General features: G+C 56.0%; 3 protein-coding genes and 1 long non-coding RNA gene across 8 annotated transcripts in view; 2 read left to right on the top strand and 2 right to left on the bottom strand.

Annotated features, from left to right (window-relative positions):
- Positions 1-18,480: 18,480 nt before the first annotated feature.
- On the top strand, positions 18,481-84,966 carry TBL1X (transducin beta like 1 X-linked). 4 transcript variants are annotated; one of them, XM_084870023.1, is made up of 17 exons: positions 18,481-18,656; positions 30,531-30,619; positions 59,967-60,041; positions 63,489-63,595; positions 69,002-69,147; positions 70,411-70,657; positions 71,002-71,134; positions 71,829-71,970; positions 72,638-72,701; positions 72,821-72,918; positions 74,372-74,432; positions 75,461-75,582; positions 76,653-76,727; positions 76,919-77,046; positions 79,195-79,360; positions 81,443-81,544; positions 82,098-84,966. In XM_084870023.1, exons 4-17 carry the CDS (start codon positions 63,538-63,540, stop codon positions 82,122-82,124), a joined length of 1,569 nt encoding a protein of 522 aa, XP_084726149.1. In that variant the 5' UTR covers positions 18,481-18,656; positions 30,531-30,619; positions 59,967-60,041; positions 63,489-63,537; the 3' UTR covers positions 82,125-84,966. The 4 variants fall into 4 exon arrangements, with proteins under 4 accessions (XP_084726149.1, XP_084726151.1, XP_084726148.1 ...); XM_084870022.1 differs by lacking the exon at positions 18,481-18,656 and adding an exon at positions 20,216-20,376; XM_084870024.1 differs by lacking the exons at positions 18,481-18,656; positions 30,531-30,619 and adding an exon at positions 20,216-20,376.
- LOC311614918 lies at positions 63,618-67,395 on the bottom strand. Its single transcript, XR_014793722.1, has 3 exons — positions 64,081-67,395; positions 63,941-64,040; positions 63,618-63,795 (listed from the first exon to the last, which is right to left on the bottom strand). It is a non-coding gene; the product is annotated as an uncharacterized lncRNA (long non-coding RNA).
- A 2,846-nt stretch (positions 84,967-87,812) lies between the features above and the next one.
- Positions 87,813-105,819, bottom strand: GPR143 (G protein-coupled receptor 143; the record flags this gene model as incomplete). The annotated part of the gene is made up of 9 exons (XM_084870081.1): positions 87,813-88,335; positions 88,967-89,210; positions 90,435-90,552; positions 91,024-91,132; positions 92,046-92,155; positions 92,973-93,065; positions 96,633-96,727; positions 102,745-102,854; positions 105,552-105,819. The coding sequence occupies 9 exons, from the start codon at positions 105,817-105,819 to the stop codon at positions 88,241-88,243; spliced, it is 1,242 nt and encodes a 413-aa protein (XP_084726207.1). The 3' UTR covers positions 87,813-88,240.
- An 11,855-nt stretch (positions 105,820-117,674) lies between these two features.
- SHROOM2 (shroom family member 2) overlaps positions 117,675-133,136 on the top strand; it is an 85,697-nt gene continuing 70,235 nt past the window's right edge. For both annotated transcript variants that reach the window (XM_084870006.1, XM_084870005.1), the window contains exon 1: positions 117,675-117,952. In XM_084870006.1, the coding sequence (XP_084726132.1) occupies positions 117,788-117,952 (165 nt within the window). In that variant the 5' untranslated portion in view covers positions 117,675-117,787. The remainder of the gene's footprint in view (positions 117,953-133,136) is intronic.

The raw sequence follows: 133,136 nt of genomic DNA, 5'->3' as shown, positions 1-133,136 counted from the left end.
GGGATGTCCAACTACCGTCCCAGATTGGAGAGGGTGCAGGCCGGGCTGAGGGACACCCCCCAGCCCATGCACAAATTCTGTGCACCAAACAATAGTATATATATTTGTGTGTGTGTGTGTGTGTGTGTGTGTATTGATTCTGAGAGGAAGGAAGAAGCAGACGGAGACAGAAACACCAACGATGAGAACCATGGACCAGCTGCCTCCTGCACGCCCCCCACTGGGGACCGAGCCTGTGCCCTTGACCGGGAATCGAACCCTCACCTCCTGGTTCCTCGCTCGATGCTCAACCCCTGAGCCACCCGGGCCTGGCACAGTAAGATTGACTTTCTATTTTATTGGGTTGTTTTTTTTTACAGAGAGGAAGGGAGAGGGACAGAGAGCTAGAAACATCGATGAGGAGAGAGAATCACCCATCAGCTGCCTCCTGCACGCCCCCACTGGGGATGTGCCTGCCACCCAGGTCCATGCCCTTGACCTGGGAATCGAACCCGGGACCCTTCCGTACCCAGACCGACGCTCTATCCACTGAGCCACACCGGTTAGGGCAAGATTGACTTTAAATCAAGTTCAAGGAGAAACATCATCGATGTTTCTGCCCCTCTCTCCCTCTCCGTTCCTCTCTGTGAAAAATCAATAAAATATATTTTTTTAAAGTGCGCGCACACACACACACACACACACACACACGCCCCTCCCCTGGGCTCCCCACCCCTGGCCGCCCGCAGACACGCACGTCCTGGCTGAGTGGCTGCGGGCACACCCACACCCGCTCCTGCAGACCAGGCCGGGCCCGCCGGGCGTCCCCGCTCCTGGCCCCCTATCTTAACTGTTTGTTTGCTTTTCCTTGGGCGACTCAGCTGGCTTTTGCCAAAGCAAACAGCGCCCAGGTGCCCAGGAGCCGCCTCCGTCTCTGCCCGCGGCCAGCCTCCCGGGAGGCAGATGTTCAGGGTCCTGGGCACTCCACCGGGTCCCACCCGCCTCTCCCAGCGATTCTCTCTCCTCGTGGGTGTTTCTCTCCCTCTCCCTTCCTCTCTGCGATCCGTAAAACGGTTTTGTTTTGGGTTGTTGTTTTTTTAATATAGTTTATTGATTTTTTTTTTACAGAGGAAGGGAGAGGGAGAGAGAGTTAGAAACATCCATCCGCTGCCTCCTGCACGCCCCCCACTGGGGATGTGCCCGCAACCAAGGTACAGGCCCTTGACCAGAATCGAACCCAGGACCCTCCAGTCCCATATATTATACCAATGCTCTATCCACTGAGCCAAACTGGTCAGGGCTTGTTTCTCTTTTTTAATATGTTTTTATTGGTTTCAGGGAGGAAGGGAGAGGGAGAGAGAGAGAAACATCGACCAGCTGCCTCCTGCACGCCCCCCACTGGGGATGTGCCTGCCACCAAGATCCATGCCCTTGACCGGTAATCGAACCCGGGACCCTTCCATCTGCATGCAGGCCGACGCTCTACCCACTGAGCCACACCGGCCGGGGCCAGCCTGTTTCTTTCAGGGCAGAGGATCATCTGAATCCCCCCAAGGAAGGTCCCCCCCACCCCGGGCCCCTCTCCTTCTGGCCTCCGTTCTGGGGACGGGAAGCTGGGTTCCAACAGGTGGGGAAGGGAGGGTGGGGCGAGGCCAGCGAGACGGCTGGATGGCAGGGGTTCCGAGAGCGCAGGCTGGGGGGATAGGGGGGCCCTGGGGGAGGCAGCTGCACCCCGCACCCCGCATCCCGCTCCCCGCACCCCGCACCCTGCACCCCCCACCCCGCTCAGCCCGCACCCCGCACCCTGCACCCCCCATCCTGCACCCTGCTCCCCGCACCCCCACCCCGCACCCGGGTCCCCACTGAGGTCCCGCGGCTGTGCCAGCGCTCTATCCCCTGGACCTGCCCCCCCAACACACACGCACATTCCCACGCGCGCCCCACCCTCGGGGTGCGCCGGCCTGCACCTGTGGGTCCCCGGCACGTCCGCCAGAGCCCACGGCCCCGCCTCACACCAGCTCAGGGTCCGCGCGCCGCAGCCCCGGGGACCTGCGGACCCTCCACACCCTCCATCGGAATCTGCAGGCTGCGCGCCCTCCACCGAGACAGCGCCCCAGCGCGTCCCCGACTCCCCGTGAGCCCCCGCGCGTCCCCGACTCCCCGTGAGCCCCCGCGCGTCCCCGAGCGCCCCTGCGCGTCCCCGACTCCCCGTGAGCCCCCGCGCGTCCCCGAGAGCCCCCGCGACTCCCCGACTCCCCGTGAGCCCCCGCGCGCTCCCGTGTGCCCCCGCGACTCCCCGACTCCCCGTGAGCCCCCGCGCGCCCCCGTGAGCCCCCGCGCCCCCGTGAGCCCCCGCGCGCACCTGGAAGAGCCGGAAGAAGGCGGAGAGGCGCGTGAGCTGCAGGCTGAGGCAGCGGGCGGCGCAGCGGGCGCGCGGGATGCTGCCGGCCGCCAGCGCCTCGTCCAGCCGCCGCGCCTTCGCCGCCGCCGCCCCCGGGCCGGCCGCCAGGCTGCGCCCGCAGGCCGCCAGCCAGAGGTAGAGGGTCAGCGCGGCGCCCGGGGCGCGGGCCACCATGGCTCCGCCGGGGCCGGGGACGGGCCGGGGACACGGGCTCCGCCGGCCGGGACCGCGCCGCAAAGTTCAATCATTCAACTCGGGCCGCGGCGGGCGCTCCCCGCGGCCGGCCCCGCCCCCGCGGCCTCAGGGGCGGGGCGGAGGTGACAGGCGCCGCGCCATTGGCTGGGAGGCGCGTGAGTGACAGGGGGCGGGGTGGGCGGGGCTAAGGGCTGCAGGCCGGGGCGAAGGGGTGGGGTCCCCAACTCGCCGCCCCAGCCCGCCGCGCCCTCGCCTCCCAGGTCAGGTCAGGTGTGCACACGCCGGGGCCTGGGCAGGAGGGCGGCCTGGGGAGGGGGTGCACGGGGGCCCCTGCGTCCATCCGCTCCAGGGAGGGGCACCGCTGGCCAGCGCTGGAAAGGGTCCAGGGCGCCCGTTTGAGGTTTTCCTGCTCCCTGCCTTCTCTCCCTCCATCCCTCCCTCCTGCGTCCTTCTCTCCCCGCCCCCTCTCCATGCTCCTTCGTCCTCCCTCTTCCCTTAGGCTGGTACATGGCCCCGGGCCTGTGCCAGGTGGTCCCGCACCTGCCTCCCCGGGTGTGGTCCCTGGAAGCACGGCAGGTCCACGGCAGCGAGGTATCCCAGCAGGAACCTGCCCTCCACCCCCTTCTCCCCTGGCACCTGCCCGTGCCCCTCCTTTCTGTCTTTTATTTTATATATATATATAAATATTATTGATTTTTACAGAGAGGAAGGGAGAGGGATAGAGAGCTAGAAACATCGATGAGGGAGAATCATCGATCAGCTGCCTCTTGCACACCCCCTACTGGGGATGTGCCCGCAACCAAGGTACATGCCCTTGACCGGAATCAAATCCGGGACCTTTTAGTCCGCAGACCGACGCTCTACCACTGAGCCAAACCGGTTTCGGCTTATTTTATTTTTTTGATATATATATATTATTGATTTTTTACAGGGAGGAGGGTAGAGGGATACAGAGCTAGAAACGTCGATGAGAGAGAAACATCAATCAGCTGCCTCTTGCACATCTCCTACTGGGATGTGCCCGCAACCCAGGTACATGCCCTTGACCAGAATCGAACCTGGGACCTTTCAGTCCGCAGGCCGAAGCTCTAGCCACTGAGCCACACCGGTTTCGGCTCTCTGCTGGCATCTTCTCCAGAGCATGTTCCCCCTGCCAGACGGGGCCGGGCCAAAGACAGGCCATGGGCATGTGTCACCTGCCCCCTGGGCCCCGTCTACCCTCCACCCAGCTCCGGGCAGGCCCACGGGGAGCAGGAGGGACCCTGGAGGCCGGGCCTGGGCCTGGGGTGTTTAGGCAGCACCATGGAGCCAACAAGACGGATGCCCCCTCCCACGTGCCCCCATGTTCCAAGACTCCCCACTTCTTTTTTTAAAATATATTTTATTGATTTTTTTTTACAGAGAGGAAGAGAGAGGGACAGAGAGTTAGAAACATCGATGAGAGAGAATCATCGACCAGCTGCCTCTTGCATACCCCCTACTGGGGATGTGCCCGCAACCAAAGTACATGCCCTTGACCGGGAATCGAACCCAGGACCCTTCAGTCCGCAGACCGATGCTCTAGCCCACATGTGTCAAACACAAGGCCCGCGGGCCAAATCCAGCCCGCCAGGCCTTGCAATGTGGCCCGCACCGCGCTGTCATCACTGCACTCCGCTGTCAGTTTATGACATTGTCAGTTTATGACTGTTCAGTAAACCATTCGGCCCGCGATTTAGGCTGGATTTTAGATTTTGGCCCCTTCTCTGATTGAGTTTGACACCCCTACCTAGCCACTGAGCCACACCGGTTTGGGCCCAAGTCTCCCCATTTCTAACCAGAGGGCTTCCAGCTTCCAAGCTCAGAGCTTCAGGGGACACCCTCCCGGGCCTCTGGGCACAGCCAGGCCCCGGGCACCCAGCCTGACAGGGGACACCCTCCCGGGCCTCTGTGGGCACAGCCAGGCCCCGGGCACCCAGCCTGACAGGGGACACCCTCAGGGCTAATATATATAAAGGGCTAATATGCAAGACCAGTTGCTATGATGTGCTCTGGCCACCAGGAGGCAGATGCTCTGCATAGTCACTCCCACAGGGGCAGGGCCACTCAGCCAGAAGTCCAGCTCACGCTGGTGAGCCCAGCAGCCGAGCGTACAGGATGGCCAGTCAGACACCCCTGAGGGCTCCCGGGCTGCGAGAGGGCTCAGGCCAGGCTGGGGGACACCCCCCCCCCCACACACACACACACACACACCCTGAGTGCACAGATTCCGTGCCCTGGGCCTGCAGTGGACTCAGCGCAGACCCGGCCACAGGCACCCCACGCGGGAAGGGTGCAAAGCTCTGAAGTAGGGCCGGTTCCTGGCGCCGCTCTCCCTGGGGAATCGGCAGAGACCGTTGCCAGCGCCGAGGTGGGGCCTCCAGGGCGGGTGTTTGGATAGCGAGGGGGGCAGGCGCCCGCCCGGGCCAGGGGCAGGTGCGGGGAGGAGAGGTGCGTGCCTGCGGCTCCGCCGGCGCCTTTGGTGTGTGCCGCTGCCTGTCGCATCCTGCAGGGCACGGGAGGCGCTGAGACGTTTAAAAACAGGCCTTCTGGGTTCAAAGGGATCCGTGTGTGTGTGCTTTTTATTTTTAAAGCAACGTGTGTGCTCCTTACACGGGCCCCGAAGCATAGCCACCTCCAGGCATGAGTGCGTCTTATCATCGACCTCAGGCACGCACGCACACACACACACACACACACACACAGACACACACACAGGCACACACACAGGCACACACACACACACACACACACGCAGTCTCTGTGCCCAACACACGCATGGAGGAGGCACAGAGGGCTCCTCAGTCCGCAGGCCTTCAAAGGAACACCTGCCGTTGTATGCCCATCACCAGGATTACACCGACTCTTTTATTTTATTTTATTTTTAAAATATATTTTATTGGTTTTTTTCAGAGAGGAAGGGAGAGAGATAGAGAGTTAGAAACATCGATGAGAGAGAAACATAGACCAGCTGCCTCTTGCACACCCCCTACCGGGGATGTGCCCGCAACCAAAGTACATGCCCTTGACCGGAATCGAACCCTGGACCTTTCATTCCCAGACCGACGCTCTATCCACTGAGCCACACCGGTTCCGGCTACACCGGCTCTTTTAAAGGGTTTGTTTGTTTGTTTGTTTGTTTGTTTGTTTGTTTTTCAGAATATATTTTATTGATGTCAGAGAGAAAGGGAGAAAGAGATGGAAACATCCATGAGGAGAGAGAATCATGCATCGGCCGCCTCCTGCACGCCCCCCCACTGGGGATGCAGCCCCCAACCCGGGCCTGTGCCCTTGACCGGGAATCGAACCCAGGACCTTCCTGGTTCCTAGATCGATGCTCAACCACGGAGCCACACCGGCCCGGCTAGAGCTAAATTTTTGTTGTTGTTAATCCTCACCCAAGGATATTTTTTCCATTGCTTTTTAGAGAGGAAAAGGGGGAAGGAAGGAGGGAGGGAGGGAGGGGAAGAGGGAAGGAGGGATTCGGAGGGAGGGAGAGAGAGGCGGGGGGAGAGGGAAACATCATGAGGAGAGAGAATCCTGGACCATCTGCCTCCTGCACGCCCCCTCCTGGGGATGGAGCCCGCAACCCGGGCCTGTGCCCTGACCGGGAATCGAACCCGTGACCTCCTGGTTCCTAGGCTGACACTCGACCACGGAGTCACGCCGGCCGGGCCAGACTTTCTCGGTTTGTAACATGACTACCATTTCGCACGTGGAAGTAGGAGCTTTGTGCATAGGGAGCCCTGCATAGACACCTATTTTTATTTTCATTTTTTTAGAAAAACAACACCCCCACGCCCGTCTTCAGTCAGCTGCTGCCTTTCATTCCCGGGCAGCGTGGAGTCTGCCGGGCTGGCAGCTGGCACCCGGGCCCGCACGCTCCGGAGCGATGACGGGAACACAGGTGCGGCGTCCGCGCTCTGGGAGTGCTGTTTTTACGAGCCGCTTTGATGTGCCTGAGGTTTTACAAAGGGGGGTTGGGCGTGTGTTTGCTGTGACGTGTGCGCCCCGAAGGATAGCTCCGGAAATTTTTTAAAAATATTTTTAATTGGTTTTTACAGAGAGGAAGGGAGAGGGAGAGACAGTCAGAAACATCGGTGAGAGAGAAACACCCATCAGCCGCCTCCTGCACGCCCCCCACTGGGGACGTGCCCGCCACCAAGGTGCATGCCCTTGACCGGAATCGAACCTGGGGCCCTTGAGTCCGCAGGCCGATGCTCTATCCACTGAGCCACACCGGTTAGGGCTAGCTTCAGAAAAATTTAAAATTTATTTATTTTGCCAAAACCGGTTTGGCTCAGTGGATAGAGTGTCAGCCTGCGGACTGAAGGGTCCCAGGTTCGATTCCGGTCAAGGGCATGCACCTGGGTTTCGGGCACATCCCCAGTAGGGGGTGTGCAAGAGGCAGCTGATAGATGTTTCTCTCTCATCAATGTTTCTTACTCTCTATCCCTCTCTCTTCCTCTCTGTTAAAAATCAATAAAATATATATATTTTTTTAAATTATTTCTTTTCCCCAAAATATACACGGAATTGTCAAGCAACACCATGTAGAGCTATTTCTTTTCAAGGGCGTGACCCCCAGTCCCTCCCTCTCCCCGCCCCTAAGGTCACCTTCAGCCCGCCGATGGCTATTGCAATTGTTCCGAGAGCCGGTTCCATGTTCGTCATCGCCAAGGTTACTAGAATCAGAAGGATCGATGCCCTGTCCAGTATGGCTTAGTGGATAGAGCGTCGGCCTGCGGACCGAAGGGTCCCGGGTTCGATTCCTGGTCGGGGCATGTGCCTGGGTTGCAGGCTCCTCCCTGGCCCGGGCCCTGGTCGGGCACGCGAGCAGGAAGCCACCGGTCGATGTGTTTCTCTCACATCCATGTTTCTCCCTGTCTCTCCCCGTCTCTCCCACTCTCTCTTAAAAATCAATGGGAAAGCACCCTCCGGTGAGGATTAAAAGCAATCCTATAGGATAAAAGCCTGGGTGGCAATGCACGTGCCACGGCATCACAAGATGGCCGCCACAAGATGGCCGCCACAAGATGGCCGCCACAAGACGGCTGGCAACGGAAGGGCACTTGTGGGCGATCAGGCCAGCAGGGGAGGACAGTTAGGGACAGTGGAGGGAAGTTAGGGGCAGGGGAAGGCAGTTGGGGGGCGATTAGGCAGGCAGGCAGGCAGAAGCGGTTAGGAGCCGGCAGTCCCGGATTGTGACATGGATAAGGCCTACACCGGCAGCCGGACATCCCCCGAGGGTCCCAGATCGGAGAGGGTGCAGGCCGGGCTGAGGGACTCCCTTCTCCCACCGCCCTCCCCCGTGCATGAATTTTGTGCACTGGGCCTGGCCCTTTGTTGCAAAGGATGTTCGATGCCACTAAAAGGGAGCACTTAGTCCCAGGACTCTGCCTGAATTCCAGTGCTCGCCGAACCACCAGCATCAGAACCCAGGGTCCTCACAAGCTGTTGGTTTTGAAAAACATGCAAGTCACCATTAAAAAATCTTACTTTACCCTAAACCAATGTGGCTCAGTGGATAGAGCGTCGGCCTGCGGACTGAAGGGACCCGGGTTCGATTCGGGTCAAGGGCACGGACCTTGGTTGCAGGCACATCCCCAGTGGGGAGTGTGCAGGAGGCAGCTGGTCGATGTTTCTCTCTCATCACTGTTTCTATCTCTCTATCGCTCTCTCTGTAAAAAATCAATAAAATATATATTTTTTAAAAATCTTAATAGCAAAAACAGTAAGAGACTATTTAAACTACAATGAGTGGCCAGATGATGATGACGATCTCTGAACACAGAATCATCTGGCCGCTCCGTGTCTGTCCTATAGAATAAAAGGCTCATATGCAAATGGTCCCCTCGACCGGGAGTCCGACCAGCAGGCAGGCCGGCCGACCGCCCACGTCCCCTCCCCCTGGCCAGGCTGGCCAGACCCACCCATGCACACATTCATGCACCGGGCCTCTAATATATATATATATACTGAGTGGCCAGGTTATTATGCGTCCAGAGATCATCATCATCTGGCCGCTCCGTGTGTGCAATAAACTGTGTGTGTGTTTCTGGTTCCTGTACACGGCCCAATAGGATGGGTTTGTCACCACGCATGTTTGAAGAAGCATAAACAGATTGAATTTTAATTGCATCATTTTAATCAAATCGTACACGATATAATGTTAAAAACCTTATTTTTCACCCGGCCAGTGTGGCTCAGTGGTTGAGCATCGACCTAGGAACCTGGAAGTCAAGGGCACAGGCCCAGGTTTTGGGCTCATCCCCAAGTAGGGGGCATGCAGGAGGCAGCGATGTGTGATTCTCTCTCATCACGGACGTTTCTCTCTCTCTCCCTCCCTCTCCCTTCCTCTCTGAAACCAATAACAAAAATGCTCTTTACTTAAAAAAAAAAAAACACCTTACTTTTCTCTTGAGAGGGGCCTGCTTTCCGTGTGAGATGAATGAGTTTTCCCCGGTAAGACTGTATATTTACTTTTGTGTAAAACAAAACTGGCAAAAGGTGCTTTTGAAAGGAAGCTTTTTATTCTGATTTTCCTTCCGAAACAAGAAAAGCTGCAGGTGCCCCTCGGAGATGCGAGAACCCCGCTCTGTTAAAAGGTGGGCTTGTCTTTGATGTCTTACAGCTCCCGGGTGTTTGCACTGAGCCCGGTAAATACCTCAGACTTGGAGCAAAACCTCGAAATGAAAAAAAAAAAAAAAAAAGACAGCGTTCGATGGGAAAACAGCGCCACACGCTGGCCATCCAGGCGAAGTGCAAAAAAGCCTGAATTCTCTCTCCGTGATCACCTGTTTGGGGGCTCAGCCGTCATGAGATGGCCATGCAGAAGTCTCCTGTGGGGAGCGGGTATAGGGTTAAGCCTCAGGCTGACCTGCTGGCCATCCGAACAGGTCCCGGCTCGGAGGGCACAGCCCTCTAAGCATCATTAAGCTGGACCTTGTGACTGCCCCCTAGATCCCTCCTGGGTAGCTATTGGGCTGTGGGAGGGGCCGCAAGTGCTGCCAAAACAAATGAAACTCACAAGAACATTGTTTGTCCCTGACTATAAAATAAACCATCAGCGGGAGCCGGTGTGGCTCAGTGGGTAGAGCGTCGGCCTGCGGATGGAAGGGTCCTGGGTTCGATTCCAGGTCAAGGACATGGACCTTGGTTGCGGGCACATCCCCAGTGGGGGGCGTGCAAGAGGCAGCTGATCGATGACTCATCGATGTTTCTATCTCTCTCCCTCTCTGTAAAAAAAAAAAAAAATCAATAAAATATATATTTTTAAAATAATAATAAAAAAATAAACCGTCGGCTTTGCAGGCTGGGTCTGTTCCATGGCCTCAGCCAGGCACAGGAGATCCACGTGGACCCAGCTTATTCTCTTCGTCCGTCTTTTCTTCATCCTTCACCCTCCCGCAGGCTCGCCGAACCCTTGGCTGTGCTGGTGCGGCACAGTCTCCATTCCCACCGACCGGTGAGACTGTGAGGTGCGGGGTTCGTGCCCCGGCATGCAGGGGCGTTCGGCAATCTGGAGAAAGGCGGAGTGTAACCGAAGGAAGAGTCAGGGACAAAAGGTAATTTTTTAAATACATTTTATTGATTTTTTTTTTTTTTTTTTTTTTTTACGGAGAGGAAGGGAGAGGGACAGAGAGTTAGAAACATCAATGGGAGAGAAACATCCATCAGCTGCCTCCTGCACACCTCCTACTGGGGATGTGCCCGCCACCAAGGTCCATGCCCTTGACCGGAATCGAACCCGGGACCCTTCCGTCCGCAGGCTGATGCTCTATCCACTGAGCCAAACCGGTCAGGGCAAGAGATGAAAGACAATTTTTACAGGCATATTGTGGGTCAGAGGAGCCCGGCTGAAGGAGCTAAAGACCACCCCTCGTCTCAGGACCCCTTGCTGTTTATTAACACAAATTGTCCTAAGGCGAGATGGAGATACACACCTCAAAGGGGAGGGTTAGGTGCAGAATCCATCCTCAGAATGGGGAATTGCCTTCCGCTGTTCGTGTGTTTGGCCAGCAGGGGGCAGTACCATGTATAATAGATTAAGATGCCCTCAGCTGTCTGGCAGCCAGCACTCAGTGTAATGCAGCCTTTTCAGGTTTGGGGAAAGGCCTTTAGCCATTCCAGCAGGCGACATGTGTGACTCGGCCCTCGCTGAGTTCCCACGTTCCATCAACTTTTTTTTTTTTAATATATATTTTATTGATTTTTCACAGAGAGGGAGAGAGAGGGAGAGAGAGTTAGAAACATCGATGAGAGAGAAGCATCCATCAGCTGCCTCCTGCACACCGCCTCCTGGGGATGTGCTTGCAGCTGAGGTACATGCCCTTGACCGGAATCGAACCCTTGACCCTCGAGTCTGCAGGCTGATGCTTTATCCACTGAGCCTCACCGGTTAGGCCTTCCATTGAATTTTAAGGGGGCTGGGGAGACACAGAGAGAAACCGAATGTGAGAGAGACACATCGATCGATTCCCTCCTGCACATGTTTGGGGATGGAGCTCGCAACCGACGTGCATGCTCTTGAGTGGAATTGAACCCAAGACCCTACAGTCCACGGCGCTCTGCTCTAACCACTGAGCCAACTGGCTGCGGCCGTTGGTTGATGCCCGGTGACGCTTGTGTCCAAACCCAGTGCTCTGTCTGCTGGACTGGCTGCTCCCATCAGTCAGCCTCCTGGGCATCCAGCAGGCGCTCCCAGGGCGTCTCTGGCCCTTTCTGTGTGGCCCTTGGTGACAGGATTCCGATGGAGGGTCTCAGGTGCCGGGAGCAGGTCCCAGCATGTCATCCGTGCAAGCGTTTCACCGAGAGGTGCGCGGAACGTGGGGACCCGGCAGGGGCCGAGTCACGTATGTGATCGCCTGCTGGAACGGCTGAGGGCACGTCCCCAAACCTGGAGAGGATGCCTACGGGAGTGGCTGCCGGACAGCTCAGGGATCTTCATCTGCATGGGAGTGCCCCCTGCTGGCCAAACACCGGACAGCCGGAGGCAGTTCCCCCAGCCGGTCAACGGATTCTGGAGACGAAACCCTACCCTTTGATGTGTACACGGAGTGGCCGGATGATGATGATCTCCGAACGCATAGATAGATAGATAGATAGATAGATAGATAGATAGATAGATAGATAGATAGATAGATAGGTAGATAGATAGATAGATAGATAGATGGATGGATGGATGATAGATAGATAGATAGATTGATTACAGGCCTGGTGCATGAATTCGTGTGTGAGTGGGGTCCGGCCAGCCTGGCCAGAGGGAGGAGACGTGGGCGGTTGGCCCGCCTGCGAGCTCCGATAGGCCGGACCCCAGCAGCAAGCTCACCGACCAGGCGGAGCGTCTGCCCCCTGGTGGTCAGTGCACGTCATAGCCTAAGCCATCCGTCAGAATTCCTGAGAATCCCAGAATTCCAAAGGGCACAGACCAGGCTGAGGGACCCCCCTGAGCGCACCCTCATGGCCTCGGCATGCCCCAAAGGACCCCCCCAAACTCATATGCTGAAACGTCCCCCCCTACTTTGGCCGGTGTGGCCCAGTGGTGGAGCATCCACCTGTGAACCAGGAGGTCAGGGTTCGATTCCCGGTCAGGGCACAGGCCCGGGTTGCAGGCTGGATCCCCAGTCGGGGGCGTGCAGGAGGCAGCCGGTCCATGATTCTCTCTCTTCATGGATGTTTCTATTTCTCTCTCTCCCTTCTTCTCTGAAATCAAAAGTATATTAAAAACACACACACACACACACACACACACACACACAAATGAAACCTTCCCACTGAAGAGCTTTTTCTGGATTTTAAGAGAATTATGGAGGTGGATGTGTTGGAGAGAATGGTGTCAGAGTTTTGTGCATACACATCTGTATTGACAATATGGTGCGAATCTCGCCTTTTCCGTCTTGTGAGAATGATGATGTGCCCTCACCGGTGTGGCTCAGTGGATAGAGCATCAGCCTGCGGACGGAAGGGTCCCAGGTTCGATTCCGGTCAAGGGCATGGACCTTCGTTGCAGGCACATCCCCAGTAGGGGGCGTGCAGGAGGCAACTGATCGGTGTTTTTCTCTTATCGATGTTTCTGGCTCTCTCTCCCTCTCCCTTCCTCTCTGTAAAAAAAAAAAAAAAAATTAATAAAATATTTTAAAAAAATAATAGCTGAGAAGTAAAAGCTCCGCCCATTTTTCCCATCCTTACTCCCCCCCCCCCTCCATGTCAGGGCTGCTTTTCCTACAATGAAACATGACAGAAAAAAAAAGAAAAGAAAAGAAAGAAAGAAAGAAAGAAAGAAAGAAAGAAACATGACGAGTTTCTGGGGTAATTTACGAGGTCCCCCTAATAGAGTCTGACTCGAGCTATTCTCGGAGGGCCCGGCTGGAAAATTGCTCCCGTCTCTATAAAGAGCATGAGTATTTTGAGAAATAGAAGAGGAGAAACTAGAAGAAAAAAGATACTTTATTTATTTTTTAAAAAATGCTGCAGTCCGTCTGGTGGGAGCCAGGGCCAAGAGTCTCGTTCTGAGAGCGCCACTCCCTCCGAGGCTTTTAGAAAAGGAAGACCCAGATCAAAATCAGCCTCTGGCCGGAGCCAGTGTGGCTCAGTGGATAGAGCGTTTGACTGAAAGGTCCCGGGTTCGATTCCGGTCAAGGGCATGGACCTTGGTTGCGGGCACATCCCTGATGGGGAGTGTGCAGGAGGCAGCTGGTCGGTGATTCTCTCTCATTGATGTTTCTAACTCTCTATCCCTCTCTCTTCCTCTCTGTAAAAAAATCAATAAAAAATATTTTTTTTAAAAAAAAAAAATCAGCCTCTGGCCCTAGATAGTGCATGGAGTGTCGGTCTGAGGTCTGAAGGGTCCCGGGTTCAATCCCGGTCAACGGCATGGACCTTGGTTGCGGGCACGTTTCCAGCGGGGGCCGTGCAGGAAGCAGCTGATGGATGTTTCTCTCTCATCGATGTTTCTAACTCTCTCTCCCTCTCTGTAAAAAATCAATAAAATATATATATTTTTTTAATTAAAAAAGAAAGAAAATCCATCACCCCCTGCCAGGCCGATGGGGTCAGATGGTGGAGCATCAGCTCGTGCCCCCACAGGGCTGGGTTCTGTCTCCCGTCAGGCACCAGGCGGGGGCTTGGCGCTCCGTCCCCAGTAGGGGGCGTGCAGGAGGCGGCCGGTCCATGATTCCATCTCTCCCCTCCCTTCTCCTCTCTCTCTCTCTCTCTCTTTCAAAATCAGTAAAAAGGTTTGTTGTTGTTTTTGTTGTGTCTTCTTTAAAATTTCTTTATTAATGAAGGAATCCCATATTTGTCCTCAGCCCCCCATCCCCACCCCCCTCCCCCCACTCGCCCCCTCCCCCCTATGGTCCTCGACCCCTGGTCCGGCCCCTGTGTGTGCACACAGTCCTTTGCTGGATCTCTCCCTTTCATCCCCACCTCCCTCCCTCTGATGTCCGACCGTCTGACCCACGGCTCCTTCTCTCTGGGTCTGTTCCTGTCCATCCGTCTGTGTTGTTCACCGTTTCCCCCAGAAGTAAAAACATTTTTGTTTTTTTAAACAAATGAAAAGAAAGAAACCATCTCAGAACCAGAAAGTGAACCCACTCAAGGGGGGATTTTTCTGTTTACTTTTTTCTTTTCTTTTCAGCAGCTCTGGACTCAGCTGTCATCCGAGGGCGTTCAAACACCCACCGGGACGGGCCAGCCGGCCGGACGGCCGGACGGAGGGCCGTCAGTGTGACCCCAGCCTCTGGCCCCGGCTCTCCTGGCGCCCAGTGCCGGCCTGGCCTCTCTGCGGGAGACGGACCCGTCAAATCAAAGGCAGCGGGTGTGCGGGCCAGCCGGAGTTCTCCGTCCAGACAGCCGGGCTCCCGGGGCGTTTCTCAGACCGGAGGGAGCTGGCTGTGCAGGCGGAGTCCTCCCGCCGCTGGCTGTGCGGACTGTGCGCGCCCCGCTCCGTCCTCCCTCCGGGCACAGACGGAGGAGGGGGAGCCGAGGGCGGAGGAGAGAGCAGCAGCTCCCAGTGCAGACACTCACCGGGGAGAGGGGGCGGCCGGCCTTCCACACGCCGTGTCCTCCTGTTACCGCGTTCCTGTGCACACCTTTTCAATCTTTTTCTTTTAAGTGTGTTTTATTGATACTTTACAGAGAGGGAGGGAGAGGGATAGAGAGTCAGAAACATGGATGAGAGAGAAACATCCACCAGCTGCCTTCTGCACACCCCCCACTGGGGATGTGCCCGCCACCAAAGTCCATGCCCCTGACCAGAATCGAACCCGGGACCCTTCCGTCCGCAGGCCGACGCTCTATCCACTGAGCCACACCCCCTAGAGCGCTTTAATATATCTTATTGATTTTTTTTTACAGAGAGGGAGGGAGAGGGATAGAGAGTCAGAAACATCGATGAGACAGAAACATCCATCAGCCGCCTCCTGCACGCCCCCCACTGGGGATGTGCCCGCCACCAAGGTCCATGCCCTTGACCGGGAATCGAACCCGGGACCCTTCAGTCCGCAGGCTGGCGCTCTATCCACTGAGCCACACCGGCCTCGGCTTTTGCTTCTCTCTTCATTCTCTGAGTGGTGTCTTCTGCAGAGCACACATGTTTAATTTTGATGTTGTTCAACGTCTCAAAAACCTTTTCCCCATGGGTCAGGCTTTGGGTGTTGGATGTATAACGTCATCGCTCATCTAGATTTCCTCCCAGGTTATCTTCTGGAAGGTTCAGTATAGTTTTCCTTTTTGCATCCTTTTAAAAAAGATTAAAACAGCCGAAACCGGTGTGGCTCAGCGGATAGAGCGTGGGCCTGTGGACTGAAGGGTCCCGGGTTCAATTCCCAGTCAAGGGCATGGACATTGGTTACGGGCACATCCCCAGTGAGGGGCGTACAGGAGGCAGCTGGTCAATGTTTCTCTCTCATCGATGTTTCTAACTCTCTATCCCTCTGTCTTCCTCTCTGTAAAACATCAATAAAATATATATTTTTTAAAAATTAAAACTTTTTTTATTTACTGATTTGAGAGAGAGAGCTGAGGAGCAGGAGGAGAAGGAGGGGAGGAGGAAGAGGGAGGAGGAGGGGGAGAAAGGGAGGAGGGGTAGGGGGCCAGAAAAACAGTGATTTGCTGTTCTGTGTATTCATGCATCTGTTGTCTGCGTCTTGCACGTTCCTGCAACCTTGGTGTGTGGGGACCACGCCTCAACCCACTGAGCCACCTGGCCAGGGCTGCTCTGGCTAATTCCATTTTGTTAATTTTTGTGCAAAGTGTACGCACAATCTGTGGCTAGATTTTTTTTTTTTTAAATTATAATGCTGATCGCATTGCTTGCAAGCCGGTTCTGGCTCTGTCAGCCTTCAGAAGGAATTGTTGCAAACAGAGAAACAGTGTAACGAGCAAAGCTAGTCCCGGTGTGCATCAGCTTGCAACTGTATCAGCTCACAGGGCCACTTCCTCCTCCTCCTCCTCCTCCTCCTCCTTCCTCTTTCCTCCCATCTCAGGGGCCTGCAGGATGGAAAAGATACAATGAAAGAAGAGGAGCAGCAGCGATGTACTGGTACACATTGGGGGGGGGGTACTGGTACACATTTGGGGGGGGACTCACCCCGCCCAAGGTCTCCCTAAGTTCCCTGGTCGCCCAGGGTCCCCCCAGTCTGTGATGAAGGCTCAGCCCCCGTTGTAAAGTCTGAAGGAGGACACGCTGACCACAGGGACGTGTGCGGAAGGCCGCCTGCCCTGGTCTGTTTAGGGGCGGCCTAGGGGAGAGTGCCAGGCGGCACCCCTCACTGTTCCTTGGCTTTCCCCAGCGAGCCTGTGCCCTGCAGACGGCCTGGTGTGGACCGGAACCCGGACCCCCATCCGTACCCTGGTGCCCTTGCCTGGAGGGGAATGCAAGCTCCGGTGACCCCCCAGTATTATCACCCCGCTGAGTGCATCGAAAGATAGAAATTCCCGCCGAAACCGGTGTGGCTCAGTGGCTAGAGCGTCGGCCTTGTGGACTGAATGGTCCCAGGTTTGATTCCGGTCAGGGGCATGGACCTTGGTGGCGGGCACAGCCCCGATTGGGGGGCTTGCAGGAGGCAGCTGGTCGATATTTCTCTCTCATCGATGTTTCTGGCTCTCTGTCCTTCTCCCTGTCTGTAAAAATAATCAATAAAATATATTTGAAAAAAAGAAAAGAGAAATTCCAATGCAGGTCTAAGGAGCAGGCGATGGAGGAGGCTCTGGCTACGAAGGCGGGGGTGGGGGCCCTTAGTCCTCTCTTGCACACAGTCCCGCTGTGTCTGAGCCAGCTGTCCACCCGTGGTCCAGGGGCTGCGGGCGGGTCAGCCCTGCAAACACCCCCATCGGCAAGCGGGACGATTGGGGGCCCTACGGGAGAGCAGCCCTGTGCTTTGGCGGGAGGCTTTCCCTCGCTTTACTTATTGATTTTTAAAAAAATATGTTTTCTATTGATGGCAGAGAGGAAGGGAGAGAGAGAGAGAGAGAGAGAGAGAGAGAGAGAGAGAGAGAGAGAGAGAGGGAGAGAGAGAGAGAGAGAGAGAGAAGTGAGGAGAGAGAATCTTGGATGGGCTGCCTCCTGCAGGCCCCACACTGGGGAGGGAGCCCGAACCCCTGGCCTGTGTCCTTGACTAGAACGGAACTGGGGACCCTTCAGTCCACAGGCTGACGCTCTACCCATTAAGCCAACCGGCCAGGGCTAGTTATTGATCTTTTTTTAAGTATATGTTTTTTTGTTGATTTCAGAGAGGGAGGAAGAGAGAGAGAGAGAGAGAGAGAGAGAGAGAGAGAGAGAAGAGAGAGAGAGAGAGAGAGAGAGAGAGAGAGAGAGAGAGAGGGAGAAAGGAAAATCAGTGATGAGAGAGAATTATGGATCAGCTGCCTCCTGCACGCCCACTTCTAGGGTATCGACCCTGCAACCCAGGCATGTGCCCTTGGCCAGAATTGAACCCGGGATCCTTCAGGCTGCAGGCCGAGGCTCTGTCCACTGAGCCACACCAGCTGGGGCCCATGTTCCCACTTTCAATGATTGGCACCTGATCACAGCATACAAAAAGACCTTTAAAGCCTTACCAGGTGTCGCTCAGTGGCTAGAGCATCGGCCTGCGGACTGAAAGGTCCCAGGTTCGATTCTGGTCAAGGGCATGGACCTGGGTTGCGGGCACATCCCCAGTAGGGGTCGTGCAGGAGGCAGCTGATGGATGTTTCTCTCATCATCGATGTTTCTAACTATCTCTCTCTCTTCCTCTCTGTAAAAAAAAAATTCAATAAAATACATTAAAAAAAAAAAAACACACCAAAAAACAAAGAGACCTTAAACCAAGTTCAGTTTGGAATTTCCAAGCAGATAATTAATGTCAAGCAAGCCAGGCTGGCAAGCCAAGAAGGCCAGGTTTTCTTGTTGTTATTGCTTTTTTAAAAAAACAACATATTTTTTTATTGATTTCAGAGAGGAAGGGAGTAGGAGAGACAGAAACATCCGCGATGAGAGAGAATCATGGATGAGCTGCCTCCTGCAAGCCCCCTCCTGGGGATCAGCCCAGAACCCGGCGGGAATCGAACCCAGGACCCTTCAGTCCGCAGGCGGACGCTCTTATCCAATGGCCAAACCGGATATGGCGGGCCCGTTTTTTTTTTTTGTGTGTGTGTGTGTGTGTGTGTTTTGTTTGTTTTGATTTTTTTTCTCTCTGCGCGGCTACTCGAGAGTGTGCGGTAGCCGCGGGCCTGGGGGCTGGCGCTCTGCTCTTAAAGCGGTAGCGCCGTATTTACTCTCCAGACCGGAGTGACCGGCCAGGGCGAAGGGAGGCGCGGCCGCCGGCCGCCGGGTGACCGTCCAGGCGGAAAACAGGCCGCGCCACCTCCCGCCGGGGGTGGGGAAGCACGTGCAGAGGCGGGCCGGGTTGCATCATGAGCTCGCTGGGGCCGCTGCTGCTGCACCCCGGGTTTTTTAGGGTGCCCGTCGCGGCTCTGCACCCTCCCGCCGGGGCCCGGGGAGCCCCGGAGCACGTCCTGTTTTTGGGGGTGCCCTGTAGATGAGGCCCCACGTGCTCTGCTGACTCCCAAGCTCCGAGACTGTGTAAGTGGGGGTGCGTCCCCGGCGGGGTGCAGCCTGGCCTGCAGGCAGGGTCACTCGAGGGCCAGCCCCCCCTTAGACACACGCCTCGTTGGGGGCCCCCTCCCTCCCCCTCCCGCTCCCCCTGCCCGGCCCGCAGCACAACAAACGGCCCAGTGTCCCAGTCGAGAGCAAGCGAGGTGACCGGCTGCAGCGCTGGGCCCAGCCCTGGGCAGACACCAAAGTGGGGGGGCCGTGGAGGGCAGTTTGTTAAGAATGTCCCGCCCAGCGGACCCCGAGGACGCAGGGGGAGGGAAGGGGGGGCCCCCGGGGCCTGGGTGCCCAGGGCTGGGCCCGCTGGGCCATGGCAACCTCAAACGCGGTGGAAGAATGCCCGCCGTCTGCAGCTTGGGGTGGGGGTGGGGGTGGGGGTGGGGGTGGGGGACAGGCAGGGAGGGAGGGGGCCCCCTCCCCCACCCCGGAGCCCCCACCCCTGAGTGTCTGAGTCTCCTCTCCCCCCCAGCACTTCTGGGCCTTCCCAGGAGGTGGATTGTGAGGTCGAGGCCCCTCCCCCCACCTTTTGGGGGAGGGGAGAGTATCGGGGTGCCCTCCGATCTTGAGGGCGGTGCCTCCAGTGCCTTTGGGACGGGGTTGGGATTGGCCAGGGGGTTCCCCCCACCTCCCTGGAGGCCCCGGGGAGGGACAGGGTTCGGAGCCTAGGGGGTGGGGGGCCGGGGGAAGGGGGTCGGGGCTGTGCAGGGCCGCAGGGTCCCTGCAGCGGAGAAGGGGTGCAGGAGAGAAGGGTCCCTGCAGCGGAGAAGGGGTGCAGGAGAGAAGGGGCACAGGGGCGCAGGGTCCCTGAAGCGGAGAAGGGCTGCATGGGGGCGCGAGCGCTCCCCAGCGGCCTTGGGGAGGGGCCCCGAGTTCCAGACCCGAGGGGGAAGGGCGGGCCCGGGGTCCCCCTACCCCCGCGAGAGAGGCTGCTGGGGGGCCTGGGGGGCGGGGCCTGGGCCTGCGGTCTGGGGTCGGGTGGCTGGGCCTGGGAGCGGGGACTGGCGCTGGGGGCCTGGGCCTGGGGGTGGAGCCCGGCTCTGGGGGCGGGGCCTGGGGCCTGAGGGCGGGGCCTTGTTCAGGGGCGGGGTCTGGGCACCGAGCTTGGGGGCGGGGCCTGGCTCTGGGGTCGGGCCGGGTGGCTGGGCCTGGGAGCGGGGACTGGCGCTGGGGGCCTGGGCCTGGGGGTGGAGCCCGGATCTGGGGGCGGGGCCTGGGGTCTGGGGGCGGGGCCTTGGTCAGGGGCGGGGTCTGGGCACCGAGCTTGGGGGCGGGGCCTGGGCCTGGGGGCGGGGCCTGGCTCTGGGGTCGGGCCGGGTGGCTGGGCCTGGGGGCGGGGCCTGGGCCTGGGAGCGGGGACTGGCGCTGGGGCCTGGGGTGGAGCCCGGCTCTGGGGGCGGGGCCTGGGCGGACCGGCCCCGCCCCCGGAGGTCGCCGCCCGCGGGTCCCTCCCGGCCCGCCCCGGCCCCGCCCCCTCCGCCGGTCCCTCCCGGCCCCGCCCCCTCCGGAGCGCGGAGCCGCCCCGCCCGCCGCCGCGCCCTCGCCGCCGCCGCCATTCGCCCCGAAACTTCGCAGCGCGGCCCTGGGACGGCGGCGGGCGGCCGGGGGGCGCGGGCGGCCTCCTCGGCCGCGGCTCTGCCCGGGGCTCGGCTCGGCCGGCGGCGGCGGCCGGGAGGGGAGGCGGCCCGCGGAGGTGAGTGCGCCGGCGGCGGGCGGGGCGGGCGCGGGGTGCGAACTTGCGGGGCGGGAGGCGCGCTCGGCCGGGGCTCCGGAGGGCGGTCCCCGGTCCCCCGGTCCCCCCGTTCCCCCCGGGCCCCGCGCGCTCCGGGCGGACAATGCCGGCGGGGCCGCCCCGGTGCCGGCGGCGCGTGGCGCGCGGGGCGGGGGGCGGGGGCCTTTGTCTGGGGCGGGGGCGCCGGGGTTTGGGGGCTTTGGGGGGCTTTGGGGGCCCTGGCCCCGCCCCGGCGCCCTCTGTCCTCCCACCCCGCCCCGGGGCTGGGGGCTCCCCGGGGGAGGGCGCCCCATTCATCCGCCGGCCCGGGGGCGCACGGAGCCCCGCGTCCCCGGAAGCTGCCCCGGAAGTGGGGGGCCCCGGGGGTGACATGGGGGGCGGGGGCGCCCCGGGAAGCTGCCCGGAAGTGGGGCCCCGGGCCGGCGGGGTGTCCTGGGGGGCGGGGGCGCCCCGTTCCCGGCGGCCGGGACGGGCGGACCGGACCTGTTGCGCGCGGGCTGGGGGGGGCTCGGACCCGGAGCCCGGGTCCCGCTCCGGGGGGTGTCTTCGGGGTCGGAGGCCTGGGGGTGCGGGCCCCGCCGGCCTCTGCGCCGTCACGTGCGGCTCCATCCGACCGACCGACCGGGGCCCGTTCGCTCCCGGGACGCGCCGCCCAGTCCGGGCCGCGGGGGAGGCGCGGGGCGCGGGGTCCGGTCGGACGGACGGACGGACGGGAAGAGGTTACAAAGTTTACAGCCGGTTTTTCCTGGAAAAGACGCGATTTGGGGGGAGAGAGGGGGTAGGGTGCTGAGTGTGCGCCCGGGAGGTCCTGGGACCGTGCGGAACGCTCAGGGCGCGCACGGGTTTGGGGGGGTTTGGCCGGGTTTGGGGGGGCTTGGCGGGTTTTGGGGGGGGTTGGGCGGGTTTGGCAGGTTTGGGGGGGTTGACAATGTTGGGGGCGCTTGGGCGGGTTTTGGGGGGGCTTGGCCAGGTTTGGCGGGGCTTGGCAGGTTTTGGGGGGGTTTGGGGGGAAACCCGGCGGGAGGGGTGGTTCAGGGATAAAACTGGAAGCTCATCCCTGAGCTTTTTTTGTTTTTTAAAAATATATTTTATTGATGTTTCACAGAGAGGAAGGGAGAGGGATAGAGAGTCAGAAACATCAATGATGGGAGAGAAACATCGACCAGCTGCCTCCTGCACGCCCCCCACTGGGGATGCGCCCGCCACCAAGGTCCAAGCCCTCGATCAGGAATCGAACCCGGGACCCTTCCGTCTGCAGGCCGATGCCCTATCCACTGAGCCACACCGGTTTCGGCAGAAAGTATTTTTTTTTAAAAAGTAGGCTGCCTCCAGTACGTTAAAGACATTTTAAAAATAGCGCCATCCAGGGGGCGAGACTGCAGTCCTGCTGTAAACATTTCTTTCTCTTTAGGTTGGGAAGGTAAACCTTTTGTCCCTGACTGTCCTCAGTGGGAGGGAAGCCGCTGGAGGGTGGCTGTGTGTGTCCCCGTGGGGCCTGCCCCCCTCGCTGTCCCTCCTCCGCCCTCCCCGTGGGGCTGGCCAGCGGGCCCAGGGAGACCCCCGAGACCTCAGTGAAAGCGGGCTGTGGGCAGGAGACAGGAGGGCCCGGTCCGAGAAAGGGGCTCAGGTCCCCAGGGGACTAAGCCGGGAACCAAGGAATCCACTCTCTGCACCTTCCTTTTTGTTTTTCAGTATTTTTTTTTAATTCATTTCAGAGAGGAAGGACGAGGGAGACAGAGAAACATCCAGGAGGAGAGAGCGTCGTGGACCGGCTGCCTCCTGCACGCCCCCCACTGGGGATGGAGCCCGCAACCCGGGCCTGTGCCCTTGACCAGGAATCGAACCCGGGACCTCCTGGTTCGCTCTAACCACTGAACCGCACCGGCCGGCCGGGCACTAGCAGCCCAGGTGGGTGTTCACGGAGCAGCTCGGACCCCGCCGTCCGAGCTCATCCCACCATCAGATGTTTGTGGGTGCGGACGGGCACCGGGGACCGTGAGGACGCAGAGTGGGCACCAGTGTGAGGCTGACACTGGACTGTGTGGGCCCTGTTTCCGGGGTGTTGGCTGCTCCCGGTGGATGGGGACGGAGGTGGAGGCGGGAGGCGTTGGCAGAAGAGGCAGGAGGAGGAGCTGGGTGAGTGTCGGTGGCCGTGTTTTCAATGCTGAGCTCTGGAATTTTCCGGATCGTCCCGGGTTCCCCATGGGGGGGGGGGTGGGGGGGGCCTGAGGGAGCCACCGAGTGTCCAGTCCACGCACCGGCCCCGCTTTGGGCAAGGTCAGGAGGGGGGGTCCCAGGAAACACACACCGAGACTGGCGTTCCTGAGGCCCCGTGTGTGCTGGGGTGCGGGCAGAGCTGGGGGTGCGCCCAGAAGGCGGGGCTCAGGAGGGGACCTGGGACGGCCATGGGGGCTCCAGCCACGCAGGCTGCTCGGTGCCAGGACCCACACGAGCTTTTCCGAGTCCAAGAACCTGCCCGGTGAGCGCCCGTCTCTCACTGTCACCCGTCTGTCACCCTCTGGCTGGGCTCACCGAAGTGTCCTAGGCCCAGGGCTTGGCTTCTGGTCCGTTCTGGCACCTTGGGTGTTTATGAGGGGGCAGAGCATGTGCCCTGTTTCAGGGGCCCTCCTTGTCCCCGGCGCCAGGGCAGGTAAACCTGGGTTTGGGGGCCACCCCGCTGCAGCTCAGAGGCTCAGAGGGAGCCCGCGATTGGGGGCAGTGTGGTGTGCAGGGCGCTCAGGGCTGGTCCTCCTGGCCCCCAGCTCAGAGGGGAGGGAGCCGCGATTGAGGGCAGTGTGGTGTGCAGGGCGCTCAGGGCTGGTCCTCCTGGCCCCCAGCTCAGAGGCTCAGAGGGAGCCGCGATTGAGGGCAGTGTGGTGGACAGGCAGTGTGCCCGGGGCTGGTCCTCCTGGCTCCCAGAGCGCAGGGACCGGTGGTGGCCTGGCCATGTCTTTGGGCGGATCGGCTTTGTCGTTGAGAAAGCCAGAGACGAGCAGTGGCATCCTGCGGCAGAGATGGAGGAGACGGGGTTATCCTGGTGCCGGCAGCCAGCTCGCTCCGCTGACCATCGCCCTCCTCTCTGCAGCCAGGGCGTGGGCGTGGAAACCTGTCTGTTCCTCAGGGTGGCTGGTCTCCGGCTGCCTTTCCGTTGTCTGTCCCCCTCTGTGAAGTGCGATTTCAGGCCTGGATTCCGCGCACGCACGCGTGCACACACACACACGTTCTGTTTTCCGGATCAGTGTGTAACAGGGGATGGACGTCAGCACAGGCGTGGGTCTGTGTGACTGGAGAACCAGCCCGGAGCTGGGGTGCTCGCCCTCGGTGGCTCCTGGATTGTCATCCTTTCCCCACCGGGACCGGGACCGGGACCGGGCCCGGGCGGAGGGGGGAATCCCGGCCGTCTTGCTGGGGCTGCCAGAAGTTTGCGGTCTCCTCGGCCGGGGCCTCTGTCTCGCTGCCAGTGTGTGTGTGTGTGGGGGGGTTTGATGCCCTGACAGAGGACATTCCGGAACCTTGAAGACACTGAGCGTGGAAGCCGTGTGGGCAGGCTCACGCGTGTCCGGGCGGTGACCTGAGCAGCACGTGGGCTGGGGAGGGTGTTGTGTCTGCATTCGCCGGCCGCTGCCGTCCGGGCTCCTGGGTTGTGCCTGAGTTTCCCCTGGGGCCGTGATTTCCGACTTCTGTGACCTCACGAGGGACAGAACGGCGTGTTTCCACAGGGAGGCGTCCTGGGCCTGGCGGTCGGCTGCGGGGTGATCTGTGACCCGTGCGCGTCCTCACGGTGGGGACCGGGCGGCGCTGACCCCACCTCACGGGCGAGGCGTTTGGTTGGGAAAAGGGCTGATGCTGAAATGTCGGTGGAAGAGGCTGGTGGGGCCTGGATGGCGTGGCTCAGGCGTTGAGCGCTGACCTGAGACCCAGGAGGTCAGGGTTCGATTCCCGGTCAAGGGCACAGGCCGTTTGCAGGCTCCATCCCCAATAGGGGGCGTGCAGGAGGCAGCTGATCCGTGATTCTCTTTTCTCCTGGATGTTTCTCTCTCTCTCCCTCTCCCTCTCAAATAAGTAAAAACATACTTTTAAAAAGAATATGGAGGTTTAAAAAAAAAAATCCTCACAGGATATTTTCCCATTGGTTTTTTTATTTTATTTTTTAAAATATATTTTATTGATTTTTTTACAGAGAGGAAAGGAGAGAGATAGAGAGCTAGAAACGTCGATGAGAGAGAAACATCAACCAGCTGCTTCTTGCACACCCCCTACCGGGGATGTGCCCGCCACCAATGTACATGCCCTTGACCGGAATCGAACCCGGGACCTTTCAGTCCGCAGACCGACGCTCTACCGCTGAGCCAAACCGGTTTCGGCTCCCATTGATTTTTAGAGAGAGTTGGTGTGGGTCGTGTGTCTCTCTGTTGTTGATGTCAGAGAGGAAGGGAGAGAGTGATAGGAATATCAGTGAGAGAGAATCATGCATCGGCTGCCGCCTGCACGCCCCCGGCTGGGGATGGAGCCCTCACCCCGCAGGTGCCCGTGACCGGGAATCGAACCCTGGCCTGGGTTGTCCGAGCACAGGAGGGGCTCCGGGGACGGAGACTGTGCAGGCGCTGACCATTTCCTTCAGAACAGCGTTCTCCTGTGGATGGGTTATTGGTTCGTCACAGGCCCGGACCAAGTTACACAAATAGGCAGAGAGGTGCGGTGTGCCATCCCGCGAAGGTAGCGTCTTCTGTAACCTTGGCAACGGCCGGAAGTGGACCCTGCCCGGGACCCTGGCCGCAGCCTACCTCCACTGCATCCGCGTGCTCTCGCGTTAGCGTTCCCCGTGTCCTCTCTTAGCGTTCCCGGTGCCCGCGTGCTCTCCCCTTAACGTTCCCCGTGTCCGTGTGCTCTCGCCTTGACGTTCCCCGTGTCCGCGTGCTCTCACCTTAGCGTTCCCCGTGTCCGCGTGCTCTGGCCTTAATGTTCCCCGTGTCCACGTGCTCTCGCCTTGAAGTTCTCGGTGCCCGCGTGCTCTCACCTTAGCGTTCCCCGTGTCCACGTGCTCTGGCCTTAGCGTTCCCCATGTCCGCGTGCTCTCGTTTTAACGTTCCCCGTGTCCGCGTGCTCTCACCTTAGCGTTCCCCGTGTCCGCGTGCTCTGGCCTTAGCGTTCCCCGTGTCCGCGTGCTCTGGCCTTAGCGTTCCCCGTGTCCGCGTGCTCTCGCCTTGAAGTTTCCCGTGTCCACGGGCTCTCGCGTTAGCGTTCCCCGTGTCCGCGTGCTCTCGTTTTAACGTTCCCCGTGTCGGCGTGCTCTGGCCTTAGCGTTCCCCGTGTCCACGTGCTCTCGTTTTAACGTTCCCCGTGTCCGCGTGCTCTGGCCTTAGCGTTCCCCGTGTCCGCGTGCTCTCGCCTTGAAGTTTCCCGTGTCCACGGGCTCTCGCGTTAGCGTTCCCCGTGTCGGCGTGCTCTGGCCTTAGCGTTCCCCGTGTCCGCGTGCTCTGGTCTTAACGTTCCCCGTGTCCGAGTGCTCTCGCCTTAACGTTCCCCGTGTCCACGTGCTCTCGTTTTAACGTTCCCCGTGTCCGCGTGCTCTGGCCTTAGCGTTCCCCGTGTCCGCGTGCTCTCGCCTTGAAGTTTCCCGTGTCCACGGGCTCTCGCGTTAGCGTTCCCCGTGTCGGCGTGCTCTGGCCTTAGCGTTCCCCGTGTCCGCGTGCTCTGGCCTTAGCGTTCCCCGTGTCCACGGGCTCTCGCGTTAGCGTTCCCCGTGTGGGCGTGCTCTGGCCTTAGCGTTCCCCGTGTCCGCGTGCTCTGGTCTTAACGTTCCCCGTGTCCGAGTGCTCTCGCCTTAACGTTCCCCGTGTTCGCATGCTCTCGCGTTAGCGTTCCCAGTGTCCATGTGCACCCGCCTCACATCCACCCGTGCTCGGGTGCACTGGTTCCTGGTTGACTTGAAAGGCAAGCGGGAGTCCTACCGCCCTTTCCCGAGCCCGCGGGCGGTGACTTGAGCAGATGGTGGGAAGAGAGGGTTGCCCATTGGGTCACCTTGACCTTGACCTTGACCTGGCCGCAGTGGGTGTGCAGGTGTCGGCCCCGGAGCAGGACTTGCTCTGGGGGGTTGTGAGCTGGATGCGCAGCTGCCGTGCGGGGTGCGGAGTGCGGGGTGCGGGGTCGGTCCCTTTGTTTCCGAAGCTGAAATAAGACAAACGTCTCCTCTGAGCTCCCTGCAGACTGAGGAGAGAATATGGGGGGCGGGGAGATGGGGGGGGCCCACTTCCCACAGGCTGGAGTCTCACCGAGGGCGCGTTATTGCGTGGGTCACTGATTTCTCTTCCTGTTTGCTTTCATTTTTTAAGTACATTTTTGTTGATTTCCGGGAGGAAGGCAGAAGGAGAGAGACACACACACATACATCAGTGATGAGAGAGAACCCTTGATCGGTTGCCCCCCCCTCCCCCCCCCCACGGGTGGAGCCCACACCCCGGGCCTGTGCCCTGACCGGGAATCGAACCTGTGACCTCCTGTTCCTGGGCGCTGCTCAGCCGCTGAGCCACGCCGCCGGCGCCTCTCCCTCCTTCTGCGAGTGGACGAGGCAGCGCCCTTCTCGCTGTGGTGCTGGGACCCCAGGCCCTGCGGGTGGCCGCCCCGCAGACCTCACGAGGACCCAGGCCCTGCGGGTGGCCGCCCCGCAGACCTCACGGGGAGCCGGGCCGGGGTGGCTGCCACTGGCCCTGCTCGCCGGTGGCGCTGTGAGCTCGCCCTGCAGCGGACACAGCCCTGTCCCCGGGGCGCAGCAGGTGCATTGCCGTGCCCGCGTCTGTCCGGGTGCACGCAGTTGCTGGCTGTGGCCTGAGGCTCGCACAGCCCTGGAGCCGGGCGCGGCTCCGGCTGGCACGGGGAGACGCGATGGGACTGGAAGGTCCGTCTCGGCGTGGCTGGTGCCAGGGCCTGTCCGTCACCGCAGGGGCCAGGCCCGCCGGTGAAATAGAGACGGTTTGGCGGCGGCCGGTGTGGCTCAGTGGGTGGATAGAGCCTCGGCCTGCAGACTGCTGGGCTCCGGGTCCGGTTCTGGCCGAGGGCATGGGCCTGGGTGGCAGGCTCCTTCCCTGGGCCTGGTCGGGGCGCGTGCAGGAGGCAGCCAGTCTCTCTCTCTCACTCTCTCTCTCTCCCCTCCCCCCCACCCTTGCACTCTCTCTAAAACTCAGTGGAAAAGTACCTTCGGGAGAGATTAATTAAAAAAAAAAAGATAGAGGGATGGCCAGGACTAGGGCTGCTCAGACAGACAGGCTTGTGGTGCCCAGACCGCCGTTGGGGGTGGGGTGGCAGCGATGGAGGGCACAGGCCTGGCTGTGGGGCGTGAGGGCGTTACTCGGAGGCTGGTGATGCCGATGAGGGGGCACAGCCGGACACTCTGAGGCAGCTGCAGGTGCCCAGCTGGCGTGGCTCCGTGGTTGAGTGTCGACCTGTGAACCAGGAGGTGAGGGTTCGATTCCCGGTCAGGGCACAGGCCCGGGTTGCGGGCTCCATCCCCAGGAGGGGGCGTGCGGGAGGCAGCCCGTCCACGATTCTCCCTCATCCTGGATCGTTTCTCTCTTCCTCCCTGAAATCGATAAAAAATATATTTAAAAAGAAGAAGAAAGAAAAACAGCACTTCTGGTGAAAAAGTGGTTTGCTTATTTGTTGTTATGATGTGTAAAATATACTTTGATGGCTATCAGAGAGGGAGAGAGAGAAACATCGATGATGAGAAGGAATCATGGATCGGCTGCCTCCTGCCCGCCCCCCACTGGGGATGTGCCCGCAACCAAGGTCCATGCCCTGGGCCGGGAATCGAACCCGGGACCCTTCTGTCCGCAGGCCTGCGCTCTATCCACTGAGCCACACCGGTTTCCCCTAGGCTTCCTTTTGTTTTGTTTTGTTCATCGTCATCGAGGCTGTTTTTCCTGTCGGTTTTCAGGGAGAGGAGGAGAGGGAGGGAGAGGCAGAGAGAAACATCGATGGGAGAGACCCATGGATCGGTTGCCTCCTGCACGCGCCCGACCTGGGTCAGGGCGGCCAGGGCCAGGACCAGGGAGGAGCCTGCAACCGAGGTCCGTGCCCTGGACCGGGATCGAACCCGGGACCCTTCGGTCCGCAGGCCGACGCTCTGCCCACTGAGCCACACCGGCCAGGGCAGGGCGAGCTGGGGTTCGGATGGCGCCGTGGCCGCCCGGTCGCTCCCCTGCTGACCCAGTTGCAGAGCTGCCAGCACGCGATGGAGGGGAGCCCGCTGGCCGCCCCGAGGGACCTAAAAATAGCTCATCGAGGAGTGGCCGCCCGGGCGGCTGTGGCCTGGTCCTGGCTCGGGGCCGCGGGGAGGAGGAGGCGGACTGGCCTGGCCTCGGGCGGCACCTGCTGCCTCCGTCCTGCTGCCTCCGTCCCGGGTCCGATGCTGCTTCTCTAGGATTCTCTCCCCTCCCCTCGCCCCAGGCCCCGCGTGGGACCGCAGAGTGGGATGCGCCTGAGGCCGCCCCCAGCCGATCCGGATTCATGGAGGAGCCAGGTGGCACCTGTCACCTGGGAGGTTGGGGTTCAATTTCCGGTCAGGGCACAGACCTGGGGGGCGGGCTCGATCCCCAGTGCGGGGCGTGCAGGAGGCGGCCGGTCCATGGTTTTCTCTCACCACTGGGTGTTTCTTCCTTTTTTTTTTTAAATAATATTTTTTATTGATTTTTTGCAGAGAGGAAGGGAGAGGGAGAGAGTCAGAAACATCAATGAGAGAGAAACATCGATCAGCTGCCTCCTATACATCTCCTACTGGGGATGTGCCTGCAACCAGGGTACATGCCCTTGACTGGAATCGAACCTGGGACTCTTCAGTCCTCATGCTGATGCTCTATCCACTGAGCCACACTGGTTTTGGCTCATCATGGATGTTTCTGTCTCTCCCTCCCTTCCTCCCTTCCTCTCTCTGAAAGCAATTTAAAAAGAACTTGTCTATACTAATAATCCATACTAGTAAACGGGTAATATGCTAACTAGGAAATCTTTTGGATGGCCTTCCGGACAAAGCCACGGTGGCAGAGGCGGTGAGGGGCGGTCAGGGCAGGAGGGGAGGGCAGTTGGGGGCAAACAGGCTGGATGGGGAGGGGGGCAGTTGGGGGCGAGCAGGCCAGCTGGGGGGTCCATTGGGAGTGAACAGGCCGGCAGGCAGAGTGGTTAGGGGCGATCAGGCAGGTGGGCAGTTAGGAGCCAGCGGCCCGGATTGTGAGAGGGATGTCCAGCCAGCATCGGCTGGTGTTTATAATGTCCTCACTGAGCGTGTTTGTCCCGGGTGGCAGCTGGCTCTGCGGGCGAGGGGTGTGGGCGAACGGCACACACCTGTCTGCTCCGCGCACCTTCCCATCGATCCTCCCTTAAAAATCGAGCCGTTTTCAAAAGTCTGCTTCCCTGGTCCTGCCTTGCGGGCGTGCTTATTTTTCTTCAGCGTTGACAAACAAACAAACAAAATAGTGGGTTTCTCCTGGTTTGGCTCCTGCTGCTGATTCGTTTTGTTTCATTCATTTATTTATATTTATGATTATTTCTATTGATTTCAGAGAGGAAGGGGGAGAGCTAGAAAGAGAGAGACATCCATGATGAGAGAGAATCGTTGATCGGCTGCCTCCTGCACGTCCCCTGCTCGGAGCGGAGGGGGGGGGGGATCGAGCCTGCAACCCAGGCACGTGCCCTGGGCCGGAATCGAACCCAGGACCCTTTAGTCCAAAGGCCGGTGCTCTGTCCACTGAGCCACACCAGCCAGGGCTGCTGGTGTGTTTTAAACGCTCACCTGCCAGGCGCCTGCTGTGCCCTGGGCTCCGAGCATGAATGGAAGTGGTTCCTGGTGAGGCCGGGAGACTGCAGACTCTGGGGGCCCTGGGGGGCCGGGACCCGCCGCCCCCCCTCCTCCTGATTTCCCCCTGGAAATCAGCGGGAACGTGCAGTCAGAGGCGGGCTCGCCGGCCAGCAGACAGACAGGAGTGAGGCGGGATGAGCGAAGGGCCTCGATGGGACCCGCGTGCTGAGCGTGTGTGGCTGCGTGTGGCTGCCGAGCTCTGGACGCGGAGCGGAGCCTGTCGGCGGGGACGACGCGGCCTCACTCGGGTGTGTTTTGTCGGCAGGTGACAGACGCCAGAAGAGCGGCCTGCACGCACACGGGGCCGGGCCCGGGCCGCCCCCACCTGCCGCCCGCCCGCCCGCCTGGGCTCTGGTGAGTGACGCTTAGAGCCATGGCTCATGGGTCAGGAGGTGCCGGCCGCCTCTTCCTGTTTCCCGGGGGAGGTTAAATGGCGTGACACTGGCGGGGCATGTGGGAGCCACTGAGCATTGACCAAATCCCAGTCGTGCTGCCCCCACCCCACGGGGCTCAGGGGCTGACACTGACCTGGGAACCAGGAGGTCACGGTTGGATTCTGGTCGAGGGCACAGGCCCGGGTTGTGGGCGTGATCCCCAGTGCGGGACGTGCAGGAGGCGGCCGATCCGCGTCTTCCTCTGGGGGAAACAGAACTTCCTGTGGTGGAAATGCACCTTCCTGTGGAGGAACCCTGCTTCCTGTGGGGGAAACACATGTTCCTCTGGGGGGAACCCTTTTTCCTTTGGGGCACATGCCCTTTCCTGTGGTGTAATCATTCTTCCTATGGGGGAAACACACCTTCCTGTGGGGGAAATCACCTTCCTACAAGGGAGATACTAATTCTTATGGGGGAATGAACCTTCCTGTGGAAGAGCTCTTCTTCTATGGGGGACACACACATTCCTGTGGAGTAACCATTCTTCCCGTGGGGGAAACACGACTTCCTGTTAGGTAACCCTTCTTCCTCTGGGGGAAACACACCTTCCTATGGGGGAAATACAACTTCCTGTGGGGGAAGTGCACCTTCCTGTGGTGGAAATACAACTTCCTATGGGGAAATGTATCTTCCTGTGGGATAACCCTTCTTCCTCCGGGGGAAATAGAACTTCATGTGGTGGAAGTGCACCTTCCTGTGGAAGAACCCTTCTTCCTGTCGGGGAAATACAACTTCCTATGGAGGAAAAGCATCTTCCTGTGTGTAATCTTTCTATGGGGGAAACACACCTTCCTATGAGGGAAATACAACTTCCTCTGGGGGAAATGTACTTTCTTGTGGGAGAACCCTTCTTCCTGTGGGGAAACACTTCTTCATGTGGGAAAAATCATCTTACTGTAAGGGAAATGTACCTTCCTGTGAAAGAACCCTACTTACTGTGGGGGAAATACAACTTCCTGTGGGGGAAGTGTACTTTCCTGTGGGGAACCCTTCTTCCTGTGGGAGAAATACAATTTCTTTTGGGGAAAAGCACCTTCCTGTGGGGAAACACACCTTCCTGTGGAGGAAACACACCTATGTGTGGGGAAAACACACGTTCCTGTGGGACAAGCACACATTCCTGTGGGGCAAACACATGTTCCATGGGGGAGCCCTTCCTATGGGTTACATACACTTTCCTGTGGAGTAACTATTCTTCCTCTGTGGGAAACACATCTTCCAGTGGGGTAACCCTTCTTTCTCTGCGGGAAACAGCTTCCTATGGGGGATATGCAACTTCCTGTGGGGAAATGCACCTTCCTGTGGGGGAAACACAACTTCCTGTGGGGGGAATGCACTTTCCTGTGGGGGAACTCATTTTCCTATGGGGGACACCCGCTTTCCTGTAGGGGAAACTCTTTTTCCTATGGGGGACAGGCACTTTCCTGTGGTGTAACCATTCTTCCTGTACATAAAACACACCTTTCTGTGGGGTAATCCTTCTTTCTGTGGGGAAACACAAATCCACTGAGGGAAATGCTCCTTCCTGTTAGGAACCCTTCTTCCTGTGGGTGAAAGCACCTACATGTGGGTTAACCCTCCTTCCTCTGGGGAAAATAAAACTTCCTGTGGGGAAAATGTACCTTCCTGTGGGTATCGCTACTTCGTTTGTGGGAAATATAACTTCCTGTGGAGGAAACACATATTCCTTTTGGGGGAACCCATCTTCCTGTGGAAGAAACACACCTTCCTGTGGTAAGCCTTCTTTTTGTGTGGGAAACATACCTTCCCACGGGCAAAATACAACTTCGTATGGGGGAAATGAACCGTTCTGTGGGGGATTCACACCTTCCTGTGGGGGAACGCTTCTTCCTGTGGGGGCAATACAACTTCCTGTGGGGGAAATGCACATTCCTGTGAGGAACCATTCTTCCTCTGGGAGAAACACACCTTCCTGTAGGGGGAATACAACTTCCTGTGGGGGAAAGCTTTTTCCTGTGGGGATCCCTTCTTTCTGTGGGGGAAACACACCTTCCTGTGGGTGTAATACACCTTTCTGTGGGGCAATGAATCTTCCTGTGGGGGAAATGCATTTTCCTGTGAGGAACCCTTCTTTCTGTGGGGAAAACAAACCTTCCTGTTGGGAAATACAACTTCCTGTGAGGGAACACTTCTTCCTTTGGGGGCAATACAACTTCCTGTGGGGAAATGCAAATTTCTGTGGGGCAATGAACCTTCCTGTGTGGAAAATGCACCTCCCTGTGAAGAACCCTTCTTTATGTGGGTGAAACACAGCTACCTGGTGGGGAAATGCACCTTCCTGTGGGGGAATTGCACCTTCCAGTGGGGGAAATGCGCCTTCCTTTGAGGAACCTTTCTTCCTGTGGGGGAAACACACCTTCCTGTAGGGGAAATACAACGTCCTGTGGGGGGAATACAACTTCCTGTGGGGAAACTCTTCGACCTGTTGGGGAAATGCCCCTTCCAGTGGGGTAACCTTTCCTCCTCTGGGGAAATACAAATTCACTGCGGGAAAAGCTCCTTCTTGTGAAGAACCCTCCGTGTGGCTGAAAGCACCTTCCTGTGGGTTAACCCTCTTTCCTCTGGGGAAATACAACTTCCTGGGGTGGAACGCTTTTTCCTGTGGGGAACCCTTCTTCCTGTGGGGGAAACACACCATCCTGTGGGGGAAACATACCTTCCTGTGGGGGAAATGCACCTTCCTGTAAGGGTATTGCACCTTCCTGTGGGGTAAATACACCTTCCTTTGAGGAACCTTTCTTCCTGTGGGGGAAAACACACCTTCATATAGGGGAAATACAACTTCCTGTGTGGGAATGTTTTTCCTGTGGGGGAAACAAGCCATCCTGTGGGGGAAATAAAACTTTCTGTGGGGCAATGAACCTTCCTGTGGGGAAATGCACCTTCCTATAGGGGCAATACAATTTCCTGTAGGGAACGCTTTTTTCCTGTGGCGAACCCTTCTTCCTGTGGGGGAAACACACCATCCTGTGGGAGAAATACAACTTTCTGTGGGGCAATGAACCTTACTGTGGGGGAAATGCACCTTCCTGTGAGGAACCCTTCTTTCTGGGAGGAGGGAAACAAACTTTCCTGTGGGAGAAATGCATTTTTCTTTGGGGGAAACACACCTTCCTGTGAGGGAAATCACCTTCCTGTGGGGGCAATACAACTTCCTGTGGGGGAACGCTTTTTTCTGTGGGGAACCCTTCTTCCTGTGGGGGAAACACCATGCTGTGGGGGAAATTCAACTTTCTGTGGGGCAATCAATCTTCCTGTGGGGAAAATGCACCTTCCTGTGAGGAACCCTACTTCCTGTGGGGGAAACAAACCTTCCTGTTGGGAAATACAACTTCCTGTGGGGGAACACATCTTCCTGTGGGGGCAATACAACTTCCTGTGGGAAAAATGCAAATTTCTATGGGGCAATGTACCTTCCTGTGTGGTAAATGCACCTCCCTGTGAGGAACCCTTCTTTCTGTGGGGGAAGCAAACCTTCCTGAGGGGGAAACACATATTCCTGTGGGGGAACCCTGCTTCCTGTGGGGAATCACACCTTCCTGTGGTAAGCCTTCTTTATGTAGAGGGAACACAGCTTTCTACGGGTAAAGTACAACTTCCTATGGGGGAAATGAACCTTCCTGTGGGGGAAAAGCACCTTCCTGTTACGAACCCTTCTTCCTGTGGGTGAAACACACTTTCCTGTGGGGAAATACAACTTCCGGTGGGGGAAATGAATCTTCCTGTGGGGGAAACACACCTTCCTGTGGGGGAAATGCACCTTCCTGTGGGGGAAACGCACCTTCCTGTGGGGGAAATGCACCTTTCTGTGGGGGCAATACAACTTCCTGTGGGAGAACGCTTTTTCCTGTGGGAACCATTCTTCTCGTGGGGGAAACACACCTTCCTGTGGGGGAAATGCACCTTCCTGTGGGGGCAATATAACTTCCTGTGGGGGAATCCTTTTTCCTGTAGGGAACCCTTCTTCTCGTGGGGGAAACACACCTTCCTATGGGGGAAATACAACTTTCTGTGTGGCAATGAACCTTCCTTTGTTGGAAATGCACCTGCCTGTGAGGAACCCATCTTCCTGTGGGGGAAATGCACCTTCCTTTGAGGAACCTTTCTTCCTGTGGGGGAAACACACCTTCATATAAGGGAAATACGACTTCCTGTGGGGGAACGCTTTTTCCTGTGGGGAACCCTTCTTCCTATGGGGGAAACATACAATCTTGTGGGAGAAATACAACTTTCTGTGGGGCAATGAAACTTTCTGTGGGGGAAATGCACCTTACTGTGAGGAACCCTTCTTTCTGGGAGGAGGGAAACAAACTCTCCTGTGGGAGAAATGCACCTTACTGTGAGGAACCCTTCTTCCTGGGGGGAAACGAACTTTCCTGTGGGGGAAATACATCTTCCTGTGGGGGAAACACACCTTCCTGTGGGGGAAATGCACCTTCCTGTGGGGGAACGCTTTTACCTGTTTGGAACCTTTCTTCCTGTGGGGGAAACACACCTTCCTGTGGGGGAAATGCATCTTCCACTTGGGAAATAAAACTTCCTGTGGGGGAAACACATATTCCTGTTGGGGAAATGCATCTTCCTCTTGGGAAATAAAACTTCTTGTGGGGAAAACACACATTCCTGTGGAGGAACCCTTCTTCCTGTGGGGGAATCACACCTTCCTGTGGTAAGCCTTAATTCTGTGGAAGATACACACACCTTCCTACAAGCAAAATAAAACTTCCTATGGGGAAAATGACCTTTCTGGGGGGGAATCACACCTTCCTGTGGGGAAAATATAATTTCCTGTGGAGGAACGCTTCTTCCTGTCGGGGCAATACAACTTCCTGTGGGCAAAATGCACCTTCCTGTGAGGAACCTTTCTTCCTGTGGATAATCACATTTTCCTGTGGGGTAAATACAACTTCCTGTGGGGTAAATGTTTCTCCTGTGGGGAACCCTTCTTCCTGTGTTGGAAACATCTTCCTGTGGGGGAAATACAACTTTCTTTGGGGGAAATGCACCTTCCTGTGAGGAACCTCTCCTACTGTTGGGGAAACACACCTTCCTGTGTGGGAAATACAACTTCCTGTGGGGGAATGCTTTTTCCTGTAGGGAACCCTTGCTCTAGTTAGGGAAACATCTTCCTGTGGGGGAAATACAACTTTCTGTGGGGCAATGAACCTTCCTGTGAGGGAAAAGTACCTTCCTGTGAGGAACCCTTCTTCCTGTGGGGGAAACACACCTGCCTGTGGCGGAAAAAAAACTTCCTGTGGGGGAACTCCTTGTCCTGTGGACCAAATCCACCTTCCTTTAGAGTAGGCCTTCTTTCTCATGGGGAAATAAAACTTCCTGTGGGCTAAATGTGCTTTCTTGAGGTAATCTCTTCTTCCTGTGGGAAATTCAATTTCCTGTGGGGGAAATGCACCTTCCAGTGTGGGAACTCTTTGTCCTTCGGGCGAAATAAAACTTCCTGTGGGGGAAATACAACTTTCCTTGGGGGAACGCTTCTTCTTGTGGGGGCAATACAGCTTCCTGTGCGGTAAGTGACCTTCCTGTGAGAAACCTTTCTTCCTGTGGGGGAAACACCCCTTCCTGTGGGGTAAATGCATCTTCCTGTTGGGAAATAAGCCTTCCTGTGGGGGAAACACAACTTCCTGTGGGGGAAATATAACTTTCTGTGGGGCAGTGAACCTTCCTGTGGGGAAATGCATCTGCCTGTGAGGAACCCTTCTTCCTGTGGGGGAAACACACTGTCCTGTGGGGGAAATGTACCTTCCTGCGAGGAACCCTTCTTCTGTGGCGGAAGCACACTTTCCTATGGGGGTATAAAACTTCCTGTGGGGGAACTCTTCATCCAGGCGACGAAATGCACCTTCCTCTGGAGTACCCCTTCTTCCTCTGGGGGAAATAAAACTTCCTTTGGGGAAATGTACCTTCTTGAAGTAATCTCTTCTTCCTGTGTGGGCAATACAACTTCCTGTGGTGGAAATTCACCTTCCTGTGAGGAACCTTTCTTCTTGTGGGGGAAACACAACTTTCTGTAGGAGAAATACAACTTCCTGTGGGGGAACGGTTTTCCTGTGGGAAACACTTCTTCTCATGGGGGAAACACAACTTCCTGTGGGTGAAATATAACATTCTGTGGGGCAATGAACCATCCTGTGGGAGAAATGACCTTCCTGTGAGAAACCTTTCTTCCTGTGGATAATCACATTTTCCTGTGGGGGAAATACAACTTTTCGTGGAGAATGTTTCTCCTGTGGGGAACCCTTCTTCCTGTGTGGGAAACATCTTCCTGTGGGGGAAATACAACTTTCTGTGGGGGAAATGCACCTTCCTGTGAGGAACCTCTCTTCTTGTTGGGGAAATACACCTTCCTGTGTGGGAAATACACCTTCCTGTGGGGGAACGCTTCTTCCTGTGGGGGCAATACAACTTCCTGTGGAGGAAATGCACCTTCCTGTGAGGAACCTCTCTTCCTGATAGGGAAACACACCTTCCCGTAGAGGAAATGCAACTTCCTGTTGGGGAACTCTTCATCCTGTGGACGAAATGCACCTTCCTTTGGGGTTACCCTTCTTCCCCTAGGGGAAACAAAACTTCCTGTCGGGGAAATGTACCTTCTTGAGGTAATCTCTTTTTCCTGTGGGGAAATACAATTTCCCGTGGGGGAAATGCATCTTCCAGTGCAGGAACTCTTTGTCCTTTGTGCGAAATAAAACTTCCTGTGGGGAAACACACCTTCCTGTGGGGGAAATACAACTTCCTTTGGTTGAACGCTTCTTTCTGTGGGGGCAGTACAACTTCCTGTGGGGGAAGTGCACTTTTCTGTAAGGAACCTTTCTTCCTGTGGGGGAAACACACCTTCCTGTAGGGGAAATACAACTTCCTGTGGGGGAATGCTTTTTCCTGTGGGGAACCCTTCTTCCTTTTGGGGGAAATACAACTTCCTGTGGGGGAAATATAACTTTCTGTTGGGTAATGAACCTTCCTGTGTGTGAAATGCACCTGCCTCTGAGGAATCCTTCTTCTTGTGGGTGAAACACACTTTCCTGTGGGGGAAATACAACTTTCCTTGGGGGAACGCTTCTTCTTGTGGGGGCAATACAGCTTCCTGTGCGGTAAATGACCTTCCTGTGAGAAACCTTTCTTCCTGTGAGGGAAACACATCTTCACCTTCCTGTGGGGGAAATGCATCTTGCTGTGGGAAATAAACCCTCCTGTGGGGGAAACACATTCCTGTGGAAGAACCCTTCTTCCTGTGTGGGAAACACACCTTCCTGTGGGGGAAATACAACTTGCTGTGGGAAAATGCTTCTTCCTGTGGGGGCAGTACAACTTCCTGTGGGGGAAGTGCACCTTCCTGTGAGGAACCTTTCTTCTTGTGGGTGAAACACACCTTCCTGTAGGGGAAATACAACTTCCTGTGGGGGAACGCTTTTTCTTGTGGGGAACCCTTCTTCCTGTGGTGGAAACACCACTTCCTGTGGGGGAAACATAACTTTCTGTGGGGTAATGAACCTTCAATTGGGAGAAATGCACTTGCCTGTGAGGAATCCTTCTTCTTGTGGGTGAAACACACTTTACTGTGGGGGAAATACAACGTTCTCTGGGGAAACGCTTCTTCTTGTGGGGGCAATACAACTTCCTGTGCAGGAAATGACCTTCCTGTGAGAAACCTTTCTTCCTGTGGGGGAAACACACCTTCACCTTCCTGTGGGGGAAATGCATTTTCCTGTGGGAAATAAAACTTCATGTGGGGGAAACACATATTCCTGTGGAGGAACCCTTCTTCCTGTGGGGGAAACACACCTTCCTGTGGGGGGAAAACAACTTCCTGTGGGGGAAGTCTTTGTCCTGTGGACAAAATGCACCTTCCTTTGGAGTAAGCCCTCTTCCTCAGGGGGCAAACAACTTGCTGTGGGGGAAATGCACCTTCCTGTGAGGAACCTCTTTTCCTCTTGGGGAAACACCTTCCTATGTGGGAAATACAACTTCCTGTGGGGGAACGCTTCTTCCTGTAGGGGCAATAAAACTTCCTGTGGAGAAAATGCACCTTCCTGTGAGGAACCTCTCTTCCCGATAGGGAAGCACACCTTCCTGTAGGGGAAATGCAACTTCCTGTTGGGGAACTCTTCATCCTGTGGACGAAATGCACCTTCCCTTGGGGTTACCCTTCTTCCTCTGGGGGAAATAAAACTTCCTGTCGGGGAAATGTATCTTCTTGAGGTAATCTCTTTTTCCTGTGGGGAAATACAATTTCCCGTGGGGGAAATGCATCTTCCAGTGTAGGAACTCTTTGTTCTTTGGGCGAAATAAAACTTCCTGTGGGGGAAACACCCCTTCCTGTGGGGGAAATACAGCTTCCTTTGGGAGAACGCTTCTTTCTGTGGGGGCAGTACAACTTCCTGTGGGGGAACGGTTTTCCTGTGGGAAACACTTCTTCTCATGGGGGAAACACAACTTCCTGTGGGTGAAATATAACATTCTGTGGGACAATGAACCATCCTGTGGGAGAAATGACCTTCCTGTGAGAAACCTTTCTTCCTGTGGATAATCACATTTTCCTGTGGGGGAAATACAACTTTTCGTGGAGAATGTTTCTCCTGTGGGGAACCCTTCTTCCTGTGGGGAAAACAACCTTCCGGTGGGGGGACGTTTTTTCTGTGGGGAACCCTTCTTCCTGTGGGGAAAACACACCAACCTGTGGGAGAAATACTACTTTCTGTAGGGTAATGAACCTTCCTGTGGGGGACATGCACCTTCCTGTGTGGAACCCTTCTTCCTGTGTGGGAAACACACTTTTCTGTGGGGGAAATGCACCTTCCTGTGAGAAACCCTTCTTCCTGTGGGGGAAACACACCATCCTGTTGGGGAAATACAACTTTCTGTGTGACAATGAACCTTCGCATGGGGGAAATGCACCTTCCTGTGAGGAACCCTTCATCCTGTGGGGGAATCGCATCTTCTTGTGGGGGAAACACACCATCCTGTGGGGGAAATGCACCTTCCTGTGGGGGCAATACAACTTCCAGTGGGGGAAACATATTCCTGTGTGGGAACCCTTCTTCCTGTGGGGGAAACACAGCTTCCTGTGGTAAGCCTTATTTTTGTGGAGGAAACACACCTTTTTACGGGCAAAATACAACTTCCAATGGGGGAAATGAACCGTTCTGTGGGGGAATCACACCTTCCTGTGGGGGCAGTACAACTTCCTGTGGGGAAAATTCACAATCCTGTGAGAAACCTTTCTTCCTGTGGGGGAAACACACCTTCCTGTGGGGAAACACACCTTCTTGTGGGGGAAATGCACCTTCTCTTGTGGGAAATACAACTTTCTGTGGGACAATGAACCTTCCTGTGGGGGAAATGCACCTTCCTATGAAGAACCCTTCTTCCTGTGGGTGAAACACACTTTTCTGTGGGGGAAATAAACTTCCTGTGAGGAACCTTTCTTCCTTTGGGGGAACGCTTTTTCCTGTGCGGAACCCTTCTTCCTGTGGGGGAAACACACCTTCCTGTGGGGGAAATACAACTTTCTGTGGGGCAATGAACCTTCCTGTGGGGGAAATGCACCTACCTGTGGGGGAAACACACCTTCCTGTAGGGGAAATACAACTTCCTGTGGGGGAACGCTTTTTCCTGTGGGGAACCCTTCTTCCTGGGGGGGAAACACACCATCCTGTGGGGAAATACAACTTTCTGTGGGGCAATGAACCTTCCTGTGGGGGAAATGCACCTTCCTGTGGGGGAATTGCACCTTCCTATGGGGGAAAAGCATCTTCCGGTGTGTAATCTTTCTATGGGGGAAACAGACCTTCCTATGGGGGAAATACAACTTACTCTGTGGGAAATGTACTTTCTTGTGGGAGAACCCTTCTTCCTGTGGGGAAACACTTCTTCATGTGGGAAAAGTCATCTTACTGTAAGGGAAATGTACCTTCCTGCGAAAGAACCCTACTTACTGTGGGGGAAATACAACTTCCTGTGGGGGAAGTGCACTTTCCTGTGGGGATCCCTTCTTCCTGTTGGAGAAATACAATTTATTTTGGGGAAAAGCACCTTCCTGTGGGGAAAACACACCTATGTGTGGAGAAAACACACGTTCCTGTGGGACAAGCACACATTCCTGTGGGGCAAACACATGTTCCATGGGGGAGCCCTTCCTATGGGTTACATACACTTTCCTGTGGAGTAACTATTCTTCCTCTGTGGGAAACACATCTTCCAGTGGGGTAACCCTTCTTTCTCTGCGGGAAACAGCTTCCTATGGGGGATATGCAACTTCCTGTTGGGAAATGCACCTTCCTGTGGGGGAAACACAACTTCCTGTGGGGGAAATGCACTTTCCTGTGGGGGAACTAATTTTCCTATGGGGGACACCCGCTTTCCTGTAGGGGAAACTCTTTTTCCTATGAGGGACAGGCACTTTCCTATGGTGTAACCATTCTTCCTGTACATAAAACACACCTTTCTGTGGGGTAACCCTACTTCCTGTGGGGAAATACAAATCCACTGAGGGAAATGCTCCTTCCTGTTAGGAACCCTTCTTCCTGTGGGTGAAAGCACCTTCATGTGGGTTAACCCTCCTTCCTCTGGGGGAAATAAAACTTCCTGTGGGGAAAATGTACCTTCCTGTGGGTATCCCTACTTCGTTTGTGAGAAATATAACTTCCTGTGGAGGAAACACATATTCCTTTTGGGGGAACCCATCTTCCTGTGGAAGAAACACACCTTCCTGTGGTAAGCCTTCTTTTTGTGTGGGAAACATACCTTCCCATGGGTAAAATACAACTTTGTATGGGGGAAATGAACAATTCTGTGGGGGAATCACACCTTCCTGTGGGGGAACGCTTCTTTCTGTGGGGGCAATACAACTTCCTGTGGGGGAAATGCACCTTCCTGTGAGGAACCATTCTTCCTCTGGGGGAAACATACCTTCCTGTAGGGGGAATACAACTTCCTGTGGGGGAAAGCTTTTTCCTGTGGGGATCCCTTCTTCCTGCGGGGGAAACACACGTTCCTGTGGGAGAAATACAACTTTCTGTGGAGCAATGAACCTTCCTGTGGGGGAAATGCACCTTCCTGTGAGGAACCCTTCTTCCTGTGTGGGAAACACATTTCCTGTGGGGGAAATGCACCTTCCTGTGGGGAACCCTTCTTCCTGTGGGGGAAACACACTTTCCTGTGGGGGAAATACACCTTCCTGTGTGGAACCCTTCTTCCTGTGGGGAAAAACACCTTCCTGAAGGGGAAACACACCTTCCTGAGGGGAAGGCTTTTTCCTGTGGGGAACCCTTTTTCCTATGGGGGAAACACACCATCCTGTGGGGGAAATAGAACTTTCTGTGGAGCAATGAACCTTCCTGTGGGGGAAATGCACCATCCTGTGAGGAACCCTTCTTCTGGGCGGGGGAGGGCGGAAACAAACATTCCTGTGGGGTAAATGAATCTTCCTGTGTGGGAAATACAAATTCCTCTGGGGGAAATCTACCTTCCTGTGGGATTCCCTTCTTCCTGTGTGGGAAATACAGCTTCCTGTGGGGGAACCTTTCTTCTTGTGGGGAAAGCACCTTTCTGTGGGGGAAATTTACCTTCCTGTGAGAATCTCTTCTTCCTGTGTGGAAATACAACTTCCTGTGGGAAAAATACAACTTCCTGTGGGGGAACGCTTCCTGTGGGGGCAATACAGCTTCCTGTGGGGGCAATGCATCTTCCTGTGAGGAACCTTTCTTCCTGTGGGGGAAACACACCTTCCCATAGGGGAAATACAACTTCCTGTGATGGCAATACAACTTCCTGTGGGGGAAATGAACCTTTCTGTGAGGAACCCTTCTTGCTGTGGGGGAAACAAACCTTCCTGTGAGGGAAATACAACTTTCTGTGGGGCAATAAATCTTCCTGTGTGGGAAATGCACCTGCCTGTGAGGAACCCTTCTTCCTCTGGGGAAAACAAACCTTCCTGTGGGGGAAATGCATCTTCCTGTGAGGGAAACACAACTTCCTGTGGGGGAAATGCACCTTCCTGTGGGGGAAATGCACCTTGCTGTGGGGGCAATACAACTTCCTGTGGGGCAAATGCACCTTCCTTTGAGGAACCTTTCTTCCTGTGGGGGAAATTCATCTTCCTGTGAGGAAAACACAACTTTCCGTGAGGGAAATGCACCTTCCTGTGCGGGAAATGCACCTTGCTGTGGGGGCAATACAACTTCCTGTGGGGCAAATGCACCTTCCTTGAGTAACCTTTTTCCTGTGGGGGAAACACACTATCCTGTTGGGGAAATACAACTTTCTGTGGGGCCATGAACCTTCCTGTGGGGGAAATGCATCTTCCTGTGGGGGAAATGCATCTTCCTTTGAGTATCCCTTCTTCCTGTGGGGGAAACACACCTTCCTATGGGGGCAATACAACTTCCTGTGGGGGAAATGCACCTTCCTTTGAGGAACCTTTCTTCCTGTGGGGGAAATACACCTTCCTTTAGGGGAAATACAACTTCCTGTGGGGGAGCACTTCTTCCTGTGGGGCAAATACAACTTCTTGTGGGGGAAAAGTAACTTTCTGTGCGGCAATGAACCTTCCTGTGGGGGAAACAAACCTTCCTGTGGGTTAAATGCATCTTCCTGTAGGGAAATACAACTTCCTGTGGGGGAAACACATATTCCTGTGGGGGAACCCTTCTTTCTTTGGGGGAAACACACCTTCCTGCAGTAAGCCATCTTTTTGTGGAGGAAAAACACCTTCCTACGGACAAAATACAACTTCCTCTGCGGGAAATGAACCTTCCTGTGGGGGAAATGCACCTTCCTGTGAGGAAACCTTCCTGTGGGGGAAACACACTTTCCTGTGGGGGAAATACAACTTCCTGTGGGGGAACGCTTCCTCCTGTGGGGGCAATACAACTTCCTGTGAAGGAAATGCACCTTCCTTTGAGGAACCTTTCCTCCTGTTGGGGAAACACACCTTCCTGTAGGGGAAATATAACTTTCTGTGGGGAACGCTTTTTCCTGTGTGGGCAATACAACTTCCTGTGGGGGAACGCTTCTTCCTGTGGGGGAAATACAACTTCCTGTTGGGGAATTGCACCTTCCTGTGAGGAACCTTTCTTCCTGTGGGGGAAACACACCTTCCTGTAGGGGAAATACAACTTCCTGTGGGGGAACGCTTTTTCCTGTGGGGAACCCTTCTTCCTGTGGGGGAAACACACCTTCCTGAAGGGGAAATACAATTTCCTGTGGGGAACACTTTTTCCTGTGGGGGAAATGCACCTTCCTGTGAGGAACTCTTCTTCCGGGGGGGAGAAACAAACTTTCCTGTGGGGGAAATGCATCTTCCTGTGGGGGAAAAACACCTTCCTGTGGGGGAAATGCACCTTCCTGTGGGGGCAATGCAACTTCCTGTGGGGAAACCCTTTTTCCTGTAGGGAACCCTTCTTCTCGTGGGGGAAACACACCTTCCTGTGGGGGAAATACAACTTTCTGTGTGGCAATGAACCTTCCTTTGTTGGAAATGCACCTGACTGTGAGGAACCCATCTTCCTGTGGGGGAATTGCACCTTCCTGTGGGGGAAACACAGCTTCCTGTGGGGGAAATGCACCTTCCTGTGAGGAACTCTTCTTCCGGGGGGGAGAAACAAACTTTCCTGTGGGGGAAATGCATCTTTCTGTGGGGGAAAAAGACCTTCCTGTGGGGGAAATGCACCTTCCTGTGGGGGCAATGCAACTTCCTGTGGGGGAACCCTTTTTCCTGTAGGGAACCCTTCTTCTCGTGGGGGAAACACACCTTCCTGTGGGGGAAATACAACTTTCTGTGTGGCAATGAACCTTCCTTTGTTGGAAATGCACCTGACTGTGAGGAACCCATCTTCCTGTGGGGGAATTGCACCTTCCTGTGGGGGAAATGCACCTTCCTTTGAGGAACCTTTCTTCCTGTGGGGGAAACACACCTTCATATAAGGGAAATACGACTTCCTGTGGGGGAACGCTTTTTCCTGTGGGGAACCCTTCTTCCTATGGGGGAAACACAATCTTGTGGGAGAAATACAACTTTCTGTGGGGCAATGAAACTTCCTGTGGGGGAAATGCACCTTACTGTGAGGAACCCTTCTTCCTGGGGGGGAAACACACCTTCCTGTGGGGGAAATGCACCTTAGTGGGGGAACGCTTTTACCTGTTCGGAACCCTTCTTCCTGTGGGGGAAACACACCTTCCTGTAGGGGAAATACAACTTCCTGTGGGTGAACGCTGTTTCCTGTTGGGAACCCTTCTTCCTGTGGAGGAAACACACAATCCTTTGGGGGAAATACAACTTTCTGTGGGGCAATGAACCTTTCTGTTGGGGAAATGCACCTTCCTGTGAGGAACTCTTCTTCCGGGGGGGAGAAACAAACTTTCCTGTGTGGGAAATGCATCTTCCTGTGCGGTAAACACACCTTCCTGTGGGGGAAATGCACCTTCCTGTGGGGGCAATGCAACTTCCTGTGGGGGAACCCTTTTTCCTGTAGGGAACCCTTCTTCTCGTGGGGGAAACACACCTTCCTGTGGGGGAAATACAACTTTCTGTGTGGCAATGAACCTTCCTTTGTTGGAAATGCACCTGCCTGTGAGGAACCCATCTTCCTGTGGGGGAAATGCATCTTCTTGTGGGGGAAACACAGCTTCCTGTGGGGGAAATGCACCTTCCTTTGAGGAACCTTTCTTCCTGTGGGGGAAACACACCTTCATATAGGGGAAATATGACTTCCTGTGGGGGAACGCTTTTTTCTGTGGGGAACCCTTCTTCCTGTGGGTGAAATCGACCTTCCTGTGGGGGAATTGCACCTTCCTGTGGGGGAAATACACCTTCCTTTGAGGAACCTTTCTTCCTGTGGGGGAAACACACCTTCATATAAGGGCAATACGACTTCCTGTGGGGGAACGCTTTTTCCTGTGGGGAACCCTTCTTCCTATGGGGGAAGCACACAATCTTGTGGGAGAAATACAACTTTCTGTGGGGCAATGAAACTTTCTGTGGGGGAAATGCACCTTACTGTGAGGAACCCGTCTTCCTGGGGGCGAAACGAGCTTTTCCGTGGGGGAAATACATCTTCCTGTGGGGGAAACACACCTTCCTGTGGGGGAAATGCACCTTCCTGTGGGGGAACGCTTTTTCCTGTTGGGAACCCTTCTTCCTGTGGGGGAAACACACCTTCCTGTGGGTGAAATGCATCTTCCACTTGGGCAATAAAACTTCCTGTGGGGGAAACACATATTCCTGTGGGGGAAATGCATCTTCCTCTTGGGAAATAAAACTTCCTGTGGAGGAAACACATATTCCTGTGGAGGAACCCTTCTTCCTGTGGGGGAATCACACCTTCCTGTGGAAAGCCTTAATTCTGTGGAAGATACACACACCTTCCTACAAGCAAAATACAACTTCCTATGGGGAAAACGACCTTTCTGTGGGGGAATCACACCTTCCTGTGGGGAAAATACAACTTCCTGTGGAGGAACGCTTCTTCCTGTCGGGGCAAAACAACTTCCTGTGGGCGAAATGCACCTTCCTGTGAGGAACCTTTCTTCCTGTGGATAATCACATTTTCCTGTGGGGTAAATACAACTTCCTGTGGGGGAATGTTTCTCCTGTGGGGAACCCTTCTTCCTGTGTGGAAAATACAACTTCCTTTGGGGGAAATGAACCTTCCTGTGAGGAACCTCCCCTCATGTTGGGGAAACACACCTTCCTGTGTGGGAAATACAACTTCCTGTGGGGGAATGCTTTTTCCTGTAGGGAACCCTTGCTCTAGTTAGGGAAACATCTTCCTGTGGGGGAAATACAACTTTCTGTGGGGCAATGAACCTTCCTGTAGCGAAAATGCACCTTCCTGTGAGGAACCCTTCTTCCTGTGTGGAAACACACCTGCTTGTGGCGGAAAAAAAACTTCCTGTGGGGGAACTCCTTGTCCTGTGGACCAAATCCACCTTCCTTTAGAGTAAGCCTTCTTTCTCATGGGGAAATAAAACTTACTGTGGGCTAAATGTGCTTTCTTGAGGTAATCTCTTCTTCCTGTGGGAAATTCAATTTCCTGTGGGGAAAATGCACCTTCCAGTGTGGGAACTCTTTGTCCTTCGGGCAAAATAAAACTTCCTGTGGGGGAAACACAACTTCCTGTGCGGGAAATATAACTTTCTGTTGAGTAATGAACCTTCCTATGGGTGAAATGCACCTGCCTCTGAGGAATCTTTCTTGTGGGTGAAACACACTTTCCTGTGGGGGAAATACAACTTTCCTTGGGGGAACGCTTCTTCTTGTGGGGGCAATACAGCTTCCTGTGCGGTAAATGACACTTCTTGTGAGAAACCTTTCTTCCTGTGGGGGAAACACATCTTCACCTTCCTGTGGGGGAAATGCATCTTCCTGTGGGAAATAAACCCTCATGTGGGGAAAACACATATTCCTGTGGAGGAACCCTTCTTCCTGTGTGGGAAACACACCTTCCTGTGCGGGAAATACAACTTCCTGTGGGAGAATGCTTCTTCCTGTGGGGGCAATACAACTTCCTGTGGGTGAAATGCACCTTCCAGTGTGGGAATTCTTCTTCCTTTGGGCGAAATACAACTTCCTGTGGGGGAACACTTCTTCCAGTGGGGATAACAGACCTTCCATGGGGGAAATACAACTTTCTGTGGGGCAATGAACCTTCCTATGGGGGAAATTCACCACCGTGTGAGTAACCCTTCTTCCCGTGGGGGAAACAAACCTTCATGTGGGGGAAATGAATCTTCCTCTTTGGAAATACAATTTCATATGTGGGAAACACATATTCCTGTGGGGGAAACACACCTTCCTTTAGTAAGCCTTTTAGTGGAGGAAACACACCTACCTACGGGCAAAATACAACTTCCTCTGGGGGAAATGAACCTTTCTGTGGGGAAATCACACCTTCCTGTGGGGGAAATACAACTTCCTGTGGAGGCACGCTTCTTCTTGATGGGGCAATACACCTTTCTGTAGGGGAAATGCACCTTCCTGTGAGGAACTTTTCTTCCTGTGGAGGAATCACATTTTCCTGTGGGGGAAATATAACTTCCTGTGGGGGAACACTTTCTCCTGTGGAGAAATCTTCTTCCTGTGGGGAAAACACACCTTCCAGTGGGGGAAATACAAATTTCTGTGGGGCAATGAACCTTCCTGTGGGGGAAATGCACCTGCCTGTGAGGAACCCTTCTTCCTGTGGGGGAAACACTGTCCTGTGATGGAAATGTACCTTCCTGCGAGGAACCCTTCTTCTGTGTGGGAAGCACACTTTCCTATGGGGGAAATAGAACTTCCTGTGGGGGAACTCTTCATCCTGGCGACGAAATGCACCTTCTTTTGGAGTAACCCTTCTTCCTCTGGGGGAAATAAAACTTCCTGTGGGGGAAATATATTTTCTTGAGGTAATCTCTTCTTCCTGTGGGGAAATACAATTTCCAGTGGGGGAAATTCATCTTTCTGTGGGGGAATACTTCTTCCTTTGGGAGCAATACGACTTTCTCTTGGGGAAATGCACCTTCCTTTGGAGTAAGCCTTCTTCCTCTGGCCAAACTAAAACTTCCTGTGGGGGAAATGTATCTTCTTCAGGTAATCTCTCCTGTGGGAAAATACAATTTCCTGTGGGAGAAATGTACTTTTATATGAGGAACCCTTCTTCTGTTGGGGAAGCACACTTTCCTATGGGGGAAATACAACCTCCTGTGGGGGAAATCTTCATTCTGGCGACGAAATGCACCTTCCATTGGAGTAACCCTTCTTCCTCTGGGTAAATTAAACTTTCTGTGGGGAAATGTACCTTCTTGAGGTAATCTCTTCTTCCTGTGGGGAGATACAATTTCCTGCGGGGGAAATGCACCTTCCAGTGTGGGAACTCTTCTTCCTTTGGGCGAAATACAGCTTCCTGTGGGAGAAACATACCTTCCTGTGGGGGAAATACAACTTCCTGTGGTTGAACACTTCTTCCAGTGGGGGAAACACACCTTCCTGTTGGGGAAATACAACTTCCTGTGGGGGAACAATTCTTCCTGTGGGGGCAATACAACTTCCTGTGGGTGAAATGCACCTTCCAGTGTGGGAACTCTTCTTCCTTTGGGCGAAATACAACTTCCTGTGGGGGAAACATACCCTCCTTTGGGGGAAATACAACTTCCTGTGGAGGAATGCTTCTTCCAGTCGGGGCAATACACCTTTCTGTAGGGGAAATGCACCTTCCTCTGAGGAACCTTTCTTCCTGTGGAGGAAACACATTTTCCTGTGGGGGAAATACAACTTCCTGTGGGTGAAATGTACATTCTTGAGGTAATCTCTTCTTCCTGTGGGGAAATACAATTTCTTATGGGGGAAATGCACCTTCCAGTGTGGGAACTCTTCTCCCTTTGGGCGAAATACAGCTTCCTGTGTGGGAAACATACCTTCCTGTTGGGGAAATACAACTTCCTGTGGGGGAACACTTCTTACAGTGGGGAAAACAGACCTTCCAGTGGGGGAAATACAACTTTCTGTGGGGCAATGAGCCTTCCTGTGGGGGAAATTCACCCCGTGTGAGTAACCCTTCTTCCCATGGGGGAAACAAACCTTCCTGTGGGGGAAATGAATCTTCCTCTTTGGAAATACAACTTCATGTGTGGGAAACACATATTCCTGTGGGGGAAACACACCTTCCTTTAGTAAGCCTTTTAGTGGAGGAAACACACCTACCTACGGGCAAAATACAACTTCCTCTGGGGGAAATGAACCTTTCTGTGGGGGAATCACACCTTCCTGTGGGGGAAATACAACTTCCTGTGGAGGAACGCTTCTTCCAGTCTGGACAGTACACCTTTCTGTAGGGGAAATGGACCTTCCTGTGAGGAACCTTTCTTCCTGTGGAGGAATCACATTTTCCTGTGGGGGAAATGCACCTTCCTGTGGGGAACCCTTCTTCTTGTGGGGGAAACACACCTTCCTGAGGGGAAATGCACCTTCCTGTGAGGAACCCTTCTTCCTGTAGGGAAAATATAACTTCCTGTGAGGGAAATGTACCTACTTGTGGGAATCCCTTCTTTCTGTGGGGGAAATACAGCTTCCTGTGGGGGATATGCAGCATCCTGTGAGGAACCCTTCTTCCTGTGTGGGTAATACAGTTTCTCATGGGGGAAACATCTTCCTGTGGGGGAACCCTTCTTCTTGTGGGAGAATGCACCTTCCTGTGGGGAACGCTTCTTCCTCTGGGGGAAATAAAACTTCCTGTGAGAGAAATGTATCTTCCTGTGAGAATCCCTTCTTCCTGTGGGAAATACAGCTTCCTGTGGGGGAAACACATATTCCTTTCGGGAACCCTTCCTCCTGTGTTGGAAACACACCTTCCTGTGGGGTAAGCCTTCTTCTGTGGGGGAAATACAACTTCCTGTGGTGGAAATGCACCTTCCTGTGAGGAACCCTTCTTCCTGTGGGGGAATCACACCTTCCTGTTGGGGAAATCCACCTTTCTTTGGGGGAACTCTTTGTCCTCTTGAGGAAATGCACCTACCTTTGGGTTAACCCTTCTCCTTCTGGGGGAAATAAAACTTCTTGTGGGGGAAATGTACCTTCCTGAGGTAATCCCTTCTTCTTGTGGGGAAATACAACTTCTTGTGGGGGAAATGCACCTTCCAGAAGTGGGAACTTTTCTTCCTTTGGGGGAAATACAACTTCTTGTGGGGGAAACACACTTTCCTGTGGGGGAAATGCATCTTCCTGTGAGGAACCCTTCCTGTGGGGGAAACACTCCTTACTATGGGGAAAACACTCTTTCCTATGGGATAAATACAACTTCCTGTGGGTAAATGCAGCTTCCTGTGAGGAACCCTTGTTCTTGTGTGGGAAATACAGCTTCCCATGGGGAAACATCTTCCTGTGGGGGACCCCTTCTTCTTGTGGGAGAATGTACCTTCTTGTGGAGAACACTTCTTCCTCTGGAGGAAATAAAACTTCCTGTGGGGGAAATGTACCTTCCTGTGAGAATTCTTTTCTTCCTGTGTGGGAAATACAGCTTCCTGTGGGGGAAACAGACTTTCCTGTGGGGGAACCCTTCTTCCTGTGTGGGAAACACACCTTCCTGTGGTGTAAGCCTTCTTTTTGTGGGGGAAACGGATCTTCTAATGGGGAAATACAACTTCTCCTCGGGGAAATGAACCTTCCTGTGTGGGAACCCTTCTTCCTGTGGGTGAAACACACCTTCCTGTGGGGGAAATACAAGTTTCTGTGGGGAAATCACACCTTCCTGTGGGTGAAGGCTTCTTTTTGTGGGGGAAACACAACTTCCTGTGGGGGAATTGCACCTTCCTGTGAGGAACCCTTCTTCCTGTGGGGGAAATACAACTCTCTGTGGGGGAAACACATATTCCTGTGGGGTAACCCTTCTTTCTGTAGGGGAAATGTGCACTTTCCTGTGGGGTAATCTTCTTTTTCTGGGGGAAATCAAACTTCCTGTGGGAGAAATGCACCTTCCTGTGGGCAACCCTTCTTAATCTTTGGGAAATAATACTTCCTGTGGGGAAAACACACCTTCCTGTGTGAGAAACATAGTTTTGTGTGAAAAACCTTCTTCCTATTAGGAAATTGCACCTTCCTGTGGGAGATACACACATTCCTGTGGGGGAAACACCTTCCTGTGGAAAACTTTTTTTCCTGTGGGGGAAATGCACCTTCCTGTAGGGGAACTTTTCTTCCTGTGGGTGTAACACATCCACCTGTGAGGAACCCTTCTTCTTGGGGGGAAATACAACTTCCTGTGGGGGAAGTGCACCTTCCTATGAGGAACCCCCCCTTCCTGTGGGGAAACACAACTTCTTGTGGAGGGGAATACAACCTCATTTTGGGGAAATGAACCTTCCTGTGGGGGAACCCTTCTTCCTTTTGGGGAGATACAACTTCCTGTGGGGGAAGTGTACCTTCCGGTGGAGGAAATGCACCTTCTTGTGGCGGAAATACATATTCCTGTGTGGGAGCACTTCTTGCTATGGGAGAAACGCACCTTCCCGTGGGAGGAAAAAACCTTATTGTGGGGGAAATACAACTTCCTGTGGGGAAATGTACCTTCCTGTGGGGGAACTCTCTTCCTGTGGGGAAACACTTCTTCCTATGGGGGAAATACAACTTCCTAGGGGGGAATACAATTTCCTATGGTGGAAATGAACCTTCCTGTGGGGGAATCCTTCTTCCTGTGAGGGAAATACAACTTCCTGTGGGGAACCCTTCTTCCTATCGGGGAGATACAACTTCCTGTGGGGGAAGTGCATCTTTGTGGGAGAAATACAACTTCCTGTGGGGGAAAAGCACCTTCCTGTGGGGAACTCTTCTTCTTGTGGGGGAAATGCAAATTCCTATGGGTGAAAAGAACCTTCCTGTGGGGAAAACACACTTTCCTGTGGGGGAAACACATCTTCCTTTTTAGAAGGATTCTTTCTGTGCGGAAACACAACATCCTGTGAGGGGAATGCATCTTCCTATGAGGAACCCTTCTTCCTGTGGAGGATATACAACTTCCTGTAGGGGAAAAGCACCTCCATGTGGGGAACTCTTTTTCCTGTGGGGGAAACGCAACTTCCTTTTGGGGAATAGAACTTTCTTGTGGAAAAAACACACCTTCCTGTGGGGGAAACACTTACCTATGGGGGAAAACAACTTCCTGTGGGGGAAAGAAATCTTTCTGAGGGGGAAGGCTTCTTTCTGTGGGGGAAATACAACTCTCAGTAGAGGAAACACATATTCATGTAGGGGAACCCTTCTTCCTGTAGGGGAAATGCACCATCCTTTGGGGGAACCCATCTTCCTCTGGGGGAAGTCAAACTTCCTGTGGGAGAAATGCACCTTTTTGTGGGCAACCCTTCTTCCTGTTGGGGAAATACTATTTCCTGTGGGGGAAACACGACTTCCTGTGGAGGAAACACACATTCCTGTGGGGAAATGCATCTTCCTTTGGGGGAAATGCACCATCCTTGGGGAAAACAAACCTTCCAGTTTGGGAAAGCTTCTTCCTGTGAGGGAAACACACTTTCCTGTGCAGTAACCCTTCTTCCTGTGGGGCAAACATACCTTCAGGTGGAGGAACCATTCTCTGTGGGGGAAATACAACTTCCTGTGGGGGAAATACAACTTCCTGTGGGGGAAATGCACCTTCCTATGGTGAACCCATCTTCCTGTGGGGGGAATGTACCTTCCTGTAAAAAAAAAAAAAAAATCATCTTCCTGCGGGGGAAAGGTACCTTTCTGTGAAGGTAACCTTTCTTTGGGTGAAACACACCTTCCTGTGGGGAACCCTTCTTCCTGTGGGAAATTGTAACTTCCTGTGGGGGAAATACATGTTCCTGTTGGAGTAAAACAGCTTTCTGTGGGGGAACGCTTCTTCCTGTGCGGGAAATACAACTTCCTGTTGGGGAAACACACCTCTCTATGGGGGAACCCTTCTTCCTGTGGGGGAAATGCATCTTCCTTTGGTGGAAATACAACTTCCTATGTGGGAAATCAGCTTCTTGTGGGGGAACCCTTCTTGTGGGTAAACATACCTTTCTATGGGAAAACCCTTCTTCCTGTGGGGGACATGCACTTTCTTGTGGAGAAACATTCTTCCTGTGGAGGAAACACAACATCCTGTGGGGGAACCCTTCTTCCTTTGGGGGAATCTTTTTTCCTATGGGGGAAACACACCTTCCTGTTAAGGGAACCCTTCTTCCTCTGGGGGAAATACAACTTCCTCTTGGAGAAATGCACCTTCCTGTGGGGGTACCCTCTTTCCTGTGGGGACATGCACTTTCCTTTGGTGTAAACATTCTTCTGTGGGGGAAACACAACGTCCTGTTGGGGAACCCTTCTTCCTGTGGGGAAAATGGACTTTTCTGTGGAAAAAATCATCTTCCTATGAGGGAAATGTACCTTTCTGTGAATGAACCCTTCTTCCTGTGGGTGAAACACATCCTCCTGTGGGGAACCTTTCATCCTGTGGGGGAAATATAACTTCCTGTGGGGGAAACACACTTTCCTTTGGGGGAACCTTTCTTCCCGTGGGGGAAACACATAATCCTATGGGGGAGTGCTTCTTCCTGTCCTGGAAATACAACTTCCTGTTGGGGAAATGAACCTTTTTGTGGGGGAACCCTCTTCCTGTGGGAGACACACACTTTCCTGTGGTGTAAACATTCTTCCTTTAGGGGAAAATCACGTCCTGTGGGAGAACCCTCCTTCCTTTGGAGGAATCCTTCTTCCTTTGGATGAAATGCAACTTCCTGTGAAGGAACCCTTCTTCCTGTAGGTAAACACACCTTTCTGTGGGGAACCCTTCTTCCTGTGGGGGAATCCTACATCCTGTGGGAGAAATGCACCTTCTTGTAGGGGAACTCTTCTGCCTATGGGTGACTAGCACTTTCCTGTGGAGTTATCATTCTTTCCGTGGGGGAAATACAACTTTCTGTTGAGGAAACACACCTTCCTGTGGGAAAAACACATCTTCCTGTGGGTGAAACACATATTCCTGTGGGGGAACCCTTCTTCCTGTGGGGGAAATGCACCTTCCTTTGGTGGAAATACCACTCCCTGTGGAGGAATCCTTTTTTTCTGTGGAGGAAACACACCTTCCTCTTGGGGGAACCCTTCTTCCTCGGGGAAACACAACTTCCTGAGGTGGAAGTGCACCTTCCTGTGGGAGAACCCTTCTTGCTGAAGGGGAAATACACCTTCCTGTGGGGGAAACACATATTCCTGTGGAGAACCCTTCTTCCTGTGGGGGAAATGCACCTTCCTAGGGAGAACCCTTCTTCCTGTGGGGGAAAAACAACTTCCTGTGAAGGAACCCTTCTTTCTGTGGGGGAAACACACCTTCCTTCGGGGGAAATACAACTTCCTATTGGGGAAACACACTTTCCTGTGGGGGAAACACACCTTCCTGAGGTAGAAACACACCTTCCTGTGGGGAATCGCTTCTTCCTGTGGAGGAACACTTCTTCCTGTGGGGGAAATACTTCCTATGGGGGAAACACTCCTTCCTATGGAGGAAATACAGCTCTCTCCGGGGAAATGCACCTTCCTGTGGGGTACATGCACTTTCCTGTGGTGTAAACATTCTTCCGTGGGAGGAACACAACATCCTGTTGGGAAACCCTTCTTCCTGTGGGGAAATGCACTTTCTTGTGGAGTAACATTCTTTCTGTGGAGGAAACAACATACTGTAGTGGAACCCTTCCTTTGGGGGAACCTTTCTTCCTGTGGGGGAAATGCTACTTCCTGTGGGGGGAACCCTTCTTCGTGTAGGGGAAACATACCTTTCTGTGGGGAACCCTTCTTCCTGTGAGGGAAGCCTACTTCCTGTGGAGGAAACACACCTTCCTGTAGGGGAACTCTTCTTCCTATGGGGGACACACACTTTCCTGTGCTGTAACCATTCTTCCTTTGGGGGAACACTTCTTCCTGTGGGGGAAATACAACTTCCTGTGGGGAAACCCTTCTTCCTGTTGGGGAAACGCACCTTCCTATGGGGGAACCTTTCTTCCTGTGGGGGAAATAAAACTTCTTGTCAGGGAAATGCACCTTTCTTTGGGGGAAGTACAACTTCCTGTGGGAGAAATACAAATTCCTGTGGGGGAAACATATTCCTGTGGTGGAAATGTACCTTCCAGTGGGGTAACCCATCTTCCAGCTCTGTGGGAAGGTATGCTGCAGGGACAGGCCTGTCCCCTGTGCTCCCTCCAAGGGGTCGCCCACAGCCTGGTGCAGGGGTGGTTTCGGCAGATTCCTCCCCTCCCCCTGCCCCGTGTGCTCTTGCTTTAGGTTCCTCATGTCTGCAGGCCCGTGTCCGCGTGCTCTCACCTTAACGTTCCCTGGGTGTGACGTTCCCCCTGTGTGACACGTGCTCCCTGGTGTTCAAAGGAGCGGTTATTTCTGTGTCATCGGCACACTTGTGTTCCCTTCATTGAAGTTCTGTCATCTTCGGATTTCAAGCTCCCAGTGTCTACAGCAGTTCTCATTGGGCCTGTGTGATGCTTTCAACAATAAAGATTTTAAAAACTAAGAAATAAAATCAATGGGACAATATAGACTATATTCTTGGCTAAAGTACCAAACAACAAAAAAACAAGTCAGTAGGGGAAAATATTCTCAGGTGAGGACTGACGAGCAGACAGAAGAATGCATTGTGTTTGTGTAAGTGGCGTGCGTTTCTCAGATACTGGCCAGCGCCGTGTATCCATAGTGGTTCCGTTTGTGCGCCGATGACGGGAGGTCAGCAGTGACAGATTGGAAGGTCGGGCTTCTCATTTTGCTGTGTTGTTTCTGGCCAGGAACTAACTGGTTTTGCCGTGTTGCATCAGCAGGAGAACCATTAGCCCCTGCCCCGTTTCCCAATGTTGTTGGCGTTTATGGGACACGGAAGATGTTAATTGCACCTAATGAGTTGAACAACATGTATGAAAGGTAACCCTCCCCTCCACGGCTCTAATGTGTGAGCTGCCATCTGTTTTGGGCCAAAGAAGAAGAATTCGATTCTGAAGCTTTCTTTGTGTGTGTGAGCAGCTTGGAGTAAGAACGGTTTCTCTATTAATCACTTACTGAATTACTGTGGGTGTCAGTGCCTCCCTTTTCAAGCGGTTTGGGGTTCATTGTGTGACATCTGCTCATATTTGGACACTTATGGGTAGTTAGCAATTTCACTGTAAGGCTGTTCCCCCCATAAGGCTGTTCCCCCCATAAGGCTGTTCCCCCATAAGGCTGTTCCCCCATAAGGCTGTTCCCCCATAAGGCTGTTCCCCCCCATAAGGCTGTTCCCCCCCATAAGGCTGTTCCCCCATGAGGCTGTTCCCCCCCATAAGGCTGTTCCCCCATAAGGCTGTTCCCCCCATAAGGCTGTTCCCCCATGAGGCTGTTCCCCCCATAAGGCTGTTCTCCCCATAAGGCTGTTCCCCCCATAAGGCTGTTCCCCCATAAGGCTGTTCCCCCCATAAGGCTGTTCCCCCCATAAGGCTGTTCCCCCATAAGGCTGTTCCCCCATGAGGCTGTTCCCCCCATAAGGCTGTTCCCCCATAAGGCTGTTCCCCCATGAGGCTGTTCCCCCATAAGGCTGTTCCCCCCCATAAGGCTGTTCCCCCATAAGGCTGTTCCCCCATGAGGCTGTTCCCCCCATGAGGCTGTTCCCCCCATAAGGCTGTTCCCCCCCATAAGGCTGTTCCCCCCATAAGGCTGTTCCCCCACAAGGCTGTTCCCCCATAAGGCTGTTCCCCCCATAAGGCTGTTCCCCCATAAGGCTGTTCCCCCCATAAAGGCTGCTCCCCCCATAAGGCTGCTCCCCCATAAGGCTGTTCCCCCCCATAAGGCTGTTCCCCCCCATAAGGCTGTTCCCCCATAAGGCTGTTCCCCCATAAGGCTGTTCCCCCATGAGGCTGTTCCCCCCATAAGGCTGTTCCCCCCATAAGGCTGTTCCCCCCCATAAGGCTGTTCCCCCCCATAAGGCTGTTCCCCCATAAGGCTGTTCCCCCATAAGGCTGTTCCCCCATGAGGCTGTTCCCCCCATAAGGCTGTTCCCCCCATAAGGCTGTTCCCCCCATAAGGCTGTTCCCCCATAAGGCTGTTCCCCCATAAGGCTGTTCCCCCATGAGGCTGTTCCCCCCATGAGGCTGTTCCCCCCATAAGGCTGTTCCCCCCATAAGGCTGTTCCCCCCCATAAGGCTGTTCCCCCCCATAAGGCTGTTCCCCCATAAGGCTGTTCCCCAATGAGGCTGTTCCCCCCATGAGGCTGTTCCCCCCATAAGGCTGTTCCCCCCATAAGGCTGTTCCCCCCCATAAGGCTGTTCCCCCCCATAAGGCTGTTCCCCCATAAGGCTGTTCCCCCATAAGGCTGTTCCCCCATGAGGCTGTTCCCCCATGAGGCTGTTCCCCCCATAAGGCTGTTCCCCCATGAGGCTGTTCCCCCCATAAGGCTGTTCCCCCCCATAAGGCTGTTCCCCCCCATAAGGCTGTTCCCCCATAAGGCTGTTCCCCCATAAGGCTGTTCCCCCATGAGGCTGTTCCCCCCATAAGGCTGTTCCCCCATAAGGCTGTTCCCCCATAAGGCTGTTCCCCCATAAGGCTGTTCCCCCATGAGGCTGTTCCCCCCATAAGGCTGTTCCCCCCATAAGGCTGTTCCCCCATAAGGCTGTTCCCCCCATGAGGCTGTTCCCCCCCATAAGGCTGTTCCCCCCCATAAGGCTGTTCCCCCATAAGGCTGTTCCCCCATAAGGCTGTTCCCCCATGAGGCTGTTCCCCCCATAAGGCTGTTCCCCCCCATAAGGCTGTTCCCCCATAAGGCTGTTCCCCCATAAGGCTGTTCCCCCCATGAGGCTGTTCCCCCCATAAGGCTGTTCCCCCCATAAGGCTGTTCCCCCATAAGGCTGTTCCCCCATGAGGCTGTTCCCCCCATAAGGCTGTTCCCCCATAAGGCTGTTCCCCCATAAGGCTGTTCCCCCATAAGGCTGTTCCCCCATGAGGCTGTTCCCCCCATAAGGCTGTTCCCCCCATAAGGCTGTTCCCCCATAAGGCTGTTCCCCCATAAGGCTGTTCCCCCCATAAGGCTGTTCCCCCATAAGGCTGTTCCCCTGGCAGATGGACAGTCCAGCCCTGGACACAGGCCCTTGCTTTCCCTTCAGGTTTCTGTAAGGCGTTTTGTCCCGTTCCGTCTCCACTGCAGAGTTTCTCTCACAATGAAATGATTTCAGCTTTATAAGCAAAACCCGTGGTCCCTTGTGCCTGCTTTTCTCTGGTGCCCTTTGTTTCCTGGTCTGAAAGCTGTAGGCAAATGTTTGAATATTATTGGTGTGTTTTTCAGTGGTCGCATTTTTAAAAATTCACCCTGGTTGTTTCTTTTATCTAATATACCCTCTTTATTTTATTTTTATTTTTTAAATTTTTTTTAGAGGATGTTTATTAAGATTTTTTAAAGTAGAGAGGGAGAGAGAGAAGTATCCATGAGAGGGAAACATGGATCAGCTGCCTCCTGCATGCCCCCTACAGGGGGTCGAGCCACATCCTGGGCCTGTGCCCTGGCTGGAATTGAACCTGGGACCCTTCAGTCCGCAGGCCGACACTGTCTCCCCTGAGCCAAGCGGGCCGGGGACAACCAGAGCAAACGGAAGGGAGGAGGAAGGGAGGGGCGCTGAGACAGGCTGGCCGGCCGCTCAGGGTGCACAGGCCTGGGAAGGAGAAGCACGTGTGGCAGGAGGGCTATCAGGAGGCGGAAGCCCAGCTGCTTCAGAAACCGGTGCGGACGGACGGACGGACGGACGGAAGCCCGGGGGACTGGACATGTGTGGCCAGGAATGGGAGGTTGAATGCTGGTGCCCTCGGTTTGCCGTGTCTTAGGGGAGCCGTAGCGGGGAGCAAAGATCCCAAATGTGGGCCTAAGCAGTGTGGCTCAGGGGTTGAGCATTGACCTATGACCCGGAGGTCATGGTTCGAGCCCCGATCAGGGCACAGGCCTGGGTTGCAGACTTGATCCTCAGTGCGGGGCGAGCAGGAGGCAGCTGCTCCGTGATTCTCTCGCCTCACGGATGTTTTTATCTGTCTCCCCCTCTCCCTTCCCCTCTGAGAAATCAATGCAAACATTGTTTTAAAGGAAGATTGGAGTGCAGTTTCTGTTTCCCCAGGCATGTTGGGGGGTGGGTACACAGAGGCCTGCCGGTCGGCACCGCTAGAGCGAGCTCTCTCCGGTGGAGGGCGTGCGGCTCGGTGCCCAGAGGTGTTCAGAGCGGCATCCGTTTCTCACTGAGTGACAGTCTGTCTGAGCTAAAAGCAATGGCACCTACTGTGAGAATTGTAGCATTCAGACTTTCTACAAGTGGCATAATAATTTGACAGGCTATTTAAAATATATGTTTTTATTGGTTCCGGGGGGAGGGAGGGAGGGAGAAACACCATGAGGAGAGAGAATCACGGACCAGCTGCCTCCTGCACGCCCCCCACTGGGGATGGAGCCCGCCACCCGGGCCTGTGCCCTGACCGGGAATCGAACCCTGACCTCCTGGTTCCTAGGCCGACGCTCTCCACTGAGCCACACCGGCCGGGCTGACTGGCTAACACAGCTCCCTAGTCTGCGCTCACGTTTACCACGGAGACGATGAGGGGGCAGACTGGGTTACGTCTGGGTTGGGGTGGAGAAGGGAACCCCGGCATCGATCTGAAGGATTAAACAGAGCGACGGCGAGAGGGGAGAGGCGAATGCACCCACAGGTTTGTGGGGTGCTTTGTGCTTACAGACCTCTCCGTGTCCCCCCAGGCGGAGGCTGCGGGCTCTGTGCTCGGATGCTGGGGGCCCACCAGTGCGAAGGGGTCACATGAAGGCACCGTGAAGGTAAGCGGGGCCCTCGCCCCCCAAAACATCGATGATGAGAGAAAAACATCGATCAGCTGCCTCCTGCACGCCCCCCACTGGGGATCTGCCCGCCACCAAGGTCCATGCCCTTGACCGGGAATCGAACCCGGGACCCTTCAGTCCAGCAGGCCGACGCTCTATCCACTGAGCCACACCGGCTTCGGCTTTAATTGGGTTTGAATGAACAGGAAAGCCGGCCGAGTTCCCAGGAGGAAATCTGCAAAACATGGAAGAGCACAGACTCCATAGGTGGATAGGACCCCTTCCAAAGAGGCTTGCTTTGCGGAGTGTGTGTGTGTGTGTGTGTGTGTGTGTGTGCACAAAATGAAATTAGCACTCTGCACAGTCCATTAAGGGAGAGGAAAAAAACGTGAATTATGGGAGGGAAATGATTGGCTGCCTCCTGCACGCCCCCTACTGCGGCTCGAGCATACAACCCGGGTCTGTGCCCTTGACCGGAATCGAACCTGGGGCCCTTCACTCCCGCAGGCCGACGCTCTATCCACTGAGCCACACTGGCTAGGGCTCTCTCCAGTGTGTTGATGAGCTTTAAGCCCAAATTATTATTTGTGTTGGAATCCTTGTGCCTAGAGGGGCAGCCCCAGCGCAGCCGCCAGCTGTGAGCTCCCCTCTGAGCAGCCGCTGGGCCGCGGTGGCCGTGGGTCCCTCCCCTCCGGGCCGCGGAGCGCTCCCATCGCCCTCACGGGCGTCTCCGGTCAGAACTGGGTCAGGCGAGAACAGGCCGCCAGCCGCTAATTGGACCTGCGGTTTCCATCTGTTTTGTTTCTCACTTCCGTCCAAGGCCCCGGGGCCTGCCGCTGCTGGAAAGCTCTCTGCTTCGGAAAGAAAAGAGGCCCACAGCGTCCCCTGGCGCCGCGGGCAGGCGGACCCGAGCCCGGCCAGGGCTGGGCCTGGAGGGGGGCCAGGTCCCCAGCTGCTGCTGCTGCTGCTTCTTTTTCTTCTTCTTTTTCTGCTTCTGCTTCTGCTTCTGCTGCTTCTGCTTCTTCTGCTTCTTCCTCCTCCTCTTCTTCTTCCTCCTCTTTCTCTTCTTCTTCCTCCTCTTTCTTTTCCTCCTCCTCCTCCTCCTCCTCCTCTTCTTCTTCTTCTTCTTCTTCTTCTTCTTCTTCTTCTTCTTCCTCCTCCTCCTCCTCCTCCTCCTCCTCCTCCTCCTCCTCCTCCTCCTCCTCCTCTTCTTCTTCTTCTTCTTCTTCTTCTTTCTTTCCTCCTCCTCCTCCTCCTCCTCCTCTTTCTTTCTTTCTTTCTTTCTTTCTTTCTTTCTTTCTTTCTTTCTTCTTTCTCTTCTTCTTCTTCTTCTTCTTCTTCTTCTTCTTCTTCTTCTTCTTCTTCTTTCTCTTCCTCCTCTTCTTCTTCTTCTTCTTCTTCTTCTTCTTCTTCTTCTTCTTCTTCTTTCTCTTCCTCTTCCACCTCTTCCTTTTCTTCCTCTTCCTCCTCTTTCCCTTCCTCTTCCTCCTCCTCTTCTTCCTCCTCCTTCTCTTCCTCATTCTCCTCTTCCTCTTCTTTAAAAATGAGCAAGGGAAAGATAGAAACATTGAGAGAAACATTGACGGGCTGCCTCCTGCACGCCCCCTACTGGGGGTCAAGCCCACAACCTGGGCATGTGCCCTGATCAGGAATCGAACCCTGACCTCACGGTGCTGAGGCCACCAGCTCTTGGATTTTAGGAGGGGTCAGGAAGGGGTGTCCGCTGATTCCCTGGAACCGTGGTCGGCAAACTGCGGCTCTCAAGCCACATGCGGCTCTTGGGCCCCTTGAGTTTTTAGCAAAGGCCAGCTTAGGAGTACCCTGATTAAGTTAATAACAATGTACCTGCCTACATAGTTTAAGTGTGAAAAATTTGGCTCTCAAAAGAAATGTCGATCGTTGTCCTGTTGCTGTTTGGCTCTGTGGGCTAATGAGTTTGCCGACCACAGCCCAGGAGGCCCTTGCGGGGTGCTCTCTGACACTGTGCACAGGTGGCTGAAGGCAGTCCTCCTGGCTCTCCTGGGACCTGCTGGGCAGGGGCCTGGCCTGGGATGTGAAGCATTCAGCCCTCACGACTGCTCCCCCCAGCAGGCTGCTGCCCTTAGTGTGGAGGTGACAGGTCTGACTGAGACCGTTCTTTTTCTATTATTCTTCTTCTTTTAATCCTCACCCGAGGGTATTTTCCCATTGATTTTTAGGGAGAGTGGAGGAGAGAGGGAGAGACAGAGAGAAACATCGATGTGAGAGAGCTGCATCGACAGGTTGCCTCCTGCACGAGTCCCGACCAGGGCCTGGGCTGGGGAAGAGCCTGCAACCAAGGTACATGCCCTTGACCGGAAATGAACCCGGTTCGGTCCACAGGCAGATGCTGTATGCACTGAGCCACACCGGCCAGGGCTGAGACTGTTCTTACGGAGAAGACGAAGGCCACCTTGTCCATACGCACAGCCGCTCCGGGTCCATGGACTGTTTGGCACATTGCTGGAGACCAGAACCACTCTGTCACTCTAGCCGTGTGTGTGTGTGTGTGTGTGTGTGTGTGTGTGTGTGTGTGAAAAGGAGTGTGTGTATGGCTTGTCCCTATGGCTGGCTCGGCTGGTCAAAGGTGTGGCTTGTACCTGACCCTATCCCAGCCTCATGAATGCAGCAGTGTTTCTTGTTATTGGATATATTTCACCCGGATGTATGCTTTTTCTTTATTTTTTCTTAATCCTCACCTGAGGATATTTTTCCATTGATTTTTAGAGGGAAGGGGAGAGAGAGGGGGGGGGCGGGGAGAGAGAGAGAGAGAGAGAGAGAGAGAGAGAGAGAGAGAGAGAGAGAGAGAGAAAGAGAAGGAAAGAAACACCAATGTGAGAGACAAATGGATTGCTTGCCTCCTGCATTCACTCCGACCAGGGGGCCAGGGATCAGACCTGCCACCTGGTACGTGCTCTTGACCAGGAATCGAACCCATGACCATTGTGTGCCCCAGCCAATGTTCTACCATTGAGTAGCACCGGCCAGGAGGGATATATGCTTTTTGTATAAATAATTGTGAAATTTGTGTGTAGCACATGATTACGCAATATAACACGAACCAGACATAAGTTAGCTTCATGGATATAATGTCATGGGAATTGCTTTCTTCCACTCTCTCAAAAAGTGCAGACAAAAGCCTGGCGTGGCTCAGTGGTTGAGCATCTACCTATGAACCAGGAGGTCACGGATCGACTCCCTTCTGGTCAGGGCACATACCTGGGGTTGTGGGCTCGATTCCCAGTAAGGGGCGTTCAGGGAGGCAGCCTATCTATGATTCTCCCTCATCATCGATGTTTCTCTCTCTCTCCCCCTCTCCCTTCATCTCTAGAAACGATAAAAATAAAAACTTTTTAAGTGCAGAAGAAAAAAGAAATACAGACATGTTTGAAAAATCTCCATTTTCTCCTCTCTTCTATCTCCCAGAGGGTGGCCCTCGCTTCCACAGACCTCGTGGCTGGGAGGTGAGGCTAAGATGAGCATAACCAGCGACGAGGTGAACTTCCTGGTGTATCGCTACCTCCAGGAGTCAGGTAAAGCCACTCCCCTTCTGTGGGGGAAACTCACATTCCTGTGGGGGAAACTCACCTTCCTGTCGGGGAAATGCACTTTCCTATGGGGGAAACGCACCTTCCTGTTGGGGAATACTTTTTTCTTTGGGGGAAACACACCTTCCTGTGTGGAAACGTAACTTCCTGTGTGGAAACTTAATCTTCCTATGGGGGAAACACATCTTCCTGTGGGGGAACACATCTTCCTGTGGGGGAAACATACCTTCTTTTGAGGGAACCCTTCTTCCTGTGGTGGAAATGCACCTTCCTGTGGGGGAAACACACCCTGCTGTGGGGGAAAGGCACCTTCCTGTGGGGGAAACACACCTTCCCGGTGGAACCCATTTTACTGTTGGGAAATGCACCTACCTGTGGGGGAAACGCACTTTCCTATATGGGAACCCTTTTTCTTGAGGGGGAAATACACCTTCCTGTGGGTGAGCACATCTTCCTTTAGGGAATCGCACCTTCCTGTGTGGGAACTTATTTTCCTGTGGGGGAACCTAATCTTGCTATGGGGTGACAACACCTTCCTGTGAGGGAACACGTCTTCCTATTAGGGTAATACATCTTTCTGAGGGGGAACCTTTTCTTCCTGTGGGGGGAACACATGCCAGTGGGGCAATTCACCTTCTTGTGAGGCAACACATCTTCCTGCTGGGGAATTCATTTTCCTGTGGGGGAAAGGCACCTTTTTGTGAGGGAACACATGCACCTTTTGGGGAAACACACTTTACTGTGGGAGGAACATACTTTCCTGTGAGAGAAAACAGCTTCCTGTAGAATAACACATCTTCCCCTTGGGAAACCTATCTTCCTGTGGGGGAAACTCAACTTCCTGTGGGGGCGATTCATCATCCTTTTGAGGAAACCTACCTCAAACCTACCCCTTTGTGGGAACTTAACCTTCCTGTGGGGGAAACACACCCTTCTGTGAGAGAAAACATCTTCCGGTGGGGGGAACTCAACTTCCTGTGGGGGAAATTCATCTTCCTGTGTGGAAATCCTTTCTGTCAAGGAAAAGCACCTTTCTCTGGGGAAACACGCCTTCCTGTAGGGGAATGCATCTTCCTGTGGGGGAAACGCACCTTCCTGTGAGAGAACACATCTTCCTGCTGGGGAATTCATTTTCCTGTGGGGGAAAGGCACCTTTTTGTGAGGGAACACATGTATCTTTTGGGGAAACACACCTTTCTGTGGGAGGGACATACTTTCCTGTGAGAGAAAACAGCTTCCTGTAGGGAAACACATTTTTTTCTCTGGAGGAACACTTCTTCCTTTGGGGGAAACACACCTTCCTATGGTGGAACACACCTTCCTGTAGGGGAAAGGCACCTTCCTGTGGGGAAATGCTCCTTCCTGTGTAGGAACACACCTTCCAATGAGGGAAAACATGTATCTTTTGGGAAATGCACCTTTCTGTAGGGGAGCCCATCTTTCTGTGGGGAGATGGGGGTAGGGGGAACACACTTTCCTATGAGGGAACCCATCATTCTGTGGGGGAACTCATCTGACTGTGGTGGAATACATCTTCCTGTAGGGGAACACTTCTTCCTTTGGAGAAAATGCACCTTCTATTAGGGAAACCTATCTTCCTGTGGGGGAACCTCATCTTCCTAGGGGAGGAACACACCTTCTTCCTGTGGTGGAGATGCACCTTCCTGTGGGGAAACACTTCCTGTGGGGGAACTCTTTCCTGTGGGGGAAATGCAACTTCCTTTGGGGAAAACATTCTTCCTGTTGCGTAAACGCATCTTTCTTTGGGAAAACACATCTTCCTTTGTGGGAAACACATCTTGTTTTTGGGGAACCCATCTTCCTTTAGGGAAACGCACCTTCCTTTGCAGGAAACGCACCTGCCTGTGTGGGAACTCTTCTTCCTGTGGGGTGAACCCACCTTCCTGTGAGGGAACCCTTCTCTCTGTAGGGGAACCCTTCTTGTGGTGGAAGTGCATTTTCCTCTGGGGAAAAACTCCTTACTGGGGGGAAACCCTTCTTCCTGTGGGGAAATGCACCTTCTTGTGGGGAAACACCTTTCTAACTTAACCTAGTGACCCCCTGAGATCCTGCCCTGCACAACCTACAAACACACCCAAGCTCCAAGCAGCGGCTTTTGCATATGAATTGCTTTCTCCATCCCAACCCAGTTTAGGCAGCTCCCAAACCTCCAAGCAAAGAGGAGAAAACTAGTTCTCGCTGTAGCTCCTGCAGGGTGGCCTCAGACAGTAGCTGACCTGCACCCCATTGGAGATCCAGAAGCCAGTGTACCTAGTGGTCAGTGTGAGACACCAGATTTCAATTCTTCACATCCATAAGTGACTCATTCAAGAGGCAGACTAAGTGAGCACCGAAACCCCACTGAAACAATTCCTGCACCATAAGTATGTCTCCAGCACAGCAGTTCTTCCATTATAGACACAGCGGGTCCTCACAGCCAATTGGCCTGGAGGTCAGTTCCTCCCAGTGTACCAACGGCAATCAAGGCTTAACTACACCAAGACTTTGCACTCAGCCCACAAAGGAGTGTACCAAGAGCGTCCACCTCAGGTGATTGGGGAGGCTGAGCTACTGGCCCATATAGGTCACCGACCACACAAAGCCACTCCATCAACACAGGGAGGCAGCCAAAATGAGGAGACACAGACGCATGTCACTAATGAAAGAAATGGAGGAAAGCAAGCTATGGGACGACATAGAGTTCAAAACCACATTTATAAGGTTACTCAAGAATCTTCTAAAAACCACTGAGAAACTTGATGAGACCTTCAAGGACCTTAATGAGAATACTAAAAAAATGGAAAAGGATCAGTCAGAAATTAAGCATACACTGTCTGAAATAAAGAATATACAGAAACTCAACTGTACCCCAAGAATCAAGCCAAAGATCTGAAATATGAGGAAACAAAAAACACCCAAACAGTAAAATAAAAAGAAAAACGGATTAAAAAATATGAAGATAGTGTAAGGAGCCTCTGGGACAACTTCAAGTGTACCAACATCCAAATTTTGGGGGTCCCAGAAGAGAGACAAAAATATTGAAAACAAATTACAATAAATAATGATAGAAAACTTACCCTACCTAGTGAAAGAAATAGACTTACAAGTCCAGGAAGCACACAGAACCCCAAACAAGAAGAATCCAAAGAAGACCACACCAAGACACATCATAATTAAGATGCCAGGGGCAAAAGACAAAGAGAGAATATTAAAAGCAGCAAGAGAAGAGCAGTTAAGTTACCTATAAGGGAACTTATACAATTGTCAGCTGATTTCTCAACAGAAACTATGCAGGCCAGACAGGAGTGGCATGAAATATTCAAAATGATGAACAGCAAGAACCTACAACCAAGATTACTCTACCCAGCAAAGCTATCATTCAGAATTGAAGGTCAGATAAAGAACTTCACAGACAAGAAAAAGTTAAAGGAGTTCATCACCACCAAACCAGGATTACATGAAATGCTAAAAGGTATTCTTTAAGAAGTGGAAGAAGAAGAAAAAGGTAAACAAAAAGATATCAAATAGAAACCTACCAAGTGAATCTAAAAATCAAGTGAATAAAAAGTTTGACGAGCTGAAACCGGTTTGGCTCAGTGGATAGAGCGTAGGCTTGGGGATTGAAGGGTCCCGGGTTCGATTCTGGTCAAGGGCATGTGCCTTGGTTGCAGGCATATCCCCGGTGGGGGGTGTGCAAGAGGCAGCTGATTGATGACTCTCTCTCATTGATGTTTCTAACTCTCTATTTCTCTCCCTTCCTCTCTGTACAAAATCAATAAAATATATTTAAAAAAAAAAAAAAGTTTGACGAACAGAGTGGACTGATGAATATGATGAAATCGGGGACAATTCGCAGGGGGAAGGGGGTCTGAGGGGTGTGGGAAGAGATTGGGCAAAAGTCTTAGACCTGTGGATGAGGATAGTGGCGGGGGGTAAGGGCCTGGGGTGGAGTGGGGAATCAGGTGGAGGAGAGCTATGGGGCGGGGGGTGGGGGGAGAGGAACACCTGTAATAATCTGAACAATAAAGTTTATTTTTAAAAATAAAAATAAAGGCTTTGAGGTCATTCGTGAAGGTCAGGGTTTCTCAGCCTCGTACTGTGGACATCTGGCGGTTGTCCTCCCGGGGACAACCTCCTGGTCCAGGGGTGTGTAGCTCACATTTATTGAGCACCTACTGTGTGCCAGGCGTGATTCCAAGTATGTCTCAGCTAAAACGATTAACAGCCAGGAAGCAGGCTGAGCTGCTCTCCCTTTTATAAGGAGAAACCCAGGATGCGGACCGGGTGCTGAGTTCCTCAAGTCACACCACAGCAAGGCAGAAAGCTGGGATTCAGGCCCGCCATCTGGTTCCAGAACCTTCCTCTTTCCAATGTGGTGAACTCGGCTGGTTTGTTTTCTGAGAGGAAGCCCAGTGTTCCTGGAGTTCGCCCTACTTGGCTCGGACATCGTGTCCTTTTGTGTGTTGCTAAATCCAGCCTTCGTGCTGGGTCTGGGGATTAACGTGCACCTCACCGAGGCCAGCTGGGCTGGGATGCTCCTTTTTTTTTTAATTTTTTTAATTTTATTGATTTTTTTTTTTTACAGAGAGGAAGGGAAAGGGAAAGAGAGTTAGAAACATCCATCAGCTGCCTCCTGCACACCTCCAACTGGAGATGTGCCTGCAACCAAAGTACATGTCCTTGACCGGAATCAAACCCGGGACCCTTCAGTCTGTAGGCCAATGCTCTATCCACTGAGCCACACTGGCCAGGCTGAGATGCTCCTTTTTTAAAATATATTTTTATTGATTTCAGAGAGAGGGAGGAATAGGGAGAGGGAGAGAAACATCAGTGATGAGAGAATCATTGCTTGGCTGCCTCCTGCATCCCTCCAGTCCCCCCACTGGGGATCGAGTTCAAAATCTAGGCCTGCGCCCTGACCGGGAATCAACTGTGACCTCCTGGTTCATAGGTCAGCCCTCAACCAGCGAGGCTCGCAGCCGGGCTGCGCTGTTCCTTTCTGAATGTCCTCATCGGGTTTGGGGCTCGGGGTGTGCAGCGGGCAGCTGACCTATGGTTCTCTCTCATCGATGTTTCTCTCTCTCTCTCTCCTCTCTCTCTCTCTCTCTCTCTCTCTCTCTCTCTCTCTCTCTCTCTCTCCTTTCCTCTCTGAAATCAATGAAAAATAAATAAAAATGAAGCTGAGATGGCTGTACCCCCAAAGCTGTTTTCCATCCTGGGCGAATGTGGGTCTTCCGGGGCCTGTGTGTCCCCCAGCCCCGCCCGCTCCCCCCACAGCAGAGTCGGGGGGTCCTGCATGGATGAGGCGGGTGAGACCCCGGTGCCCTCCGTGCCCGTGGCCGTGCCTCCGCCTGCCTCCGGCTCACGCCCGCCTCCCCTGTCCGGCCGCAGGCTTCTCCCACTCGGCGTTCACCTTCGGCATCGAGAGCCACATCAGCCAGTCGAACATCAACGGGACGCTGGTGCCGCCCGCCGCCCTCATCTCCATCCTGCAGAAGGGGCTGCAGTACGTGGAGGCCGAGATCAGCATCAACGAGGTCTGTGCGCCCGTCTCCCGGGTCCTGGGGGCGCTGGCAGCAGGCCCCTCCTGCACGCGGCCTGACGGGGCAGGAGAGGGGGTGTCTGCACTGCAGGCTGCGGGGACAGCGGGCCTGGGCGCACACACGGAGGGAGCCGTCCAGGACCCGGGCATCCGAGTGTTTTCCACACGCACATGCGGCTGGATGGCTGCTGAGCGTCAGGCATCATGGTCTCCACATGCACACATGGATGGCCTGCTATTGCAGGTCATGGTCTCCACACACACACACAGCTGGCTGGGTGCTGACCGAGCACCGCGGTGTCACGTGCAGTCCCCCCCCACTGAAAACACACTGGCCTTCCTCCGTGTCCCACCGCCGGGCAGGCGAGCACGGGGCCGGGCCGAGCACAGGAGGGGGGGCCCTCCCCGCTCTCTGAGCCGCCGGTTCCCCTGGGACCTCAGATTTGTTCTGTAGAATCAGCCCTGACATGTGCAGTCAGAGAATCGGGGAGGGCCAGGGGTGCCTGCTCCCCAGGGAGCGGGTGGAGAAGTGGCCATAGTGACAAAGGAAAATGGTGTCCCTCTGCTCGTGTCCCCTCCTCTTAGGCTGGGCTCACGGCGTGGTTGGGCCTGTTTTTCACGCAGGGCCAGTTTAATTTATTTATTTGTTTGTTTTTCAGAAAGGAAGGGAGAGGGAGAGAGAGATAAAAACATCAATGATGAGCCCTAGCTGGTTTGGCTCAGTGGATAGAGCATCAGCCTGCGGACTGAAAGGTCCCAGGTTCGATTCCGGCCAAGGGCACATGCCTGGGTTGCAGGCTCAATCCCCAGTAGGGGGCGTGCAGGAGGCAGCTGATCGTTTCTCTCTCATCGATGTTTCTATTTCTCTCCCTCTCCCTTCCTCTCTAAAATCAATAAATTATTTTTAAAATGTTAATGATGAGAGAGAATCATTGATGGGCTGCCTCCTGCACTGGGGATGGAGGCCAACGCTCTATTCATTGAGCCACACCGGTCAGGGCCAGAGCACCTTTTATATGACATATTGTGGTGCCTCAGCTGCAGTAGAGTGCCTTTTCCATGCAATATGGCAGTGCCCCAGTTCAGTGTGGTACTGACCAAACATCGGGTGCCCCACCGAGGACAGCACTGCACCCTGTCCTGCACCCAGGCTGCCCACCGCCTGCCCCTTCTCGCCCCTGCCCGCCCCGTCTGCCTGCGGTGCCCATAGCCCGGTGCCAACGCCTCGGGGCTGACGGCCGTGCCCCGGCTTCCCCAGGATGGCACGGTGTTCGACGGCCGCCCCATAGAGTCCCTGTCGCTGATCGACGCTGTGATGCCCGATGTGGTGCAGACGAGGCAGCAGGCCAGTGTGGCGGCGGCGGCGGCGGCGGCGGCGGCGGCAGCCACGGCGGCCACAACAGCCACGACGGCCACAGCGACTCCAGCAGCGGTTTCCCAGCCCAACGCCCCAAAGAACGGGGAAGCCACGGTGAACGGGGAGGAGAATGGAGCCCATGCCATGAGTAAGTGCGGGCATGTGTATCTGTGCACACATGTGCGTGTGTTGGGCTGTGTGTGACTGTGTGTGACTGTGTGTGGATGTATGTGCGTGCCCCTGTGCGTGTCTTAGGCAGATGTGAGGATTCTTCCCGGGGTGGAATTGGCTTCCCTCGATCGGCTGTGCAGCTGCCCAGCCCTGAAGGTCCAGAAGGCCTTGGCGTTGACCCCGCACCGCGTGGCCTGCTCACATCCAGCCCCCCGACCACAGCGCAGCGCCGTGGCAGGGGACCGTGACCAGGCGCAGGCTGCCGAGTTCTTCACGTCTGTCCCGTGTCGCTCAGCCACGTGGCTTCCGCTCCCTCCACAGATAACCACTCGAAGCCCATGGAGATCGACGGGGACGTGGAGATCCCGCCCAGCAAGGCCACGGTGCTGCGGGGCCACGAGTCCGAGGTCTTCATCTGCGCCTGGAACCCCGTCAGCGACCTCCTGGCCTCGGGGTGAGGCGTCCGCCTGGGGCGCTCTGGGCGGGGCGCCCCTCTGGCCTGCCTGGGCACCTGCCCCGGGGTGCAGGCCCAAGCCTGGGGCGCCCTTGCTGCTCCTCCTGGGGTCCCTCCGACGGTGGTAAAATTGAGGAGGAGTCCTGGGGCCGGGCTGTGGTCTCCCCGGGTGGGGCTGTGCCTGCATTTAAAATTCCCCTGTGCAGCAGAGAGGGTGTGGAGAAGACCCACTGAGATTTTTTAAAAAAAAACAGCCCTGGCCGGCTTGGCTCACTGGATAGAGAGCGTCAGCCTGTGGACTGAGGGGTCCCAGGTTCGATCCTGGCCAAGGGCACATGCCTGGGTTGCGGGCTCGATCCCCAGTGGGGGATGTTCAGGAGGCAGCCCATCAATGATTCTCATGATTGATGTTTCTGTCTCTCTTTCCTCCCTTCCTCTCTGAAATCAATAAAGAAATATATATATATTTTTAAATTAAATTAAAGAACAAAAACAAAAAACCAGCTCTGTGGGTTGGACTGGGCAGGCCGTGCCCCTGGGTCTCTCGAGGTGCCCGGCCCGAGCCGCCTGGCCTGGAGCCGTGGCCAGCCCGCCTCTGCCCGTCGGCTGCAGGCCCTGGCGGGCTGCGTGGCGGGAAGAGGGAGAAGAACCCCGGGAGCACGCGGTAGCTGACTGCGGGCGCTTCCTCCCGCAGGTCCGGGGACTCGACGGCGCGGATCTGGAACCTGAACGAGAGCAGCAACGGGGCGTCCACGCAGCTGGTGCTGCGGCACTGCATCCGCGAGGGCGGCCACGACGTGCCCAGCAACAAGGACGTGACCTCGCTGGACTGGAACGTAAGCCCCGGCCGCCTCCCGCGTGCTGGTGCCCCGGGGGGTGCGGGGGGGCTGGGTCGTGGGGCTCCCTCCCTGAGCACCAGCCAGGTCGTGCCGGGCTCCTTCCGAGCATTAGCCCGAGTCTCTGAGCAGCCAAGGAAACGTGGCTTCCACCTTCATGTTCTTTTTTTTTTTTAATGTATTTTATTTATTTATTTATTTTTTTTACAGAGAGGAAGGGAGAGGGATAGAGAGAAACATCAATGAGAGAGAAACATCGATCAGCTGCCTCCTGCACACCCCCTACTGGGGATGTGCCCGCAACCAAGATATATGTCCCTGACTGGAATCGAACCTGGGACCCCTCAGTCTGCAGGCTGATGCCCTATCCACTGAGCCAAACCAGTTTAGGCTTAATGTTTTTATTGATCTCAGAGAGGAAGAGAGAGGGAGAGAGAGAAACATCGATGATGAGAGAGAGTCATCCACCAGCTGCCTCCCGACCGGGAATCGAACCAGGACCTCCTGGTTCACAGGTCAACGCTCCACCCTTGAGCCACGCTGGCCAGGCTGGGGACGGGTTATCGACGTGAGGATGTTCTAGCCCCGGGGTGAGAGGTCCTCTTCCCTCTGTCAGAACGGCCCCCGCTAAGCTGTCTCTGTCGGCCTGTCTCTTTCCGGCCCGCAGAGCGAGGGGACGCTGCTGGCCACGGGCTCCTACGACGGCTTTGCGAGGATCTGGACGGAGGACGGTGAGCGCCGCCGCCCCCGGGCCGGGGTCCGGGGTCCGGGGTCCGGGAGGAGCGGCTTTGGGGTGGAAGCGCCGTGGCCTTGAGGTCAGCTGGTTTGTTGTCCGTTTCCTTCCTCACAGGGAACCTGGCCAGCACCTTAGGCCAGCACAAAGGCCCCATCTTTGCCTTGAAGTGGAACAAGAAGGGGAATTACATTTTGAGCGCGGGTGTGGACAAAGTGAGTGAGTGCTGAAATACGTCTCTGATCTCTAGACGCTTATTGGTCTTGAATCTCTGATGACATCGTGGTTTCTTCGAAATCTGAGGCTTTCTGTTTCCTCTTAAGAAATGGGTGGGCCGCCGAAACTGGTTTGGCTCAACGGATAGAGCATCTGTCTGCGGACTGAAAGGTCCGGGGTTCGATTCCGGTCAAGGGCATGTACATTGGTTACGGGCACATCCCCAGTAGGGGGCATGCAGGAGGCAGCTGGTCGATGGTTTTGAGGAAAGTGTTAGACCCACCAAACAGATGGACGAAAGACGTTCGTTGGTCCAGGGCTGACCAGAGTCCGGTGTCAAAGGAACTCACTGCCCCGAGTGTTTCCTCTGAAATGCCTGCAGTCAACACAGCCCACAGCCAGTTCCCCAACCACGGGCTCTGTTGTCAGCGACAGGGAGTTCCAGTTAAGTGAGGTGATGGGTGCGAAACCTCACTGGTTTCCCTGAGCTGGGATTTCCTGTCTCCCAGACATCAAGCAGATCCCTAAGAATGCCTGCTGTCTGCCAGGGGAACGGCTCTCTCCCCGCTTCAGAGGCCTCTGCCTGGGGCCGCCTGTGCGGCTCAGTACTCTGCTCTTTGTCCCCGATTCAGGGCGTTTCCAGAAATGCCCGTTCCTTCCTCGGCTCCTCATCTGGGAAAGGGCCAGAAAGATACGTAGATAAGCTTTATTATGAGTTTTTTCTACTTGTAATGGGAGAGGGGAAACCCCCACCGTATTGGTACTGTCCCAGTGATCAGCTACAGCGGCTGTGCCTTGTGGAGTCACCACCAGTCCACCTGGTTACGTATAAAACACTGGGTTCCACAGACGTAGCATAAAAGACTGCCCGGGAGCTCGTGAGCAGCTGCATGTCGATCACAAGTTGAAACACTATGTTGGCCAGACTGGAGTAAAATAAAATGTGTAGTGAATAAGTAGTTTCAGTGCTGAAACCGGTGTGGCTCAGTGGATAGAGCGTCGGCCTGCGGAGTGAAAGGTCCCAGATTCGATTCCGGTCAAGGGCATGGACCTTGATTGCGGGCACATCCCCAGTAGGGGGTGTGCAAGAGGCAGCTGATGGATGATTCTCTCTCATCGATGTTTCTAGCACTCCCTCTCTCTTCCTCTCTGGAAAAAATCAATAAAATATTTTTTTTAAAAAGTAGTTTCATGGCCACAGCAACCTCAGTTCATATCCGAGTCCCAGCACCAAAAAACAAAAAGAATTCAGTTTTCACAGTTTCTGTCTTTCTTTTTTTCATGGAGTGCTTACTAGGAAACACAGCTCCCTGCTTGGCCCCGTCTGTGTTTCCTGGGCGGCACTGGAGTGGAGGGAGGAGGGGCTGCTGCCTCTACTTGTAAGATAACTTTTCCAAGAGAAAACGCGGCGAGAACACTCACTGACCTTTCCCTTTCGTTTGCGGAGTGCAGACAACCATAATTTGGGATGCCCACACGGGAGAAGCCAAACAGCAGTTCCCGTTTCACTCTGGTGAGTCTTTTGGTTTGGTTTTGCAATCCTATATAATAAAATGCTAATGTGCAAATTGACCAAACGGCAGAACGACCAGACTCTATGACACGCACTGACCACCAGGGGGCCAGCGTGCTCCTATAGGGGGAGCGCTGCTCAGCCAGAAGCCCTGAGCGGGGCTCATGGCTGGCGAGCAGGCCTAAGCCATCAGTCGGACATCCCCTGAGGGCTCCTGGAATGGGAGAGGGTGCAGGTCGGGCTGAGGGACACCCCCCGGTGTACGAATGTCATGCACCAGGCTTCTGGTTTGGAAATAATAGCACAGAGTTCCCATGAAATGTCCTGTGAGGTATTCCTGTCTACTCCAAAGAGTGTGTCCATGGAATCCAGCTGCAGTCCCAGGGCTGTGAGGCGTCGACGGTACAGAGTCCCCAACATCAAAGCATGAAAAACACCCCAGGAAACCAATTCCAGGACCAGTGTGGCCTCCTTTCTCCTGCCAGCCCGGGGGAGCCGTGTTGGGGACCCCCGAGACTGCCCACATGGGGAGTCCCAGCTCAGGTTTGCCACGGCGGAAGGACAGAGAGCACAGCCAGCCGAGAGGGGAGAGGTCACGGTGCAATCCGGCATTGGCAGTGGTCTTCTCGCCGGGAGTCACCAAGGACAGGCCGAGTGTGCCAGGCCACCTGGAGCTCAGTGGAGACTCGGTCCAGGGTCTTCGCGGAGGCTGGCACTGCAGGCAGCCTCTCCCTGGCTCGGACCCAGGTTCCAGACTCCGGGAAGGAACTGGCGTAAATTACTCGTTTGCAGTTTAAGTACAGAAGCTACTCTCATCAGTCAGGGATGGTGGGAACGTTCGGGAATCCTGATCCCCAGACGTGGGCCCAGAGAGCATGGTCTTCCTGAGGTGGGCGTCGTTCCCACAGGGGTGTGCAGCCACTGCCGTGGGCCTAGCCACTGCCCTCTGTGTGTTGTGGCCACAGCAGGCCACGTGGGGCAGCCCGGGCTCCGGAGACCACAGTGTCCACTCCCTGTCCCGCCCGCAGCCCCCGCCCTCGATGTGGACTGGCAGAACAACACCGCCTTCGCCTCCTGTAGCACCGACATGTGCATTCACGTCTGCAGGCTCAGCTGCGACCGCCCCGTCAAAACCTTTCAGGGACACACGGTAAGTGGGAGGACGGGGATCAAGTTCATGGGCATTTGCCAGGACGGGGGAGCCTCGGATTAAAAGATTCTGTGACAGCCGGGACCGGTTTGGCTCAGTGGATAGAGCGTCGGCCTGCGGACTGAAAGGTCCTGGGTTCAATTCCGGGCAAGGGCATGTACCTTGGTTGCGGGCACATCCCCAGTAGGGGGTGTGCAGGAGGCAGCTGATTGATGATTTTCTCTCATCGATATTTCTAACTCTATATCCCTCTCCCTTTCTCTCTGTGAAAAATCAATAAAATATATAAAAATAAATAAATAAATAAATAAATAAATAAAGTTATAAAAGATTCTGTGACAGCCCTAGCTGGTTTGGCTCAGTGCATAAAGCCTTGGACTAAAGGGTGCCAGACATTGGGCGACATGAAATGCTATTGATCTTGGTCCAGCGTCTAGAGGGTTCTGGAATCTGGAGAAGAGCTGTGCATCAGAGAGATCAGAGGAATAGCCAGTATCCTGGATTTGGTGGAAAACGCCGACATTGGTTTTTAGAGAGTGGGAGAGAGGGAGGGAGTGGGGGGGGGGGGGGGAACATTGATGTGAAAGAGACCCACCTATCGGTTACCTCTTGCATGCACCCCGACTGGGACCAGGGACAAACCTGCAACCCAGGTACATGCCTTTGACTGGGAATTGAACCCGCCACCCTTCGTTGCACAGGCCAACACACTAGCCACTGAGCCACACCGGCCAGGGTGAGAATGATTTTCAATGTCATTTTCAATGTCAAAACCACGGTGGTTGGTGGTCATACCGGTTTTCTGTGCTGTGCTTTTTAAATGTAACCGCATGGGCTCCCGAGGTGTGAGGTTTTTCTTAAAGAAACGTGGATGCGGGTGACTGGTTTTGCGTGGCGCGTGGATGTACCTCAATGAGAAAGGCAGAGTAAGCAGCAGGAAAACTGAGCCCTGCGGTGGTGCAAACTGGAGAGTCTGCAGAGATGATGGGGCGCCCCTGCCCCCTGCTGGACGGCTGTGGCACCTGCTCACGGGCCTTCATTTCTTTGTAAAATCCTTTGCTCTCTTTCAGAACGAGGTCAATGCCATCAAGTGGGACCCTTCCGGCATGCTGCTGGCGTCCTGCTCTGACGACATGACCTTAAAGGTGAGGTGGAGGCGGGGGCAGTGCGGGGCTCACCCTCACGGCTGCTCTGGGGATGGTTTTGTAACCGACACTTTTCCCGTGCCTGTGCGATGGCCCCTTGGCTAATCGATGCCGCTGGTGCCCCGGGATTTGCCCGCCCCTCGGCTGGAGAGAGAACTCCTCCTGCTCACACGCTTCCCAATGTGCCCTAGATCTGGAGCATGAAGCAGGACACGTGTGTCCATGACCTGCAAGCTCACAGCAAAGAGATCTACACCATCAAGTGGAGCCCCACCGGGCCCGCCACCAGCAACCCCAGCGCCAGCATCATGCTCGCCAGGTAAGGGGGGCCGGCCTGCAGCCCAGGCCACGCGGCCCCCATGTCCTGCTCCGTGCGGCTGGGACAGTTCCGGAATCCGAGGGAACAGAAATGGCGGTCTGTGACGGAGGCGGCCGGGAACGGGGCCAGGTTATGCCGCTCGTGTCAGAAGGAACAGGAATTTTGTGAATTGTGTTGCAAATGAGGTCGCGCCCTTTCAAACGGTACACGGGTAGCTCCCCGGACAGGACAGGCCCACGCGACAGAGCCACGAAGGGACACCGAGCAAGGCCGGGGTGGAGGGTTCTGGGTGCAGGCGCCCAGCACGTGGCTTTGTGGAGGTTTTCGTCAGGACGGAGAGAGCGATCGGAGCTGAGCCCGTGCCCGGGGCTGCAGGTGGCGCGGGTTCTGAGCGGCAGCAAAGGGCTGCCCCTCACTCGCAGGGCTGACAGCCGTGTCTGTAGTGAACCCCCAGGGCGGCAGCAGCAGGGTCCCCAGAACCGGCCCACGCTGCTGTCGGCTGCAGTGCACAGAACCGCGTCCGCCCCGCGTGTAGGAAGAACGTCCAGAAAAACAAGCTGCAGAGGTCTGAGGCCGGGGATGCTGGGGAGCTTTGGGCTCTGGGGTCCAGGGTGCACACAGTAAAATTAAAATGCAGGAACCAATGCATGTGAAAGCAGCCTGTTTCCCCAGTCACAGCATGCAAAAAAGCAAAGGACAGGAGTCTGTCTTCTATATAACAGAGGAATATGCAAATTATTCCTCTGTTATATAGAAGAAGAACAGAGGAATAATTTGAAAAATATGCAAATTATTTGTCTGGAAACGTCACAACCAGACAGCAGGGACCTGAGGCTGCATGGCGCCTGGCCAGGGCGAGGGACCTCAGGCCACGCCCCCCACCCAGCGGGGCTTAATGGGGGACCTCAGGCCGCACCCCCTTCCCTGACTCTGGGCCAGCAGACCTCAGGTCATGCCCGCTGCCTGGCAGGGCTTGACAGGGGACTGAGACTGCACCTCTCACCCGGAGGGGCAGGGCCGGACGGGTCTGGGTCTCCTGTATTTTTTATTATTATTTTTTAAAAATATATATTTTTAATTGATTTTTTACAGAGAGGAAGAAAGAGGGATGGAGAGTTAGATACATGATAAGAGAGAAACATCGACCAGTTGCCTCTTGCACACCCCCTACTGGGGATGGGCCCGAAACCAAGGTGCATGCCCTTGACCGGAATAGAACCTGGGACCTTTCAGTCCACAAGCCGACGCTCTATCCGCTGAGCCAAACCGTTTGGGCATCTCCTGCATTTTCGAAGTGTGTGCTGATGGTGGGTGTGCCCCAGGCTCTGACAGAAGCAAGATTTTCATGTACATTTTAGTAGTTTTCTTTCATCTCTGACACTTCTATTATAGAAAACTGCCCCGACCCGCGGGGCACAGCAACACGGGGAGAGGGAGGACCTGTGGAGGGTGAAAAGAAGGGACAGGGGCATGGAGAAATGGAGGCAAGACAAAGTTCTGGTCAAGCCTCAAACTTTATTTTTGGAACAGCAGTATATATACAGCAGGAACAAAGGGGGGCAGGGTTGCCTAGGGTCTTTGACAGTGTATAATTGGTTTAGGCACTGAGTGACAAGGTGGTAAGGTGTCTGGCAACACAGGATTGGCTAACTGCCAGGGCGGCGTAACATCCCAAGGCCGGGCTAGCTCTGGGGGAGGATCAGGAAGGGGAGTTGCAGAGATCCTCCGGAGCAAGACGTGCTAAGCGGCAGGTTATCTTTAGCTTCTGGCCAAACCCGCAGGGCACCGCATAACTTCTGCTAGAAGGAACTTAATTCTAAGATGGAGTTGTATTTTCTTAAGACGGAGTTGCTTGTCTCAACTCTGCTGGCTCCCAACAGAAAAAGGACAAATAGCGGTGTTCAAATATTTCCTCTAATTAATTCTCTTTTAATGTGCACGAATTTTGTGCACCGGGGCCATTAGTTGTTTTATAACAATGGCTTTGCTGTCAATGCATCGGAGTCACATTTTCGCCAGGACGACGCATCCCTGTTACCGTCTCTAGAAACATGAAAGCGACACGGGGAAAGTGTGACGCGGGCAGGCCGCGGGGAGGCGGGAGGGAGCTTCGCGTGTCCGTGGTGACGTTTCCTGGCTTCCTCCCAGCGCTTCGTTCGACTCCACGGTGCGGCTGTGGGACGTGGAGCGCGGCGTGTGCATCCACACGCTCACCAAGCACCAGGAGCCCGTGTACAGCGTCGCGTTCAGCCCCGACGGCAAGTACCTGGCCAGCGGCTCCTTCGACAAGTGCGTGCACATCTGGAACACGCAGGTAATCCGGGACCTCTCTCAGCGGCCCGCCCGAGGCCAAGTTTCTGTGACTCAGGCCCGAGGCTGCCGCTGAGGTGTGAGTCCCCTGCCTCATCCTTCTGTGGGAAACGGGGAGACAGTAACCCGGACCTCTAGTCTCCGGAGGTGCTGCCCCCGGGGTGCTAAGGTGGGGGAACAGGTGTCACACATTCGAGCTTTCCAAGGGGGGAGCCAGCCCTGACCTCCGGACCGCATCAAATTGGAGGGTGTAGCCGAAACCGGTTTGGCTCAATGGATAGAGCGTCGGCTTGGGGACTGAAGGGTCCCGGGTTCGATTCCGGTCAGGGGCATGTACCTTGGTTGCGGGCATATCCCCAGTTGGGGGTGTGCAAGAGGCAGCTGATCGATGACTCTCTCTCATCGATGTTTCTAACTCTCTATCTCTCTCCCTTTCTCTCTATACAAAATCAATAAAATATATTTAAAAAAAAAAAAAAATTGGAGGATGTAAAGCACATGTGTCAAACACAAGGCCCGCGGGCCAAATCCAGCCCTCCAGGCCTTGCAATGTGGCCCGCACCGCGCTGTCATCACTGCACTCCGCTGTCAGTTTATGACATTGTCAGTTTATGACTGTTCGGTAAACCGTTCGGCCCGCGATTTAGGCTGGATTTTAGATTTTGGCCCCTTCTCTGATTGAGTTCGACACCCCTAGTGTAAAGGAATGCCTGCTGGCTTTGGGGGGCCATTTTAGTTCCTAATGGAAATGGGTATGTTTCGGTAGGAAAGGGTATGGCATAGAGAGGGTCGTGCTGTTGGCAGAACTCGGAGGAGACAGCACTTGAGTGAAGGGCAGCAGCGTGGGTAACCCTGGGTAAGAGGTTCTGAATATAAAGACTGGAAGAGGGCGGCTTTCCTCGGACTGAAAGGTCCCTGGTTCGATTCCCCGTCAAGGACACAGGCCCGGGTTGTGGGCTGGGTCCCCAGGAGGGGGCGTGCAGGAGGCAGCCCACCCATGATCCTTCTCCTCATGGATGTGTCTATCTCGCCCTCTCCTTTTTTCCCTAACATTAACATCAATAAGAATAAATTTAAAAAAAAAAAAAAAGAATAAATTTAAGAAAAGAGCAGTAGAGTAGGGACTGTTATGTTATGTTATGTTACGCAGTCAGCCCTCAGTTCTCTTGCCAACGGAGGAGAAATGGTCAGAGCCGTTGCCAATGGCCAGCGATCAGTGTGTGTGACCTCGGGATGGATTGCCCCTTGTAATCCAGCCTGCCTTGGCTTCCCTGGGGCTGGTTTGACATTGAGGTACCTCTGCATTGAGCCCACGCCCTCTTGTGGTAAGGGTTGGTAGTACATGAGGGAGGCTTCCCAGTGCCTGCCTCACCGGGGCTCCATGCTCTGGGCCAGGGAGAGGTGAGGGGGCCCTCCGTGGAGCCAGCCTCACAGCCCAGACAGGCCACGCAGAAACCCCACGCCCCAGGAGCACGGTGCCTCTTCATAGGAGCAGTCAGCATGGCTCAGTGGTTGAGTATCAATCTATGGCACATGTGTCAAACACAAGGCCCGCGGGCCAAATCCAGCCCGCCAGGCCTTGCAATGTGGCCCGCACCGCGCTGTCATCACTGCACTCCGCTGTCAGTTTATGACATTGTCAGTTTATGACTGTTCAGTAAACCATTCGGCCCGCGATTTAGGCTGGATTTTAGATTTTGGCCCCTTCTCTGATTGAGTTCGACACCCCTAATCTATGGGCCAGGAGGTCACGGTTGGACTCACGATCGGGGCGCATGCCTGGGGTTGCGGGCTCGATCCCCAGTAGGGGGCGTGCAGGAGGCAGCCGATCCATGATTCCCTCTCACCATGGATGTTTCTATCTCCCTCTCCCTTCCTCTCTGAAATCAATTAAAAAAGAAAACCGACATTAGGGACCGCCCAAGACCGAAACCTCATCACATTGTCATTCCTTTTGTCTAGATCTCAAACCTCCCGGGTCCCGGGGGAGAGGGTGCCCTCCAGGTACAGCCACCACGGGGAGGTGCGGTGGCCTGGCTCCCTCCCAGCCCCGCCCCTGAGCGCCTGATGCTGCTTTTCTTTGCAGAGTGGGAGCCTGGTCCACAGCTACCGAGGCACGGGTGGCATCTTCGAGGTCTGCTGGAACGCCCGAGGGGACAAAGTGGGCGCCAGTGCGTCCGACGGCTCCGTAAGCAGCGCCCGCGGCATGCTGGGGGGGGGGGGGGGGTGGACGGGGGCGCGGGGCGGAAAGGGGAAAGGCCCGGCAGCCCATACCCGGGCCGAGGCTGAGCACCTTGCTGGTCTCCTTGGGTCCTGGGCCCTATGGTGATCCGCTGAGGCAGGGGCGATGGGAGGGCTGGGCGGGCCGGGGCACCCCGCTCGTGTTCCCTGAGGCCATGAGCGCAGGCTTGACTGGTCATGGTCCCTGGCCCAAGGTGTCTGGGCCGTACCCCCGCCCATGGCCACTGCCCCTGTGTTAGTTCCCAGGACGGTCAGAGGCCCAGTCACCCGCCGGTGGGCACAGTTGCTCTGAATGTTCAGAACTGTGTGCCGATAAAACTTTATTTATAAAACAGGTGGGCGGGCCTGGTTCGATCCCTGGGCTCTGCAGTATCATTTGCCCGCCCGGCTCTGCTCCCTTCCATATAAGCAACATCTCCTGGCATCGCCACTCTCCGGAACGTTCACAGTCACGTTCCTGTTCCCTTTGCTACAATAACGGGCCCTCCGTCTCCCCACAGGTGTGTGTGTTAGATCTGCGGAAGTGACCGCGGGGGCCGGGAAAGAGAAGAGAGGTCATGGACCAGCGGTGGGCACGGGCCTCCTGGGACTCGATCCTGCAGCTGCCAGACTGCGCGGCGTGGCCCGGGAGCCTAGTCCGGGAGCCTGTATTCGACGTCCTCGCCGAGCGTCACACACACACACACACACATACACACACACACAGTTGTATCCGAGGGGGGCAGCCTGGCGCCCCCAGCCCGGTGATGCGTGCAGATGGCTGCCATGGCTGCCATCGGGGGGGGGGGGGTTGTGCCAGAAAAGGGGAGAGAAGACTGCTGTGATCACTCAAGGGGTAGGAGACTCTCCCCCGCAAGCCCCCCTTCCCCTGCGGTCCGCGGGGCTCCCTAGCAGTTGGACACAGCGGGCTTGCAGCGGGATTCCAAAGCCAGCCTGTTTGTGCCTGGGGGACCCCGACTCGTCCGTGTCCCCCACCCTGCGCTGCCCGGCGGCATTGCTGGGCCTTCGTCCCTCCCCTGTCCTTGTCCGCCCGCCCCCCCCCCCCCCCCCCCCCCCCCCCCGTCCGCCCTGCCGGGGCTGGGCTTGCTGTAGACGCGGCCTTGGGGCCACTTGGCAAAGTCTGTGCCTGCAGCTTTCTGCTCCTCCCTCCTCTGTGCCCCCGCCCCCGCACCCCCCTCCCCGCACCCCTGGTCGGAGCTGTGTCCTATGCACCACAGGCCTCCAGGGCACATTCCTCGCAAAACAAGTGCTTTATGTGGGAAGGCAGGGCAGGGGGGCTTTTTACAGGAGAGGAAAAAAGACTTATGAGAGAGAGAGAGCCCCGAGTATTTTTGGAAAAAAGAAGATATTTTTATGTGAAAACGATTTTAAAATCCTTACAATGGCCATCAGACAGAGCTTTGTGCGCTTTCCTGTTTGAAGCGGTTCCGGGGAGCGGTGCGTGGCGGGTGGGAGGGCACGCGTGGGGGGCAGGGCCGAGGGCGCTGCCCGGGCCCCGGGCTCTGCCTGGGCGGCCGCAGGAGGACAGTGAAGGGGGCGCACAGGGACCTCGGTGACCTCAGGAGCGAGTCCCCAACCAAACGGCACCGAAGCCAGTGACACAAGAGGCTCTGGTCCCTGTAGGTTTGGCCCTGGGGCGCTGGGAGGGGGGCTGGCACGGCTGCCCCCAGGGCGCTGGGGCTGGCTGCTCAGAGGTGCCGGGGAGGGAGGCCCCGAGGGAAGCACAGGTGGCAGGTCACCATCTGCGCCCCTTCTCCTCCTCACCAGCAGTCCCATCGCTCTTCCTGTGCACCTGGCTGTGCGCCGGGAGGTGGCTGTCTGGCCGCGCTGGGCCCCGCTGGTTCGCGGGGAGCAGTGGGCGGGGCCCTCGCATTGGGGCGCAGCGGGGATGGGGCGGCGATAAACCCTAATGCTGACCGACAGCTCCGCAGGGGCCACCCCGGAGACAGGACACCAGGGGAGGGGCTGGAAGCCCACCCTCAGGGCGGGTGCGCACGACCCAGAGACCTGGACGGCCGGGCCCGCGGGTGGTCCTCGTGCCGTCATCACAGGGCTCCCCGTGGATCCTCCAGCCCGGCCGGAGGAGACCCCAAAATGCCGGTGCCAAGTTGGGTGCTTGCTTTGCGTCGTGGCCTCGCTGGAGCCCGGGGTCTCTGGTCACCACTCTGGTCCCTGCAGGCAGCCGGCACCCCAGCCTGCAGGTCCTCTCTGCCCGGAGAAGTCTGGACGTAGGGGGCGCAGTGTGTGGGGGTGCTGAGGAGCACCATCTGACACCCCAGCCCCTAAAAACGGGCGCGTCTCTGCAGCTGGGCATCGCCGCCCCACGGGGGGCCGGGGGCCGGGGCACGTCGGGGCACCATCGGGGCACCTGCGGGCTCGGAGCTTCCGCAGACAATCCTCACACCGTGGTCGGGGTGCACGCGACCCGCTGGCCGCAGTGAGGTGGGGGACCCTGGGCCACGCGGCTCAGTCCCATGGGGACTCCGCGGCCCCGGCTTCCTGCCCCGGGCCTCGGAGACGAGCTGCCGCAGCCACGGGCCCGAGTGTCCAGGCGCCGTGACAGCGGGCAGCTGAGCCCCGGAAGTCGGGTCCGGCGGCCTGTGCCTGTTTGCCTCAGTGACAGCTCACACCCCAACGCTGACAGTGAGCAAATGCTGACGGTGACCTTATCCTCCCAGGCCCAGCCTCTCGGAGTCTCCGCTGGGTTTGCATGAGTGGGACTGGCATGAAAGGCAGTGACTGGCTTCACCCCGGGGACTGGAGTTCTCATTTTTAATATGTTTTCATTTTTAGTGATTTCAGAGAGGAAGGAAGGAGGAGAGAGAGAGAAACAGCGAGCCATGATGAAGCAGACGCACTGCTGGGCTGCCTCCTGCACGGCCCCTATGGAGACCTGTGCCCTGCGGGGAAATGAACCCAGACCTCCTGGGTCATAGGTTGCTGCTGGGCCACTGAGCCACACCAGCCCGGTGGGGACTGGGGTTTCCCTTCTGCCCTAACATCGGTCAAGGGTGGGGAAATGCACTTAGCCCCGCGCCGAGTCTGCTTCGTTCTGCTCCCTCTCCTCTTTTCACACCCGTGCCACCTGTTTCCCTCACAAACCGTGTTTCGGGTCAAATGCACACGTGTGCCCTCCGCCGCTCCTGGGGGCTGGGAGCTCTGGCCCCTGCGGTGTTTGTCGTCTGTGCCAGGTGTGCCAGCCCACTGTCTGCTCCGCCAGCGCCCGTGTCCGCGTCCACATCTGTCCCCCCCACGTCCCCTCACGCGCTCCGACATAATGATCACCCTGCGTGTGGTAGCCATTTGTTCCCAGAGAACCAGCAGGTCCTGTTCAGCGTCTTGAATAAATCGCTCTATTTTGATACGAGGGACCGTGGTAGGTGTGCTTTCTTCCCGCTCGGCCCCTGGGGCCCAGGACGCCCCATGAGCAGGCACAGAAGGGACCTCGGGTGCGCCCCTCACTCTGAGGTTTCACAGTCTGTTCTTGCTTCTATGTCTCTGGACCCATTTGGGTTCCTCAGTTATGTTGGCCACACGGGGGCGGGAGGGGGGGTGGGGGGGGCAGGGTGGTTTCTGGCCGGCCATTTGGGAAGGTCCAAGTCGGTGGCTTTCCGCCTGTCCCTGGTGGTTTGCCGGGAACTCCGTTCCACGATGAACTCGGAGGACTTTGCAGAACGGGAAGCCCCAGGGCTACTCCCACCCCTGGTGGCATGGCTTCTGTTCCTGCATCGGTGTGCCGCCCTGGGGCAGGAGGCGGTCCTGGGACACAGGCTGCATTTTGCCCTGAGTCACAGAGCGGGTCAGGGTGTCCTGTTCCTGCACATGCAGCTCGATCCTGCGTGGGAGCCAAGCGGGCCCTGGGCCCTGCCGGCCTTTCTTTTTAATCCTCCCAGAGATATTGTTTTCATTGATCTTTAGAGAGAGACTGACAGACAGTGGTGTGAGAGGCATCTACCTGCTTCCTCACGCAGGCCTGGAGATCAAACCTGCAATCGAGGTTTATGCCCTTGACAGGGAATCGAACCCATGACCCTTCAGTCCACAGGCTGACTAGCCACTGAGTGAAACCAGCCAGGGCCCTGCCCTGCTCTTTATGGTTCTGAGGAAGGCACATGAGCATTTCTTACATTACTTTCAGCTGAATCCAGTGGCATTGGCAGCACCATGTCCTGGAAACATACCATGCCAGAGGCAGGAGTGTTGTCAGCCTGACCCTTTAATTTTTTTTTTCCAAAAATACATTTTATTGATTTTTTTTACAGAGACGAAGGGAGAGGGATAGAGAGCTAGAAACAATCGATGAGAGAGAAACATCAACCAGCTGCCTCCTGCACGCCCCCCACTGGGGATGTGCCCGCAACCAAGGTACATGCCTTTGACCGGAATTGAACCTGGACCTTTCAGTCCATAGGCAGATGCTCTACCACTGAGCCAAACCAGTTTCGGCTCAGCCTGACCCTTTAGCTCAGGGGTCTTCAAACTACGGCCCGCGGGCCACATGCAGCCCCCAGGGGAGTCTGATCCTGCCCGCCAGGTTTTTTGGGCAGTGAGCGCAGCCAAGGTGTTACAGTAGGAATTTGTAGTTCATATAGTCCAGCTCTCTGAGGGACCGTAATCTGGCCCCCACTTTAAAAAGTTTGAGGACCCCTGCTTTAGCTCATGTGCCAGGGGTTGGGTTTCATTACTTAAGTTCAGCCAGGCAGGCGCAAAGAACGGAGGCAATTATCCGGGCTTAGCCAGGAGTGACAATCACAACGAAGCCACAAGAATGAAAATTTTACAGCTTGATCTTTAACCAGGATTCCACATAATTTCCTTTCTTTTAAACTCTAGTAAAACTTCCTGGAATCATACTTTATAATTAAACACGCTGCACCAGTTCTGGGTCACTGTCTTTCCATCAAAGGGCCAGCTGTCCCAACTGGCCGCAGCCTTCCCCCTCTGTCTCTGTCTTTTTATTTATTTATTTATTTTCATTTTCTCAATCCCCAGCCACCCCTACTCCAGCCATACTGGACGCGGTAAAAGAGAGAAATACTTATTCTGCAGCAGTGGTTCTCAACCTTCCTAATGCCGCGACCATTTGATACAGTTCCTCATGTTGTGGTGACCCCGAACCATAAGATTATTTTTGTTGCTACTTCATAACTAATTTTGCTCCTGTTGTGAATCGTAATGTAAATATGATATGCAGGATGTCTTAGGCGACCCCTGTGGAAGGGTCATTCGACCCCCAAAGGGGTCACGACCCACAGGATGAGAACGGCTGGCCTAAGGGCTATTCAAGACCAAATACAACCGATCTGCAGGCAGAGGCGATCTCTGGAGGCTTTGAATCTTTTCCTGATCCATTTAGAAACAGTGTTTGGCACTGTCCTGCACTAGAGATTCTAATGCATCAGAAACCCAAAATGGGAAGACAAAAACAACCCCAAATGGAAGAACAAGATAATTCTCCAGAAGAGAGAAGTGAAATGGAGATGAGACATTTATCTGACCCCAGCCGGTGTGGCCCAGTGGATAGAGCATCAGCCTGCGGACTAAAGGGTCCCAGGTTTGATTCCGGTCCAGGGCATGTACCTCAGTTGTGGGCACATCCCCATTATGGGGTGTGCAGGAGGCAGCTAGCTGATCCATGTTTCTCATCGATGTTTCTAACTCTGTCCCTATCCCTTCCTCTCTGTAAAAGATCAATAAATTCTATTTTAAAAAAGAAATGTATCTGATATACAGTTCAGAATAATAATGGTAAGTCTTCAACAGCATGAACCAAACACTGGATTCCTGATCAAACCTGCCTCTTCTGAGCTCGTAATGCACAGAGAACATGCAGCCCCACCCCAGGACCAGAGGCTGAATTCCTGAGGAGCCGGCTCTTTGGCACCCTCCTGTGGTGAACGAGGGACATGCAGCCCTGTGTGTGCACCAAAGGCTGAATTCCTGATGGGAGCCGTCTCTTCTGCGCCCTCTTGTGGTTCATGAAGAACATGCAGCGTAGCCCATCAGCACGCCCTGTGCCTCAGCTGCTTCAGCTCTTTGCTGCCCTTTTGGCCTCATCAATAACTTGACCCGAGAGCATTTGCTAGAAGTGCTGTTCGGAAGGAACCCAAGCCAGCCCAGGAGCCTGGTTTCAATGACTATTAACTTTCCCAGGGATGTGGACGTGGCATTGCACTGCAGCGGGCACAGAAGCTCTGAGCATTTGGTCTGGAACAGCGAAATTTATCTTTTCACCTTGTGGCACATAAAATTCGGCGGCAACCCCCAAAATATACCTTTTGCCCATCTGACAAAGAAAGCCATACATTTGATTCAATGACACCCGAAGGCTATTGTGTTCGCTGTTGTCACTTTTTTAATTTGACAAACTAAGGGCAAGAGGCCGGTGCCTGACTAAGCGGGGAGGAGCTGCGTGTCATGCATTCTGCCGTGGCACAGGGGGCGGAAACCGCTGGCCTAGAAGGCAGTCTTCCATCGCCGAGGGCACGCACTCTTCACAAAGAGGCCGGGGAAGATGCTCTGCCATGGGGATGAGAGTGAGCCTGGGGAATGGGACACCTTGACGAGGAGCTGGGAAGGTGAGGACACACTTCTGAGGAACGAGGGCTGCAGAGTCGGAGGATGGGGGGCGGGCCCTTCCCTGTCACAGGTCTCCCTGGATTTTGGGAACAGCTTCCCCCTCATTCGTCTGGCGGGACCCGCTTGCGATGTGGATTTCGATCGTGCTGGCGTCGGACCCTGGAGAGGAGGAGAGAGAAGGCCGCGAGGTGTGGTGTCCTGGGGGGCGTGGCATGAGCTTCAGCAACGTGTCTGTGAACGAGATCACGGTGCTGCGGTGCCTGGCCGCCGCGCTCCGCTCCAGGAGGAGCCCAAGGAGAGGGAGCTCCGCTTCTGTCACTCACATCCCTCCGAGGGCCCTTCAGGGGGGGTGCCGCGTGGTTTGGGGGAGAGCAGTGGGTTATCAATACAATGAAAGCAAACATCCTGCCCTAGCTGGTGTGGTTCAGTGGAGAGAGCATCGGCCTGCAGACTGATGGGTCCCAGGCTGGATTCTGGTCAAGGGCACATGCCCAGGTTCTGGGCTCAATCCCCAGAAGGGGGCATGCAGGAGGCAGCCGGTTCATGTTTCTCTTATCATTGGTGTTTCTCTCTCCTCCCTCTCTGAAATCAGAAATACGTTTTTAAATGCTGAAAGGAGGGGCACACGATGAACTACAAACAGTGTGGGCGCTGCGACATTCCATGTACACCCCGATGGGCGCGAGGGGCGTCACAGACAACGCCTCCACCCCCCGTCACCTTGGCTGCTGACGGCCTTTGGGGGAGCCCTGGACCCCGCAGCTCGCCTGCCTCGAAGCCGGGGGCTCACCTCCAGACAGCATGCTCAGGGCCTCGTCAGACGTGTGGCCGCCCCCACGTGCCACCTTCCTGGAAGCGGGGCTGCCCCCGGGCACGCAGGGGCCCTGGTGGGCCGGGCAGGCCCGTTCGGCGGCCGAGCTGGTCATGGGCTCCCACTGGATCTCCTTCCGGGGAGACTGGAAGTCCAGGCGGCATCCGGTCCAGCCGTAGAAGGCCAGCGACAGGAGGAAGCCCTGGGCGGGATTCAGAATGCCCTGGAGGGGACAGGGAGAGCTGGTGAGACCCTGGGCGCTGCAGGCGCCCCCTGCTGGCCTCGCCTGGAGTGGCCCAGCGGGTTGTCACAGGCTCCTGAGGTCCCGGAGGGCAGGGAACTGGTCCTCACGTCTGTGCGGTACCCACACCAGAGTGAGCCACCGCACCAAGCCACTGCCAGGCGCAGCCCGGGGGCGGCAGAGCGCTGGTCTTGCTTTCAAGTCCTTGCAAATCAGATTTCCTCCAATTTTGAAGCGCCATCAAAATCAATCCTGTGTAGGACACGGGTGTTTTTCCACCCAGAGCTCCTGTTTGCATTTTTTTATTTTTATGGATGTCAGAGAGGAAGGGAGAGAGAGAGAAACATCAATAATAAGAGAATCACGGACCGGCTGCCTCCTGCACGCCCCACACTGGGGACTGAGCCCACAACCCGGGCCTGTGCCCTGACCGGGCATCCAATCGTGACCTCCTGGTTCCTAGGTTGATGCTCCGCCCCTGAGCTGGTGCCTGTATCTTTATTATAAACGTCATCAAGCGGAAGCGCCAGGGAGAGGGGTGTCCACCATGTGCTTCCACCTGACCATCGCGTGTATTTCCAGCCAATATGTTTTGATGTGTGTTATTATTAGCTGTGTTTAGTATAACATCTTTTAAAATATATATTTTATTGATTTTTTTTACAGAGAGGAAAGGAGAGGGATAGAGAGCTAGAAATGTCAATGAGAGAGAAACATCCACCAGCTGCCTCCTCCACTGGCGATGTGCCCACAACCAAGGTCCATGCCCTTGACCAGAATCGAACCTGGGACCCTTGAGTCCGCAGGCCGATACTCTATCTACTGAGCCACACCAGCCAGGGCTAGTATAACATTTTAAGTTTATAATTTTTTTTTAACGATCCTTACCAGAGGATAATTTTCCCATTGATTTCCTAAGAGAGTGGAAGGAAAGAAACATCGACGTGAGAGGGACACTGAGCAAGCTGGTAGGGCTACATTTATAATCTTTTAAAACATATTTTTACATTCATTTAGAGAGAGGAAGAGAGAGAGAGAAACAGGGACGGGCCGCTTCCTGCATGCCCCCCTCCTGGCATGTGCCCTCAGCGCAAATGGAACCGGCATCTTTCGGTGCGGGGATGGATGCTCAAACCACTGGGTCTCACCGGCCGGGCTGGTTTTTATATTTGGCAAGAGGAACATGTCAAATCGGGAGTGACCTACCATAATAAACCACGTGGTCTTGGCCGCATTTCTGACATATTTCAAAGCGCCTCCTTCGATGTCCGGTTGCATCTCCAGGTAGAAGAGGAGGCTTTCGTTAATGATGTTGGACAACCAGCTGTGAGAAGACAATGGCCGCCCCTGGTGAGGACACCGGCCGCAGGGGGCGTGGCTATGCGCTGGGGGCGGGGGCGTGTCTCCAAGAGCATATTTTTCCCCGAGGCCCCAAGCCCAGAGCCAATGTTTCCTCTCCAAAGACTCCCCCCTTGGGCCCTGGCTGGGGTGGGTCAGTGGCTAGAGAGGCGGCCTGCGGACTAAAGGGTCCAGGATTTGTTCTGGTCAAGAGCATATGCCTGGATTTTGGGCTCCTCCCCAGTAGGGGGAGTGCAGGAGGCAGCTAATCGATGATTCTCATCACTGATGTTTCTCCCTCTCCCTCTCTGGAATCAATAACAAAACACAGACACTCACACACACACGCACACACACATACACACTGCTCCCTCTAGACCTCTGGGCCCCTCAGCAATGGGCCAGGGCTTGCATGTGGCTTCCCGGTGACCGGAAGGAGGAGCAGAAGGCAGGTTACCAGACGACGACGACCAGCATGATTTTGAAGAAGCGGGTCTTGATCATGGCGCCCATGCGCCTCTCCTTCTCCGAGTACACGCCCTGCCGCCCTTTGAGTAGCGAGGCCACTGCGGAGAGAGGGCGAGCGCCGCTCAGGACAGGCCGGTGACCCTGGAGCGGCCCATGCTGACAGCTCACGCCACCTGGCGACCTCTGTCCTGGCGTGAGGAAACCGGACTTTAAAAAAAAACATTTTTTAATTGATTTTTTACACAGAGGGGGGAGAGGGATAGAGTTAGAAACATCGATCAGCTGCCTCCTGCACACACCCCACTGGGGATGTGCCTGCAACCAAGGCACGTGCCCTTTATCAGAATTGAACCTGGGACCCTTCAGTCTGCAGGCCGATGCTCTAGCCACTGAGCCACACCAATTAGGGCTGAAGAAACCAGATTTTCTTTGGGTTTTACTAGGTCAGGAGCCATGTTTTAAAGATGTACATGCTCTGTGGTAACAATGAGCCCTCGCTGGCTGGCATGCTCAGTGGATAGAGCGTTGGCCCACGGTCACAGGTTCAATTCCTTGGCCAAGGGCACGTGCCTGGCTTGCAAGTTCCATTCCAGGCCCTGGTCAGGGGCGTGTGGGAGGCAGCCAGTCAGTGCGTCTCTGCACATCCATGTTTCTCCCTCCCTCCCCCTCCCACTCCCTCTGGAGGTCAATGGGAAACACCCTCGGGTGAGGATTGAAAAAACACGCTTCAAGTTCTCCTTCACGCCCCGGGGTCACTGCGGGGAGAGGTTCCCGTGGGGGTGGAGCCGCGCCTCCCGCTGCCCCAGCCCAGACCCTTCCCAGTGCATCCTGCTGCCCGCCCCTCAGCCGGCCTCAGGCTCACCTGTGCTCTGCCTCCTGCCTCCTGTGGCTGAGCCGCCCTCCGTCCTCCCCTTTCCCGTGCCCTCCCGCCCCTCCTGTTCCCCAGGGGAGCCCCGGGGGGGAGGCAGGTGCACGCGTGTCCCCATCCCGAGCCCCGTGGGCGCGCCTCACCTGCCGAGAGCGTCTTGCCGAACAGCACGGGGTTGGCCAGCAGCACGAGCAGCAGCGGCAGGTAGGCGCTCACGTAGTGCGGGACGGCGTGCTCCAGGCCCCGCTCACACCTGGGGGGGGAGGGAGGAGTGGGGGGCCTTATCCTGGGAAAGCGCTCAGCTGGGACGGGAAGGCCTGGAGTCCCCCGGGAAACGGGGAAAATGGGAAGGCTTGGGTGGTGGACGCGCCCGCCTCTGCTCCCGGGCCATCGCACAGCCCACGGGCCAAGGCCGCGCCCCGAGGCCAGCGGACTCGGCTCTCACGGTTCCTGGGAGCCGTCATCCAGTGGCTCTTTTTTTTTTATATATATATTTTTATTGATTTTTTACAGAGAGAAAGGGAGAGAGATAGAGAGCCAGAAACGTCGATAAGAGAGAAACATCGACCAGCTGCCTCTTGTACACCCCCTACCGGGGATGTGCCCGCAACCAAGGTACATGCCCTTGACCGGAATCGAACCTGGGACCTTTCAGTCCGCGGGCCGACGCTCTACCGCTGAGCCAAACCGGTTTCAGCATCCCGTGGCTCTTTCCAGGGAGAGGGACGGGGTTCCTGTTGGCTGGGGGCCACCCAGGTGTGTTCCCACGGTGGGAGCTCACAGGGTGAGAGATGGAGAAGACAGAGGGGGAATGGCAGAGGCGGGGAGAAGGAAAGGCAGAGGGGAGGGGGCTGCTCAGGCCCAAGAAGGAGGGGGAGGGGCAAGTGGGAGGAGCAGGGGGAGGGGAAGAGGTAGTTAGTGGCCACGGCAGGAGGTGACAAAAGGCAAAGGCCCTTGTGTTGGCGGAGCTGGGGGGCCGCAGCTGGAAATGCGAAGCGTCAGGTGGGGAGGGGGAGCCGGCCGGGGGGGGGGGCCTCACCTGGACAGGGACGGGGGGAGGGGGGGCTCACCTGGACAGGGACGGGTAGTAGAGCATGAGCAGCCCCTCGGCGCAGAGCAGCGCGGCCAGGCCCCAGGCCATGAGGTGGTAGAGCAGGATGATGCTAGGAGAGAGCCGCTGTTAGGATGATGCGCTGTTAAGAGGGCGCCCCGACTTCCGGTCTGGGCTCCTCAGGGCTCTGCCTGCCCCCCAGATGCGGACAGCGCTCAGGTCCCAGCCCCCGGGTGCGGGGAGCAGTGCGCCCTCCTAGGACGGTGTTCAAAGGCTCCTCTGGTCCAGGTAACTGGCGGCCGGTGGGTCTGTGCTTGTGTCACAGCTCTGATCCCCCCACAACTGAGGGCCTCCTCAGCCAAGGACACGCGCTGGCACTGGCTTTGGGGACAGGGCTGCTCACGCAGCTGCCTGCCACCCGAAGCTTCTTCCTCTGGAACAGCCTGGATGGCACGCAGAGCGGCAGCTGGGCTAACAGCCGAATTTCCTATCTCCCCTGGCGGCAGTGTGACTGGCTACCAGCACATTCTGACTGCTTCTCACACTGAGTGGCCACGAAACTAGTGTTATGAAAGGGGTTGTCCTGTGCAACTCCCAAGGAGGCTGGTTCGAGGAAGGAGCCTTTTGCATTGCTCCCTTCCCCCTTCCTGCTGCCCGGAATGCAGATGTGATGGCTGGCGCTTCAGCAGCTCTATTGGGCCATGAGACATTGAGGATACAAGCCACACAATGGGATTGGGGAGCAGGAAGAAAGGAGCTGGGGTCCCTGATGTCCATCATGAGGCCTGGGTTGCCTGCCTCAGGCCTCTTTAAGTATGATACAGAGATCCCCATATTGTTTACATCGTTATTATTTTATGACTTAACTAGAGGCCCTGTGCAGGGGGCGCGGAGGGGACCCCCCAGCCCAGCCTGCACCCTCTCCAATCCAGGAGCCCCAGTCGGACATCCCTTTCACAATCCAGGACCACTGGCTGCTAACTGTTCACCTGTCTGCCTGCCTTATTGCCCCTAACTGCCCCTAACTGCCCCCCCTGCTGGCCTGGTCACCCCCAATTGCCCCACCTGCTGGCCTAGTCACCTCCATCTGACACCCCCCTCCCTGGCCTGGTTGCCCCTAACTGCCACCCCTGCCAGGCTGATTGCCCCAAACTGCCCCCAAAACTGGCCTGGTCACCCCTCACTGACCCCCCATGCTGACCTAGTCACCCCACGCAGCCTGTTCGGTCATCCTTTCGGTTGCAATGGTCGCTGAGGCTCTTATCTATATAGATGATGACATATTATTTAATGATGCCATGCGCATAGGGAATAGCAACGATTTTAGAGCAGGGATCTAAGAGTGCCCGATGTGTTCTACAGCATGACTGTACCCTTCTTTGGTTACTGTATCGGTTTGAAAAGTGAATTCATTCAACAAACTGCTCAGACAGCTGGATAGCTACACAGAAAAGATAAGGGGGCCTTCCCCTCGCTGCACACAGAATCCACTCAAAATGGGTCAGAGACGGCAGCCAGGCCACAAACCATAAACTCTCAGAAGACGACACAGGGACAGATTTCTGTGGCCCTGCGGGAGGTGACAGCGAAACCACGATAAACAAACAAACAAAAACTGGACTTCATCCAGATGAAAACCTCTGTGCTCCGAAACATGTCATCAAGTGGAAAGACAAGCCACCGATTAGCGGCAGGTGTTTGTCAGCTATAGGAATAAGAAGGTACTTGTAGCTGAAACCGGTGTGGCTCAGTGGCTAGAGCGTCGGCCTGCGGACTGAAGGGTCCCAGGTTCGATTCCGGTCAAGGGCATGGACCTTGGTTGTGGCACATCCCCAGTAGGGGGTGTGCAGGAGGCAGCTGATCGATGTTTCTCTTTCATCAATGTTTCTCTCTCATTAATGTTTCTAACTCTCTATCCCTCTTCCTTCCTCTCTGCAAAAATTAAATAAAAAACCTATTCTGAAAAAAATGGCCAAAGGAATGGAATAGAAGTTCTTCAAAGAAGGAGCGCCAATGGCCAGTAAGGGCAGAAGATGCTCACCCTCATTAGTCATCCGGGAAATCTAAACCAGTGAGCCTTGGCCAGTCTGGCTCAGTGGATAGAGCATCAGCGTCCGGACGGAAGGGTCCCGGGTTCGGTTCCGGTCAAGGTCACATGCCCAGGTTGCAGGCGCCTTCCCAGCCCTCGCCCTGGTCAGGGTGCCTGCAGGAGGCAACCATGCGGTGTGTTTCTCTCACATCGATGTTTCTCTCTGTCTTTATCTCTTTCTTCCACTTCTTAGAGAGAGCGGAAGAGATGGTTTTTGTGTAGGCGAGGAAAAGGCACACTTTCATTCTTTTTTATGTTGATATCCAGTTGTCTGAGCCAGGGTGAGGATTAAACACAAAACAACACAAGCCAACCCACAGTGAAATACCACTGCACACACCAGGACGGCTAACACCCAAAACCAAACACACACAGAGAGAGCAACGCGTGTCCTTAGCACGGACGTGGGGAGGGCGGCGCCATCGGCCCAGCTGCTGAGAAAGCGCATGCGCACCTGTGGAGAGCGGCTCAGCAGCTCCTCTCGCGGCTAAGCTCTGGGCCTTGTGCCCCGAGCTCCTACCGGGTGTGAGGGAAGCGTGCCCACTTGCGTCCACGACATGCAGCTCTGTTCCTGATCGCCAGCCTGGGCAGCCCCCCCTCCCCCCCGCCCTGTGCCCATCAGTGATAAGAGGATCCCGTGCCCAGGGCCCTGCGGTGGGACGTGACTCAGCAACGAGCAGGCGTGAGCGCTGACAGCTGCTGCCCCCTGGCGCCCCGTGGACACGTTACGCGAAGCTGAGGAAGCCGACACAGAGGTTGTGCAGCTGTGATTCCGTCTGTGGGGAATGTCCCGAGCGGGCAGATCTAGACTCAGAGAGTGGATTGGCAGCGGAGGGGGCCGAGGAGGGGGAATGGACAGTGACTGCGGAAGCCGATCTTTGTTTTATTCACGGAGAGCCGTGGGCAGGGAGTCCCCAGGGCTGGTCAGCCTGAATGCTCTGAAGGGTCTGAGCTAGTCACTAGGCATTGGTAGTGGAAGCAGCCCCCACCGGTTAGTTTGAAGTAAATCCGCTGATTGGCTGTTATTGGTCTCCTGCCTGGGGGACAGGGGTGTAGCCCATCATCTTGATCTTAATGGAAGGGATGGAAGGCTGGATGGAGGAGCAGGCCTCTCTGGGGCTCCCGCCTGGCCCCCATCTCCCAGATTAATGCTTTTCCAGTCTCTTTTCATTTGTGTGCGGCCTCCTCTAGTACCCAAACCCTGAGTCGGAACCCTGAACCACGTGGGACGTGAAAGGGGCTACAAGTGACTACTAACCAGCACAGACATTGGGGGAGGGAGGGTTAAAGTGCCATAAACTAGATGATGGCGATGGAGGCACAATCCCGGGAATTCGCTAAAGACAGTGGGTCTTTGTTGTTAATCCTCACCCGAGGGTATTTTCAGAGAGTGGAAGGGAGGGGGAGACAGAGAGAGACACCGATGTGAGAGACGCAGCCACGGGTGCACGCACACTGGGCCTGGGGTCCGGCTCAAAGGGGAGGGGCTGTCCCTGTGAGGCCAGGCGTCTGTCTGGCCATGAGGCCTGCTAGATGGCCGCATGCCTCTCCCGGGACCAGGGCACCGGAGCGGCCCCCTCCTCCGCCTACCTCAGCCCCGAGGACCTCCGGATCACCAGGTAGGCGTCCACCGCGTAGCAGAACAGCCACCAGAAGCAGGTGCTGTAGAACAGCTGGATCCACACCTGTGGGCAGGGCGGCGGCCATCAGGGCCCTGGGCCCCGGCGCCAGGCTGCCCCCAGCTGGAGCTGAGCCTCCATGCCCTCTGACGCCAGGAGGCGCCAGGACAGCCTGGGACACACGGGGCAGGCCTGGCAACCAGGGCGGGTGTGGCGGGGACAGGTGCGCGCCTCTGTCTGCTCAGCGCCTGCCCCCCGAGCCCTGCCTCCGGGCATGGGTACCCGCAGAGCCAGGGCTCAGCGTGGGCGTGCACCGCCCGAGGGCTCACAGGGTCTGGGGGCCAGAAGCGCTTTTGCTGAGAATGAAGGGGTGCGGGCAGGAAAGGAGAGGCCTTCTCATGGGAGGGGAAGGGGGGCTGTTGTGTGAGAAGCTGGAGCGGATGTTCCAGGGATGCTGTGGGGATGCAGTGGGGATGCTCCCGGAGATGCAGTGGGGATGCAGTGGGGATGCTGTGGGGATGCTGTGGGGATGCAGTGGGGATGCAGTGGGGATGCTGTGGGGATGCAGTGGGGATGCTCCCGGAGATGCAGTGGGGATGCTGTGGGGATGCAGTGGGGATGCTCCCGGAGATGCAGTGGGGATGCTGTGGGGATGCAGTGGGGATGCAGTGGGGATGCAGTGGGGATGCAGTGGGGATGCTGTGGGGATGCTGTGGGGATGCAGTGGGGATGCAGTGGGGATGCTGTGGGGATGCTGTGGGGATGCAGTGGGGATGCAGTGGGGATGCAGTGAGGATCCTATGGGGATGCTGTGGGGATGCAGTGGGGATGCTGTGGGGATGCAGTGGGGATGCAGTGGGGATGCAGTGGGGATGCAGTGGGGATGCAGTGGGGATGCTGTGGGGATGCAGTGGGGATGCTCCCGGAGATGCAGTGGGGATGCTGTGGGGATGCAGTGGGGATGCTGTGGGGATGCAGTGGGGATGCTCCCGGAGATGCAGTGGGGATGCTGTGGGGATGCAGTGGGGATGCTCCCGGAGATGCAGTGGGGATGCTGTGGGGATGCAGTGGGGATGCAGTGGGGATGCAGTGGGGATGCAGTGGGGATGCTGTGGGGATGCTGTGGGGATGCAGTGGGGATGCAGTGGGGATGCTGTGGGGATGCTGTGGGGATGCAGTGGGGATGCAGTGGGGATGCAGTGAGGATCCTATGGGGATGCTGTGGGGATGCAGTGGGGATGCTGTGGGGATGCAGTGGGGATGCAGTGGGGATGCAGTGGGGATGCAGTGGGGATGCAGTGGGGATGCTGTGGGGATGCAGTGGGGATGCTGTGGGGATGCAGTGGGGATGCAGTGGGGATGCTGTGGGGATGCAGTGGGGATGCTCCCGGAGATGCAGTGGGGATGCTGTGGGGATGCAGTGGGGATGCAGTGGGGATGCAGTGGGGATGCTGTGGGGATGCTGTGGGGATGCAGTGGGGATGCAGTGGGGATGCTGTGGGGATGCAGTGGGGATGCAGTGGGGATGCAGTGGGGATGCTCCCGGGGATGCAGTGGGGATGCAGTGGGGATGCAGTGGGGATGCAGTGGGGATGCAGTGGGGATGCAGTGGGGATGCAGTGGGGATGCTGTGGGGATGCAGTGGGGATGCAGTGGGGATGCTCCCGGAGATGCAGTGGGGATGCTGTGGGGATGCAGTGGGGATGCTGTGGGGATGCAGTGGAGATTCAGTGGAGATGCAGTGGGGATGCTGTGGGGATGCTGTGGGGATGCAGTGGGGATGCTGTGGGGATGCTGTGGGGATGCAGTGGGGATGCTGTGGGGATGCAGTGGGGATGCTCCCGGAGATGCAGTGGGGATGCTGTGGGGATGCAGTGGGGATGCTGTGGGGATGCAGTGGGGATGCTGTGGGGATGCTGTGAGGATGCAGTGGGGATGCAGTGGGGATGCTGTGGGGATGCAGTGGGGATGCTGTGGGGATGCAGTGGGGATGCTCCCGGAGATGCAGTGGGGATGCTGTGGGGATGCAGTGGGGATGCAGTGGGGATGCTGTGGGGATGCAGTGGGGATGCAGTGGGGATGCTGTGGGGATGCAGTGGAGATGCTCCCGGAGATGCAGTGGGGATGCAGTGGGGATGCAGTGGGGATGCAGTGGGGATGCAGTGGGGATGCTCCCGGAGATGCAGTGGGGATGCTGTGGGGATGCTGTGGGGATGCAGTGGGGATGCAGTGGGGATGCAGTGGGGATGCAGTGGGGATGCAGTGGGGATGCAGTGGGGATGCTGTGGGGATGCTGTGGGGATGCAGTGGGGATGCAGTGGGGATGCTGTGGGGATGCAGTGGGGATGCAGTGGGGATGCTCCCGGAGATGCAGTGGGGATGCAGTGGGGATGCAGTGGGGATGCAGTGGGGATGCAGTGGGGATGCTGTGGGGATGCTGTGAGGATGCAGTGGGGATGCAGTGGGGATGCTGTGGGGATGCAGTGGGGATGCTGTGGGGATGCAGTGGGGATGCTCCCGGAGATGCAGTGGGGATGCTGTGGGGATGCAGTGGGGATGCAGTGGGGATGCAGTGGGGATGCAGTGGGGATGCTGTGGGGATGCAGTGGGGATGCTGTGGGGATGCAGTGGGGATGCAGTGGGGATGCTGTGGGGATGCTGTGGGGATGCAGTGGGGATGCTGTGGGGATGCAGTGGGGATGCTGTGGGGATGCAGTGGGGATGCTCCCGGAGATGCAGTGGGGATGCTGTGGGGATGCAGTGGGGATGCTGTGGGGATGCAGTGGGGATGCTGTGGGGATGCTGTGAGGATGCAGTGGGGATGCAGTGGGGATGCTGTGGGGATGCAGTGGGGATGCTGTGGGGATGCAGTGGAGATTCAGTGGAGATGCAGTGGGGATGCTGTGGGGATGCTGTGGGGATGCAGTGGGGATGCTGTGGGGATGCAGTGGGGATGCTGTGGGGATGCTGTGAGGATGCAGTGGGGATGCAGTGGGGATGCTGTGGGGATGCAGTGGGGATGCTGTGGGGATGCAGTGGGGATGCTCCCGGAGATGCAGTGGGGATGCTGTGGGGATGCAGTGGGGATGCTGTGGGGATGCAGTGGGGATGCTGTGGGGATGCTGTGAGGATGCAGTGGGGATGCAGTGGGGATGCTGTGGGGATGCAGTGGGGATGCTGTGGGGATGCAGTGGGGATGCTCCCGGAGATGCAGTGGGGATGCAGTGGGGATGCAGTGGGGATGCAGTGGGGATGCAGTGGGGATGCAGTGGGGATGCAGTGGGGATGCAGTGGGGATGCAGTGGGGATGCAGTGGAGATGCAGTGGGGATGCAGTGGGGATGCAGTGGGGATGCTGTGGGGATGCTGTGGGGATGCAGTGGGGATGCTGTGGGGATGCAGTGGGGATGCTGTGGGGATGCTGTGGGGATGCTGTGGGGATGCTGTGGGGATGCTCCCGGAGATGCAGTGGGGATGCTGTGGGGATGCAGTGGGGATGCTCCCGGAGATGCAGTGGGGATGCTGTGGGGATGCTGTGGGGATGCTGTGGGGATGCAGTGAGGATCCTATGGGGATGCTGTGGGGATGCAGTGGGGATGCTGTGGGGATGCAGTGAGGATCCTATGGGGATGCAGTGGGGATGCTGTGGGGATGCTGTGGGGATGCAGTGGGGATGCTGTGGGGATGCAGTGGGGATGCTGTGGGGATGCAGTGGGGATGCTCCCGGAGATGCAGTGGGGATGCTGTGGGGATGCAGTGGGGATGCAGTGGGGATGCAGTGGGGATGCAGTGGGGATGCTGTGGGGATGCTGTGGGGATGCAGTGGGGATGCTGTGGGGATGCAGTGGGGATGCTGTGGGGATGCAGTGGGGATGCTGTGGGGATGCTGTGGGGATGCAGTGGAGATTCAGTGGAGATGCAGTGGGGATGCAGTGGGGATGCCCCAGGGGATGCTGTGGGGATGCAGTGAGGATCCTATGGGGATGCTGTGGGGATGCTGTGGGGGATGCAGTGGGGATGCAGTGGAGATTCAGTGGAGATGCAGTGGGGATGCAGTGGGGATGCAGTGGGGATGCCCCAGGGGATGCTGTGGGGATGCCCCAGGGGATGCTGTGGGGATGCAGTGAGGATGCAGTGGGGATGCAGTGGGGATGCAGTGGGGATGCAGTGAGGATGCAGTGGGGATGCAGTGGGGATGCTGTGGGGATGCAGTGGGGATGCAGTGGGGATGCTCCCGGAGATGCAGTGGGGATGCTGTGGGGATGCAGTGGGGATGCAGTGGGGATGCAGTGGAGATTCAGTGGAGATGCAGTGGGGATGCTGTGGGGATGCTGTGGGGATGCAGTGGGGATGCTGTGGGGATGCAGTGGGGATGCTGTGGGGATGCAGTGGGGATGCTCCCGGAGATGCAGTGGGGATGCTGTGGGGATGCAGTGGGGATGCTGTGGGGATGCAGTGGGGATGCTGTGGGGATGCAGTGGGGATGCAGTGGGGATGCTGTGGGGATGCAGTGGGGATGCTGTGGGGATGCAGTGGGGATGCTCCCGGAGATGCAGTGGGGATGCTGTGGGGATGCAGTGGGGATGCTGTGGGGATGCAGTGAGGATCCTATGGGGATGCTGTGGGGATGCCCCAGGGGATGCTGTGGGGATGCAGTGAGGATCCTATGGGGATGCAGTGGGGATGCTGTGGGGATGCTGTGGGGATGCAGTGGGGATGCTGTGGGGATGCAGTGGGGATGCTGTGGGGATGCAGTGGGGATGCTCCCGGAGATGCAGTGGGGATGCTGTGGGGATGCAGTGGGGATGCAGTGGGGATGCAGTGGGGATGCAGTGGGGATGCTGTGGGGATGCTGTGGGGATGCAGTGGGGATGCTGTGGGGATGCAGTGGGGATGCTGTGGGGATGCAGTGGGGATGCTGTGGGGATGCTGTGGGGATGCAGTGGAGATTCAGTGGAGATGCAGTGGGGATGCAGTGGGGATGCCCCAGGGGATGCTGTGGGGATGCAGTGAGGATCCTATGGGGATGCTGTGGGGATGCTGTGGGGGATGCAGTGGGGATGCAGTGGAGATTCAGTGGGGATGCAGTGGGGATGCAGTGGGGATGCCCCAGGGGATGCTGTGGGGATGCCCCAGGGGATGCTGTGGGGATGCAGTGAGGATGCAGTGGGGATGCAGTGGGGATGCAGTGGGGATGCAGTGGGGATGCAGTGGGGATGCAGTGGGGATGCTGTGGGGATGCCCCAGGGGATGCTGTGGGGATGCAGTGAGGATCCTATGGGGATGCTGTGGGGATGCAGTGGGGATGCAGTGGGGATGCAGTGGGGATGCAGTGAGGATCCTATGGGGATGCTGTGGGGATGCAGTGGGGATGCTCCCGGAGATGCAGTGGGGATGCTGTGGGGATGCTGTGAGGATGCAGTGGGGATGCAGTGGGGATGCTGTGGGGATGCCCCAGGGGATGCTGTGGGGATGCAGTGAGGATCCTATGGGGATGCTGTGGGGATGCAGTGGGGATGCAGTGGGGATGCCCCAGGGGATGCTGTGGGGATGCTGTGAGGATGCAGTGAGGATGCAGTGGGGATGCAATGGGCGGCTGTGAGGGGGCGGGCTGACAGTTCTCTATAGATGGCGGGTCCAGGCAGCCTCCGTGGGCCGAGAGCGCTCACTGGGCGTTAACTTGGCAGACACGTGTATTTAAATATATGTTTCACTAGGCAAAATGCAGCAGTAGCTTTCTTTTCTTCCTCCTCCTCCTCTCTCTCTCCTCTCTCTCTCTCTCTCTCTCTCCCTCCCTCCCTTCCTCCCTCCTTCTCCCCTCCCCCCTCTCAGCCAGCTGGTTCTGACTGCAGCCTAAAGTGAGGCTTGCAGGACTGTGCGTGCATGTGCCGAGGGTGAGGGAGGGAGAGGCCGCCCTAAAATCACAGAGGCCCGCACCCCAGGGCCCCTGGTCATGAGTTCCGGGGAGGGAGCTGGGTCTGAGGGGGCGGAATAGGGGGAGTGGGGGGGGAGAGGCTCTTTGAGGACCAGGGCACATCAGGCGCTCAGTGAGGGAGGAGGGGCGGACAGCGGGGGCACACTCACCGCACTCCCCACGCAGAAGGCGGCAGGCCAGACGTCTGTCCCATTCCCCCCAGACAGGTTCTGAACGAAGTCAGGGAGTCCCAGCCACACCGCCGCGCGGACCACGATACCTAGGCAGGAATGGAGGGAGAGTGAGCCGTCCTTTACCCGGTCCTGATGCGGATTTAAAGCTGAGTTGTTGCTCTGTGAGGAATGTATGGATGGACAGATGGATGGACGGACGGACGATTCTCAGATGGACAGAAAGGGAGAGAGAAAGAAGGGGGAGGAAGAGGAGGGAGTAACACTCACGTCGGTCTGAACACAGAAAGTAACTGCGATGGGGCAAAGCCATGGACTAACAAACCTCCATCAGCCATAAGCGCGTTCCTGTATTGTGTGTTTGCGTGGAGTTAAGAAGTGACTACGAAAATAGCAAATCAGTTCCTTCTGGGCTATATACCATATATATGTTAAAATATATTTTCATTGATTTCAGAGAGGAAGGGAGAGGGAGAGGGAGAGGGAGAGGGAGAGAAACATCCATGATGAGAGAGAATCATGGATCCGCTGCCTCCTGCACAATCCCTACTGGGGATGGAGCCTGCAACCCCGGGCATGTGCCCTGACCGGAATCGAACCGGACCCTTCAGTCCGCAGGCTGTCTATCCACTGAGCCACACCACCTTGGGCTTGGCTATAGTTTTAATGTCCGTGTTGACGCGTATTCATACAGAAAGGAGTGTTAGAAAGAGCACACTGCTGAAGTTCAGGAAGAAACTTGCTGCATCCTCTTACAATAAGGTGACCAGATGTCCCGCTTTTGGCAGGACAGTCCCTATTTTTAACCATTTGTCCCGCGTCCCGCTGCGTTTTTAAAAAAATCTTGGGATGCGGGACAAATGGTTAAAAATCGGAACTGTCCCGCCAAAAGCGGGACAGTCTGGTCACCTTATCTTACAAGCACACGGAAGAATTTCACAAATCCGCTATGGACCACTTCCTTCCACACTCATTACTTGTGAGTTTTTGTTCCCATTAGACACAGACATGGAATCCTCCTCATACACTACACAAGCTGCAAGCGTAGGTGGAGGGTCTTGGTTAGGCTGCGCGCTTGTTCCTCGGCACCCCCACCCCCTGCCCTGGCCGGGCTCCACCGGGCTGAGTGCACCCTGGCCGTAACCCTGCACAACCCGCAAAGACCCGGTTGTATGTGTCTGTCTGTCTGTCTGTCTGTCTGTCTATCTATCTATCTATGCAACAAATGTCTCTTGGACATAACTTTTGTTGTTGTTACTCCTCACCCAAGGATATTTTCCCATTGATTTTTAGAGAGAGTGGAAGGGAGAGAGACAGAGAGACAGAGACAGACAGACAGAGAGAGAGAAACATCAACGTGAGAGAGACATATTGATTGGTTGCCTCCTGTAAGTTCCTGCTGCACCGAGGTACGTGTCCTTGACCGAAACCAAACCCCGGACCCTTCAATCCTCGGGCAACACTGTCCACTGAGCCACGCTGGCTAAGGCCGCTGGCCGTAACTCGTGGGGACTGTCTCATTTTGCGGATCCTCTAGTCCTCCTGTCCTCCCCAGGGAACGGTTCTCCCTTCTGTGCTCCTGAGCACGCGGATGCCCTGCCCCATGCTGGCCGCTCGCCCTCTCCCAGTTACCCACCAGGTCCCACCCGCTCCCTCTCCCAGTTACCCACCAGGTCCCACCCGCTCCCTCTCCCAGTTACCCACCAGGTCCCACCCGCTCCCTCTCCCAGTTACCTACCCGCGCCCTCTCCCAGTTACCCACCAGATCCACCCGCTCCCTCACCCAGTTACCCACCAGATCCACCCGCTCCCTCACCCAGTTACCCACCAGGTCCACCCGCTCCCTCACCCAGTTACCCACCAGGTCCCACCCGCTCCCTCACCCAGTTACCCACCAGATCCACCCGCTCCCTCTCCCAGTTACCCACCAGGTCCACCCGCTCCCTCACCCAGTTACCCACCAGGTCCACCCGCTCCCTCACCCAGTTACCCACCAGGTCCACCCGCTCACTCACCCAGTTACCCACCAGGTCCACCCGCTCCCTCTCCCAGTTACCCACCAGGTCCCACCCGCTCCCTCTCCCAGTTACCAACCAGATCCACCAGCTCCCTCACCCAGTTACCCACCAGATCCACCTGCTCCCTCTCCCAGTTACCCACCAGGTCCACCCGCTCCCTCACCCAGTTACCCACCAGGTCCACCCACTCCCTCACCCAGTTACCCACCAGGTCCACCCGCTCCCTCACCCAGTTACCCACCAGATCCACCCGCTCCCTCTCCCAGTTACCCACCAGGTCCACCCGCTCCCTCACCCAGTTACCCACCAGGTCCACCCACTCCCTCACCCAGTTACCCACCAGGTCCACCCGCTCCCTCACCCAGTTACCCACCAGATCCACCCGCTCCCTCTCCCAGTTACCCACCAGGTCCACCCGCTCCCTCACCCAGTTACCCACCAGGTCCACCCACTCCCTCACCCAGTTACCCACCAGGTCCACCCGCTCCCTCACCCAGTTACCCACCAGATCCACCCGCTCCCTCTCCCAGTTACCCACCAGGTCCACCCGCTCCCTCACCCAGTTACCCACCAGGTCCACCCACTCCCTCACCCAGTTACCCACCAGGTCCACCCGCTCCCTCACCCAGTTACCCACCAGGTCCACCCGCTCCCTCACCCAGTTACCCACCAGATCCACCCTCTCCCTCACCCAGTTATCAACCAGATCCACCCGCAGGCCGCGCGCCCTAACTGCGCCCCAGCCGGGCCACCCAGGCCGCCCCTTACCCAGGCAGCCGAGCACGTCGCAGGCCAGGGCGGCGCGCAGGATTCGGGTGGAGGCGGGGGCGCGGGCCGGCGCCGGCGGGGAGGGGGGGGACCCGGCGGGGGCCGCGGGCCGGCGCCGGGGCAGCAGCTGCAGGAGGCCGAGCGCCAGGCGGAGCGCGCCGCTGCCCAGGCACAGAGCGTTGAAGGCGCGCGGCTGGAAGCCCAGCACGAGCTGCGTGGCGGCGTCCCGCGTGGGGCAGCAGAAGGTCCCGAGGCGCGGGGAGGCCATGGCGTGCCGTAGCCGCGGCCCAGGTCTGCCAGGACCCGCAGGCCGCCTGGGTCATGTGCGCGGCCGGCCCGGCGGGGGGCATCATGTGCTCTGGGCTCCCCTCCTCTCCGTCCCCCCTCCCCACGCTGGACTTTGCAGAAAAGGCGCGGTGGGGGTTGGTGGGTGGGGGCTGTGCGCCCTGTGCGAGGCCACGAGGCCTCACGAGGGCGATACTGGATCCTGAGGGGGTGGGGGAGGGGCCCAGACGTCGGAGGTCAGCCTTCTCCCCTTTCACCGAGCCTCCAAGGGGCGGGATTCTGCGGAATCAGGGCCTGCAAACTGCAGCCCCTCTCGCTGATCTTCCCAAATGCTGCCTGGTGAGTCCGACCTCTCCCGAGGGCGCTGACCTTTCTGATTAGAAGGCTCCGGGCACCAGGACCGGACCAACGTGGGCTGCACGAAAGCAGTGCTTTCCCATCGCTGCACCCCCACCCCAAGGACACAGGCCACAGAGGCCGCGCCTGCGTTTAAAATCAACAAATGAGCCTTAAAGAAAGGGACACTGGGCCTAACCCCACCCCCTACACACACACACACACACACACACACACACACACACACACATACACACACATACACACACACACACGCTCCCTATCAAATCTGTTCCATTCGTTACTCAGCGGTGTAGGTTCGCTTTTGACATTTGAAAGGAACTTCCAAGAGCAATTCTGTTTAGAAAAGAATGTTATTCAAGTGTATCCAGGTTTTCCTAGCTGCTGTGATTGTCTGCATGGGTCACTATACATTAAAAATCATGCTTGATTCCAGACACATAGAAGTTTCAAAATTACATCAGTACGAGTACTAAGCATACTGGACTGAAGCTTAAAAGCTCTTTATGGTTGAAAATGAAAGAGCTGCTCCCAGGTTATGGCTCTACTAACCCAAGCTTTGTTTACAAACAAAACCCAGCCCTGACCCGTGTGGCTCAGTGGATAGAGCGTCAGCCTGCGGTCTGAAGGGTCCCGAGTTCGATTCCGCTCAAGGACATGTACCTTGGTGGCGGGCACATCCCCAGTGGGGGGTGTGCAGGAGGCAGCTGATGGATGTTTCTCTCTCATCGATGTTTTTAACTCTCTATAAAAAAATCAATAAAAAATATTTTTAAAATAAATTAAAACAAAACCCAGCCCAGCCGGTGAGGCCCAGTGGTTGAGCATCCACCTATGAACCAGGAGGTCAGGGTTCCATTCCTGGTCCGGGTTGCGTATTCCATCCCCAGTAGGGGGCGTGCTGGAAGCAGCTGATCAATGTTTCTCTCACATCGCTCTTTCTCTCTCTCCCTCTCCCTTCCTCTCTGTGAAATCAATAAAAACAAAGCACCAGCGCCTCTATTGTTTTCTCACCATCAATAAACCGGTAGGTCCACTGGCCGCCCCGAAGCAGACACCTTTGCCCTCTCCCCCCAGATGGTGGCGGCTCTCCAGGTCTCAGCGCCTGCGCCTTCATCCCGGGGACCAGAGACCGGCCTCCGTCCCGGTCCCCGGGGACCAGGCGGCGCGCTGCCAGCTGGGAAGCAGCCCGAACAAAGGCGCCGCTTCAAAGGCTGCCGCCCGGCGGGAGCGCAGCTGCTCCGAGGCGGGGCCAGCCTGGCGGTGGCAGGGCCGCCCGCTCCTCCCGGGACACGCGTGCGTGCAGAGCGTGGGAAAGCCCGGACCTGCTCCCCAGCGCCCGTGCCAGCGGCTCCCCCCTGCGCTCCGGGAAGGCAGGAGCCGCCCTGCGGGGAGCCGCGGCCGGGCTTTGGGACGGGAAATGCAGAGGGAGCCTCTGGGTGTCGCCCTAACACCAGGGATGGGTGGCCGATCTTGCAAAGGCGTCCCTGCCCTGCGTCGCAGCCCCTGCTCTGTGCCCGAGCTGCGCACCCTCTGCCTCCCGGAGCACGCCGCGTGCCCTGCGCGACTGTGGTGCCCCGTGTTCGAGGGAGCGGACGCCAGGGCGTCCCTGGGCAGGATCACCTCGGGAGGAAACTCACCAATGGGCAGGAGCAGCGAGGGCAGCGGTCGGCAAACTGTGGCTCGATAGCCACATGCGGCTCTTTGGCCCCTTGAGTTTTTAGTGAAGGCCAGCTTAGGAGGACCCTAATTAAGTTAATAACAATGTACCAACCTATATAGTTTAAGTTAAAAAATGTGGCTCTCCAAAGAAATTTCAATCGTTGGCTCTGCGGACCAATGAGTTTGCCCACCACTGAGCTAGGGGCCTCTGCTACGGAAGGGCCTTGGAGCCAACCTGTGCAAGGAGGGATAGTAGATTGCATTTCTTTTTGTTAAAGAGGCATGCTTTATTTTTTAAATATTTTTTTATTGATTTCAGAGAGGGAGAGGGAAGTAGAAACGTCAATGAGGAGAGAGAATCATGGATCGGCTGCCTCCTGCACGCCCCCCACTGGGGATGAAGCCAGCAACCCAGAATGGAACCTGGGACCCTTCAGTTCGCAGGCCGATGCTCTATCCACTGAGCCACACCAGCTAGGGCCAGACTACATTTCTTTCTTTCTTTCTTTCTTTCTTTCTTTCTTTCTTTCTTTCTTTCTTTCTTTCTTTCTTTCTTTTTATATATATATTTTATTGATTTTTTACAGAGAGGAAGGGAGAGAGATAGAGAGCTAGAAACGTCGATGAGAGAGAAACATCGACCAGCTGCCTCTTGCACACCCCCTACTGGGGATGTGCCCGCAACCAATGTACATGCCCCTGACCGGAATCGAACCTGGGACCTTTAAGTCCGCAGACCGACGCTCTACCACTGAGCCAAACCGGTTTCGGCTAGACTACATTTCTTAGCTGTCCAACAATTAAGAGGCAACTTGAGACTAGCCTGGAAAATAAAACTATGACAGAAACATGTGTGTGAGAGTGCAATAATACGCAGGAAGGTGAACAAGCGAAGCGCACAGGCATGCACAGGTGGACACATCTGGAAGTGCAGCACATGTCAGCACTACAAGATGACACGTGGGCCCAGCGGTGTGCTCAGTGGTTGAGCATCAACCTATGAACCAGGAGGTCACGGCTCAATTCCCAGTCAGGGCACGTGCCCCGGTTGTGGGCTCCATCCCCAGTAGGGGGCGTGCAGGAGGCAGCCGATCCACGATTCTCTCTCATCATGGATGTTTTTCTTTCTCTCCCCCTCTCCCTTCTTCTCTGACATCAATAAAGAGATATAACTTTTTATTTTTTATTATTTTAAAAATATATTTTATTGATTTTTTACAGAGAGGAAGGGAGAGAGATAGAGAGCTAGAAACGTCGATGAGAGAGAAACATCGACCAGCTGCCTCTTGCACACCCCTAACCGGGGATGTGCCCGCAACCCAGGTACATGCCCTTGACCGGAATCGAACCTGGGACCTTTCAGTCCGCAGACCGATGCTCTACCACTGAGCCAAACTGGTTTCGGCAAGAGATATAACTTTTTACAAATAGATGCTGACAAATGGATCAGCATCCGCGTGAGCCAGAGAGCATGCTGAGCGCAGATGCCCGGTCAGGGGCGCAGGCGCGGGCTGGCGGCCGTGAGTAACATCCTTTGGCTGGGAAAGCCCCGGGGCCAGCGCTGTGGGGACTCACTTGGGACTCAGTCAGGATGCTGGACGGAAAAGGAAGCACATGGAAGAGGAAGAGGCCAGATAAGGACCATGGAGACAAACAAAGCGACCTGTGGCGCTGAGAAAGAAAGCACATCCGGACAATGTTCTGGAAGAAGCTGCAGGAAGGCTCCCGGGGTGGAGATGAGAGGAGAGCAGCGCCCCCTCGGGCTCTTGGCCCCGGGAGCAGTTCCGCGCCTCCGATGGGCCCACCCAATGACAGTCACCCCACCTCACTGCACGCCGTCTCCAACGCCTTCTCCCCAACAGCCAACTGGCCAGTCGCTGAGTAAATAATGCTCAACGGAAGGCGAACCTGGGTGTGGCGGACAGGGACTCGGTGTTTTTTGTGTTTTTTTAAAAAATTTTAAAAATTGATTGCAGAGGAAGGGAGAAGGAGAGAGAGAGAGAGAGAGAAACATCAATGAGGAGAGAGTCATTGATCAGCTGCCTCCTGCACACCCCAGACTGGGGATGGAGCCTGAAACCGGGGCCTGTGCCCTTGACTGGAATCGAACCTAGGACTCTTCAGTTCGCAGGCCAGCCAACGCTCTGTCCACTGAGCCACACCAGCTAGGGCCAAGTTTTTTTTTAAAGGAGAGAGAAATAGTGCCCGAGAGTATAACCTCAGCTACACTGAGTCACCTCCGCCTGCGAGGGCAGGAAGAAGTCCGGGCGGGAAGGAGCGGGTGGCGCTTGTGCTCGGAGAAGAGGAGAAAATGGAATCTGTCCTCTGGGAGCCGGAGGCACCGGTGCTTCCTGTCTGGCTGAATCTCGCCTCCACCCTGTGCCTCATCTTCATCTCCGGTTGGTGTGTGAGGCCTGGGAAGAGGTGAGGGGCCACGTCCAAGGTCACAGAGGTGGAAGCCCAGGCCCGTTGCGCCGGAAGCACTTCCTCCAGAGGGCACCCGAGGCTCGTCCGTCACCTTGCAAGTCTACAAACCCGCCAGGCCCAGGCGGCGCCTTCTCACCCGCCCATCCTCTTGAGGCGACCAGGGGTCCGCTTCGGAGACGCTGGGGGCAGGTCGCAGGGGGCCGCACCTGGTGCCGTGTGATTTACTGTACTTCAGGAAGGGGATTTACATGTTATACACACGGAGTGGCCAGATTGTTATGCCCACCTGACGTTTGTAGGCAAATCAGCCATGCGCTGCATCGTATGGGATGTCTGCAGTCACCAAGATAAAACGTCTCCAGTTCGCACAGGAGCACAGGATTGGACAATCGAGCATTGGGAAGAAGTCACGTGGTCCGATGAACCATAGTTGCATCATGCAGATGGCAGAGTGAGAATTTGGCGGAAACAGCATGAAAGCATGCCCCCCACATGCTGAGTGCACCCCTTCAAGCTGGTGGGGGCAGTGTTACGGTTTGGGGCATGTTCTCCTGGCATGATTTGGGCCCTTTAATGCGTGTGGAACAACGTCTGAATAGCACAACATACCTAAGTATCATTGCTGATCAAGTCCATCCTGTCATGTCGATGGCGGACCCCAACGGAGATGGCTTCTTCCAACAAGACAGTGCGCCATGCCGCGGTGCGCCTATTGTGCAGGAGTGGTTTCCAGAACACGAGGGAGACTTTCCCTTGCTTAGGTGGCCCTCACAATCACCAGATCGCCATCCAACTGAGCATTTGTGGGACGGAGTCCAAAGAGCCACCAGGAAGCTGGTTCCACAGCCATCCAGTCTCACAGACCGGACAGTGCTAGCCATCGGGCATGGCGCCAGATTCCTCCGTCACCTTTGAGCAGCTCGTGGAGTCCGTGCCGAGAAGAATCGCCCCGGTATTGAAGGCAAAAGGGGGCCCCAGGAAGTGCGGATGGGGTGGGCATAGTACTCTGGCCACTCAGTGTAGCATGTACATAGACGTCACATAGTTTAAACTTGTTACCCGTTACATAGTTCCGTGCCCATGTACATGTTACATACTTTAACCTTGTTTCAAGTTGCGTTCGAGACCCACTCCGGAGCCACAGACTGTGGGGGAGTTCGAAACGACCGCTCCGCTGCCATCCAGCGGCGGGTGCGGGGAGAAGAGGAAACCCACATATCAACCTCAAGGGCTCTGTGGTCAGCCCTGCCGCTCTGGGCGCTTAGCGGCCTCCCGCCATAGGGATATGTACCTGAGCCTGGCCGGGTGGCTCGATGGTTGGGGCGCCATCCTGTGTACACCAAAGGGTTTGGGGTTTGATTCTGGGTCAGGGAACATACCCAGGTTTCAGGTTCAATCCCAAGTCCGGGAGAATATGGGAGGCAAGCAATGGAGGTTTCTCTCTGACATCACTGTTTTCCTCTCTCTCTAAACATAGCCTCAGGTGAGAATTGAAAACAAAAGCCAGTCATCTGACACTGCTTGTGGCCTTTCTGAAGTGTATAATCATGCAAATGTAAAGAATTACCATGACCGATTAGCTTTTTAGGAAGTTACTGCCTGGGAGAAAGTTTCCTTGCAGTGACAAAGCTTTTGGAGAGCCGCCTGTTTCCGCTGGAGTCAGTGCCCCGCCCTCGGCACCCGGACCATCTCGGCGCTGAGGATGCGCACATGGTCCCGTGTCCTCCTGCGTGTGGCCTTGGGTCAGTGGTCGGCAAACCGCGGCTCACGAGCCACATGCGGCTCTTTGGTCCCATGAGTGTGGCTCTTCCACAAAATACCACGGCCTGGGCGAGTCTATGTTGAAGAAGTGGCGTTAGAAGAAGTTTAAGTTTAAAAAATGTGGCTCTCCAAAGAAATGTCAATCGCTGTACTGTTGATGTTGATGTTTGGCTCTGTGGACTAAAAAGTTTGCCGACAGCCGCCCTGGGTGATTTGGGGGGTGAGAGGGAGGGAGTGTGAGCTCTCAGAGTTTGCATACTCTCCTGGCTGCCACTTTATTTTTCACTTTATTTTTATTGATTGATTTTAGAGAGGGGGGGAGGGAGAGAGAAAGTCGATTTGTTGTTCCATTTATGTATGCACTCATTGGTTGATTTTTTTAAAAGTTGATTTTAGAGAGAGAGGAAGGGATAGGGAGAGAGAGTCATGGACCTGCTGCCTCCTGCACGCCCCCCACTGGGCACGGAGCCAGCAGCCAGGCCTGTGCCCGCACCTGGAATGGAACCGTGACCGCCTGGTGCTCTGGGCAAACAACAGATGCCAATAGCACCCGCACCCCCACTAGCTTTTCCTGGGAAAACAGTCTGTCTCTGGGAAAGAAGTCACTGCCATTTAAAATCCTTGCTCGGATCACAATGGAAGTGGCCTGATAACTTGAGCAGTAAGTTGTCCTCTCTCTCTCTCTCTCTCTCTCTCTCTCTCTCTCTCTCTCTCTCTCTCTCTCTCGTCATCTTTAGGAAAGTGGAGCAGTCCTCACTGGGCTTCAGGGCGGCATGAGCCTTTCCCAAGCACCCCCACCCCCAGCAGACAGCCAGTGCTGGGCTCCTTAAGAGTGGCAGTGGGCACGGGGGTGGGGCAACCGCTGGGGGCTTTAGCCACGGCCCCTCCAGACTAGCAGCGAGCTCCTTCCAGTGGCCCCAGCCGGACCCGCGGAGCCCTGGCCGTGTTCCCCAGAGAGAGCAGGGCCTCACCTCGGGACCCGGGACCGCTCCCGTGTGGTGTGTGGCTGCAGGGTCTTTGCACGTGGGATCCAGTTCCGGAGCTGAGGTGGAGAGACTGAGGTCTGATCACATAATCGGATCACCCCCTCCCCTGGGAACTGACCTTTAGGCCACTTCACACCCGACATTCCCTTTCGCTGAGACCGCATTCCACTGGCTAAGACCATTATCTCTCCCCTCCCTCCGGACTTTCCCAGGACCCGCCCCTCCCGGAGAGCTTCCCGCTGACCGCCCCCCCCCCCAGGCCTTTAGACCCTCGGACTGCCCATCGCTGGGGGCTGGCGCCATTTCGGGCTCAGCCCCCGTGGTCTCCAGGGGACCCAATACATTCATGATCTCTCAGCACATGCGCTCCTCCTTCGGCAGCGCTGACCTGGTTCCTGCAGGTGGCCCTGCAGTGTGCCCCCAGTGTCCTCCAGGCCGAGGAAGGCGGGGGGGCAGAGGAGAGGCTGTGAGGACGGGGCAGAGAGCGGAGGGGTGCGGCCACCAGCCCAAGAAAGCTGGCCACCAGACACGGAGGGGCAGGGCACAGGCTCCCCACAGTCCTGAGGCTCGCCCTGCTGACCTTGCATTCCCACTTCTGGCCTCCTGGCCTCCCGGACACAAGTGGCCTGTTTTGAGCAGGTGGCGGTGACGGGTGATGACAGCCAGCCCCAGGCAACAACAGTGTCGCGGATTGCCACGCGCCCAGAGGCACTCAGGGCTGAGTCCCCTCACCCGCCTGCGGCCTCCAGTCGCCACTCATCAGGCACTCAACTCCCTTCTGCAGCCGGAAAGCCACTTGTCTGTTTTTGAAACATATTTTTATTGATGTCAGAGAGGAAGGGAGAGGGAGAGAGAGAAACATCCATGATGAAAGAGAACCATGGACTGGCTGCCTCCTGCACGCCCCACACTGGGGATCAAGCCCACAACCTGGGCCTGTGCCCTGACCGGGAATCGAACCGTGACCTCCTGGTTCATAGTCAACAATTAACCACTGAGCCACACCGGTGAGGCAAGCCACTTGTTTTTGATCCCCCACTGCCACCGTGTGTGCGTGCACACACACAGACACACGTACACACATAGACACACACAGACACGCAGACACACACACAGACACACGTACACACATAGACACAAACAGACATGCAGACACACACACACAGACACACGTACACACATAGACACACACAGACATGCAGACACACACAGACACACGTACACACACAGACACGCAGACACACACACAGACACACGCAGACACACACACACAGACACACGTACACACACACACAGACACAGACACACATACACACACATACACACACACGAATCCCGGGGAGGGGACGTTGAGGCTCAGAGATTCAAAACGAACCGGGTTGGGCCAGATTTCTGCCTTCCAGCCCTGAGGCTGCCCAGCTCCCCACCAAGAAGGCCCCTGGGCCATGATTTCCACCTGAGGGACCCCCTCTCCCCCCCACCGGCCGGCCCAGGTCCTCTGAGCTCCCATCGTCCTCCCAGAGGCGCTGGAAACACTGGGGGAGGGAAGCCAGGGGAGGGCCACCTCCGGCGTCTGACCCTCTCCCCTCTGCCCTGGTCACTCGGACGCCCTTCCGCACCGACTGGCGCGCTCGTTGTCTCTGGCGGCCGCTGGCTTGTGTCCTCAGCTGGAGGTGCCCCGAGCAGCCCAGCTCCTTGGTTGCTTTCGGCCCAACTGCAGAACAGCCAACATCTTTCTAACACTGTTTTGGAATATGAAACTTTAAAAATAGTGGCTGCAGCTCAGTACCCCTCTTAAACGCTCCCGATTTGAAAAGGTAGGTGTTGTGTTATATTGTGATGAGCTATTGATGGTTCTCTGAAAGTTGGTTCAATTTGCCTTTTGTTTATATATATATATATATATATATATATATATATATATATATGTGTGTGTGTGTGTGTGTGTGTGTGTGTGTATATATATATATATATATATATATATATATATATATTGTATATATTTGTATTGATTTCAGAGAGGAGGGGAGAGGAAGAGAGAGAAACATCAATGATGAGAGGGAATCATGGATCAGCTGCCTCCTGCACGCCCCCTACTGGGGATAGAGCCTGCAACCCGAGCCTGTGCCCTAACCAGGAATCAAACCCTGACCTCCTGGTTCACAGGTAGATGCTCAACCACTGAGCCACACCAGCCAGGCCAATTTGCCTTTTATTGATTAATTCATTTACTATTGGTAAAAATTTATATTGAGAATATGTTTTTTAAAATATATATATTTTATTGGTGTTTTTACAGAAAGGAAGGGAGAGGGATAGACAGTAGAACCATCGATCAGCTGCCTCCTGCACACCCCCCACTGGGGATGTGCCTGCAACCAAGGTACATGCCCTTGACCGAAATTGAACCCGGGACCGTTCAGTCTGAAGGCCGACGCTCTATCCACTGAGTCTAACTGGTTACGGCTATTTTTTTTTTTAAGAATATGTTTTAACGCCCATTTCTTTAGTCCCTTCAAGTCCCACACTCTGAACAGCGCCGCATCCTGACGTCGGAAGGAGGGAACTCCCAGGCTGGGAGTAGCCTGGTTTGCAGGCAGAGCTTCCCGCCGGAGTCTCAGCTCCTTCCCATTGGCGGCTGCTTGGTGACCAAGGGAGCTCACAGTGTGTTTTCCGATGCTCCAGGCGACCCCTGTGAAAGGGTCGCTTGACTCCCAAAGGGGTCGCGACCCACAGGTTGAGAACCGCTGCTGCTGCTGTAGAGCCTAAGACCATCGGAAAACACAGATATTCCCATTATGATTCATAACAGTAGCAGAATTGCAGTTATGAAGTAGCAACGAAAGTAATGTTATGGCTGGGGGTCACCGCAACATGAGGAGCTGGATTAGAGGGTCGTGGCGTTAGGCAGGCTGAGAGCCACTGCTCTAATTAGAGGCACTGAGGACCCCGCAGCTGGAGGGCATTCCCGGGGAGCACTGCCCAGCAGGTGCCGGGGGGCCGCACTCATTCCAGTCGCCTGGACGTGCAAGAACCGCCATGGAACCCTGACCGCCGAGGAGACCAGGGTCGGAGCCTCGGAGTCTGTCCCGTCTTGTCCTCGCTCACAGCCGGACGGATGGGGCTGTCTGAGGAAACAGGCGTCCAGCAGCGTCCGGCTTCCTAACTGCAAACGGCGAGAAAACAATTGTTTTGTGCGAAGCATGCAGATACCCAAAGGCTGCGATTTCTTTATCCGGACTTCTGTGGACAAAGAGGCAGGAAGAGGTGGCACAGCTGTTCATGTCATAAACACGCAGCGATGCCAGCCAGCACGCACTGCCCCTGTAGGAGAGGCGGCCCTGGGACCCCAAGTCGTAGCGACGGAAGCCCCTGACAGTGAGCAGGGTTTGCAGCGGAAACTCTTCTGGGGTGAGGCCTGGGAAGAGCCCACAGAAGCCGTTCCTCCTGGCGGGCGCCTCAGTGGCTGAGCGCCGACCTAAGAACCAGGAGGTCCCAGTTGCATTCTGGTCAGGGCACGTGCCCAGCCCTCCATCCCCAGTGCGGGGGCGGGAGGGGAGGGGATGTGCAGGAAGCAGCTAATCCATGATTCTCTCTCATCATTGATGTTTCTTTCTCTATCTTCTCCTTTCCTCTCTGAAATCAATAAAAATGGTTTTTTTGGGGTGTGTGCGCGCCCGCGCGTTTTTTAAAAGTTGCCATTCCCGCCGAAACCGGTTTGGCTCAGTGGATAGAGCATCAGCCAGCAGACTGAGGGGTCCCAGGTTGGATTCCGGTCAAGGGCATGTACCTTGGTTGCGGGCACATCCCCAGTGGGAGGTGTGCAAGAGGCAGCTGATCGATGATTCTCTCTCATTGATGTTTCTAACTCTCTATCCCTCTCTCTTCCTCTCTGTAAAAAAATCAATAAAATATGTTTAAAAAAATAAAAATAAAAGCTGCCATTCCCGCCCTAGCTGGTTTGGCTCAGTGGATATAGCTCGGCCAGCGGACCGAAGAGTTCCAGATTCGATTCCGGTCAAGGGCACATGCCCGGGGTTGCGGGTTTGATCCCCAGTGGGGACAAGCCGAAGGCAGCTGATCAATGATTCTCTCTCATCATTGATGTTCCTCTCTCTCCCTTCCTCTCTGAAATCAATTATATATAAAGGTGCCATTCCTCACCTGGGCTGTGCGGGAGGGTGAGCAGTCCCTCCAGGGACAGGCCCAGCGCTGGGACCCTGGCTGCAGGGGGCGCCCCTCCCCAACTCCCAGGTCGGCGCGGGCGCGGGCGGGGCGCTCCCGGGCCCCACAGCGCCGGCCGCTTCCGGCCTCACCTGCGCCGCCCAGGTCCCCGCCCGCGGTCCGTGCCAACAAAGGGGCCGGCCGCGCGCCCCAAGATGGAGACGCCGAGGTCTCCGACCGCCGATCGGCACGCCCCGCGCGGGAGCTTCCGCCGTCTCACCTGCCGCGCCCCGGTCTCCCCGGAGGCGGGCTGACGCCCCGATCCCCGACGGCCTCCGGAGGCCCGCAGAGCCCGGCCATCCCGGGCCGAAGCGTGGCCCCGCTCCCCGCGCCCAGATCCCCGCGCCCCGCCCCCGGCCCGCCCCCGGCCCGCCCTCCGCGCTGCCCCCGCGGCCGGCACTTTCCTCCAGTTGCAGCGCAAGTTGGCCGGCGGCGCGGCGGGAGCCCGCAGCTCCAGCCTCGGCGGCCGGACCCCGGGGTGCATGGGCGCGGGCCCGGGGGCTCAGGGGCCTGGCTGCCTGCGCGCCCCGCGCCATGGACGGCGCCGAGCCCCGCGCGCGGCCCGAGCGGCCGGCCGAGGCGGAGGGGCGCACGGCGGACGGCGGGCGGCTGGTGGAGGTGCAGCTGAACGGCGGCGCCCCGTGGGGCTTCACCCTCAAGGGCGGCCGCGAGCACGGCGAGCCGCTGGTCATCACGAAGGTAGGCGGCCGCGGGCCCCGCGGTGACAGCCCCCGGCGGGCGGGGGGCTCTGCGGGCGGGGGCGCCGCAGGGAGCGGAGCGTTCGCGCCCCCGGCCCCGAGACGCGCGTCGGGCCGATCGCCCGAGGGGAGGGGGGCTCGGGGCCAGGGATCGGTGTGCGGTCCGACCGGGCGCCACCCCCGCCGCTCCTCGGCGGCTTCCAGCCCGGCTGGCTGCCGGCGCCGCGGAGTTTAAATGGCTCCTGTTCCGGGTCCCTCCCCTCCCCCTCTGGGAAGGACCGGACGGGGTCCCCGGCCACTCGCGGGCTGGCCGGCGGCGGCCTGCACCTGCGGGCCGCCCCGAGGCCGGGGGGAGACGCTCCCACGTGCCCGGGGTGGACGGGGCCGCCCCAGCCGCGTGCGCCTCTGGGGACCCTGGGTTCTGCCCCCTCGGACCCGCGCCCTTATCACTGGGCAACGCAGCCCAGCAGCTGCCGCCAGCCCAGCTTCTCGATTGCCATCAGCCCATCAATATTTACTGCCCTCGGCCTCCGTTCCCCGCGCTCTGGGAGCCGCGGAAGCAGAGGAACTTCTCAGTGCCTCTCAGACGTGGAGTTTCAGCTCCAGGGCTGCTTGCTCGCGTGTCTCCGGAGGACGGGCTTCCCGGTGTGAGATGGGACAGCGGCTGCTTTACAACTGAATTCTCCGTCCCAACAACAAAACCCGCCTTGAAGGGGGCGAACCCACAACAACCCGCACACAACAGCCCATCTTCCTGCTCTCTCCTGGCTCCGGGGGGGCTGGCGGGGATGGGGAAGGGCCGGCAGGTCGCTCCTAGGGACAAAGTGCCGTTTACAATGCAAAAGTGCGTGGCTGCCGGAGCCAGTGAAGGTGACCTGTCCTCTGGGCTCTCCTGCCGGCCCGGTGCCGGGAGAAGCCTGGTGGCGGCTGACCCGCCCTCGGCCATGAATTTGGGAAGTGGCTGCTTTGTTGTTCAGATAGTGGGGAGCCGTCCAACCTCTCCGCTCCTTGCTTTCGCTCCGGGTTATCTTTGCAGAACTGCAGACTTGGGGCGGCTTGGTGAGAGGGCGCTCACTTGGTGTTAAACTGTGTGGCCTTGGGAAAGATGGGGGCAGGCACTGTGACCTGGCCCAGCAAGGGCTGGCTCCCCACATGTTTGAGTATGAAAGCGCATTTTGTCTGCATCTATTTAAAAAATATATATCCTTGTGTATCAAGTTTTTTTAATTAATTTTTTTTAGAGAGAGAGGAAGGGGGGGAGAGAGAAACATTGATCAGTGTGCGGTCCAGATGCACCCAGACTTGGGATCGAACCCGCAGCCTAGCTAGGTGCCCTGACCAGGAATCGAACCCACAACCTTTTGGTGTTTGGGAGGATGCCCCAACCCACTGAACCACCCACTCAGGGCTTGCCTGTCGCCTTTAAAGGTTTTACAAGGCATTTCCGATGGTAACATTAAAGATACTGGGTGAATGACTCAGACCTTTAGTATCTCACGTATTCTTTTTAAGAAGAGATACACGATTCCACATTTTCCGTGGGGCGGAAGTAGGGTCACCATTGTTTGTCTGAAGAGAATACAATAATTGAATAATAACTGAATAACAATACAGGAACAAGCTGGCTGAGTTCTCACAGCTGTAAGGCCACGTGTGCGCCGCCCCGTGTCCTCACGGCAGACGGGACAAGGTGTAAAACATGGTTGACGGCGAAGCCTTGCGTTTGGGCCTGACACCGAGTAAGAAAGCTGGAAGTCACTTCACAGTGTCCTCGTTTGACCATAGCTGATTCAGGGGGCCCCAAAGCACCCCCTCCTTTCCGCAGGCACCCCAGGTCCTCCCCCCTTCTTGCTTACCAGTGTTTTGGTTTTCAGTTACAGTTGATGTTTAATATCTATTAGTTCCCGGTACACAACCTAGTGATGGGACATTTATATAAGTTGCGAAGTGACCACCCTGCTAAACCTAGTACCCATCTGGCAATGGGCACCCCGAGGGCAAAAAATCCCAGTGGCCGCCTGTTCTCCGTGTCTAAGAGGACCCCAAGTTCTAGAAAGCCCCATGCAGTGGCCTCCTGTTCTCTGAGTCTAAGAGGTGCCATCCGGAAGCCGAGGCAGGGGCAGTAGCTCTTGAGTCGGCCTGCTGGTCCGCTCCCCTATTGCTCAGGTTTTTGGGGAACATTTTCGTGGCTGGGCCGTAGTTTGCGGGCTTTCTGCATTGTGCATTCACAGACTCAGATGCTTGCGATTCTCATCTGAGACGCATACGCGTCCCTCCCTCTCACCACTGCTTCATTCTTATGGCGCTTCCAGGAGAGTCGTGGTTTCTTGCTCAGGAGGGAGAGGATTGCGAGCAGCTGGGGCTTGTGTTCTAAACGTCCACGCACACGTATAAGTGTGCACACGCGGGCTCGCACATGCCCACACGGAGCGGTGTGGACAGTATTTACATAACTGTCTTTCTCCTGGGTTAGCTGTCAGGGATGCTCACAGCTCAGCAGCCGGTAATTACGGTAAATACCACGTTGTTAGGGAAGGATGAAGGGGAGCGGGCCGGCTCTAACCACGAGGGTGGAGACAGACTTCTGTGATGAGCACTGGGGACACTGGTTTCACAGCAGATAAAATTTGGATAAACCTTCTTTCCCTATTGCTGCTGGAAAACCTTCAGCTCTCATTAGATTGTAATTCTTCTAACCGGTGTTGCTCAGTGGATAAAGCGTCAGCCTGTGGACTGAAGGGTCCCAGGTTCGATTCCGGTCCAGGCCAGGTACCTGGGTTGTGGCCACATCATCCCCGGTAGGAGGTATGCAGGAGGCAGCTGATGGATGTTTCTCTCTCATTGATGTTTCTCTCTCTTCTTTCCTCTCTGTAAAAAATCAATGAAATATATTTTTTTAAAAAGATAGTAATTCTTCTGATCAACTTTTTGCACTTATAAAACTTTGTGATTAGCCCTGGGTGGGTGGCTTATCCCGTACACAAGAAAGGTTGTGGGTTCAATTCCCGGTTAGGGTACATACCTAGGTTGCGGGTTTGATCCCTGGTCAGGTGAATATAGGAGGCATCTGATTTATGTTTCTCTCTCTCCCTTCTTTCTCTCAAATCAATAAACATAGCCTGGAGAGTGTGGCTCAGTGGTTGAGCATTGACCCATGAACCAAGAGGTCACCAGTTTTATTTTCAGTAGGGCACATGTCTGGGTTGTGTGCTTGATCCCCATTAGGGGGCGGGCAGGAGGCAGCTGATCCATGATTCTCTCTCATCATTGATGTTTCTGTCTCTCCTTCTGCCTTCCTCTCTGAAATCAATAATATCTATATATATAAAAGGCTAATATACAAAGTGTCTCCTTGGGAGTTCCCCTGGGAGACCAGGAGTTCGATCGCTTGCTATGATGTGTGCTGACCACAAGGGGGCGGCGCAGAACGAAGGAAGGCCCTGGCCCACAGCCTGCAGCTGAGGAAGGGAGGCCCCACCAGGCAGCCGGAAGCCCCGATTGGCCCCAATCGGCCCTGATCGCTGACCAAACCTAGGGACTCTACCCATGCACGAATTTTGTGCATTGGACTTCTCCATATCCTCCGGTGCGGATTTAAAAAACAACAACTTTGTGACTAAGTAATGTCTATATTGGAGCCTGGGGTCTTAGCGCCTTTCTGATCTGACAGAATCTGGCTGGGAGGAGCTGGCCCAGGGTGAGGACGCTGTGCCAGTGAGCTCTCGCTGGAGAGCCTCACCGAGTGTGCCTCTCAGAGCTGGGAGGGCTGCCCCACCAGCTGCCTCAGGCCCGGACCTTCAGAGGGAGGGAGGCCTGGGGGAGCCCATGGGATGTTTGTGCGTTGGGGTCACCACGCTGGCCAATAGAGAAGGCCCTTGAAGACCAGCTCTGCGCTCCGAATGCCCTGCTTTCCCTGCGGCCGGGCCACCTGCTGTTGTGGGCAGGCGCTACGGTGCCACACTGAACACAGCTCTCCCGTCCACCTGACACCGTTCCTAAACCTGCCGCCATGCTGTCCTGTTCTCGCTGGGGGGCTGGCCTGTGCATAGTAGGGTGTTTAGCAGCATCCCGGGCCTCTACGCAGTGGCACCCCCTCTCCAAGGGTGACAGCCAGAAGGCCCCCTCCAGAACGCCCCCGGGCGCCCTTTTCCTCGCTGGGTACCCAGGTGGCACCCCCGCCTTGGGAGGGTTTTCGGGTCTAAAGCGCATGCCTGGTTTGAAGACACGGGCTGTGGGGCCTTCCGCTCGGAGGCCCCGGTGGGGCCAGCCATTGCCTGGAGGGCTGTTTTCTCCGGCTGGCCCTGATAAAAGGCTTTATTTACATAGCAAAACTCAAACAAATACTTGCTTCGTCCGCAGTTTTGTAGCCGGAGAAAGGAAATCAGAGGAGCCAGCGCTGCCTTTTACTGGCGGGCAGGGCTGCTGGCGGCTCCGCGGCTGGGCGAGCCTGCGTGAAGGGGACCGGCATCCCGGGAATCTGGAGTGCCTGTGTGAAGTGCCCCAGACCCCCATTCACTAGGGGACAAAACAGCCCGCTGCTCCCGAGCCGTGCCGGTGTCCTGGGAAACCCTGTTTGTGTGTCCAGGGCCTGTGGGGGGTCCCGTGCACCAGTCCCTGCACAGTGTCCCGCTGCCCGTTCCTTTCCCCAGCAAGCCGGCAAGCCTACACCTTCAGGGGCTCAGGGGTTGAGCGTCAGCCTGTGAAATGGGAGGGGTCAGGGCACATGCCCGGTGGCGGGCTCGATCCCCAATATGGGACATGCAGGAGGCAGCCGATGGATGATTCTCTCTCATCATGAATGTTTCTGTCTCTCTCTCCCTTCCTCTCTGAAATCAATACAAATATACACTGAATGGCCAGATTATGATGATCTCTGAACGCGTAATAATCTGGCCACTCAGTGTGTGTGTGTGTGTGTGTGGTATACACACACACACTTATTAGAGGCCCGGTGCATGAATCCGTGCATGGGTGGGGTCCGGCCAGCCTGGCCAGGGGGAGGGGACGTGGGCGGTCGGCCGGTCTGCCTGCTGGTCGAACTCCTGGTCGAGGGGACCATTTGCATAGGAGCCTTTTATTCTATAGGACAGACGCGGAGTGGCTAGATGATTATGCGTTCCGAGATCATCATCATCTGGCCGCTCCGCTCCGTGTTTATAAAACAAAACAAAACACGGTCAGTGGGAGTGGGAGGGGGTAAGCTCTTTGCCAAAATGTCAGAATTCTGAGAAAGGCTGATGGCCCAGCTGGGTGTCGGCAGGCCCCCTGCAGCCTCGGAATGTTTGTTAGGGAGGGAATGAAGCCAGGCCCTCCTTTGGGCCCGTCTTGAGGCGCCCCCCCTCCCCCAAGAATGCCAGAGCCTCGGCCAGCAGCCCCACAGGAGACTGAGGGCCGGCCTGCTCCCGAGGGCGCACCCGCGGCAGGCCGCCTCGGCCCAGGTCTGGTCGCCTCCCGGAGCAGAGCCGCCCTGGGCGGCGGGAGGGCTGTGGGCGGCCATCCTGTCCCCTGTCCTGACTCACCCGCTCTGGGGTTCTGTCATTAGCATTTCCCGGATGTGAGAGAGCCGCAGCCATGCTTTCTGGTTCGGGGTGTGTGTCCCACAGCAGGTGGCACATGTCCTATGTAAATCCAGGGCTCAGGGCCGAGACTGGCCTCCCGGGGGGTGGGGGGGGGCGAGGAGGCACTGACACCTCGCCTGGCCTCCGGGTTGGACAAGGCTCGTTCTCTGGGCCACACTGTCCTGTCACCGGGGACCTGGAGACCTGGCCGGACAGCTGTCCTGATGGGCTTCTCTTTGCCCCCAGGACCCGGGTCCTGTGGGTGCTGAGGGCGGGTTTGAGGATGAGGGGTGGGGCTCTGGGACTGACGGGGTCAGCCGTTCTGGGGTTCCCTCTGAGGGCTGGTGCCCCGGGCCTTGCGGTTCCACGGGTGGAGGGATCTTGTAGAAATCAATTTAGCTTCCCGGCTGGTGTGGCTCAGTGGTTGAGCTTCGACCTATGAACCAGGAGGTCACGGTTTGATTCCTGGTCAGGGCACAGGCCCGGGCTGCAGGCTCGATCTCCAGTGTGGGGCGTGCAGGAGGCAGCCGGTCCATGATGCTCTCTCATCATGGCTGTTTCCCTCTCTCCCCTTCTCCCTCTCTCTAGAAAAAGGAAAAAAAACAGATTAATTTAGCTTGACTCCCCCTCTAAGCCCAGAGGCAGGCAGGGGGTGAAAGCCACGGATGTAAGCAGTGCCCCATCCTCTGCCACGTGGACGGGCCCTTCTGGTCCCGTCTGAGTACCCCCGGCCGCCCCCACAGTCCCCGAGGGAGAGGGAGGCAGTGGAGGAGCTGAGAGGAGGGAGAGGGAGGCAGTGGAGGAGCTGAGAGGAGGGAGAGGGAGGCAGTGGAGGAGCTGGGAGGAGGGAGAGGGAGGCAGTGGAGGAGCTGGGAGGAGGGAGAGGGAGGCAGTGGAGGAGCTGGGAGGAGGGAGAGGGAGGCAGTGGAGGAGCAGAGAGGAGGGAGAGGGAGGCAGTGGAGGAGCTGGGAGGAGGGAGAGGGAGGCAGTGGAGGAGCTGGGAGGAGGGAGAGGGAGGCAGTGGAGGAGCTGGGAGGAGGGAGAGGGAGGCAGTGGAGGAGCTGGGAGGAGGGAGAGGGAGGCAGTGGAGGAGCAGAGGAGAGGTCCAGGCCGGAAGGCGGCTCCCTGCCGGGAAAGGGCCCACGGCGCCCTCCTGCCCAGGCTGCTCTGTGCCCGCCGAGGATGAACTTGGCTTTGAGGGTTCCCCGGGCTCTGGGCGCTCTCGTACCCGGGCGCACTGCACACATTTGACGGGATCACTGAGGATGTCAAGGCCGAACAGACCAGTTTGATCAGGTCTTTCCTCTTACTCTCCAACGCCGTGGCCAGGGGTGGGGGGGGGGGGAGAGGGAGGGGGAGCGTGGAAAGGGGAATTGGCAGAGCACCTGGGAGCTGACAGCTTTCCCGCAGGAAGCTGTGGAAAGAGGGCCGCCCGCTCCCGTGGGCCTTCTCAGAACGCTGCCCTGCCCAGCACAGGGCCCGCTGTGACCGCTGGTCAGGCGTCTGCCTTGTCCCGGGCAGCGAGCCGGTTCTGTCCAGCAGCTTGCATGCTAAGGCTTCTCTTGGGGGGCGGGGGGCATACTTTAGGAGGACACCCGAATACCATTAAAGAATCGGCTCTGCCGGCGTGGCTCAGTGGTGGACCATTGACCTATGAAACGGGAAGCTCAATGGTTTGATCCCCGGTCAAGGGCACAGGTCCGGGTTGTGGGCTGCATCCCCAGTGCGGGGCGTGCAGGAGGCAGCCGATCCACGATTCCCTCTCGTCATCGATGTTCTTATCTCCCTCTCTCTCACCCTCTCCCTTCCTGTCTCTGAAATGAATAAAAACATTTGAAAAAGTGACATAAGTGTAAAAAAAATCGCGCTAACCTTTCCTTTCCTCGCAGAGGGATCAGGTTGTTCTGGAAAGTTGGGATGCTCTGTGTTGCAAAGCAGAAGGATCACTTTGTACCTGGGCTGTGTTTTATTGTATTTATTTATTTGTATGTTTTTAAAATATATTTTTATTGATGCCAGAGAGGAAGGGAGAATGAGAGAGAGAGAGAGAGAGAGAGAGAGAGAGAGAGAGAGAGAGAGAGAGAGAGAAACATTCATGATGAGAGTGAGTCATGGACCGGCTGCCTCCTGCACGCCCCCTACTGGGGGGCTGAGCCTGAAACCAGGCCTGTGCCCTGCCCGGGAATGGAACCCTGACCTCCTGGTTCACAGGTCGATGCTCAACCACTGAGCCACACCGGCCAGGCCCTGGGCTGTGTTTTAAATCTCGGGGTTTTTAGTTGTGGGGTGTCAGCTACCTCTGTTGGTGGGGTGGGCGGGGAAGGGGCAGACGGGGCGCAGGGGCTGAGGCTTGCGGCTCAGAGGCAGTTGTGCGGGTGAAGGGGAGCCCGGGCGGGCGGAGTCGCGGAGAGCCTTAAAGGAGCCTGTCCTCACCCCTGGAAGGAGAGGGACAGTGTTAGTGAGTCCTTTGGAGCTTTGTTTTGTTTTTGCCCGAGTGGTTCTGGCAGTTTAAATAACCAGATCGCTCCTCCATGTGGCACACTGGCCCTCTCCCGGGCCATCTCCTCCTCCCGGGGGACTGGGAGCGTTTATAGCTGCTCGCTGTCCCACTGCCTCCCTCTGCGCTGCCGCTGGGCTCGTTCTGAGAGGCGATGTGACGTCTTGGTCCAGATACTTCTTTGTCGGTGCGGGCTGTGCGCTGCGGGCCGGTTAGCGGCGTCTCTGGTCTCCACCCCCGAGATGCCATCAGCAGCCCTCATCCTAGCCGTGACCGTGTCCAGACGTGGCCAGATGTCCCTTGGGAGAAAAGTCACCCTCTTTGAGGAAAACTGAACTAATCGTTAGTGTTTATTTTGGTTGCCAGCATCTACCCGTGCTGAGCCTGGTGGTACGAACTATAACACCCCCCCCCCCCCCCACACACACACAGGTTTTCGTAATCACCAAGGTTAGTGAGAGTTCGGTTTCTCTGCTTACTTTTTATGTACTTCTCACTGATTCACCCTCCAGAGCTTCCCTAATTATGAAAAATCCTTTAATACTTTGAAACACCTGGGGGCGGGGGGGGGGGGGCGGGGATGCCGCTGTGGGCCCCGGCAGTGTGTCCTTCGAAGCCTCGGTTGAAGTTGTCCGCCCCGCGGGTGCCCATGGGTGTCCGGGCCCCAGGGGAGGGGACACACCTCTGTGTCTTGACCTTGGAACTGGCTCTGAGGTTTTCTATATGTTTCATGCCTTTGTGTTCGTGTTCTTCTTGGGGAGTTTTGTGCAACCATATCTCCCAGGCTTTCCACTGGGTTTTACGTTTGCGCTCTCAGTGTTTTACAAATGGCCGAGTTTTTGTTCTCGAATGTTCCTTGTTGACACCACACTGATCTTGTTTCATGGGCCTCCTCTCTGTCGTTGAGGCTATTTAGCTGTTTCTATGGGGGTTTAGTCTTTCTGCACAGACTCCGTGTCTAACTCTGCTGCTTTGTCTGTGTGGCTTCTCCCCCCGCCCCCCCCTGCCGGGGGCGGCCCCCGCCTCTGGGTCCGGTGCGGTTGGTGGAGCTGTGCGGGGAGGTCTGGCCAGGCTGCTTGCTGGGGCTCTGGGAAGGCCGAAGCTTCCAGTGTTTCCCGGGTGGTCACGTGCTGGTCGGCAGCACTTTCTTGCTCTGCTGAAAGTCAGGTCCTGGTGTAGGCCGATCTGAGAGGTGATGCGGGCTCCCAGGGGCCCTCCTTTGCTCCGTGAATCGAGCGTGGGCGCCTCCGCCCCATCCGCTGGCCACCCAGGCCCCTTGGCGGGAAGGTGCTCACTGGTGACCGTGGCCGCTCGAGGGGACAGCTGCAGCCGGCACCTTGCCCTTAATCTTGCTGATCCTTCATCTTTCAGGCGTGAGACTAGAACTGTGATTTTCACCTGATGGCACACATGAGCTAATCACCAGAATCCCGTGGCACACCAAAAAGTGCGATCTGACAAAAAATAGGTAGAATTTAAAAAAAAATATATTTTTTATTGATTTTTTACAGAGAGGAATGGAGAGGGAGAGAGAGCTAGAAACATCGATGATGAGAGAGAAACATCGATCAGCTGCCTCCTGCACACCCCCCACTGGGGATGTGCCTGCAACCTAGGTACATTCCCTTGACCGGAATCGAATCCGGGACCCTTCAGTCCGCAGGCCGACGCTCTATCCACTGAGCCAAACCGGTTAGGGCAAAATAGGTAGAATTTTGGTTGATTTACAAACAAATTAATGATAATAGTACGCAGCTACCCTTTTTGCTCCAAAGTGACTTAAAAAAAAAAAATCAGGTGCCTATACTTGCAGATAAGATTTCTGGTACCAAGAACGAACCAATCGAACGTAAGCTTATGCGATGTGACCAATAAGGTGCAATGCAGGGCACTCACCTGCCCGCTATTGTGTTAGCTGCTGTTATTTTACTTAACAATAAGGCTGTGGTCGGCAAGCTGCGGCTCGCGAGTCACATGTGGCTCTTTGGTCCCTTGAGTGTGGCTCTTCCACAAAATACCATGGCCCGGGCGAGTGTATTTTGAAGAAATGGCATTAGAAGAAGTTTAAGTTTAAAAAATGTGGCTCTCCAAAGAAATTTCAATCGTCCTGTTGGTATTTGGCTCTGGTGACTAATGAGTTTGCCGACCACTGCAATAAGGGAAAAGAGGTGAGTGCCCCTGCCTAAATAGTTAGATATTGCATATTTAAAAACTCCCTGAACTAGCATCACCCCCATTTTTGTATATTGCCATGGGAATCAAATGAGGTAACGTGTGAAGCTAGCTCTAGTGCATTAAATCTCTTTCCCTCTCCTACTTAACCCTGCTTTCTTAAGATCTTGAAAAGCTGTACAAAGTAATGTTAGTGTGTTGAACCACTGACTTACTCTGGAAAATCTTGAGGCTGGAGTTTGTATGGCAACATTTCAAGGTGTCTCCTAGAGGTTCTGTTACTCATTTGGCCCATGTATTATAGACCGGAAGGAAAGCATTTAATTAAAATACACTTCTATTCCAGCGCCAGCACATTCCCTGTGCGAGTTCCAGTCCAGTGGAGCAATGCGTCCCTCTTCCCACCCCCAGTTATTTGTAACAATGGTTCTTCTTCTTAATCCTATTAGTGAAGGGTAGCTCTCTCAGAGTAGAAGAACATAATTTTATTTATTTATTCAGAAGGACCGGAATTTTAGGAAAGTGATTTTGGAAGAGACAATGGTAAGCAAGGTGAAGGTTAAATATTAGAACTCTTCCAGGCATGGAGTCGGACCCGCAGGCATCGAGAAAGGGTGATTAGCATCTCCTCTTTGGTCTATGTACACTGTTGGACTACATTTCCCAGCTTCCCTTGCAGTTAGGTATGACCATGTGACAATTCTACCCAATCACATGAAGTTGGAAGTGAGGTTTGCCTATTATAGCCTCTCTGCTGTCCACTACTGCTGGTCTGAAGTGAGGATGGCTGGTCGCTGCTGGGCACACGCTTACCCTCCCAGTAGTACCGTTATGTGAGCAAGAAACAAGTCTGTTGTGTTTGAGCCATTACACGTTCCTTGGGTTACTTTCTATAAGAGTTATGTTATTCCAGTGGTCGGCAAACTCATTCGTCAACAAAACCAAATATCAACAGTACAACGATTGAAATTTCTTTTGAAAGCCAAATTTTTTAAACTTAAACTTCTTCTAATGCCACTTCTTCAACAGAGACTCACCCAGGCCGTGGTATTTTGTGGAAGAGCCACACTCAAGGGGCCAAAGAGCCGCATGTGGCTCTCGAGCCGCGGTTTGCCGACCACTGGACTATTCTAACAAATCTAGAGTGAAATCCAAGACTTCCAGTTAGCAAATGGGAAATTTGTCAGCTTTAAGACTGAGTGTGGCACGGCCTGTGTGGCTCAGTGGTTGAACCAGGAGGTCCCGGTTCGATTCCCGGTCAGGGCACATGCCTGGGTTGTGGGTGTGATTGCCAGTAGTGGGTGTGCAGGAGGCAGCCGATCCATGATTCTCTCTCATCTTTAATGTTTCTATCTTCTCCCTTCCTCTCTCTCTAAAATAAAAAATATCTTTTTTAAAAAAAAGGAGAGTAGTATTCCAGTGGCCTCGGGGGAGAGTGGAATTGGTGTGGGCTCTGAGGGCGGGGAGGAGGGAGGAGGGGACCGCTCATGAAAGTCTGGGGAGGTGTTGGAGGTGGGGGCCAAGGGCCCGAGCCCCGGACTGGTTGCGGACCCTCAGAGCCCAGATTAAGGTAGTTGTTTGCCTGAGGCTTGAAATTGCTGAAGCTGGTGAAACTCCACCCGCCCTGTTAATTGTGCCTGTGCTTGCAAATTTGTAAGCCCCACGATGCTTATCTGTGCTAATTGCGCATAGGCTTGTAAATTCGGAAGCACAGTGATACTGTTTCTCCTGTTGTAGAAGCGTTCACACCTCTTGGAAAAAAAGAGAAAATAAAGGAAGAGGTTGATCAGAACCTGTCGTAATGGTATTTCTGGTAATAACCCTCCCCTGCCCCGCCCCCCGCCCCCAAAGTCTCTGCTTAGCCACCATTTACATCTGATTCATTCTTCATTGCTCTGGGCGGCTCTCTTATCGACAATCTGGGGAATCAGGCGATAGCTTCAAGGAAGCTTCGCTGCCATAGCCACTAGGAATGTTAGACACGCCGGGCTTTGTGCAGAGGAATGCCCCCGGCGCTCCCAGCTTCCTCTGGGCTGGCTGGGGGAGCGCGGGCCCTGGGAACCGCTTTGTATTGGCCGGCCCGCTGGTGCTGCGGCAACCGTGTGCCTGCTCTGGGTCACGCAGCTTTCCTTTCCTTCCCTCCTGTGAGCCGCTGGAGTCGGGAAGGAAAGTTCGGGAAGGAAACATCTGGGCTCGGCCAGATAGCCTGCGCTGCTTCGGCGATTGACCTTGTGCCCCGCTCACGTAAAGATCTGACACCGCTGTGTCCCCAGGGCTCCCTGCCGGGGCTGGAGGAGGGCCGGGGCTGGAGGAGGGCCGGGGGCAGGATTTCCGGGTCCTTCCCACGCTCAGTGAGGGGCGATTGGGGGAAAAGTAATTGGAACCTGGGAGCGCTCTGCTGAGCTGTGAGATTTTACCCATCGAGGTGAACTTGACATTGTCTTCCGCCGACTACTGAAGGAGCCTGCGCCCTGGCTTGGGAACTGGTTTGCTTCCCAGAGTTTAACCCTGAGATGACCAGCTGGAAATAAGTCTCCTCCTGAAAGCAGCTTCTTCTTCTTCTTCTTCTTCTTCTTCTTCTTTTAAAAAAATATTTTATTGATTTTTTTTTTTTTTACGGAGAGGAAGGGAGAGGGATAGAGAATTAGAAACATTGATGAGAAACATCCATCAGCTGCCTCCTGCACACCCCCTACTGGGGATGTGCCCGCCACCAAGGTACATGCCCTTGACCGGAATCAAACCTGGGACCTTTCAGTCCGCAGGCCAACATCCTATCCACTGAGCCACACCGGTTAGGGCAGATGTCTCCTCCTGAAAGCAGCTTCTTCCGCACTCGGACCCTCCCTTGGCTCTTGTCCGTCCGGCCGCGGCAGTGTTGGTTTCCCGAAGGTCTTTCCCTCGTCTCGCATCTCTCCTCTGTGTGGTCCCTCTCGTTCCCTTGGAAGATCAGGTGGATGTAGACAACTGTTTTTTGGGGGGTTGTTTTGTTTTTAATTTTTAAAAATATATTTTTTACTGATTTCAGAGAGGAAGGGAGAGGGAGGGAGAGATAAAAGCATCAATGATGAGAGAGAATCATGGATCGGCTGCCTCCTGCATGCCCGGCAATGGGGATCGAGCCCTCAACTTGGGCATGTGCCCCGACCGGGAATCGAACCAGCCACACCAGCCAGGAGCCAGGGCTCCTTTTTTTTTTTTTTTTTTTTTTTTTTTTAATAGCACGTGTCCAGGGAGCGAGCCAGCATCTCAGTCTCCTTCCTCTCCCTTCCCATCGCCTGGCCACCTTCACCTTCCCGCAGCTGGACCGGAAGTCTGATCCAGAAGTTCCGGTGCTATTACTGTGTGGGATAAACGGTAATGGCAGAGGCTGCAGCTCCCGGAACAGCCGAACCATCAGGAGCAGGAGCTGCAGCGGCCTCCCTTACCCCTATCCCCACAGCCACTTCCCCGTTGGCGGGGGAGGCGGCGGCAGCTGGATGCAGGTCACCTGCAGTTATTTCATGCACAGGGTTTGTAAGGAAGGAGATAACTGTCGCCACTCGCATGACCTCTCTGAAGGTCCAGACGGTGTGCTGTGCAAGTATTGTCAGCGAGGGCACTGTATTGGCGGAGACCGCTGCAGATCCGAACAGAGCAAACCATTGAAACAGGAAGCAGCAGCTGCTGTAGATCTAACTGCAGAACCATCCCGTGCTGCCAAAGCCGGTGTGGCTCAGTGGATAGAGCGCCGGCCTGCGGACTGAAGGGTCCGGGGTTTGATTCCGGTCAAGGGCATGTACCTTGGTTGTGGGTACGTCCCTCGTGGGGGGCATGCAGATTCTTTCCAAAAATCGGGACTTTTTTTAAAACGCCGCGGAACAAAATTGTTAAAAATTGGGATTGTCCCACCAGAAGCGGGACGTCTGGTCACCTTACGTAGAGAGGAGCCACAGAGGCAGAGAGTGGGAACATCAGGCAGACACCGGGCCCACGAAGGGACCACTTCCGGAGCTCCCTGAGGAGAGAGAACAGCACCCCCGTGGACGATGAAGAAGGGGTTGCCGCCTTGGAGCTGGGCGAGGCGTGGCTTGTGCTTCCGGCTGCAGGTGGGGATGCCCGGCGGCCACTCTGAGGGCGAGTGGGACTTGGTTCCGATGAACTGGGAGGCTTCTGGGCCTTGGACCCCCAGCAGCTTTGCGTGGCGTGGGAACTGATCTGTAGAGCCTGGACGGGGGCTGTGCCCTGCCGTGGCTGGCAGTGCCCGCGTCTCCTAGGCAGGCCTAGCAACTCCAGGCCTGCCTTCTTACTCCCTCACCTTCCCCCAAGGAGTATGCTGTTTCCTCTGGTTAAAAAGCTACAAAAATAAACTTTCAAGTTAGCTTTTTGTAACACGAAAAAAATAAATAAAATAGCACGCACCCTGCTCTTCGTGGGGGAGATCGTTATGATGTCATAATTGCGATGTCAGTAAGTGAATAAGTGGCAAGCAGGCACGGAAAGTGTCTCTACGTTAAGGTGACCAGATCGTCCAGGTGTTGGCGGGACAGTCCCGATGTCTAACAATTTTTCCCGTGTCCCGCGGCGTTTTAAAAAAGTCCCGATTTTTGGAAAGATTGGAAACATTGGAAAGATTCTTTCAAAAAATCGGGACTTTTTAAAAAATGCCGTGGTTCTCGGGAAAAATTGTTAGACATCAGGACTGTCCCGCCAACACCTGGACGATCTGGTCACCTTACTCTACGTGCAAGTGTGCCGCTGCTCTGACGCACAGACCAGGCATGGAAAGGCCTGCGTGCTTCGGAGAGAAGACGGTAATTTCAAGTGCAGTCTGATTGGGAGCCTGGGTGAATGTTAAACAGTTTGGGGGACTCACTCACAATGGCAGCATTGAAGGCCAGCCTTGCCTTGTAATTCAGCCCCAAGCCGTGGCCCAATATAAATGTGTTAATCACCACGAAACTGTAACTCACCCAATG

This window comes from Pipistrellus hanaki, assembly GCF_964339955.1.
Source record: "Pipistrellus hanaki genome assembly, chromosome: X".
NCBI lineage: Eukaryota > Metazoa > Chordata > Mammalia > Chiroptera > Vespertilionidae > Pipistrellus > Pipistrellus hanaki.
This window is presented reverse-complemented; position numbering and strand designations above follow the sequence as displayed.

Coding starts and splice junctions, on each gene's coding strand:
- TBL1X (XM_084870023.1), top strand. CDS start 63,538: ATGAGCATAACCAGCGACGAGGTGAACTTCCTGGTGTATCGCTACCTC. Junction 63,596..69,001: donor TCGCTACCTCCAGGAGTCAG/GTAAAGCCACTC, acceptor GTCCGGCCGCAG/GCTTCTCCCACTCGGCGTTC. Junction 71,971..72,637: donor TGACCTCGCTGGACTGGAAC/GTAAGCCCCGGC, acceptor TCCGGCCCGCAG/AGCGAGGGGACGCTGCTGGC.